At 48.5% G+C, this 140773-nt stretch overlaps 5 protein-coding genes, 2 long non-coding RNA genes and 1 pseudogene across 15 annotated transcripts; 2 read left to right on the top strand and 6 right to left on the bottom strand.

The window, feature by feature from the left end:
- Nucleotides 1–32399: 32399 nt before the first annotated feature.
- On the bottom strand, nt 32400–36227 carry LOC122430095. Its single transcript, XR_006266228.1, has 4 exons — nt 35994–36227; nt 35666–35716; nt 35097–35279; nt 32400–32478 (listed from the first exon to the last, which is right to left on the bottom strand). It is a non-coding gene; the product is annotated as an uncharacterized LOC122430095 (long non-coding RNA).
- A 34614-nt stretch (nt 36228–70841) lies between these two features.
- On the top strand, nt 70842–84036 carry TULP1 (TUB like protein 1). Its single transcript, XM_043449450.1, has 15 exons — nt 70842–70894; nt 70995–71046; nt 71420–71498; nt 71763–71930; nt 72570–72719; nt 73658–73759; nt 73850–73963; nt 74293–74411; nt 77473–77478; nt 77571–77741; nt 77904–78016; nt 79029–79140; nt 79221–79319; nt 81661–81832; nt 83781–84036. Exons 1-15 carry the CDS (start codon nt 70848–70850, stop codon nt 83912–83914), a joined length of 1638 nt encoding a protein of 545 aa, XP_043305385.1. The 5' UTR covers nt 70842–70847; the 3' UTR covers nt 83915–84036.
- LOC122429204 lies at nt 80902–84737 on the bottom strand. Its single transcript, XR_006265947.1, has 3 exons — nt 84549–84737; nt 82860–83019; nt 80902–80961 (listed from the first exon to the last, which is right to left on the bottom strand). It is a non-coding gene; the product is annotated as an uncharacterized LOC122429204 (long non-coding RNA).
- A 106-nt stretch (nt 84738–84843) lies between these two features.
- Nucleotides 84844–108460, top strand: TEAD3 (TEA domain transcription factor 3). 3 transcript variants are annotated; one of them, XM_043449448.1, is made up of 13 exons: nt 84844–85408; nt 94789–95040; nt 96971–97035; nt 102053–102115; nt 102936–102947; nt 103502–103639; nt 103747–103796; nt 104385–104446; nt 105732–105865; nt 106040–106213; nt 106406–106546; nt 106655–106807; nt 107016–108460. In XM_043449448.1, exons 2-13 carry the CDS (start codon nt 95034–95036, stop codon nt 107127–107129), a joined length of 1113 nt encoding a protein of 370 aa, XP_043305383.1. In that variant the 5' UTR covers nt 84844–85408; nt 94789–95033; the 3' UTR covers nt 107130–108460. The 3 variants fall into 3 exon arrangements, with proteins under 3 accessions (XP_043305383.1, XP_043305382.1, XP_043305384.1); XM_043449447.1 differs by lacking the exon at nt 102053–102115 and adding an exon at nt 101801–101863; XM_043449449.1 differs by lacking the exons at nt 84844–85408; nt 94789–95040; nt 96971–97035; nt 102053–102115 and adding an exon at nt 101780–101863.
- LOC122429203 lies at nt 100639–101434 on the bottom strand (annotated as a pseudogene).
- A 4098-nt stretch (nt 108461–112558) lies between the features above and the next one.
- Nucleotides 112559–115150, bottom strand: RPL10A (ribosomal protein L10a). Its single transcript, XM_043449446.1, has 6 exons — nt 115067–115150; nt 114637–114711; nt 114473–114553; nt 113953–114101; nt 113070–113242; nt 112559–112761 (listed from the first exon to the last, which is right to left on the bottom strand). The coding sequence occupies exons 1-6, from the start codon at nt 115069–115071 to the stop codon at nt 112591–112593; spliced, it is 654 nt and encodes a 217-aa protein (XP_043305381.1). The 5' UTR covers nt 115072–115150; the 3' UTR covers nt 112559–112590.
- Nucleotides 115151–116067: 917 nt separating this feature from the next.
- On the bottom strand, nt 116068–125230 carry FANCE (FA complementation group E). Of its 5 annotated transcripts, XM_043449441.1 has the most exons (10): nt 124789–125230; nt 122903–123533; nt 122255–122299; nt 121894–121962; nt 121459–121602; nt 120706–120829; nt 120400–120478; nt 118971–119037; nt 117715–117840; nt 116068–116596 (listed from the first exon to the last, which is right to left on the bottom strand). In XM_043449441.1, the coding sequence occupies exons 1-10, from the start codon at nt 125037–125039 to the stop codon at nt 116495–116497; spliced, it is 1638 nt and encodes a 545-aa protein (XP_043305376.1). In that variant the 5' UTR covers nt 125040–125230; the 3' UTR covers nt 116068–116494. The 5 variants fall into 5 exon arrangements, with proteins under 5 accessions (XP_043305376.1, XP_043305378.1, XP_043305377.1 ...); XM_043449443.1 differs by lacking the exon at nt 121459–121602; XM_043449442.1 differs by lacking the exon at nt 122255–122299.
- A 3869-nt stretch (nt 125231–129099) lies between these two features.
- On the bottom strand, nt 129100–136015 carry LOC122429673 (probable E3 ubiquitin-protein ligase makorin-1). 3 transcript variants are annotated; one of them, XM_043450211.1, is made up of 7 exons: nt 135895–136015; nt 135278–135522; nt 133111–133293; nt 132728–132900; nt 132500–132610; nt 129733–129868; nt 129100–129485 (listed from the first exon to the last, which is right to left on the bottom strand). In XM_043450211.1, the coding sequence occupies exons 3-7, from the start codon at nt 133240–133242 to the stop codon at nt 129348–129350; spliced, it is 690 nt and encodes a 229-aa protein (XP_043306146.1). In that variant the 5' UTR covers nt 133243–133293; nt 135278–135522; nt 135895–136015; the 3' UTR covers nt 129100–129347. The 3 variants fall into 3 exon arrangements, with proteins under 3 accessions (XP_043306146.1, XP_043306148.1, XP_043306147.1); XM_043450213.1 differs by lacking the exon at nt 135278–135522 and having other exon boundaries at nt 133111–133214; nt 135895–135989; XM_043450212.1 differs by lacking the exons at nt 135278–135522; nt 135895–136015 and having other exon boundaries at nt 133111–133361.
- Nucleotides 136016–140773: the final 4758 nt, after the last annotated feature.

Raw genomic sequence — 140773 nt, 5'->3', positions numbered from 1 at the left:
CCACATTGCAGGCAGATTCTTTACCAGCTGAGCCACAAGGGAAGCCCAAGAATAGTGGAGTGGGTAGCCTGTCCCTTCTCCAGCAAATCTTCCCGACCCAGGAATCAAACCAGGGTCTCCCATGGATTCTTTACCAACTGAGCTATCAGGGAAGCCCAAGACATAAATATGAACATCCTAAAAGGTAAACGAACTCCAAGGTAGGTTGACTCAGAAACCCAACCCAAGACAGATTATAAATAATGTACACTTTCAAAAGCCTAAGACAGAGGGCAAATCTTGAGAGTAGCAAGAAAGAAGTGAACCACCATACACAAGGGATTCTCAGTAGGATGATGAGTGGGTTTCTCATTAGAATATTAGAGGCCAGAAGATAGTAGGTTAGTATATTTAGTGCTAAATGGAAAAAACTCAACCAAGAATCTCATATCCCGTCAAACTGTCCTTCAAACATAAGGGAGAAATCAAGACATTCTCAGGTAAACAAAAGTTGATAGACTTTATGACCACTAGACCTGCACTATAAGAAACTCTCCAAAGTAAAATAAAAGGACACTGGAGAGTACCTTGAAGCAATACAGAGGCCCAAAGATCTCAATAAAGGTATATCGGCAATTGGAAAAGCTAATACTAATATAACAATGATTTTTAACTGCACTTGGTTTTTTACATTCTGCAAGATGATATATTTAAAGAAAAAATTATAACGACTTCCCTGGTAGTCCAGCGGTTAAGAATTCATCTTCCAAAGCCGGGGACCAAGGTTCAATCCTTGGTCCAGGAAGATTCCACATGCCAAGGGGCAACTAAGCCCATGTGCCACAGCTACTGAAGCCCACACACCTACAGCCTGCGCTCTGCAACAAGGACAGCCATCGCAATGAGAGGCCTGCACACTGCAACTAGAGAGTATTCCCGTCTGCAGCTAGAGAAAGCCCACGCCCAGCAACAAGACCCAGTACAGTCAAAAACAAAAAAAAATTTAGAAAAAAAGAAAAAAATTGTTACTGTAAAAGTATTATTATAACTTTGGCTTGTCACTCCAAATCTTGTTTTCTACATAATTCAAGAAGCTAATGTAATTAAAAGAATGATTATGTTTTTGGTCCATACAATATAAAAAGATGTAATTCTGTGACACCAAAACAGAGAGGTGGGGATAGAGCTGTAAAAGAGCAGTTTTTTTTTTTTATGTAATCCCTATGGTAACCATAAAGAAAATGTCTACAGATATATACAAAAGGAAACAAGAACAATTCACCTAAAAAAAAAACATCAACAGAACACAAAAGATAGGAATACAAGAAATAAGGAACAAAATGCTCTAGGGAATATAGAAAACAACACAATGACAGAAGTCCCCTGTGTATCCATAATTATTTTAAATGCAAATGGATTAAACTCTTCAATCAAAAGCAAGATTGGCAGAATAGATGAAAACACAGATCCAACTATATGCTATCTACTAGAGACTCGCTTGAGATCCAAAGACTTAAAGAGTTGAAAGGGAAAGGATGGAAAAAGATATTCTACGTAAATACAAAGCAAAAGACAGCATGAATGGCTATATTAATATCAAAAAACAGACCTTAAATCAAAACAGGTTACAAGAGACAAAGAAGGACAGTATAGGACTTCCCGGTGGTACAGTGGATAAGAATCCTCCTGCCATGCAGGGGGACCCGGGTCTGATCCCCGGTCCGGGAAGATTTCACATGCCACAGAGGAAATAAACCCAAAGTGCCACAACGGTGAGCCTGTGCTCTAGACCCCACATGCTGCAACTACTGAAGCCTGAGTGCTGCAACTACTGCGCCCACATGCTAAAACGACTGAAGCTCATGCGCCTAGAGCCTGTGCTCTGCAACGAGAGAAGCCACCACGATGAAGAGTAGCCCTCGCTCACCACACCTGGAGAAAGCTCATGTGCAACAACGAAGACCCAGTGCAAGCAAAAATAAAATAATTTTTTGAAAAGGACGGTTTATATTAACGAAAGGCTCAATACATCAAGAAGATAAACAATATAAACATTTATACACCTAAAGACAGACTCGACGGACACAAGTTTGAGCAAGCTCTGGGAGTTGGTGATGGACAGGGAAGCCAGGCGTGCTGCAGTCCATGGGGTCACAGAGAGTTGGATACAACTGAGCAACTGAACTGAACTGGATGACAGACTATCCAAACACATGATGCAAAACCTAACAGAACTGAAGAGAGACATAGGTCTAAAATAGTAGCTGGAGACTTCAGTACTCAACTCATAAAAATGGAGAGGATAATCAGACAGAAGCTAACGAAGGAAACAGGACTCAAGCAATGTAACGGACGACCTAGATCTAAGATACACATGCAGAACACTCTACCCAGTAACAGCATACACATTCGTCTCAAATGCACATGGGACATTTTCCAAGGTATATCATATGTGATGCCACAAATTATGTCAATAGATTTTTAAAAGATAGATACAGTGCGAAGTATTCTCTCTGAATATGATGAGACGAAGTAAGAAATCAATAATATAGAGAAAACTGGAAATGTATTTATAAGATTGTGGAAATGGAACAACATACTTTGAAACAATCTATGGAGCAAAAAAAAGAAAATCACAAGAGAAATTAGAATGTACTTAGAGATGAATGAAAATGAAAAATACAACATACCAAAACTTATGGTACGTGGCAAAAATGGTGCTAACAGGGAAATTTTTAGCTGTGAACATGTTAAAAAAAACAACCCAGGAATGTTTCCAAGCAACAATCTAATTTTGCAATTTAAGAACCTAGAAAAAGAGAAGAACAACTAAACCTAAAGGCAGCAGAAGAAAGGAAACAATGAAAACAAGAGCGTAGATAAACAGAATAGAGAAGAGAAAACAAGGTCAGCGAAACCAAAATTGTTCTTCAAAAAGATCAACAAAATTGACAAACCTTCAGCTAGATGGACTAAGACAAACAGAAGGAAGACTCAAATTACTAAATCAGAAATGGAAGTAGGGACATTTCTAACAATCCTAAAGAAATAAAAAGGATATTGTAAGACAGTGCTATTCTGTGCACAACTGTACACCAAAAAAAAAACCAAAAAACAAAAACAGACAACTAGATGAAACAGACAAATTCCTAGAACACAAAACCTAACAAAAGTAAATCAAGGGACTTCCCTGCTGTCCAGTGGCTGAGACTCTGTCCTCTCAATACAGGGGGGCCCAGGTTCGATTCTTTGTCAGGGAACTAGATCCACATGCTGCAATCAAGAGTTTGCATGCCGCAATTAAGATCTGGTGTGGCGCAATAAATAAATAAAAATAAGTATCTTTAAAAGAAAAAAAGACTAAATCATTAAGAGACAATCTGAGGAAGCCAGAGCGTCAGCCACTGGTGGTCTTGGACAGCCCAGAAATGGGGCCGGGGAGGCAGCCCTCCACCCAGCTCTTCTCAGGGACGCTGCAGCAGGTCCTGCAGGGTGGCCTGGCAGCAGATGGGTGTGCGGCCACCCCAGCCTTCCACACTGACTTCAGCCACATGGGGCTGTGCCTGCTGGGTGCACATGCTGCCCGGCCACACGTGGTGCTGATCAAGGCGCTGTGTGTCCAGGCGGGCCACGTGCCCATGCTGTCTCAGCCTTCTACACCTGTATGAGTAGACAGAGCCGCCTATATTTTCCAGGGAAAGGATGGTATCATTTTGGACCTGAAAAGAAATTCTAGAATCTGTATGAGTGGTCTGATGTACTAGTCTTTGGTATAGCTGACCATCTTCAATTTGTTCCTGTTCCCTGGAGAAGCACTTACACTGGATCCTGACTTTCCACAGATTCTTTTACTTTTTTTTTTTTTATTCTTTTACTTTTTATAACACAGTGGTCATAGCACACCAAAGTCAGCTTTCACTTCACCTTCCTTAACATAAAGGAGGCAAATGCAGATGAAACGGCCCCAGAGAAATGAGAAATCAAGGACTCCCTAAAAGTGACTATTCTTTTTCCTTTAAATACAGAGTGGATGGTCTGCAGATAAAATACTCTGTTACCTGTTACATACTCAATTTTAATTACTATTCCACAGACCCAACTGTTTTGTAATTAGCAATGATAACTTTAAATTTGATTCAGTCTTTTTTTCCATTCTGATCTGAAAGTATTAGTTTTCTAATTTTTTAATTTCTCTAATGTTTTTGTTTGTCTAATACTTTGGCTAATATAAAGAAGAATGGCAAAATGATATTTTATAATTATTGCTACTTCTATTGTAATATTTTAATGCCAGTTGATTTAAAGAACACTTTTTTGATTGTATACATCCCCTTCTAAAGTCTCAGGCTTCTCCTAAATGCTTCTGGATCAAACTACATTTTATACCAAAAATAGTTCTTTTAATAAATTTCTATTTGTACAAAATTCAATGAAAAGACAGAATAACCAGATTTCCCCAAAATACTGTATAATAATCTATTGTTATGCTTATATTAAAGTTCTGCAAGTACATTTTTAGCCTTTTGTATTCTTTTATTGTGGTTTTATATATATATATAGTAACATTTACAATCTTTAAATTAAGTTCATTGGTATTAAGTACAGTCACAGTGTTGCGCCATCATTACCGCTATCTATCTCTAGAACTTTTTCATTTTCTCAAACTGAAACTTGGTGCCCATTTCATCTTTCATTTGTAAGAAACAGCAAATTGCAGATTCTGGAACCACCCATACCTTATTTACATGAGGAGTTATCACAGAAAGCACATAATTTATATTTTTTACTCATTTACTCAGTTTTTAAACAGGTATTGACTGGGTACTGATGATAAGCCAATAGTGTTCTGGGGATGATGCTGAATAGACCAGATGAAGTCCTGCTCTCAGATCTTACAGTCTGTTCTCTTCTCACTGTGGGAGGCAGAATAATGCCCCCCCTGCCAAAGATGTCCATGCCCTAATCCCTATACCTGTGTTACCCTGCAAGGCAGAATGGGATTTTGAGGGGTGAGTAAGTTAAGGATATTTGTGTGTATTTTATGTTTATCTATGTATTTATTTTTGTATCAAAAAGAGAAAAATCTGAATGAGTAATCGAAATCCTCCCAAGAAACAAAAGTCTAGGACCAGATGGTTTCACTGGTGAATTCTACCAAACACTTGAAGAAAAATTAATACCAATCCTCAAACTTTTCCAGAAAACCAAAGAGGAGGGAACAGTACCAAACTCACTTTATGAGGCCAATATTATCCTGATACCACAACCAGACTAGGGCACTACAAGAAAAGAAAATTACAGGCTAACATCCCTGATGAACATAGATGCAAAAAACCTCAACATAATATTAGCAACCCAAATTCAACAATATGCTTAAAGGATTATACACCATGATCAAGGAGGATGTATCCCTGGGATGCAAGGATCGGTCAACAGCCCCAAATCAATGTGATATGCCACATTAACACATGAAGGATAAAAACTATATAATCATCTCAATAAATACAGAAAAAACATTCGACAAAATTCATTTGACATCCATTCATGAAAAAATTCACATCAAAGTGAGGTATAGAGGAAATGTACATTAGCATAAATAAAGGCCATATATGACAAGCCCACAGCTAACATCATACTCAATGGTGAAAAGCTGAAAGTTCTTGCTCCAAGAACAAGAAAGAATGCCCACTCTCATTGCTTTTGTTCAACACAGCATTGGAAGTCCTAACCACAGCAATTAAGCAAGAAAAAGAAATGAAAGGCATGTAAATCAGAAAGAAAGAATTAAAACTGTCACTATTTACAGCTGACAGGATGTTATATATAGAAAACTCTAACAGTCCCGCTCAAGACAGCAGCATAGGAAGACCTTAAATACACCTCCTCCCACATACACACTACGTCTACAGTTACATGTGGAGCAATTTCCTCTAAAAAATAAAACCTAAGAGCTGGTTGAGTGACTTATACATGAGGCAAACAAGAAAGAGATCGCACCAACGTGGGTAAGAGAGGCTGAGAAGCAACCTTGCCATAAAGCCCACCCCTGGAACAGCAACCCGGAACCAAGTGGGGACGCAAGACCTTTACCTGAGAGGTGACGGGTTTGAGCCCCACATGGAGCACCCCCACTAATATAACCTGAGAACTGAGGGAATTTCCTGGCGGTCCAGTGGTTAGGACTCCACGCGTTCACTGCTGAGAGCCCAGGTTGGATCCCTGGGCAGAGAACAAAGACCCTGCAAGCCATGTGGCATGACCAAAAAATAAATAAAAAATTTTAAATAAAACCTGAGAAATGAGCCCCCAAAACATTGAGCTTTGAAAAGCAACAGGGCTTGCATCCAGAAGGACCACAAGGCTATAAAGAACTGGGAAATGGCTCTTCAAGACCTCATACAGGGATTTCCCTGGTGGTTCAGTGGTGAAGAGTCCACCTTTCAACACAGGGGACATAAGTATGGTCCCTGGTCAGGGAACTAAGACCCTACAAGCTGCAGGGCAACTAAGCCCGAGTGCCGCAACTGCTGAGTCCACGTGCTCTAGAGCGCCACCACTAGAGAAACCCACACACCGCAACAAAGAGCCCATGCAGTCAAAAAAAAGACCTCATGCACTTGGACTCACCTACCCCAGGGATCAGCCAAATTAGAGCTGCCCACACTTTAAGTGAAAAAGCCTCATTGGTTGATCTTGGAGCACCAGCCTGACAGGCAAGCATCTGATACTCCCTGCGGGTGGAGGCTGACAGATGCCAATGTTTGCATTCTCTGTCTTGCTCCAGTTGGTGGGCGCCATTTCTTACAGCTCCAGGCCTTTTTTTTTCCCAGCAAGAGCTTTTACACGCATCTGGTGGCACGGCTTTTGCTGCTGCTACTGCCCAGAAGACACCTCTTGATCACCTGGATCTGCAGGCTCTGTCGAGGTGATTATTTAATTTACTGAATAAAAAACTTACACAAAGAGTCAAGCAAAATGAAGAAAGAGAGGAATATGTTCCAACTAAAAGAACAAGGAAAAAAGATTTCAATAAAACAGATAAAAAGAACAAGGAAAAAAGACTTCAATAAGACAGATAAAAAGAACAAGGAAAAAAGACTTCAATAAAACAGATAATTTACCCCCAAAAGATTTTAAAGTAATGATTATAAAGATGCTCACCAGGAAGAGTTCCCTGGCAGTCCAGAACTCACGCTTTCATCTGCCGTGGCCCCAGGTTCAACCCCTGATCTGGGAACTAAGATCCCACAAGTCACACGGCATAGCCAAAAATAAATAAATATTGAACCAGTGACAGCAGCCTCACTTGAAAAATATTTTAAATAAGTAAATAAAATACTTAGGCATAGATCTCTCCAAAGTGGTGAAAGATTTATATGCTGAAAATTATAAAACATTAATGAAGGAAACTGAAGATGATTCAAAGAAATGGAGAGATATCCCATGCTCCTGGATTAGAAGAATTAATATTGTTAAAAAGCAAAGTAATTTATAGGTTCAATGCAATACCTATCAAAATACTCATAACATTTTTCACAGAATTAGAACAAATAATCCTGAAATTTACATGGAACCATAAAAGACCAAGAATTGCCAAAGCAGTCCTGAGGGAGAAGAACAAAGCAGGAGGCATAACCCTCCTGTACTTCAGACACCACAAAACTAACCAAAACAGCCCAGTATTGGCACAGAGAGAGAGAGAGATACAGACCAACTGAACAGAACAGAGAGCCCAAAAATAAACCCACACACCTACGGACAATTAATCTTTGACAAAGGAGGCAAGAATATACAGTGGGGAAAAGACAGTCTCTTCAGCAAGTGGTGCTGGGGAAGTTGGACAGATGCATGTAAATCAATGAAGCTAGCACACACCCTCACACCGCACACAGAAATAAATTCAAAACAGCTTCAAGTTGTAAACACATGACAAAACACCAGAAAAGTGGAAGAGAACATAGGCAAAACATTCTGACATAAATCATCCTAATGTTTTCTTAGGCCAGCCTCTCAAGGCAATAGAAATAAAAGCAAAAATAAACAAATGGGACCTAGTCAAAGTTATAAGCTTTTGCACAGCAAAGGAAACCATAAACCAAATAAAAAGACAACCAATGGACTGGGAGAAAGTATTTGCAAATGATGCAACCAACAAAGGGCTTAATTTCCAAAATACACAAACAGCCCCTACAATTCAATTAAAAATAACAAACCACCCAATCAAAAAATGGGCAGAAGGCCTAAAGAGACATTTCTCCAAAGAAGATATATGGATGGCCAACAAGCAGATGAAAAGAGGCTCATCATCATTCATTATTAGAGAAATGCAAGTCAAAATAGCAATGAGGTACCACCTCACAGACAAGAATGGTCATCATTTAAAAAGTCTACACACAAAAAAAAAAAAAAAGTCTACAAATAATTAATGCAGGAGACAGTGGGGGAAAAAAGGGAGCCCTCCTACACTGTTGGTAGGAATGTAAATTGATGTGGCTACTATGGAAGAAAGTATGGCGGTTTCTCAAAAAACATAAAAAGAGCATTGCCATATGATCCAGCAGTCCCACTCCTGGGCACATAACTGGACAAAGCTATAATGCAAAAAGACACATGCGTCCCTGTATTCACAGCAACACTGTTTACAACAGCCAGGACATGGAAACAGCCTGAATGTCACTGAGGAATGAATGGATGAAGACGTGACACACACACACAACTGGACAGTCCTCAGTCACCAAGAATGAAACAATGCCACACTGCAGCAATATGAACGGACCTGGAAATTATCACACTAAGCAAGGGAAGTCAGAGAGAGAAAGACAAGGCCTTCCCTGGGGGTCCGGTGGTTAACAATCTGCCTTCCAATACAGGGGAGGTGGGTTTGACCCCAGGGGGTCAGGAAACTAAGATCCCAAGTACCACAGGGAAACTAAGCCCACGTACCACAACTAGAGGAGGCCACGAGCCCCAACGAAGACCAAGCACAGCCAAAAAACGAAGACCAGTGTTATACGACATCGCTTATACGTATCTAAAATATGACACAAGTGAACACATCTACAAAGTGAAAACGGACTCACAGATACAGAGAACAGACTGTGGTTGCCAAGGCGGAAGGGAAGGATTAGGAGTTTGAGATTAGCAAAGTATTATATATAGGATGGAGAAACAAGACAGTCCTACTGTTACAGCACAGGGAACTGTATTCAATATCCTGTGATAAACCATAATGGAAAAGAATATACATATGTATGGATAACTGAGTCACTTTGCTATACAGCAGAAAATAAACACAACATTGCAAATCAACGATACTTCAATAATTTTTTAAAGACAATGGCTAACAACAACAAATGCAGAAAATAACAAGCGTTGAGGGCATGCAGAAATTTGGAACCCTTATGTGTTGCTAGTGGGAATATAAAACGGTTTAGCTGCTTGTGGAAAACATATGGCAATTTCTAAAAACTTAACCATAGAATTATCACATGACCCAGCAATTCAACAACTGGAGTATATCCCAAAGAAATGAAAGCAGGGACTCACACAGAAACCTGTATACCCATGTTCACTATAGCATTATTCACAACTGTGAAAACATAGAAGCAAATCTACTATACTTTAATTGAAAAAAAAAAATTTAAGGTTGAAGCAACCTAAGTGTCTGTCATCAGGTGATGGATGAATAAAATACAGTATAATCATACAATGAAATATTGTTTTTTTTTTTCTGAAATATTGTTGTTCAGTTGCTAAGTCGTGTCCAACTCTTCTCAACCCCATGGATTGTAGCATGTCAGGCTCCTCTGTCCCCCCCACTATCTCCTGGAGTTTGCTCAAAGTCATGTCCATTCAGTCAGTGATGCTATCTAACCATCTCATCCTTCGCCACCCCCTTCTCCTTTTGCCTTCAATCTTTCCCAGCATCAGGGTCTTTTCTGATGAATTGGTTCTTTGCATCAGGTGGTCAAAATACTGGAGCTTCAGCCTCAACGATAGTCCTTCCGATGAATATTCAGGGATTGACTTTAGGATTGACTGGTTTGATCTTCTTGCAGTCCAAGGGATTCTCAAGGGTCTTTTCCAGCACCACAATTTGAAAGTTTCAATTCTTTGGTACTCAGATTTCTTTATGGTCCAACTCTCATATCGGTATATGACCACTAGAAAAACCATAGCTTTGACTATATGAACATTTGTCAGCAAAGTGATGTCTGCTTCTTAACATCCTGTCTAGGTTTGTCATATCTTTCCTTCCAAGGAGCAAGCATCTTTTAATTTCATGGCTGCAGACACCATCCACAGTGATTTTGGAGCCCCAGAAAGTCACTGTTTCCACTTTTTTCCCATTTGCCATGAAGTTATGGAACCAAATGTCATGATCTTAGTTTTCTGAATGTGGAGTTTCAAGCCAGTTTTTTCACTCTCCTCTTTCACCTTCAAGAGACTCTCTATTCCTCTTCACTTTCTGCCATTAGAGTGGTGTCATCCGCATATCTGAGGTTGTTGATATTTCTCCTGGCAATCTTGATTCCAACTTGTGATTCATCCAGCCTGCCATTTTACAGGACATACTCTGCATATAAGTTAAATCAACAGGGTGACAACATATAGGCTTGATGTACTCCTTTCCCAATTTTGAACAAGTCCGTTATTCAATGTCCAGTTCTAACAGTTGCTTCTTGACCTGCATACAGGCTTCTTAGGAGAAAAGTAAGGTGGTCTGGTATTTCTATCTCTTTAAGAATTTTTCACAGTTTGTTGTTATCAACACAGTCAAAGACTTTAGTGTAGTCAATAAAGCAGAAGTAGATGTTTCTCTGGAACCCCCCTTGCTTTCTCCACGATCCAATGAACGCTGGCAATTTAATCTCTGGTTTCTCTGTCTCTTCGAAACCCGGATTGTACATCTGAAAATTCTCGGTTCAGATGCTGCTGAAGGCTAGCTTGTAGGATTTTGAGTATAACCTTGCTAGCATTGAAATGAGTGCAACTGTGCGGTAGTTTGAACATTCTTTGGCATTGCTTCTTTGGGACTGGAATGAAAACTGACCCTTACCAGTCCTGTGGCCACTGCTGTGTTTTTCAAATTTGCTGACATATTGTGGAGAAGGCAATGGCAACCCACTCCAGTACTCTTGCCTGGAAAATCCCATGGACAGAGGAGCCTGGTGGACTGCAGTCCATGGGGTTGCAGAGTCAGACACGACTGAAGTGACTTAGCAGCAGCAGCTGACATATTGAGTGCAGCACTTAAACTGTATTATCTTTTAGGATTTTTAAATAGCTCGGCTGGAATTCCATCACCTCCATTAGCTTTGTTTGTAGTAACGCTTTCTAAAGCCCACTTGACTTCATACTACAGACTGTCTGAAATAGGGAATTGTTCATTTAATGGGTACAGAGCTTCAGTTGGTGATGATGATAAAGTTCTGGAGGTGGATTGGTAACGGTTGTACAACAACATGAATGTTGTGAATGTAACTTAATGGCATTTTACACTTAGAAATGGTTAATTTTTCTTTTAAAAAACTTTTTATTTTGTATTGGGGTGTCAGTTCCGTTCAGTTGCTCAGTCGTGTCCGACTCTTTGAGACCCCATGAATCGCAGCACGCCAGGCCTCCCTGTCCATCACCAACTCCCGGAGTTTACTCAAACTCATGCCCATCTAGTCGGTGATGCCATCCAGCCATCTCATCCTCTGTCATCCCCTTCTCCTCCTGCCCCGAATCCCTCCCAGCATCAGGATCTTTTCCAATGAGTCAACTCTTCGCATGAGGTAGCCAAAGTATTGGAGTTTCAGCTTCAGCACCAGTCCTTCCAATGAACACCCAGGACTGATCTCCTTTAGGATGGACTGGTTGGATCTCCTTGTGGTCCAAAGGACTCTCAAGAGTCTTCTCTAACACCACAGTTCAAAAGCATCCATTTTTCAGCACTCAGCTTTCTTCACAGTCCAACTCTCACATCCACACATGACCACAGGAAAAATGATAGCCTTGACTAGACGAACCTTTGTTGGCAAAGTAATGTTTCTGCTTTTTAATATTCTCTCTAGGTTGGTCATAACTTTCCTTCCAAGGAGTAAGCGTCTTTTAATTTCATGGCTGCAATCACCATCTGCAGTGATTTTGGAGCCCCAAAAAATAAAGTCTGACACTGCTTCCATTGTTTCCCCATCTATTTCCCATGAGGTGATGGGACCAGATGCCATGATCTTAGTTTTCTGAATGTTGAGCTTTAAGACAACTTTTTCACTCTCCTCTTTCACTTTCATCAAGAGGCTCTTTAGTTCATCTTTACTTTCTGCCATAAGGGTGGTGTCATCTGCATATCTGAGGTTATTGATATTACTCCCAGCAATCTAGATCCCAGCTTGTGCTTCTTCCAGCCCAGCATTTCTCATGATGTACTCTGCATATAAGTTAAATAAGGAGGGTGACAATATACAGCCTTGATGTACTCCTTTTCCTATTTGGAACCAGTCTGTTGGTCCATGTCCAGTTCTAACTGTTGCTTCCTGACCTGCATACAGGTTTCTCAAGAGGGGGGTCAGGTGGTCTGGTATTCCCATCTCTTTCACAATTTTCCACAGTTTATTGTGATCCACACAGTCAAAGGCTTTGGCATAGTCAATAAAGCAGAAATAGATGTTTTTCTGGAACTCTCTTGCTTTTTTGATGATCCAGAAGATGTTGGCAATTTGATCTCTGGTTCCTCTGCCTTTTCTAAAACCAGCTTGAACATCTGGAAGTTCATGGTTCACGTATTGCTGAAGCCTGGCTTGGAGAGTTTTGAGCATTACTTTACTAGTGTGTGAGATAAGTGCAACTGTGTGGTAGTTTGAGCATTCTTTGGTATTGCCTTTCTTTGGTATTGGAATGAAAACGGACCTTTTCCAGTCCTGTGGCCACTGCTGAGTTTTCCAAATTTGCTGGTATATTGAGTGCAGCACTTTCACAGCATCATCTTTCAGGATTTGAAATAGCTCAGCTGGAATTCCATCACCTCCACTAGCTTTGTTCATAGTGATGCTTTCTAAGGCCCACTTGACTTCACATTCCAGGATGTCTGGCTCTAGGTGAGTGATCACACCATCGTGATTATCTGGGTCGTGAAGATCTTTTTTGTACAGTCCTTCTGTGTATTCTTGCCACCTTTTCTTAATATCTTCTGCTTCTGTTAGGTCCATACCATTTCTGTCCTTTATTGTGCCCATTTTTGCTTGAAATGTTCCCTTGGTATCTCTAATTTTCTTGAAGAGATCTCCAGTCTTTCCCATTCTGTTGTTTTCCTCTATTTCTTTGCATTGATCACTGAGGAAGGCTTTCTTATCTCTCCTTGCTATTCTTTGGAACTCTTCATTCAAATGGGAATATCTTTCCTTTGTACTGGGGTATAACTGAAGGCAAATAACACTGTGATAGTCTCAGGTGAATGGCCATATATATACATGTTATCCATTCTCCCCAAATTCTCTTCCCATTCAGGCTGCCACATAACACTGAGAAGAGTTCCATGTACTATAAGTAGGTCCTTGCTGGTTACCCAAAGAATGGTAAATTTTACGTTATATATTTTTCCACAATAAAAAAAAAGAGTGACAGAAAATTAAGAAATTTTCAGGAAAAAAAAGAGAGTGCCTGAATGGATTAGGAAAAAAAAAACAAAAAACACAAGATCCAGGACTTCCCTGATGGTCCACTGGTTAAGAATCCACCTCCCAATGAAGGGGACACTGGTTCAATCCCTGGTATGGGAAGATCCTACATGCCACAGAGCAACTAAGCCCATGCACCACAACTGCTAAGCCTGTGCTCTGAACGAGAAGCCCATGCATCATAACAAACAGTAGCCCCTGCTCGCCACAACTAGAGAAAGACTGCACACAGCAATGAAGACCCAGTGCAGCCAAGAACAAAACAAATAAATATGGGGGGAAAAACCCAAGACTCATTGGTATACTGCCTACAGGAGCCTCACTTCAGATCTAAGAACACACACAGACTGAAAGTGAACTCATGGAAAAGATATTCCATACAAATGAAAATCAAAAGAAACCTAGGGAGGCTATACTCATATCTTACAAAATTGACTTTAGGATAAAGAGAAAAATAAGGGAATTACATAAGGATAAAGGAATCAATCCAACAAGAAGACATTTATAAATGTTAATACTTCCAACACAGAAGCACCTAAATATACAAAACAATTATTATCAGACCTAAAGAAAGAAATACACAGCAATACAATAATTTGTTGTTGTTCACTCACTCAGTCGTGTCTGACTCCTTGCAACCTCATGGACTGCAGCACGCCAGGCTTCCCTGTCCTTCTCTGTCTCCCGGAGTGTGCTCAAATCCATGTCCATCAAGTCGGTCGTGCCATTCAATCATCTCATCCTCTGTCATCCCCTTCTCCTCCTGTCCTCAGTCTTTCCCAGCATCAGGGGCTTTTCCAATGAGTCAGCTCTTCACATCAGATGACCAAAGTATTGGAGCTTCAGCTTTAGACCTTCCAATGAATATTCAGGACTGATTTCCTTTAGGATTGACTGGTTGGATCTCCTTGCAGTCCAAGGGACTCTCAAGAGTCTTCTCCAACACCACAGTTCAAAAGCATCAATTCTTCCGTGCTCAGCCTTCTTTATGATCCAACTCTCACATCCATACATGACTACTGGAAAAACCATAGCCTTGATTAGACAGACCTGTGTCAGCAAAGTAATGGCTCTGCTTTTTAATATGCTGTCTAGGTTGGTCATAGCTTTTCTTCCAAAGAGCAAGTGTCTTTTAATTTCATGGCTGCAGTCACCATCTGCAGTGATTTGGGAGCCCAAGAAAACAGTCTGTCACTGCTTCCATTGTTTCCCCATCTATTTGCCATGAAGTGATGGGATTGGATGCCATGATCTTTGTTTTTTGAACTCTGAGTTTTAAGCCAGATTTTTCACTCTCTTCTTTCACCTTCATCAAGAGGCTCTTTAGTTCCTCTTCACTTTCTGCCTTAAGGGTGGTATCATCTGCATATTTGTGGTTATTGATATTTCTCCCGGCAGTCTTGATTCCAGTTTGTGCTTCATCCAGCCTGGCATTTCACATGATGTACTCTGCATATACAGAAAATGAACTCATGGACAAGATATTCCATACAAATGAAAATCAAAAGAAAGTTGGGTAGCTATACTCATATCTTACAAAACTGACTTTAAGACAAAGAAAAAAAGAAGGGAATTACATGATGATAAAGGAATCCATCCAACTCATTGAGTTGGCATCATCAACTCGATGGACATGAGTTTCAGCAAGTTCCAGGAGTTAGCGATTGACAGGGAAGCCTGCAGTCCATGGGGTCACAAAGAGTTGGATACGACTGAGCAACTGAACTGAACTCTGCATATAATTTAAATAAGCAAGGTGACAGTATACAGCCTTGATGTACTCCTTTCCCAATTTTGAACCAATCCATTGTTCCATGTTTGGTTCTAACTGTTGCTTCTTGACCTGCACATGGGTTTCACAGGAGGCAGGTAAGGTGGTCTGATAGTCCCATCTCTTAAAGAATTTTCCACAGTTCATTGTGATCCACACAGTCAAAGGCTTTAGCTTAATCAATGAAGCAGAAGTAGATGTTTTTCTGGAATTCTCTTGCTTTTTCTATGATCCAATGAATGTTGACAATTTGATCTCTGGTTCCTCTGACTTTTCTAAATCCAACTTGCACACCTGGAAGTTCTTGGTTCACATACTGTTTGAAGTCTAGCTTGGAGGATTTTGAGCATGAACTTGCTAGCATGTGAAATGAGTGCACTTGTGTAGTAGTTTGGACATTCTTTGGCATTGCCCTTCTTTGGTATTGGGGTGAAAACTGACCGTTTCTAGTCAGTTTTCATTCCAATAATACAATGATCCAATAGAATAATAGCTGGGAATTTCAATGCTCCACTTTCATCAATGGATGGATCATCCAGACAATCAATAAGGAAACAACCTTAACACTTTAGACCACATTAACAGATATATACAGAATACTCCACTCAAAAATATATAGAACACATTTGATTTAGGTCATAAAAAATATATATATATAGAACACAATCTTCAAGTATACAAGGAACATTTTCCAGGATAGATCATGTTAAGCCACAAAATAAGTCCCAGTAAACTTAAGAAGATTGAAATCATATCAAGAATCTTTTCTGACTACAATGGTATGAAACTAGAAATAAATTACAAGAAGAAAACTGGAAAAATCAAACACATGTGGAGATTAAACAACATGCTACTGAACAACCAATGGAGCAAAGAAAACAAGATTTTAAAAATACCTTGAGAAAAATTAAAACAGAAATATGATATACTCAAACTTATGAGATACAGCAAAATCAATTCTAAGAGGGAAGTTCATAAGTGATAAAAAAAAAAGCTACATCAAGAAACAAACATCACAAAAACATCATTCTCAATGATGAAAAGCTGAAAGCTTTCCCTCTAAGATCAGGAACAAGACAAAGATGCCCACTCCCACCACTTATTTTTAAAATTTATTTATTTTGGTTGTGCTAGGTCTTTGTTGCTTCGTGGACTTTTCTCTAATTGTAGCTAGTGGGGGCTACTCTCTAGCTGAGGTGCATGGACTTTTCATTGCAGTGGCTTCCAGTGGAGCTCAGGTTCTGGGGCCTGCGGGCTTCAGTGGTGGTGGCACATGGGCTTGATAGTTGTGGGATCCCAGGCTTAGTTGCTCCATGGCATGTGGGATCTTCCCAGACCAGAGATCATACCCGTGTCTCCTGCATTGGCAGGTGGATTCTTTACTACTGAGCCACCAGAGAAGCCCTCACCACTTACTAAACATAGTACTGGAAGTCCTAGACAGAGCAATTAGTAAGAAAAATAAAAGTCATCCAACTCAGAAAGGAAGAAGTAAAACTGTCACTGTTTGCCAATAAAAAGATTATATATATGTGTATGTGTATATATATGTGTGTGTGTGTGTATAAAAACCCTAAAGACTCCACCATAAAACTGTTAGAGCTAAGAAACGAATTCATAAAGTTGCAGGATACAAAATCACTATACAAAAATATGCTGCTAACATTGAACTATCCAAGAAATTTAAGCAATCCCACGTACAGTTGCATCAAAAAGAATAAAATACCCTGGGATAAGTTTAACCAAGGAATTGAAAGACCTGTGCACTGAGAACTACAGACACTGATAAGATAAACTGAAGACACAAATGAATGGATAGATATTCTATGCTCATGGAATGGAAGAATTAATATTTTTAAATGTCCATACTACCCAAAGAAATCTACAGATTCGAAGCAACCTCTATCAAAATTTCAACAGCATCTTTCAACATATTTAGAACAAACAAGTCTAAAATTTGTATGGAAGTACATAATACCTCGAAGAGCTAAAGCAATCTTGATCAAGAAGAACAAAGCTGGAGGCATCCTGCTTCCTGACTTCAAATTATATTACAATGCTATAGTGTCAAAACAGTAATGGTATTGGCATAAAAACGGACACATAGATCAATGGAACAGAACAGAAATCCCAGACATAAACCCACACAAATATGGTCAACTAATTTATGACAACAGTGCCAGAATATACAGTGGGGAAAGGACAGTCTCTTTAATAAATGATGGGAAATGAACAGCCACATGGGGAAAACTGGAGAGCCACAGGCAAAAGGACGAAACTGGATTGCTATCTTACATCATACACAAAAATCAAGTCAAACGGATTAAAGAGCTGAATGTAGGACCACCCTGGTGGTCCAGTGGTTAAGCATCCACCTGCCAATGCAGGGGACTCGGGTTCGATCCCTGGCCCGGGAAGATTCCATATGCTGTGCGGCGACTAAGTCCACGCGGTGCAAGAACTGAGGCTCATGCACTCGGAAGCCCTTGCTCCACCACAAGAGAAGCCACTGAAATGAGAAACCCCCGGACTGTAGCCTTCACTCGCCGGAACTAGAAAAAGAGGCCATGCACAGCAACAACGGCCCAGAGCAGCCAAAAATAATTAACTAAAATTTAAAAATTTTAAAAAGAGAGTTGAATGTAAGACTGAAATTAAAATTAAATTCCTAGAAGAAAAAAATGGAGTGAGACTTCCTTGACGTGGGTCTTGGAAATGATTTCTTGGATTTGACACCAAAAGTAAAGGCAATAAGCGAAGAAGGACAAATAAGTGGGACTTCGTTAAACTAAAAAGCTTCTATACAGCAAAGAAAACCATCAACAAAGTGAAAAGGCAACCTATCAAATTAGAGAAAACATTTGCAAAGCACATGTTGGATAAAGAGTTAATACTGAAAATAAAGAACTTGGAGGGGGTGGGGTGAATTGGGAGATTAGGACAGACATATACACACTGTTTTGTACACAGTATAAAATAGCAACTAATGAGAACCTACAGACCTCGGGGAACTCCACTCAGTGCTCTGTGGTGACCTAACTGGGAAGGAAATCTAAAAAAAGAGGAGCTACATGTGTATGTGGGCTCCCTGGTACTCAGACAGTAAAGACTCCATCTGCAATGCAGGAGACCCAGCTGTGATCTGTAAGTTGGGAAGATCCCCTGGAGAAGGGAATGGCTACCCACTCCAGCATTCCTGCCTAGAGAATCCCATGGACAGAGGAGCCTGGTGGGCTGCAGTCCATTGGGCCGCAAAATGTCGGACACGCCGGAGTGACTAAGCAACAAACTGCAACATATGTATATAGCTGATTGACTCTGTACAGTAGAAACCAACATAACATTGTAAAACAACTGTACTCCAATAAAAATTAATTTTAAAAGGATATGTCAATATTCTAAGAAGAATATTAAAAATATATACAATAAAATCCTAACACCTGTTAGAATGAAAGTTTTTTTTTTCATACTTGTCCTTTCTTGTGTTTCCATCTCTTTTATAATGAGTATGTTTTATGTTTTTAAATCAGAGGAAAAAATGGATGTTTCAAAAGAGTGAAGAGAATTTAGAGTCCTTTAATACTAAAAAGTAATAAAAATCACATGTCTATTACTTAGGCATTAAAAAATAAATATTTCTTAAAAAAACAGAATATATAAAGAACTCATATACTTCAAAAGAAAAGAATAATCCAGTTAAAAGATGGGAAGAAGAAATGAACAGACATTTTCCCAAAGAAGATAGACAAATGGCCAACAGATACATGAAAATGTACTCAACCTCACTGATTATCAGAAAAACACAAATCAAAACCACAATGAGATATCACTTCATATCTGTTAGAATGGCTAGTATCAAAAAGGTATGTGATAGTAAGTGCTGGGAGGATGTGGAGAAAGGGGAACCCTTGTGCACTGTTAGTGGGTCTCGGAATTGCTACTGTAACAGCCCCCATGGAAAACCACACTGTTCCCCCAAAACTGAAAAATAGAACTACCATGCAATTCAGCGATTCCATTCTGAGTGTTTATCCAAAGGAGACAAAATCACTATCTCAAAAAGACAGCTGCAGCCCGATGTTCACTGCAGCATTATTTTTTTTTCATTTATTTTTATTAGTTGGAGGCTAATTACTTTACAATATTGTAGTGGTTTTTGCCATACATTGACATGAATCAGCCATGGATTTACATGTGTTCCCCACCCTGAACCCCCCTCCCACCTCCCTCCCCATCCCATCCCTCTGGGTCATCCCAGCGCACCAGCCCCGAGCACTTGTCTCATGCATCCAACCTGGGCTGGAGATCTGTTTCACACTTGATAATATACATGTTTTGAAGCTGTTCTCTCAGACCATCCCACTGCAGCATTATTTACAACAGTTAGGCATGGAAACAAGTTAAATGTCCATTGACGGATGAATGAATGAAGTAGTGAAATTATATATATATTTATATATATATATAATTCCATAATATTATGTAAGTAATGAGTTATATATATAATTATATATAATTCCATAATATAATATATGTATTATATGGATAGTAATTCCATTATAATGGATGATGGAATATTATTCAGTTACAAAAAGGAAAGCTGGCAATTTGTGACAACATGGATGGACCTTGAAGGCATTATGCTAAATAAAATTAAATTTAGACAAAGAAACACAAATACTGTATGACCTCACTTATACATAGAATAAAAAAAAAAAACTCTCATAGATATAGATAATAGAGACGGCAGTTGCAGAGACCAGGTGAGACAGGTGCGAGTCATCAGGAGGTATACACTTCCAGTTATAAGATAAATAACTCCTGAGGATTAATGCACAGCAAGGTGTCTATACTGTATCATATATTTGAAAGTCACTAGGAGAGTAAATCTTAAGTTCTCAACAGGAGAAAAAAATCACTGTAACTATTATTTGTGTGGTGGTAGATGTTAACGTATATGGTCATTATTTCAAAATACATACATATATCAAATCACTATGTCCTATACCTTAAACTAATACAATGCTATACGTCACTTGTATCTCAATCTTTTAAAAATCTCCCAAGAATGGAAAAAAAAAATCTCCCAAGAAAAAACCTAGGGGATTCCCTGGCAGTTCAGTGGTTAGGACTCTGTGCTTCCACTTGCAAGGGGCCCAGGTTTGATGCCTGGTTGGGGAAATAAGATCCCGCGACCTGTGCACCATGGCCGAAAAAAAAAGGAAAAAGAAAGAAAAGTCCTTGATGTGACAGCTTCACTGGTAAATTCTACCAAATGTTTAAATAAGAACTAGCACTAATCCTTCTCAAACTTTCTCCAACAACTGAAGAGGAGGCAATACTTCCTAATTCATTTTCTGAGGCCAGCATAACCCTAATACCAAAGCCAGACAAAACACTACAAGGAAACTACAGACCAAATCCTTTATGAACATTGATACAAAATCCTTGACACATTACTAGCAAACAGATATCAGCAGCAGGAGAAAATATTTGCAAATGAAGCAACTGACAATGGGCTAATCACCAAAATATTAATATATAAACAGTTCATGCAGCTCAGTAGCAAAAAAAAAAAAAAAAACAACTAAGTAGCTCAATCAAAAACTGGGCAGAAGACCAAAACAGACATTTCACCAAAGAAGACATACAGACGGCCAACAAGCACATGAAAATATGCTCAACATCACTAATTATTAGAGAAATGCAATCCAAACTATAATGATACCAGTCAGAATGGTCATAACGAAAAAATCTACAAACAATAAATGCTGGGGAGGTTGTAGAGGAAAGGGAACCCTCTTGCACTATTAGTGGAAATGTAAATGAATATAGCCACTATGGAGAACAGTATGGAGGTTCCCCAAAAAGTTAAAAAATAGAAATGCCACAGGACCCAGCAACTCCACTCCTGGGCACATACCCAGAGAAAACCACAATTCAAAAAGATACATACATCAAAAAGATACCCAACGTTCACTATTTACAGTAGCCAGGACATGGAAGCAACCTAAATATCCATCAACAGAGGAATGGATAAACATGTGGCACATATATACAAAGGAATATTACTCAACCACAAAAAGGAATGAAAATAGTGCCATTTGGAGAGATGTGGATGGATCTAGAGACTGTCATACAGAGTGAGGTAAGTCAGAAAGAAAAAAACATATCATATATTAATGCATATATGTGGAATCTAGAAAAACAGATGAGCTTATTTGTAAAGCAGAAATAGAGACACAGAGGTAGAGATCAAACATATGGATGCCAAGGGAGGAAGGAAGGGTAGGATGAACTGGGAGATTGGGATGGACGTATACACACTATTGACAGTATGTATAAAACAGGTAACTAATGAGAACTTACGGTGTAGTACAGGGAGCTCTACTCAATGCTCTGTGGTGATCCAAATGAACAACTATCTGAAAAGGTTGACATGAACAATGAACTATCTGAAAAAGAAATTGCAAAAACAAGTCCATTTACAATAGCATCAAAAAGCATGAAACACTCAGCAGTTAGCTTAACCAAGGTGGTAAAGACTCATACAATGAAAAGTACAAAACATCACTGAAAGAAATAAAAGACAACAGAAATAAATGGTAATATACCTCATGATCATGAATTGGAAGACATCATTATTTAAAATGTCAGTGCTACCCAAACAACCTACAGATTCAATGCAATCTCAATCAAAATTCCCATGATTTTTTTTCAGAAATAGAAAAACTCATTTTAAAATTCGTATAGAAACTGAAGGGGCCCTGAATGGCCAAAACAGTCTGAAAAAGGAAAAACCGGATAGCCGATTTCAAAACTTACTACAAAGCCACCATAATAAAAAACAGTGTGGTTTTAACATAAAGACAGATATATAGACTAATGGAACAGACTAGAAATAGTCCAGAAATAAACCCTCACCTATATGGTCAAATGATTTTTGGTAACGGTGCCAAGACCATTCAATGAGAAAAGGACAGTCTTTTCAACAAATGATGCTCAAAAAACTGAGTATCCTCATGCAAAAGAATGAAACTGGGCCCTTATCTCACACCATATACAAAACTTTTAACTCAAAATGGATCAAAAATTTAAATATAAGACCTGAATTAAAACTCTTAGGAAAAAAATTGGACAAGAGTTTCACAACACTGAATTTGGCAATGATTTCCTGGATATGACACCAAAGGAACAGATAATAAAGAAAATTAGATCTAATGAAGATTTTTAAAATTTTGTACATCAGAAGACATTATCCACAGAGTTAAAAGGCTGGGAGAAAATATTTGTAAGTCATGTATCTAAGGGCTTAACATGCAGAACAAATACAGAATTTCTAAAACTCAACCAAAAAACAACCCGCTTCAAAAATGGGCAAAAGATTTGGACATTCCTCCAATGAAAATAAACAAATGGCCAATAGGCACATGAAAAGATGCTTAACATGACTCAATCAGTAAGGAAATACAAATCAAAACCAAAGTGAGATAGTATCTTATACCCATTAGGATGGCCACTATCCAAAAAACAGCAAATGTTGAGGAAGAGGTGGATAAACTGGAAACCTTGAGCCTTGTATGGGCAGTTTCTCAAAAAAATCAGAAACATAGTTACTATAAATAAAGAAGTGAAGTGAAAGTGTTAGTTGCTCATTTGTATCTGACTCTGTGCGACCCTATAGATTGTAGCCTGCCAGGCTCCCCTGTTCATGGGATTCTTCAGGCAAGAATACCTGAATCGAGTTGTTATTTTCTACTCCAGGGGATATTCCCAACCCAGGGATCAAATCTGTGTCTCTTGTGTCTCCTGCATTGGCAGGCAGATTCTTTACCACTGTGCCACGTGGGAAGCCCCTCAATTTCTAGTACCAATTCTAAAAACTTACATACATATGCTTACTATATTACTAAAGAAACATGAAATCCTTGTATTGCCAATAGATGCTGGGGACTTCACACTGCATTCTTGAAGAGGCAGAATTCCATTTGCAAGAGGGCTGTGTAGTCTTCCCACCCTGATGGCATAGCTCTCTCCCTGCCCTCATGGTATATATCTTGGAGAACGTGAAGCAAGGGCTCAAAGAGATCTTTGCACACCCATGTTTATAGCAGCATTATTCACAACTGCTAAAATACAGAAGCAACTAAGTGTCCACAACTGATGAATGGATAAGCAAAATGCTGTAGACACATACAATGGAATATTATACAGCCTTAAAAAGAAAAGTAAATTCTCCAAAATGTTACAACACGGGTAAACCTTGACAGCATTTTGATAAGTGAAATGAGCCAGTTAAAAAAGATAAACACTGTATGATTTCACTTGTATGAGGTACTCAGAGGAGTCAAATTCATAAAGACAGAAACTGTAATGGTGATTCTGGAGTGGGAAGAGTGAAGACCAGGGAGCTGTTACTTAAAAAGTATAGAGCTTCAGTTTTACAAGATGAAAAGAAATACGGTGATGAATTGTGCCAATGGTGGCACAACAGTGTGAACGTGTGTAATACTACTGGACTGGGAAGTTTAAAATGTTTAAAATTTTATGTTACATGGATTTCACACAATAAAAACAAACAATAACACTAAAGAGTTCACTGTTCTTACTAAGATTCAGCTATTTTTCTTGCATAAACACTTCCTGCATCACTGCAAGTCTTTGGTAAACTTCCAAAGTTTGGGAAAGATAATTCTGGCCATTTTAGCCTGTTTTCTCATTGTTTTTAAGGAGGAAACTTTGAAGATTCTTACTTTGGCGTTTTTGTTTTTTTTTTTTTCCCAATACCCATGGTTTCACATTGTGAATATCTCTGTGGCTGCCTGTTTTACCACCTGGGGAAAAGTAAAGATTGTAATAACCCCAGGCCATTAGGAAAATTCCTGCTGGCCTGCAAAAGGGTCCCAGCTCTACCTGAAAAGCTCAGCTCAGGCAGAGATGAATAATCAAAGAGGAAACTATGCAAAGATACTAGAAGGGGAAAAAAAAAAAGGAGAAAAAAAGCAGGACAAATGTGAACACTGAAAAACACTTATTAGGAAATTGTTACCACAAAGCAGGTGAAAAAAAAATTCAAATAGATATTTCATCTTCAGTTTAAAAAAACAAACAACTCCTCCATGAAACCAGAGCCCAAGGATGAGACTGAAAACAGGCACGAGCATTGCATAAACAGCGAGCAAAACAGGAGCTGGCAAAACCCAGGAAACAAGCGAAAGAAAGAAAATTAAAGTAGCTCAGAAGAGAAGACGAAAGTATCTCATGAAACACAGACTGGGAAACTCAGAAGAGGGTTTGGAAAACTGGACTTTGAAGAGTGAGCAAGATAAAATGGAAATACAGGCTTAAAAGGAAATAACATGCATGGCAAATGGGCAAGACAGAGAGAGAGAGAGAGATCCCTAGGGAAGAAAATCCAGAGAGACTTGAAAACAGAATCTTGGCTGCTTTCGGCAATGAGAAAACACACAACGGGACACCTGGACAGGCCGGGTCCCAGGGAAAGAGGACACAAACAGAGAAGACGTCCCATGCTGGCTGTTACTGGACGTCAAAGATAAGAACTCTCGGAACCGACAGGCAAACAGACCACATCTGGGCTCACACGACCCTACAGCTGAATTTGGTGTTGGAGCTCAGCGGAGCCAAGACAGGCTGGGACCCTTTGCTGCAGGGCATGCACCTGGACAACACCGCTCCTCCAGCAAAAAAAAAAAAAAATGCAAAGAAAGGATATGGGACTAAAAAGAACTGTATGCATGAGCAGCTGGGGCAAATTCTGGACCAAAAAAAGAGAGAGACCAAAAAACCCAACTGCCACTTCTGAAGAGCCTGGAGCAAAAACAAGGTGTTGGGAGCAAAAGCAGGGTACTTGGACATGGCCCCCTGCACACACCACCGCCTAAGGGGTAGGCAAACCACCTAAGCCACCCCTCCAGCCTGACCCCTGGACACACCTCCACTCCACATAAAGAACAAGCTCGCCCCACTTCAGAGAGAGCAAGCAGGCAAGGGAACCTGCTGTTCTCACCCCTCTGCCCAGCGCTGCGACAGGGTCCCCAGCAAAGCCTTGCCTGAATTTCTTGTCTGGCCTCTAGTCAATTTCTATTGACCGGGGAAGGCCAAGAACCCTGGTTGGCATCAGATTTACGGAGCCCAAAGTGGGACAGCTGTCCCCTTCTGGGGAGATCAGGGCACCTCCAGAACCACTGGATGCAGTTTTCCCGTGGGTGACAAGTGGCCACTTGAACCTCTTGTTCCCAAGTCATCACCTTTGCTAAGCCTGCCTTCCTGGGCCCTGGGGGTTTCAGTACCCCCATTCAGACAATGCATTCCCTTCCCGCTTGTCCTTGCCCCTGCCTGAAATCACTCTACTTCTCTGTCTTCTCCCTCTTTGGCAGTGGACGTCAGGCACCTACAGCATCACTCCTCTCAACCTGTCAGACCCGCTCCCTCTGGCCGGCAAGCTCACCTGAACAGGTGATGAACAGAGGTGGGAGCAGGCTCTCCCTGACAGGAGGCTTATGAAAGCGATAGAGGTTCAAACCTCACATCGTGTGGTGGCTGGAAGTCCTATCATCCCAGGAGTCTCACCTTTATTTTCCTACTGTCTCTTTCTCTTTTGCAGTCTTTTCTGTCCCTCCTCCCTCTGAACCTCTCCCTTGATCCTAATACCTCCACTCCCATCCCCTTTATCATGAAAGCTGCTTGTTTGTGTCTTTAAGATATTGTCATTGGCATCTTTGTTTCACGTCATTTTGTTTGTCCAACTGCTCCTGCCAGTCTCCACCAAAATTGTGGGCATGGCAGAACATTTAAATCTTGAAATACAAATGCAACCCACTTTGCCGGAGATTCCAACCTTGGGTTACTTGGGATTTTAGAGAACAAAGAAGAGAAGGAGCTTACATTTTTCCCTCCTCTGCTTTTGCAATGTAACTATTCTGCCTGGGCTCTCAGTAACTGCCTGATTCATGTATAGTCCTCCAGACTGAAGAAAAAAAAGGTGGGGGAGCATTGTAAATTCAAACAAGAGGGCAGACTTCCCTGGCGATCCAGAGGCTAAGACTCCACACTCCCAATGCAGGGGGCCCAGTTTTGATCCCTGGTCAGGGAACTGGATTCCACATGCCACAGTGAAGATCAAACAAAGAGCCTATGTGCCGCGACTAAAACTCAGTGCAGCCAAATACACAAATAGGTATTTTATTTATTTTATTATTATTATTATTATTTTGGTATTTTATTTTAAAAGTGCAAGTTCTGGGACTTGCCTGGAGGTCCAGTGGCTAAGATTCTGTGCTTCCAACACAGGGGGTGTGGGTTCGATGTCAGGTTAGGGAACTAAGATCCCACATGCTACGTGTTGCAGCTAAATAAATTCAAGTGAGAAAACTAGGAGATCTCTGGTTCTATAGAAGTTGGCTTGACTGGCTTAAGCTTGTGGATTTACTTAACACAGACCTGACTTTAGATTCATCAAGATTAAGTATAGGACTTTCCTGGTGCTCCAGTGGTTAAGAATCTCCCTGACAATGCAGGAGACACAGGTTCGATCCTTGGTCCGGGATGATCCCATGTGACACGGAGCAGCTAAGCCCGTGCGCCATAGCTATTGAGCCTGTGAACCACCATTATGAAGACTGCAAGCCCTAGAGCCCGTGCTTCACAGCAAGAGAAGCCACCGCAGTGAGACACCTACACCACAACTAGGGTGTAGCTTCACCCACTGCAACTAGAGAAAGCCTGCACACAGCAGTGAAGACCCGGCACAGCCAAAAATAAATAAGTAAATAATTTTTTAAATTAAGTATACTACTTTCATTGTACCTGGGATCACTGAAAGTCAATAAGTACATATTGGTTTTGTTATGAAATTTGTCAACAGGGAAAATAAACTTTTATGATCAAATTTTTAAGTCAATGTAACTGTGATAAGACCTTTTTGGTAACTCTTTAGGAATAATTATGTTTTGAAAATATCCATCTAAAGTAGTCCCTTCAGGGCTTCCCTGGTGGCTCAGTGGTAAAGAATCCGCCTGCCAATGCAGGAGACATGGGTTCGATCCCTGATTTGAGAGGATCCCACATGCCGCGGAGCAACTCAGCCCGTGTGCCACAGCTATTGAGCCTGTGCCCTAGAGCCTGAGAGCCACAACTACAGAAGCCTGGGCGCCCTAGAGCCTGTGCTCTGCAACCAGACAGACCACGGCAGTGAGAAGCCCGTGCACCACCAACTAGACAGTAGCCCCCACTAACCACAACTCGAGAAAAGCAACCACAGCAATGAAGACCCAGCATGGTCAAAAATAAAGTAAAACAGTACCTCCAAACTTTGGTAACTTAAAACTAAATTAAGTTACATGATAGGAATTCATTGACTATAGAGGCCATTTCAAATAAAATATTGGGAACATTAATGGCTAAACAGGCCTAAATGTACCTCTTTTGACTTCTTGCAAGAAGTTTGGTGCCACCTGGAGATGTCCTCTACCAATCTATAGAATGCCAGTGTATAAGACAGTTCCTGGTTGCTTAAAGAAAGGATGTGTGTTTTTAGAAAAGAAGGTATAAGGAATGGAAACACATTTTGTTGCAGGAAAAAGGGTGGGTTTGTCCTGAAACTGATTATTTCTAAATGAAAAGAATAAGAAACAAAGTCTGGCTATAGAAAGGTGCAGAAGGTTTGTGGAAGAGGAACACTGAGAAAAGAATTTTCTATGTGGTCAGGATTTTCTAAGGTTGGATTAAACTTAATTAGGTAAATGGATTTTTTTAAAGACAGGCTGAAGCAGCACTGGATTTGGCCTCTTTCTCGTAACAGAACCAACCTTCCCTGGAATGCTGCTTTTGATAACAGATTGTGTGAATTTCTGTGCCTTTAAGTGATCTACATTTACTTTTGAAATTTTTTTCACCTTAGCTCAAAGAATAATTGTTTCACGGTGACCTATGATTCTGACTGGGTTTTTAAAAACTTTTTGAAATTTTTTACAGGCTTTTCAAATATCAAATTCTAATTAAAGTTCTTTTGACCTCCAGCTAGCTTTGGGGTGCTTCAAAGGGCCCCTGGAGCATCCCAAAGCGAGATCCTAAACTAATTGGCTTGGTATGTTAAATTATACAGGAAACTGTCCAAACTGGCTGTTGCCTGTGTCAGATGGAAACATCAGGCTCTCCCCACTTTTGCTGCAGCCACCAGCCAGGGGAAGGAATTCTGGGTTCTTCTGCTGCCAAGTCTCACCTTACTCTATGTCCAAAAATATCCCCTGTGGGAATACTCCCACCTCTAGGCCTGCAGGTCCTGACCCCTGTGGCACTTTCTGTCCAACTTTGATTCCTCCAAGAGTTCCTTTTTGCACCCCTTTGCTCCAGGCCTTGGCAGCCCGTATCTTATTACAGACTACCTGCGGGGCTGGCTACCTCCAAGAAGCCCATATCCTAGGCTTTATAGATGCTCAGTCTTGAAGAATGCAACCCGACCCGACATCAGGAAAATTGTTACAGGACATAAGCATTCTAGGCAACAGAATCCCCCTTAGGAAGAGTCATGGCAACTCACTGGTTCAAACATCCCCTACCAGAGGACACCACCACCCCCACACCCTTGGCAGGAGGGACTGAGGCCCAGAGACATCTGGATAGGTGACAGGAGAACAGGGGATGCCCCAAATCCCATTAGGTAAGAAGGGAATTTGGAGGATACTCCAAACCCTTCCTGACAAAAGCCTCCTAGTCAATGTCTCTGGGATGCTGGACTTCATTTCTAGGAGCGCCCTCAATTGCCGGTTACTCAACACAGGAGGACCCTCTTCTAAGTGAGAAGAAACACCTCAGGAATGTATCCCTAAAAAAATGGAAATTTTTAAAAACAGAGGGCTGAAAAGAGAAGAACTTAAATCCTACTGTAACAATGTCTGGCCTTTATATAAGGCGGGGGGGTAATAGAGAAAAAAAGGCCGAAAACGGGTCTCTAAATTACGATGCTATCTTGCAATTGGATTTTTACCATCACAAGATGGGAAAATGGACTGAGGTTCCCTATGTTCAAGCCTTCGCGGTTTCTTTACCAAAACCCTGCCCTATGCAGCTCCTGTATTCAAGTCTGAGGAATTAAAAACACTCCCAACATTTTTGATGATCCTCTTTTAACCTTTCCCAACTTTCAGGGAGGAAATCAAGTCTCCCCTGCTTTTCCAGAGCCACCTACTTCCCTAGAGGCACCTATTCCTTCAGATCCCTCTGACCGATCCCACACACCACCTCCCTATGTCCCTTTATGGTCTCTGCTACCCCAGGAGAGAGACTAGTCCCTCTGGGATAAGTCCTAGTGGAACTTCCTATCACCCGGGATCAGGAAAATTGTGCCTTCTCAGGAAAGTGGCAAATGGTGAAGGGACAACCAGAGTACACATGTCCTTCCTTTTAACCAATTTAGCCCAATGCAGACAGAGACTGGGCCAATTTTCTCAAGACTCTAGTAAGTTTGTTGCAAGATTTTAGGCCCAAACTCTGGCCTTTGATTTAACTTGGGAGGATGTCCAAGTAGTCCTACCTACTTGCTGTACCCCTGAAGAAAATCAGAGAAGTATGGACAGCAGCCCAGGGGCCTGGGGACCAACCCAAGCATTTTGTTGTGAGTGGAGGTGCAGTCCCAACTCAGGAGCCCCACTAGAATTATAATTCCTAGAAGGGAATAGAAGCCTAGAAGCTCACAATCCAGTGTGTATCAGAAGGGATGAGAAAGCAAATCAAAAAGCCAATTAACTATGAATAGTTAAAGGACTGAACCAAGAAGAAAAAGAAAATCCAGCCCTCTTTCAAGGATGGTTTGTAGAGGCTTTTAGAAAATTTCCTAACATTGATCCATCCAGTCCTGAGGGTCACTCCTTGCTGGGGCAACATTTTACCAGCCAGTTCACCTCTAATATTAGGGAGAAACTCCAAAAGTTACAGTTAGGCCTACAAACCCCAATGTCCCCATTCCTAAAGGTGGCCTTTAGGGTATTTAGCAATCGAGATCAAGCTGAGGAGGAAGAGAGAACCTGGCAGGAAAACAGGAAGACCAGGCTCAAGCCAAACTTGCAGCCATAGCCATCAGCCATGCCCTGCCACCACAGGACAACCCAAGGGGACCAGGGAAGTTTAACCATACACCTGGAGGATGGTTAAAACCAGTAAGAGGGATGCTTCAAATGTAAGTTGGCCAGCCATTGGGCCCAAAAGTGCCAGAAAGAACGCCCTGGTCCATGTCCAGTCTGCAAACGAACAGGGAGACTGCAAGTGGGACTGTCCCCAGTCCTGAAAGGGAAGCGGGGGGGCTCCCGCTCCTGAGATGGCCACGCTGGATGACTCAGGCAGCCAGGGGTTCTGGCACCTCCCCTCAACAAGACATCTATCTCCACTGAGGAGTCCTGGGTGGTCCTTGACATGGTAGGCAAGAAAGTCAATTTTTAACTGACACGGGAGCCACTTACCATGCCTGATCTCTCACACTGGGCCTCCTTCTTCCAAAACCTGTACAGTGACTGCTGTGGATGGGAAGCCCGTCACTTCACTAGGCCTCTCACTTGCCAGTCTGAGCAGCATCTGATCTCACACGGCTTTCCAGTGGTGCCTGAGTGTCCTATTCCACAACTGGGGAGAGACCTTCTCGGCTCCTCGGGGCCATATCACGATTAGGAGGCCCCAAGCAACCTTCTCTTGATTCTAAGACAAATCAGCTGGAAGAATAAGGGCCTGTTCCCAGCCATATTCCCCACACAGCAAACCCTACAGTTTGGGACAAAAGGACCCCTGGGAAGGCTCTAAATGCCCAAGCAGTAACAATTAGCCATAAGCCAGAAGTCACTTATCCAAACAAGAGACAGTACCCTATAAGCAAAAGTACCCTATAAGTACCCAGACAGCACCTTGGGAGCAAAAAAAGAAAAACGGTTTGCAAACTCTCATAAATACTTAAAACATAGCCTCTTGGTGCCCAGTCAGTCTCCATGCAATACCCCTACTTTTGCCAGTTGGCAGGAGGGCAGGATATGCTATTGTGAGAGCTGATACTGCTAGAGAAGCAAACCTTTGCCACCTAACACTTCAGCCCAGAGGTGAGCTCATGGTCCTAACTCAAGCCTTAACCTTAGAAAAAGGAAAAATTATAAATATACGTGTGTGCTTAGTTGCTAAGTCATGCAGGACTCTTTGTGACCCTGTGGATTGTAGCCCACCAGGCTCCTCTGTCCATGGGATTCTCCAGGCAGGAAAACCAGAGTGGACAGTCATTCCCTTTTCCAGGGGATCTTCTTGACCCAGGGATTGAACCCCAGTCTCCTAAACTGCCAGCAGAGTCTTTACCATTAAGCCACCAGGGAAACCTGGTACATAAATATATGTACAAACTCAAAATATGCCCTTCTTGTTTTACATGCCCATGCAGCTATCTGGAAAGAAAAAGGACTTTTAAATGCAAAAAAAAAAAAAAATTTCCCTGTAAAGTATGGGGCTAAAGGACCTCCCTAGTGATCCAGTGGCTAAGAATCCACCTACCAATGTAGGGGACAGTGGTTCAATCCCTGGTTCAGGAAGATTCTACATTGCCGTGGGGCAACTAAGCTTATGTGCTGCAGCTACTGAGCCTGCTAGCCTACAGCCAGTGCTCCACAACAGAAGCAGCCCGCCCTCTGCGACTGGAGAGAAGCCCCACTCACCGCAACTAGAGAAAGCCTGAGCATGGCAACAAAGACCCAGCATAGTCAGAAAGAAGTTAATTAAATATACGAGGCTAAGATTTGACATCTCAAAGACGTGACTCAAAATCCTCAATGAGTAACAGTCATTCGCTGCCATGGGCACCAAAAGGAAATTGACCTTCGAGTATCTATTGACAGAACAAGGAGGGATATGGCCATTGCCAGTACTGCTCGTTGCACATGTCAAGACCTCGTTCCAGGCAGAAGCCACTGTTGAAAAATTTCAACAAGTCACCTGGCTTCAGCAGACAATCAACCACCAGGCTTGCTCTTCAGAATGGACAGGGAAACTGAAAATCGGTTCTCCAGTCTGTTCTCTTGCCTCCTACAAGATATAAAAAAACGTTTTGGCAGGAGGTTTTCATTTTCTTATAACCCTTTTCTTCTCATAGACTTGGTCACAGGTTTACAACAGTACTCCGATGTCTTCCCTAGTGTTGTAAACCTGGGACTAAGACTTTTTGGGCCAAGAAGGAAACCTGGAACCAACTGGTCCAGACCCTCTATTCTAAAAATAGAGAAACATGTTCAACTTTAACCCTGAGATTAACAAAAATATATACCCAAGCAGAATGGCTTCTTGGCAGGGGTGACACCTCCTCCCCTGTCTGGTCAACAGTTAAGGAAGCCCTCCCAAAGTTAACCTGGCTCCTTCCCTTCCGAGGCCCTTTAAAGGCTACTGTTGTTCTCCTTTCTGGTCCTTGTTTGATCAACCTTTTGTTTAAGTTTGGGTCTTTTAGGCTCCAACAGTTGGAAGTAAGGCTCATGATGGCTCAGTGAGTTCAACCCATTCCGGCAGAGAGTGGCCCAGGTCCCTGCGGGTCCTTGAAACAATCAGCAAGAGACTTCTATATCTCTTGGGTAGGCTAGGGTCTGCTGCCCCTGTCCAGCAAGAAGCAGTTTCAGAAGATGAGACCTTCAGCCCTCTACCCCTTAAGAATAGGGAGCCTCTCAGGGGGCATTGAGACAGCTGGGGCCTGGGACCGTTTTGCTGCAATGCTTGCACCTGGACACACCTCGCCTCCAGGAAAGAAATACAAAGAAACTGTATGGGACCAAAAATAACTCTGGGTATGCAGAGTTGGGGCAAATGCTGGACAAAAGAGATCAAAATACCCAACTGCCACTTTTGAAGAGCCTGGAGCAAAAACAGGGTGTTGGGACCAAAAGCAGGGTATTTCACATGCCCCCTGCACCACCAAAGGGGTGGGCAAATCACCTAAACCACCCCTCCAGCCCAAGCCCTGGACACACCGTTACCCTCATCCCATAAGAAGAACAAGCTTGTGCCTGCTCAAGAAGCAAGCAAGCAAGGGGGCCTGTTTGTTCTCGCTTGCCCAGCATCCCTGCTTCAGTAGGGGCCCCAGTAAAGCCTTGCCTGAATTTCTTGTCTGGCCTCTAGTCAAATTCTATCGATCAGGGAAGGTCAAGAATACATGTCCATATCCTGAGCCAGTAAGGCTTCAAAATGCAGGAAAAAGCAAACATTACCAAGGCATTTATACTCAGTCCAAACAGTTCTGAACAAGCAAAACGAGGAATATTGTTCTCAGAAGCCTTCCTCAGAAAAAACTCAAAGGTGAAACTCAGCCATCCAAGAGGCAAAGTCAGAACAGAAGACCCGGAGCCACAGGCCTCCTGGGACGACTCCTCCCTCGGAGGTCACTGCTCCATTTCACACCCTGTGTGTGCTCAGCCCCCCGTCAAGTCCACCTCTTTCCCACCCTATGGACTGTAGCCCGCCAGACTCCTCTGTCCACGAAATTTTCCAGGCAAGAATCCTGGAGTGAGAAGCCATTTCCTTCTCCAAGGGATCTTCCCGACCCAGGGATCGAACGCCAGGTCTCCTGCATTACAGGCAGATTCTTTACCACTGAGCCACTTGGGAAGCCCACATTTCATACCCCAGGTGGATCGTTTTAACACCCCCTTCCCTATACACAAAATTGTTTTCAGTAATAATCACTTTTCTTGACTCTTCAGTTTTAAAATAACTATTAAAAAGAGTAACTTCAAAATTTAAAAATAATCAAGTATTTTATGTATGAAAATTTGCACTGATCAAAGAATACACACACACACCCCTTGCAGTTTACACTCAATTCTGCCATTTAAAATTTTAAACACAAAGTAAAAACTTTAAGTGATCATATAAAGACAGAGTTGAAATTATATCAGTTCTGTGTGATAATTTTTACAACCACTGTGCCATCATTGTTTATTTCATATTCACTAATTAAATGCACGAATATGCGGTACAGCTGGAGACACACAATACACCCAAAGTGGGCTTGGAGGGTTTCATACCTCGAGGTTCCAACTTTCCTAAAGAAAGCTATGTAGATTAAGTGTGTGAGCGTGCACTGCGTCAGGGAAAGGTTTCCTGTTATACAAATTGAGATTTCTCCAAATGAGCTTCCAGGTAGACTAAACAGGATAAATAATAAAAATATGCTAATTTGAAGCACACAGTGAAATTTTGTGCTTTGAAATTCAATAATAACCAAGGCAACTGGAACAAAAGATCTGGGGAAGGGGGCATTTTACCACTAATACTGTTGAAGATTGCCAGCGCAAGGCTTTGCAATAAAAAGCCAGCAAGATACTGTTTTATCACTGTTTTCAAAACTCTCCTACATCTGTCTCATCCATTTTGCTTTCTGCAGCCTTGCTACAATCTAAGGAAGAAGACACAGATAAAAGAGTAAACGTGGGCCGTCATTAAAGACGGAAAATAGCCCCTCTTACATACTGCAGCTGGACCACCTAAATCAACACAAGGTAACATTTCAGCAACAAATCTCCACAGACCGCGCACTCCCTCAGCGCCAGCACCTGGGGCCGCCGTGCCCACCGCCCGCCCGAGCCCAGCCCCGGGCCCTCCCCAGTCCTCCTGCCCCTGGAAACTCACCGCTCCAGATCCCCAGCCAGGAGGGTACTCACGCCTGGAGGCGCTGCCCGCTCCGGTGCAGACACAGCTGCCGCGGGGAACGGCGTCGCAGCGGCTGCTCCGGAGCTGCATGCAGGGGCAGGCAGAAGCGCCCAGAAGACACGAGAGCATGTGGACGTGAGGGTCATGGCCAGCGGAGCAGCGACAAGACGCTGCCGGAGAAGACCGAACAGGACCTGGAAAGATAAGCCAGGAGTCCCACCTGTGAGAAGAGGCGGGCAGTTTAACAGCCTACAAGCTGAAGGACATTAGTGCTTCAGAATTCCGCCAAATTGTCCTGGCCGCCAAGGAGAGGGCAACTGTTTTTGATCTAGAACCTGTGGTTTTCACCGAGCACCTGGAAGCCTATAATTATTTATTACACTTTACTGGGAATTGGTGCATTTTCCATTTTCTTGCCAGGAACTTTCTTTTCTGTCAAGAGGAGAAGGTATCAAAGGCTTCGCAGAAATTCTTTTCTTAATAATAAAATAACCTATTTCAAAACGTAAATTTATGAGTAAAAGAGCGAAACAGCTATGATCTCTTCTGAAGAGAAAAACGTACAAAAAGGAGAACTCACCTGAAGAGGTGCCTAGGCTTTACGATGCACTCTTCTAGAAGGCTTGAGGATCTAGACCAAATTCAAGGGGGAAAATGTTTGGCGTCAGGGGTGGAGGATGGAGGGAAGAAGAGGGAGGTGAGATTGGGGGTGGAGGTGTGGGGATGGGGGCAGCGAGGAAAAAAGAGAATGTAAGGGAAGCTTGTAACGAGGAATTTGGCAAAACTTCAGGAAGGAAAAGAAAAGCCCTCAAAGAAACAAGACCGATTAGAGAGAAGATGAAGTCTGAATGCCTTCAAATTCTAGAGGAGAAAAAACACCGGATTTCAGAAGAGCTCAGAGCTCTTACCTGCAGGAAGCGTATGGGATGAGCGAGCGTTCCAAGCCTTCCGCCCACTCCGTGCAAGAGCTCCCCCAGCTGGCCACACAGTGCAATCACAGGGGGGCTTTAAAGCCTCGGGACCCTGGGCCCCACCCACTTCCAAAGAGCTTCATTGCATTGGTGTCAGGTGTGGCTTGATTGTTGGGCTTTACAGGTTTCCCGGGTGACTCTAGTGGGCAGCCAGGATTGACAACCAGAAGCTCTGACTTCTGAAAAAGAAAGGAATTCAAGTTTTTGGAACATTGCATTATACCATTGACAATTGTTCGGTTCAGTCGCTCAGTCGTGTCCAACTCTTTGCAACCCCATGGACTGCAGCACGCCAGGCTTCCCTGTCCATCACCAACCCCGGAAGCTTGCTCAAACTCATGTCCACCGAGTCAGTGAAACCATTCCAACCATCTCATCCTCTGTCATCCCCTTCTCCTACCTTCAGTCTTTCCATTAACAATGTCAAGATGGTAATGTCTTAAAGCTGGAAAAGGCCATGAATAAAATTCTAGTTAAAAAGTACTGTGCTTAAAAAAAAAAAGTACTGTGCTTGAGATGGAAAAACTCAAAGGTTCATCATAACCAATCTGTGCTCTATTCATATACTAGGATACCACTCAGTGATTTAAAAAGAAAAAAAAAAGGAATAATCTTATTTTCAAACAGGCACCAAGGATACATCTCAAAATAATGATGCTATGCTGAGTGAAAAAAAAAATCAGACACAAAAGAGCACTTTCTAATATATGGTTTTGATTATGTGACATCCAAGAACAGGCAAAATTATTCTGTGATGAAATCAGAACAAGCGGTTGCCCCTGTAGAGGTGGGAATTGACTGGGAAAAGCCACAAGATGGAATGTTCTCTACCTTGTTTTGAGTAGTGGCTATACTGGTACAAACATTGTCAAAATTCACCAAACTGGACACTTTAATAAATATTAGAGTATTTTTTTGCATGTAAATTATACTCAATTGAAAAAAAAAAAATCCTTCACTTTTGAAAAAGAGACCATTTCTAATCAAATGAGTGATGAGATATAAGCCTGAAATAGCTACATCCTGTCACAGAGATGGTGGGGGGAAAATGCAGAACCTTGTGGCAGAGAGCAGACCTTAAAGTACTGCATCAGCAGAGAAAGGAGCTCAGAGGAGAAGCTGGCTTGAAAAAGAATGAATGGGGGAATTCTCTGGCCGTCCAGTGGTTAGGGGGGCTTCCCTGATAGCTCAGTTGGTAAAGAATCCGCCTGCAATGCAGGAAACCCTGGCTCAATTCCTGGGTTGGGAAGATCCCCTGAAGAAGGGAAAGGCTACCCACTCCAGTATTCTGGCCTGGAGAATTCCATGGACTGTATAGTCCGTGGGGTTACAAAGAGTCAGACACGAAAGCGACTCACTTTCCAGTGGTTAGGACTTGGTGCTTTCATTGCCCTGAGCCCAGGTTCAATCCCTGGTCACCAACCCCACCCCACCACCATCAAAAAAAAACCTTACTATTGTTAAAAAAAAGAGAGAAAGAGAATAAACAGGAGGAGAGCAGAAGCTAGCTGCAGAGGAAGCAAAAAAAAAAAAACTTCTAAGCACAGAATTCAAAAACAGGAAGGCAAATTATAGGAAAGAGAGAAGGGGAGAGAGGAATGATCAGTCTAATAAAACCCAGATTACTCTTCAGGATCAGAAAGATCATGACAATTCGTGAGCTGCTCTTGCTACCAGGAGAGCTCTTGCTGGAGAGAGTAAGCAAGCTGCAGCCTATGACAGAAATTCACATAAATAAAATCAAAGACGGGCTTCCCTGGTGGCTCAGTGGTAAAGAATCCGCCTGCCAAGCAGGAGACATGGATTTGATCCCTGGGTCAGAAAGATCCCTTGGAGAAGGAAATGGCAACCCACTCCAGTATTCTTGCCTGGGAAATTCCATGGACAGAGGAGCCTGGCAGGCTACAGTCCACAGGGTCGAATTAAATCAGACACGACTTAACGACTCAACAACAAAAATCAAACAACGATGCTTCAAATACCAGTGACTATAAGTCCAATTCCAGAAAGATGGGATCATAAAATCCTACCATAGAGAGGTCCTCTAAGCCAAGCATCAGCAAACTTTTCTCAGTAATGGGCCAGACAGTTAATATTTTAGGCCGTGCAGGCCTTAAGGTCTTTATACAATAAACACTGCCGTTATAGCATGAAAGTAGTCATAGACAATACACAAGTGAATGAGGGTGCCTATGTTCCATAAAACTATCTGTTGGGTTGGCCCAAAAGTTCATTCAGGTTTTTCTGCAAGGTGTTATGAAAAACCCAAATGAACTTTCTGGCCAACCCAATACAAAAACCGCTGTCAGATCGTTGAAGACAGATCACGATGGCTGAGTCCATTCCAGCCTAAAGGGAGTAGGAAAGGAGTTGCACACATCACTTGCATTCACAGTCGATGGCCAGAACTTAATCCTTGGGTCATACCAAGCTGCAGGGAAGGCTAGAAGTGTGGTCTATACCATGAGCAGCCATGAATCAAGAATCAGGGATCTGGCACCCAAAAATCTATTAGACCCAATAAACAAGTTCAGCAAAGTTGCAGTCAATACACAAAACTCATACACTTAACAATCAACAGTCCAAAAATGAAACTGAAATTAAGAAAACAATTCTGTTCACAAAAGCATCAAAAAGGATAAAATTCTTAGGAGTAAATTTAACAAAAGAAGTGCAAGACTTGTATGCTAAAAACTACAAAACATCACTGAAAAAAAATTAAAGACCTAAATAAATGGAAAGACATCCTGTGTTCATGGATTGGAAGATTTACTATTGTTAAGATGTCAAAACTCCCCAAATTTGTCTATAAAATTCAATGCAATTCCTGTCAAAATTTCAACTGCCTTTTTTATGAAAATGGATAAGCTGATCCTAAAGTTCATAAAGAATTGCAAAGGATTCTGCCTAGCCATAATAATTATGAAAAAGAACAAAGTTGGAGGACATATTTCTGGTTTCAAAACTTACTATTAATACAAAGCAACAGTAGTCAAGACTGTGTGTTACTAACATAAAGATAGACACAGAGAGAAAAACAGAACTGAAAACCCAGAAATAAACCCATACATCTATGGTCAATTGATTTTTGACAAGGTGCCAAGACCACTCACTGAGGAAAAAATATAGTCTTTTCAACAGTGGTGCAACTGGATATTCACATGCAAAAGAATGAAGTTGGACCCTTACCTCACACCATATAGAAAAATCAACTCAAAGTGGATCAAAGACCTGAACATAAGAGCTTAAACTATAAAACTATTAGAAGAAAACACAGGGATAAATCTTCATGACCTTGGATTTAGCAATACACACACTTATATTCACAGAACCTTAACACTTCTGGAAGACAACAAGAACCCACTAGTAATACTGACTGCATCTAAGGAGGGAAACTGGAAAATCGAGGGGTGGAAAGAGGGAATTACTTTCAAAGGCAGATTCATTTTTACCTTTTGAATGGTCTAGCTTGTATTTATAATATCTATTCAAAAAATATAATTTATTTAAAATAAACCAAAAACAGATGGCAGGCTGGATTTGGCCTACGGGGTTGACTGAAAGTGAAAGTGAAGTTGCTTAGTCATTGTCCGACTCTTTGCGACCCCATGGACTGCAGCCTCCCAGCTCCTCCGTTCATGGGATTTTCCAGGCAAGAGTACTGGAGTGGGTTAGTCAAAATGGCTCAATGTAAAAGAAAAAACTCACTCCTCCTGTGTCTCCTTTCAGTTCAGTTCAGTCACTTAGTCGTGCCGGACTCTTTGCGACCCCATGGACTATAGCACGCCAGGCTTCCCTGTCCATCACCAACTCCTGGAGTTTACTCAAACTCATGTCCATCGCATTGGTGATGCCATTCAGCCATCTCATCCTCTATCACCACCTTCTCCTCTCACCTTCAATCTTTCCCAGCATCAGGCTCTTTTCCAATGAGTGAGTTCTTCACATCAGGTGGCCAAAGTGTTGGAGTTACAGCTTCAGCATCAGTCATTCCAATGAATATTCAGGACTGATTTCCTTTAGGATGGACTGGTTGGATCTCTTTGCTGTCCAAGGGACTCTCAAGAGTGTTCTCTAACACCACAGTTCAAAAGCATCTATTCTTCAGTGCTCAGCTTTCTTTATAGTCCAACTCTTCCATGGATACATGACTATTGGAAAAAGCCATAGCTTTGACTAGACGGACCTTTGTTGGTAAAGCAATGTCTCTGCTTTTTAATATGCTATCTAGGTTGGTCATAGCTTTTCTTCAAAGGAGCAAGTGTCTTTTAATTTCATGGCTGCAGTCACCATCTGCAGTGATTTTGAAGCCACCCAAAATAAAGTCTCTCACTATTTCCATTGTTTCCCCATCTATTTGCCATGAAGTGATGGGACTGGATGCCATGATTTTATTTTTTTTGAATGTTGACTTTTAAGCCAACTTTTTCTCTCTCCTCTTTCACTTTCATCAAGAGGCTCTTTAGTTCCTCTTCATTTTCTGCCATAAGGGTGGTGTCATCTGCTTATCTGAGGTTATTGATATTTCTCCCAGCAATCTTGATTCCAGCTTGTCCTTCATCCAGACCGGCACTTCACATGATGTACTCTGCATATAAGCTAAATAAGCAGGGTGACAATATACAGCCTTGACGTACTCCTTTCCCAATTTGGAACTAGTCTGGTTGTTCCATGTCCAGTTCTAACTCTTGCTTCTTGACCTGCATACAGATTTTTCAGGAGGCAGGTAAGGTGTCTGGTATTCCTATCTCTTGAAGAATTTCCCACAGTTTGTTGTGATCCACACAGTCAAAGGCTTTGGTGTAGTCAATATAGCAGAAGTAGATGTTTTACTGGAACTCTCTTGCTTTCTCAGTGATCCATCAGATGTTAGCAATTTGATCTCTGGTTCCTCTGCCTTTTCTAAATCCAGCTTGAACATCTGGAAATTCACAGTTCACGTACTGTTGAAGCCTGGCTTGGAGAATTTTCAGCATTACTTTGCTAGCGTGTGAGATGAGTGCAATTGTGTGGTAGTTTGAACATTCTTTGGCATTGCCTTTCTTTGGGATTGGAATGAAAACTGACCTTTTCCAATCCTGTGGCCACTGCTGAGTTTTCCAGATTTGTTGGCATATGGAGTGCAGCACTTTCACAGCATCATCTTTCAGGATTTGAAATAGCTCAACTGGAATTCCATCACCTCCATTAACTTTGTTCGTAGTGATGCTTCTTAAGGCCCACTTGACTTTGCATTCCAGGATGACTGGCTCTAGGTGAGTGATCACACCATCACGGTCATCTGGGTCATGAAGATCTTTTTTTAATAGTTCTTCTGTGTATTCTTGCCACCTCTTCTTAATATCTTCTGCTTCTGTTAGGTCCATATGATTTCTGTCCTTTATTGTGCCCATTTTTGCATGAAATGTTCCCTTGGTATCTCTAATTTTCTTGAAGAGATCTCTAGTCTTTCTCATTCTATTGCTTTCCTCTATTTCTTTGCATTGATCACTGAGGAAGGCTTTCTTATCTCTCCTGGCTATTCTTTGGAACTCTGCATTCAAATGGGTATATCTTCCCTTTTCTCCTTTGCCTTTAGCTTCTTTTCTTTTTTCAGTGATTTGTAAGGCCTGCTCAGACAACCAATTTGCCTTTTTGCTTTTCTTTTTCTTGGGGATGGTCTTGATCACTGCCTCCTATACAATATCATGAACCTCTGTCCATAGTTCTTCAGACACTCTATCAGATCTAATCTCTTGAATCTACTTTTCACTTCCACTGTATAATCGTGATTTAGTTCATACCTGAATGGTGTGGTGGTTTTCCCCACTTTCTTCAATTTAAGTCTGAATTTGGCAATAAGGAGTTCACGATCTGAGCCACAGTCACCTCCCAGTCTCGTTTTTGCTAACTGTATAGAGCTTCTCCATCTTTGGCTGCAAAGAATATAATCAGTCTGATTTCAGTATTGACCATCTGGTGATGTCCACAGGTAGAGTCTTCTCTTGTGTTGTTGGAAGAAGGTGTTTGCTTTGACCAGTGCATTCTCTTGGAAAAATCTGTTAGCCTTTGACCTGCTTCATTTTGTACTCCAAGGCCAAATTTGCCTGTTACTCCAGGTATTTCTTTTTTTTTTTTCCAGGTATTTCTTGACTTCCTACTTTTGCATTCCAGTCCCCTATAATGAAGAGGACATCTTTTTTGGGTGTTAGTTCTAGAAGGTCTTGTAGGTCTTCATAGAACCGTTCAACTTCAGCTTCTTCAGCATTACTGTTCGGGGCATAGACTTGGATTACCGTGATATTGAATGGCTTGCCTTGGAAATGAACAGAGATCATTCTGTCGTTTTTGAGATTGCACCCAAGTACTGCATTTCAGACCCTTCTGTCGACTATGATGGCTACTCCATTTCTTCCAAGGGATTCCTGTACTCACACTACTACAAAATTGCTTCTGACACCAGGTATGTGGGTGTTTTCCACACATTCAAGCAATCCTGTGCTATCAGCTAGGTGTCCGACAGTTTAACTCAATTTTGACACTACCTGGAGATTACATCTGATCCCACAGGTTAAGGACTTAGTCTACAAGACACCTCTACTCCCAGTTCAGATGCCAATCAAAAGTCCAGACTGGGGACTTTCCTGGTGGTCCAGTGGTAAAGACTCCTCCTTTCAATGTGGGGGAGCAGGTCTGATTCCTGGTTGGGGAACATGTCACAGGGTGTGGCCAAAAATTAAAAAAAAAAAAAGTCCAGGTAGTTACTTGCATTTCTTTTTTTAAAAAAATATTTATTTACCTCCTTATTTGGCTGCGTCGGGTCTTAGTTGTGGCATGAGAGGGCTTAGTTGTAGCATAAGAGACCTTTGTTGCATCATGCAGGGTCTTTCGTTGTGGTGCACAGACTCTCTAGTTGTAGCACATCGATTCCCTGGTTGCAGTGAACAGGCATAGTTGCTCCAGAGCATGTGGGAGCTTAATTCCCCGGCCAGGGATCAAACCTGTGTCCCCTGCATTGCAAGGCAGATTCTTAAACCACTGGATCATCAGGGAAGTCCCTGGTACTTGCATTTCTGACCAATGAACTACAAATCCCCCTCCTCAGTTTCAATTAATTTCCTAGAGTGGCTCACAGAACTTGGGAAAACATTTACTTACTAGATTATCAGTGCGTTATAAAAAGGATATAACTCAGAAACAGCCAGATGGGAGAGATGCAGAGGGTAAGGAATGTGGGAAGGAGGATGGAGTTTCCATGCCCCCTCAGAGCAGGCCGCTCTCCCAGCAGCAACTCGGAAAGTCTCTGAACCCTGTCCTTCTGGGGGTTTTAAGGAAGCTATGTTATGTAGGTATGACTGATTGGGTCATTGGCCATTGATGAATGAACTCAATCTCCTCTCCTCTTCCCAGAAGTCAAGGAGGTGGGGCTGAAAGCTCCAGCCCTCTTATCAGTGGTTGGTTCCCCTGGCAACCAGCCCTCATCCTTTGGGGCTTTCCAAAAGCCACCTCATTAAAACAAAGCAGCTGTGATCGAAAGAAGTTTGTTGTGAATAAATACTAAAATACTCTTTTTTGCCTTTATGGCTCTGAAGCTGTTTCATGAACCAAAGGCAAAAGACCAAATGTTATGAGCCAAAAAAAAAAAAGCTCCCATTGCTCTTATCATTTAGGAAATTCCAAGGATTTTAGGGGCTCTGTGCCAGAAGCAAGAAGAAGACCAAATACGTATTCTCATAAGTCACACTTCTTTCACCCTCCACTGAAATCGGCAGGGCACTCTATCCGCGTAAATGATGAATATATTGTCCTAATAGTACTGTATCAATTAGAACAGGCCAACTGCTACAAGAAACAGACCCCACAATATGTACACAATAGAAATTTCTTTTCTGGGTTATGTAACGCTACTGAGCAGGTAAAATAGCCTTCGTCCATTCAGTCATTCAGGTACCCAGGCTATTAGAAGAAACTGAGGCCCAGTAGCAAAACCCGCAGAGTAACTACAGAATCAGCCCAAACTGGTGCCGCTAACAAGATACTGGGTCATTTTTCAGAGACAACAGAACAAAAACTCAAGTCATACAATGCATGAGCAGAGGAGAAAATTCCGACTCAATTAACTCCCCTTGATGGAATCAAAGGACCAGGACGTGACTGCAACCTGAATGCTGGAACCCTTTCAGAGGTGAAGAGTCATTGTCCAGGAAGATGCTGAAGCCCCCTCTACCGCACCTTATTGTAAACGACCAAGTTCCAAAGCCCACCAAGCAAAACCTGCTCCACCAGCACTCCCCCAGATCAGCCCTCCTCCCCTACCTCATCACAGTCTGACCAAACCCCAGATCAGAGAGACAGATCTGAGCTCTGCCTCCTGTCTCCTTGCTTGGCTGCTCTGCCATAGAAAGCTTTTTCTCTCTGCAAAAGACCATCATCTCAGGATTTGCTGTTTCTGCAGAGTGGACAGCAAGCCTACTCAGTGGGTTACAAGAGCAGACTAGAGGAATAGAACACAGGCAGCCTGCTGTTTGACCTAAAATCTAGTTTCTGAATCATGCTGAGCCCAAATACTGAGCTTCTTGGGTTCATCTTAGTTTCACAAATTTTTTAATGTCTTGACCCTGGATCATAAGGAGCATCATTATCAAATTAAAAGACAGTACTGGGTACGTTAATTTGGTGTGTAGAATATTTTAAATGAGTTTGTGTGTGTGTGTTAAGTCGCTTCAGTTATGTCCAACTCTATGAGACCCTATGGACCCTATGGAATCCCATCCATGGGATTCTCCAGGCAAGAATACTGGAGTGGGTTGCCATGCCCTCCCCTTAAGTGAGTATAAGGCTGAATAAATGGATGAGTGAATGACTACTACTATCATGCAACTTCAGTTCTTTCCTTCTCAGTTTACACGTACTTCGAGTTGTCTTTTACTATAAGCCACCTTAAATCCTTTTAGGTAGTGGGTAAGTGAAATAAATCGGAGGGTTGAAAATAAGGGCCCCCCTCACAATGGACCCAAAGCAGACAGGACACTGACCCGGCTGGTTAAGCCATGTGGATGTGACACCAGAAGAACTAATTTCCTTAGGAAAGCCATTTCCCAAGTAACTTTTTTAATACTTATTTTTTTATTTGGCTGCACCAGGTCTTAGCTGCAGCACATGAAATCTTCCATCTCCATTGCAGCATGCAGGATCTTTCAGTTGCAGCACATGGGATCTAGTTCCCTGACCAGGGATCGAACCTGGGCCTCTGGAGCTCATAGTCTTAGTCACTGGACCAACAGGGAAGTCCCTCCCATGTCAAGTTAATCCAATCCAGTATTCATGTGTATTATTTTCCTGTGGCTTCTGTAATGAATTATCACAAACTTGATGGCTTAAAACAACAGAAACTTACTCCCTTAGACTTCTAGAGGCCCTAAAGGAGAATCTGCTCCATGCTGCGTCCAGTGGCTGGCTGCCAGCAGCCCTTGGGCTTATAGCCATGTCACCCTAATCTTTCAGGCCAGCATCTTAAAATCTCCCTTTGCTCCATCTTCTCATCACCGTTTTCTCTATCATATCTTCGTCTGCATCCCTCTTGTAAGAATATTACATGTGTGTGCATTCAGGGACCACTTAGATAATTTAGGATAGTTATCTCAACTAACATTCTTATCTTAATCACATCTGCGAAGATCCTCCCACCCTCACCCCCCCCCCAACCCCCAGGCTCCATGGATTAGAATATGGATATCTTTCATGGGCACATTGATTCATTCAATACACATAACTCAACCCTTTCCTGAATAAGTCAGCATTCAGTCTTATGGGTATCTAAAAATTTATAAAACAGGGTCTTTGACTTCTGATTTTAATAAAGTTGATGTGTTCCCCCTTATCTGGAAATCATCTGTATCAGTCAGGGTCCAGTCAAGAAAAGAGGTTCCGGAGATTTCCCTGGTGATCCAATGGTTAAGACTCCACACTCCCAATGCAGAAGCCCTGGATTCAACCCCTGGTCAGAGAACTAAATCCTGCATGCTGCAACAAAGGACTAAAACCACCAAATTTAAAAAAAAAAGAAAGAAAGACAATAGGTTTCATACTAGTTATTTTAACAGACAGAATGTGAGATAGGACTTTGATTAAACAGGGGCTGGAGGACTCAAAAAACAAAAGTAGGACACTGAGGTCGCACGAAGATATATATGCTGCTCCAAGAAGCAACTCCCACCCGAATCGCTGGGGGAACGTCGGAAAGACACTAAAAGGGAGGCCTCTTGGAGGTGAGCTCTGGACCTCGGAAAAGAGGTGGGATCCAGTGGCCACCCCAACTGCTCCGAGGAAGGGACGGTACTGGGCTCCACCCACAAGGAGAGATGCTGTGTCATCATATGAGTGTATCAAGATACTGCGGGGAAGCTGAAGCCTGGACCTCCAAATCAAGCTGGAGGCGGACGCCAACCTTTGCTGCCCGGGGTGATGTCCGCGCATTGCTGGTGAAATACTGAGCAAGCCCCAGCAAGCACCCGGCGCGTCTCAGCTCTGGCCGCCTGGTCGGCCCTCTCGCGCCTCCTGCTGGCAAAAGCCCACAGGACGCTCTCTAGCAGGAGAAATGCCGCCGAGTTCCAGCTCCATCGCATCAGAGCAGAACACGCAAGGGTCGATTAGGAGCTGAAAGGCAGTAACAATCCACCCAAGCCACCCCCCGGCTCCTCAGCATCCAGTTCCACCCTGCCACCTATATTTGAACTTCCATATTCCAACAAAACAACTGTATGCTTCTGCCTAACAAGCTAGATCCAAATATCCTTCAAATAAATGAAGATATTCTCAGCCTTTCCCCAAAAGGGGACACACTAAGTCGGTACAGCCATCTCTAAATGATGTTAATGACTGCATTGATGCTGATAACATAAAGCTATATTTTATATATATATATTTCTTTATATGTATATGTGGGGGAGGGGTGGAGGAGCCTCCCAGGTGGCGCTAGTGATAAAGAACCCGCATCTAACACAGGAGACAAAAGAGAAGAGGGTTCCATCCCTGGATCGGAAGATCCCCTGGAGGAGGGCATGGCAACCCACTCCGGTATTCTTGCCTAGAGAATCCCATGGACAGAGGAGCCTGGCAGGCTATGGTCTGTAGGGTCGCAAAGAGTCAAACATGACTGAAGTGAGGAGCATGCATGTATGTATGTGTCTTATGGGTAGAGTTGGGTCTCCCAAAAGGATGAGTTAGTGTCCTAACCCTCAATACCTCAGAATGTGATCTCATTTAGACATAGAGTCTTTGCAGATGTAATAAAGCTTAGATGAGGTCATTAGGGTGGATCCTAATGTGACTGGTGTTCCTGCAGGAAGTGGCAAATGACCTGGAAGATACGGACCCAGAAAGAGCAGCACGTTCTCAGAGGCAGAGATTAGGGTGATGTGTCTACAAGCCAAGGAACCACCAGAAACTGAAAAAGAGGCAAGAAAAAAGTCTTCCCTTGAGCCCTTGAAGAGAGCATGATCCTGACCACACCTTGATTTCAGACTCCACCTCCTGAACTGTCAGAGAATAAATTTCTGTTGTTTTTTTAAGACACTCATCCTGTGCCTTAAGGCAGCACTAGGAAACTAGCTCTGTGTGTGTGTGTGTGTGTGTGTGTGTGTGTATAAAATAAGTAAGAAAGTGTACCTAGCTAGTCTATTCCCATTTTGGTAATTCACTACAAGAGTGTACTCGATGTCAATAACTTCTTTCCTCCATTCCCCATCCTGTGTTCCTTCTTCCTTCAGCTAGCACCTTAGTTGGTTGAATTATTTATGTGATGGGGTCGCCCTTTATTTAATACGAAGGATATGAGTTCTCAGTGGTCCTGTCTTTTGTTGGTTGCTATTGTTTTCCATTTGTTTTTACTTTGAAACGTGAAGCACTAAGAGGCACCCGGAAAACATCCCTGATTCAGACACAGTCTGACCTCACTGTGTAATAGCAGCCCCCTTTTCCCTTAGTTACTAGGTTCAGTCATTCCAGCAAGTAGAGTAACCCCTTCCTTTACCTGTTGGCCCAGTGACATGAGGAGCCCCAGCTGACCAGGAAGCAGTCTTAGCTTCCAGATCAATGAAATCAATGTCATGTCCCATTGGCAGAAGAAATTTCTCTACTGGGAATCATGACCTTGAAACCAGCAGAGCTCAGAATTGCAGGAATAGGAACCATCAACCTTCCTTATGAAAGGAACCATGTACATTTTCACTGTTTGATTTCCAGGTCTGATTATTCTGGGTGCTTCTTCAAAAGTTCATCCTATAAGACAAACCCCATATTTCAAGATGTTGTCTCTCTGTGATTTGATGGGTCAGATGACTCCCAGTACCTAAAAGGCACCTCAGAACAAACAGTCACTTGATGTCCCATCCCCAGACATTCAGTCTCCACCAGGTCCCAGCAGCAAGCGAGCAGCTAAATCAAAAGGAAAGTAGTTCTCTGCACTACACAGCACGGAATTGCTCAGTGAACTGACACGTGTGTGCTGTGATTCCCCATCAGGGCTCCCACAGATGGATCATAAAAGGCCCAAGTGATGGAGCCATTTGCACTACAGCCTGAGCCCGCTGCAGAGCCTGCCTCTCCCTGGAACCTGCTTGAAACTCAGTAAATGGATCTGAGTTGTACACTCCCTGTGATGTGCATCGCCCCCTGTATTCATTTCCCAGGACAGATGTAACAGGTTCCCACAAACACAGATGGCTTAAAACTGCAGAAAGGGGACTTCCCTGGTGGTCCAGCGGGCTGTGACTCTGCGCTCCCAATGCAAGGGACCCAGGTTCATTCGCTGGTCAGGAAACTTGATCCCACATGCCGCAACAAAGGTTGAAGACCCCGCATGCTGCAACTGAGCCCTGGCACAGCCAAATAAATAAATAAATAAATTTTAAAATGACAGAAATTTATTTTCTCATAGTTCTAGAGGCTGGAAGTCTGGTATCAAGGTGTCACCGGGCCACACTCTCTCAAACGGTCTAGGTGAGAACTTATCACATGACGGTCTACCTCTCAGCTTCTGGTTGTTCCAAACAGTTCTCAGCGTTCCTTGGGTTGTAGACGCATCACTATAATCTCTGCCTCCACCAGAACCTGGCCTTCTCCCTGTGTGTCTGTGTCTTCATGTGACCTTGGCCTCTTTTTGCAAGAACACCAGTCATGGTAGATTAGGGTCCACCCTAATGACCTCATCCTAACTTGATTACATCTGCCAAAACTCTATTTCTAAATGAGGTCACGTTCTGAGACATAGGGGGTTAGAATGTCAACATATTTTCTTGGGAAATGCAATTCAAACCATAACATCCTCTAAATCCAAAGAGACCCGTGAAGCATTGGGCCTCATTTTCGGTCAGAGGCAGTAGAAGCTACCACCTTTAAGGAAATAACCTTAATCTACAAAGCCAGAACCCTTAGTTCCCACAGTAATGGTCACAGTCCCCACCCAGTCTATGGACCTAAGGCAGTTCACCTTTAAGGAAATAACCCAACTTGCACCAAACCACTGTGTACCCCCAGGAAGGTTGTTGAGATGGCAAGTCCCTGCATTTTCATGGGCTTTGTCTCCCACCCTCTGGCTTGCTTGGACCTTACTAAGGTGTCTAAAGTCCTTGCTATGACCTGTTCCTCAGGTCCTATCAAATGAGCATCATCAAGGCCATGATGTTCTGTGAGATACTGGGATGATGAGAACCTCGGCACACTAGGTTACGAGAGAACTAGAGGGTTGAACTAGAGCCCTGAAGAAGACTATAAACATATACTGATGGGCCTGGTAAGTGATTTAAACTGCCTTTGGTACTACTTGCAAGCTGTTACAGAGAAAATATCATTTGCCAGGTCAATAGTGCTAACCAGGGGGACATGTAGCCACAATAATTTGTTCCAATAAAGATAATGCATCTGGAACAGCAGGTGCAATTGGAATCACTATCCGATTATGTTTACAATGAATTACAGAAATTCTCTCTTAAAGCCATCTTTTTTTGTACAAGCCAAACAGGTGAGATAATAAATGGGGGTGTACCAGGTAGCATCATCCATGTTGCTTTCCCATGTTGCAAAATTGCTTTTACTTTACTAACTGGTTGCTGCTGCTGCTGCTGCTAAGTCGCTTCAGTCAGGTCTGACTCTGTGCAACCCCATAGACGGAAGCCCACCAGGCTCCCCCATCCCTGGGATTCTCCAGGCAAGAACGCTGGAGTGGGTTGTCATTTCCTTCTCCAATGCATGAAAGTGAAAAGTGAAAGGGAAGTCACTCAGTCATGTCCAACTCTTAGCGACCCCATGGACTGCAGCCCACCAGGCTCCTCCATCCATGGGATTTTCCAGGCAAGAGTACTGGAGTGGGGTGCCATTGCCTTCTCCTACTACCCGGTTAGGGAAGGTCAATTCTGAGATTCTTCTTTGTGGTACTTCCTGCCAAAATAGCCTTTATACAATGGTTCCGAGAGTTAATATGAGGATTCTACCACTGGCCAAGTATTCATTCAAGAACTAGGAAAACAGTCACAGGACGGGTCTGTGATTCTGCTTGGCTCACTGTGATTTAGACTTCAGCCAAAATTCCATTTATCATCTGACCACTGTAAGGCCATACTGGCCTTTTTGGTTGCCAGGAATTAATGACAATTCAAAACCAGTATCTAGTGATCTCCAAAGAGGCTGAGAATGTCCCCTTATCCAAGACACAGCTACCCTAGTAAACGGCTGCAGGGCCCTTGGAGGAGAGCTTGGAAGATTTATATTGCACGCTTACGGGAGCTTACAAGATCCCATCTCAGAGGGACCCCAGCTTCAACTCAGTCAAAGGGCTCTGAGGTTATGAACTGCCTTAGGTCCAGAGACTGGGTGGGGGCTGTGACCATTATCGTGGGAACTAAGGGTTCTGGCTCTGTTGATTAAGAAATATTTTATAGGTTGTTCATCTATCTTATTCCTAGGGACAGCATGGTCAATTGGGCACCCTCAAAATCCAAACAGATCAAAACATTCTGGTTGCCATTCTCCAATGTCCATGATGTTTCTGGTGACTAAATGCTGCCCTGTAGCCCCTTCTGCTCCAGGACTCCAGCTTTGCCACTGAAATACAGGAGCCCGTCTCAGGGGTGGGCCTCCTGGTATTCCTGGCCTATGGGAAGCAGCCAGCAGAGCTGGTCGAGGACACTGGTACAGAATGCCCTCGGAGGGATGTGTCCTCTGGGACTTCACAGGGGATGTGCCCATCACACGTGACAAATCCTCTTCACATTTCTTCCCTCCTGCACGTTGGGACCCTTCCTACGTAATTTCAGGGACGTGCTAACGCCTCAACTTCACTGAATGGAGTCAATCACTGAGTCCAAGTTTTAGCCAATCAACCAAGCAGAGACTTTTCTGGTGGTCCAGTGATTTAGACCTCATCTTCCAAATTAGGGGGTGTGGGTTCCATCCCAGGTCAGGGAGCTAAGATCTCTCCTATGCCTTGCAGCTAAAAAACCCAAACAAAATGAAAGCGATATTATAACAAATTCAATAAAGACTTTTAAAAAATGGTCCACATTAAAAAAAAAAAAATCAACCAAGCAAACTGCTCAGTACTCTCCCATCTGTAGCAGCGGACACACCAGGAGAGACGACAAAATAAAAGAGTGACAGTCCCTGCCCTCTCTGTGTGTAAACCCTTTCTAGGTGTGACTTGACTGCAACTCCTGGCAAGGGGACGTCTATGTCTCCACTCCCTTAAATGCCAACTGTGCTTGTAATGTGCTGTGACCAACAGAACATGGCAAAGGTGATTTTGTGGGGGTTCTGAGACCAGGTCCTCAGAAGTTTTGCAGCTTCCACTAGCCCTGACTGTCCACTCTCCCAGTCCCCTGAGACTGCCAGGGAAATAAGCCAGGGTGGTCCTCCTGGAGAATGGGAGGCCACATGGCCCCGCAGACAGCCGGCACCAGCAGGCCAACCGTCTTGGGGCATTCTCCCAGCCCCAGCCAAGCCACCAGATGACTGCCGCCAGGAGAGACAAGCAGAAGAATTGCCCAGCTGAGCTCAACTAAACTGCCAACCCACAAAATCAAAATCATGACCAAATAAACCAGCTATTGTTTTACACCACTAAGTTATATAGCAACAGATAACTGGGCACACAAACCCAGTGTGGTCTCATATTGATGAACCGAGGAATAGAAAGAACATCTCTGAGGAAACCAGAAAATAATGCAAACCACAAAACGGGCAAAGGCGGTGCCCAAAGCAACTGTGATGAAGAATCAGGGAGGGTGGGGAGTTAAATGGGGAGAGGATGCCTACAGCTTGGATCTCAGGCAGGGTCAGCAAAGAGCAAGCCCAAATGAGGGGCCTGTCACTGGTAATAGTAGAGCCTCAGGTGTGACCATGCGGCAGAGAGCTGAGGCCAGGTGAAGGCAAGGTCACAGGTAGAGAGGAGTCAGGGGACTGAGGGACCAGGGGATGAGAAGGACCAGCTATGTGAGCACTGAGCATGTAAAGAATTATGGCTGGAACAAACAGCCCATTGAAAAATGGGCAGGGGTGGGACTTCCCTGGTAGTCCAGTGGCTAAGACAACTGTATTCCCAAAGCAGGGGGCCCAGATTCTGTCTCTGGTCAGGAAATAGATCCCACATGCTGCAACTAAGAGTTCGCATGTCAACTAAAGACCCCATATGCCGCAAGAAGATCAAAAACCTGGTGCAGCCAAATAAATAAATAAATAAATATATATATATATATATATATATATATATATATATATATATTTCTTTTTTAATAGGCAGGGGAGCGGAATAGACATTTTCCCAAGGAAGACATACAGATGGCCAACTGGTATATGAAAAGATGTTGAACTTCACTAATCTTTGGGGAAATACAAATCAAAACCACAATGAAATATCACCTGCTGGAATGGATATCACCAAAAAGACAAAACATAACAAGTGTTAGTGAGGATGTGGAGAAAAGGGAACCCTCCTACACTGTTGGTGAGAATGTAAATTGGTGCAACCGCTATGGAAAACAGTATGAAGGGTCCTCAAAAAAAATTAAAAATAGAACTATCATACAATCCAGCAATTCCACTTCTAGGTATTTTTTCTAGGAAAACAAAACCACCTATTGGATGATACATACACCCCATGTTTGTTACAGCATTATTTACAAAAGCCAAGATATGAAAGAAACCTAAGTGCCGATCATGGACCATCGCCTGCCAGGCTCCTCTGTCCATGGGCTTATCCAGGCAAGAATACTGGAGTGAGTTGCCATTCCCTTCTTCAGGAGACCTTCAAGACCCAGGGACCAAACCTGAATCTCTTGAGTCTCCTCCATTATAGGTAGATTCTTTACCAACTGTGCCACCTGGGAAGCCCATCAATAGATGAATGTGGATAAACAAGATGCAGTATATATATGTGTGTGTGTATGGGCTTCCCTGGTGGCTCAGAAGGTAAAGAATCTGTCTGCAGTGCAGGAGACCCAGGTTCCATCCCTGGGTTGGGAGGATCTCCTGGAGAAGGGAATGGCCACCCGCTCCAGTATTCTTGCCTAGAGAATTCCATGGACAGAGGAGCCTGGTGGGCTACAGTTCATGAGGTCACACAGAGTCAGACACAACTGAGTGACTAACACTACTACTAATATACCACAGAATATTACTCAACCATAAAAAAATCATGAAATCTTGCCATTTGAAACAACATGGATAGACCTACAGGGTATCATGCTAAGTGAAATAAGTCAGACAGAAAAAGACACTATATTATTTTACTTACATGTGGAATCTAAAAAAAATAAATGAACAAACAACAAAATAGAAGCAGAGTCAGAGATACAGAGAACAAAGGTTGCCAAAGGGGTGAGGGGAGAGGAGTGAGTGAAATAGGAGAAGGAAATTAATACGTAGAAACTTCCAGTTTCAAAATAAATGAGTCACAGGGATGAAATGTGCCACGTGGGGAGTAGAGTCAATAATTACATAATATCTTTGTATAGGTGACAGATGGGTACTTATTGTGAGCCCTGTATCATGCGCAGAAATACTGAGTCACTAAATTGTACACCAAGAACTAATACAGTGTTGTAGGTCAATTATACTTCAGAAAAATTATGACCGGAGTGGTATGTGAGAGAAGGTGCAGTGAATTAGGTGCTAAACTCTCCAAGGAATCAGGAGTGACCAAGGGTCAGTAGCTCCGCAGTAACAGTTCGGTTAAATAGCATGAGATTTAAAGCTGAGAGTTTGGGGGTGGGGGGAGAAGGAAGGGTCACATTCTGGAAGTGGAACGAGTCGATCGCCGACCCCACCTCTTCTTGGCCCCATGGCAAGAGGAGCGAGAGACAGAAGACAGCCACCATTTGAGCTAGTGGCGGGGAAAGCTGGGTCCCCAGGGAGACTCGGTTTTCCAGACGAGCTAGGAGATGAAGGAAGTATCCAGGGAAGACAAATCCCAGGGTGCTTCCCGTGTCTGAATCTGGACGGGCTCGTGAAGGGTTTTTAGTAAAGGAGCAGGAGACAGGATGAGAGAAGGGAAAGCTTGGCCAGATGAGGATTAGATACAGGGAGGGGGCTGAGCAGAGACCATAAACAGGGATGAGGGTGTAATGAGATTAGTCTGCAGCAGAGCGGCGGTGGGGCTGAGTGGCTGGCAAGGCTGTCAGGGAGAAAAGTCATGCAGAGACGCATATATAACCACACCACGCAGAAACAATCCTGTGTATGCTGGGATTGTATATGTCTTGCCAGGTGTATCCAGTAAGATGGGATGCTCACTATCCTCAAGTCTGGCTAAGGGCATGGGGAAGGTGGGCTTTTCCAGAACTCTGATTCCTATCAAGACTTTTCCAAGACTGGTCAAGACAATGATGAAAAATTCAGCGTAACAGAAGAGCACATGAACAGATACCAAAATAGATTTGATTTAAAATGTGACAATGCAGGATTTCAATTTGGTGAGGGAAGAATGTACTTCAATAAGTGTTGCTGACTCACTGGGATCCCACCAGGGAGAAAATGAGTTAGAACCGCCACCTCTCACCATAGCCAAATTAAAAAAAAAAAGAAATTCAGATGGTTTAACTGTGTACATGGGCTTGCTCACCCAGAACTACTCACTCAGACTCTTCAGAGGCTGAGCCAAAGGATCTGGATTTTAAATAAGACACTTAAGCAGCTAAAAGGGACTTCTTTTGTGGTCCAATGGTTAAGAACCCACCGTGCAATGCAGGGGACGTGAGTTTGACCCCTGGTCAGGGAATTAAGATCCCACAGGCCACAAGACAACTAAGCCTGTGTGCCACAACCAGACAGTCCGTGTGTTGCGATGAAAGTTGATGCAACAAAGACCCCACGTGCCGCAACTAAGACCCAACGCGGCCAGGTAAACAGATGTTTTTAAAAAACAGCACTAAGGACTTCCCTGGTAATCCAGTGGTAAAGAATCTGCCTGCCAACGCAGGGAACACATGTTCACTCCCTGCTCTGGGAAGACTCTACATGCCTTGGGGCCACTAAGCCCAAGGGCCTGTGCTCCACAAGGGAAGCCACCCCAATGAGACGCCCAGGCTCCCTGCAACTAGAGAAAGTCCATGTGCAGCAACTAGGACCCCAGAGCAGCCAAAAATAAATAAATAATTCTTAAAGCACTAAAAAATATAGCCATTATCTGTTGTTATTGCTGTTTTAGCCACTAAGTTGTGTCCGACTCTTTTGCGACCGCATGGACTGCAGCCCGCCAGGCTCCTCTGTCCATGGGATTCTCCAGGCAAGAATACTGGAGTGGGTTGCCATTTCCTTCTCCAGGAGATCTTCCCAACCCAGGAATTGAACGCCATCTCCTGCATTAGCAGGGGGCTTCTTTACCACTGAGCCATCAGGGAAGCCCCCAACAATTATCAAGGAATAAATTCAATGAGAAAAAAATTTAATTAACTGAATAAATGTATGTATGTATATATACACATGAGTACACTTGTACACACACACACACATACACACCACATTCAAAGACTGGAAGGCAAACTTCTAGGATACAAACTTCCAGTTATAAGATTAATAAATTCTGGGGGTATAAAATAACAGCACGGAGATTATAGCTAATAATACTCTATTACATACTTGAAATTGCTAAGAGAGTAGATCTTAAATGTCCTTACCACACAAAAGAAATGGTAATTATGAGACAGGATGGAATGTTAGCTAATGCTATGGTAGCAATCATTTTGCGATTTATAAATGTATCAAATCATCACATTGTATACCTTTGACATACACAGTCTTGTATGTCAATTATATCTCAATAAAGCTGGAAAAAAACCAACAAATTTTGTTAGGTCTCCCCCATCTTAAATCTTCTCAATATGTGCACATTTTTTGAAAAAGTATTAGAAGATATGAATGCAATGCAATCAGATAAAAATCTTCATGGGTTATTTTTCGGTAGAATGTGACAGGTTGATTCTAAAATATGTATGTAAATTAAAAAACAAAACAACCCAACTTGGAAATATTACTCAACTGAATAGCAAAAGTTGATAAAGGACAGTGATTAGGAGAGGGTGATACTTGCGCCAGCATAGACAGACTGAGGAAGACTAGGAACTGACACAGAGGAGGATAGCAGTTATGATTTATGTGCAATAAGACCGCAGGGAAAGATGAGCTTTTTCAATAAATGGATTGAGTGTTCACATGGGGAAAAGCGAAACTTGATCCTTACCACACACCATAATCAAATAATCTCAGGTGAGCTGTCATCATATGGAGGGCAGAACATTAAAGATTACAAGAGAGGATAGAAGGTGAAAGAAAAGTGTGAGGATGAAAGCCTCGGGGTAGTGACCGATTACTTTTCCTGACACGAGAGCACCAACCTTAAATGAAAAGCCTGACAAATTTGGTTTCATTAAGATTAATAAGTAATAAGTAATTCCATTTGTACAACACTCTAAAACAAAACTACCCCCATGGTGTTTAGGAGGGCATCCTCAGGCTGAAAAAGATGGAAGGAAGCGAGGACCCGATCAGGGTAGTGGTTCCATAAAGGGCAGGAGGGGCTGAGGCTTTGAGTCTGACAGTGTTTTGCTTTGTTTTTTTGGCCTCGCTGTCTTAGTTCCCTGATCAGGGATTGAACCTGCACTAGAAGCACAGAATCTTAACCACTGGACCATCAGGGAAGTCCCCAGTGTTGTCTTTCTAGACCTTAACGAGGTTACATGGGAGTCAGCTTTGTAATAATACATTCACTTGTATATTTATGTTTTATGCTTTTTATCTGTATCTACAAAGGTTTTAAGAAAAAAAAAAAATCTTCCCATGTGATTCTTTTGTTCTTTGGTTGCACCACGCTGACATGCAAGGTCTTAGTTCCCTGACTAGGGGTGAAACCCATGACCCCTGCGGTGGAAGCAGAGTCTTGATCACTGGACTGCCGGGAAATTACCCCGGTACCCATGTGATTCTGATGAGCAACCACACCTAGGTACCCTTCGCCTAGAGCCTGAGTGGAGCCGCACTGTAATAGCCACGTCTGTTTCGGGTGATAGAGTCCAATCCTGAATCATGGATCTCAGATATTGACTCGCATAGCCGAAAAGCCCGGGGTAGTTTCAGGAATGGCTAGTTCCAGATACTCCAACAAGACTATTAGGAACCTCCCCTCTTTGCCCAGCTTTTCTCGTTATCCTGCAGGCTCTTGACCCCAGGACAGTCCCAGCTAAGTCCTCCCTGATGAGCCACAGGAGCAGAAAAAAATTGTGCCCTTGGGTTGGCTTTCCCAGGGTCATCCCTGACCCAATGCTGTGGCCAAGCGTCTGAAATACGGTTGCCCAGATGTGAGGGTAGAGTCAACCTCATTCGAATCATATCCATATGGGAGAAAAAAATCAAGTTTCTTCCAAGGAATAAGTGAGTGTCATTACCAACAGAAAAAAGAACAACAGGGATCAATGGGCTGGAAGCCCCAGCGGGGTCAGGAGAGGTGTGGGGGAGGGAAGTGGGCAGGGGTGCGGGGAGGAGACTGTCACTAGAGACTGGGACGTCTGGAGTGTAATTTCAGAGGTGGAGCAGTTTCGGGTGATGACAGGGACCGGGGTGTGGTCTTGGGGGTGGGTGGCAGGGCTGTCAAGGAGCCAAGTCCCCAGGGTGTTGGAGGCTGAAGTGCTCGTGCCCAAGTTTTCATTAGTAAGGGTGGAACCCTAATAAAATGTGGACACACATGATCCAGTCTCAGAACGGTATAGCTAGCACCAGAAATACAACCCACCAGCCAAAGTAATTAACAAGCAATTTCATTCTTTAGTCACACCTCTCGGAGGATTTAAAGGAAGTCAAGTACATAGTTCAAAGGCATACTCATTAAACCCCCCTTTCCTCTCTTCTCTTTCTTCATGCCCCGAAGCTACTCAATTTCCATCTTCCACCAAAAAAAAAAAAAGAAAATAAAAAACGCTCCTCCTCCACATCTAGCTCAACTCAGCAGCTACTTTCCCATGGGGAAGAATCACTCTTCTTCAGGAAGGGAAGGCAGGGAGGAGAAATTGGATCAATAATTACAGGACTCTTTTGGTGCAGGGGGTGGGGAAGGGAGCAAGGACACATCTTTGTGCCCAGCCTCTCACTGACCATTTTTATCCCATCACAAGGAGAGTGACCTACTACATATGAAATAGATAATTAATAGGGACCTACTGTATGGCACAGGGAACTCTCCTCAGTAGTCTATAATGGCCTATATGGGAACAGAATCTAAAAAAGAATGGATATGGGGCTTCCCTGGTGGTCTAGTGGTTACAAATCTGCCTGCCAAGGCAGGGAACGTGGGTTCAATCCCTGCTCTGGGAAGATTCCATTTGCTGGGGAGCAACTAAGTCCATGCACCACTACTGTGGCCCACGCTCTAGGGCCTTCAAGCCACAACTACCAAAGCCGGGGCACAGAGAGCCCACGCTCGCAACAAGAGAAACCCCCGCTGTGTGTGTGTGTATAACTGACTCGCTTTGCTGTACACTTAAAACTAGCACATTATAAATTAACTATACTCCGATTAAAAAAAAAACTAAGGAGAATGACCTAGGAGGTACATAATAACAGCTACTAGGGGACTTCCCTGGTGGTCCAGTGGCTAAGACTCTGCACTCCCAGTGCAGGCTGCCCAGGTTTGATCCCTGATCAGGGAAGTAGATCCCACATGCTGCAACTAAAACAGATCACACGTGGAGCAGCTAGGGATCCCGTGTGCTGCAAGGAAGATTGAAGATCTTGCATGCCGAGACCTGGTGCAGCCAAAATAAACAAATAAATATTTAAAAAATAATAATAACAGCAGGTTGTTGGAGTATCTGGAACTAGCCATTCCTGAGACTACCCTGGGCTTTTCGGCTATGTGAGTCAATGTCTGAGATCCATGATTCAGGATTGGACTCTATCACCAGGACTGGCAGGTGATGATGCAAAATGAACATGAGTTTTTACATTCGTGGTCCTCAACTTCATGAGCCCTCTGCTTCAAGAGCCTCCATCTCAGAACCTGGAGTTTGTGCTAAAGAAGCAGAAACCCTAAGGCCAAAGCTCAAGCAGGAGCCAAACTATCTCTTTTCTCTAACAGACCTAGTAGGTTTTTTAATTTACTTTAACAAAATAAATGGACTTCTTTTATTTAGTATAATAAATCAAGCATTAACATTTTGAGGAAAATCATTCTGAGGCTGTCAACGGCATTGGTCAATTCTGGACCTTCCATTTTAAATCTAACAAAAGTTAATGTAAATTTAAATAATAATGAAGTACTATCTTTTGCCCATAAGTAGAAAAAAAGGCAAAATAATAGAACCAAAAGTTGGTGAAGTTATTGGCGAAAAAGTGTATCCATACATTATTAGTATAATCCTCTTTGAGGAAAAGAGATGATTCACAATCAACACTCATCAAATTCCACATATATTTATTCAAAAAGTCAATCAAAAGAAGAAAATCACATTTACCTTCTCACTCTTCACCTCTATCAACCCTCCAGGGCTTGGCACAGATCATCTTATCTTTTTTTCTAATTGTTGTATTGTAGTAAAATACACATAATATAAAATTAACCATCTTAAACATTTCAAAGTGTACAGTTCAATGTCAGTTGCTGGTGTTGTTCAGTAGTTAGGTCGTGTCTGACTCTTTGCAACCCCATGGACTGCAGCATGCCAGGCTTCCCTGTCCTTCACTATCTCCCCCAGTTGACTCAAATTCATGTCCATTGAGTTGGTGATGCTCAATGTCAGTAACCTTCACATTAGTAGGCAACCAACCATCTCTGGAACTATTTTTATTTGGCAAATCTGAAACTCTGTTACAATTAAACAACAACTCCCCATTGCTCCCTCCCCTCAGGCCCATTCTACTTCCTGCCTCTATGAAAACAATTTGACTATTTTAGGTATATCATATAAATGGAATCATACAGTATTTGTCTTTTTGTGGGTGGACTTATTTCACCGAGCCTAATGTATTCAAAGTTTATCCATGTTGTAGCATATGTCAAAATTCCCTTCCTTTTTAAGATTGAATAATACTTAATTGTATGTCTATACCACATTTGCTTCTGGAAAAGGAAATGGCAACCCACTCCAGTATTCTTTCCTGGAAAGGTCCATGGACAGAGGAGGCTGGAGGGCTACAGTCCACGGAATCACAAAGAGTCGGACACAACTGAGCATGTATGAATGCATGCACCACGTTTGCTTATTCATTCACCTGTTGAAGGACACTTGGGTGGTGTCCACCTTTCAGCAGTTGAGAATAATGCTACCATGAACATGGGTGTTCAAATACCTCTTCAGGATCCTGCTTCTAACTCTTTCGGGCATATACCCAGAAGAGGAATTGCTGGGTCATGTGCTATACTGTCTCATCTTTGGAGGGGGTGGGTGTGGCCTGGCTTCTGAATTACAGGGTATTAGGAGGTTGGAGGGGGTTGGCTGTGTGACTTTAGGCAGGACAGTTTCCCCCTCTGAGAGCAGATCACGTTTCCAAACAGGGATTTTTGTTAACCAGACACAGTCCCAAGCCCATTTTCCTGGGAAATTCTAATTCAATGCCTGTCTGGGACCCAGGAATTTGGCATTTTTGAAGAGCCTCAGGTGATTTTTATCATCAAACAGGTTTGGGAATCACTTGACCCGAGAATTTCTAAAGACCCTTGCAGCTCTGACCTATGACTTCAGTGATTAAGAGACTAACCTGGAGTCCGACTGATTTCAGTTAAGTTCCTGGTTGCCAGTCACCAGCACCACCTCAGTTTCTTCCCGTAAAGGAGGGTAATGGCGCCTACCCCAGGACTACTGCATGAAGTAAATGGAAATGAAAGAAAATAAGGCTTTAGCATTTACCTAGTACTCAAAACAGTCCTCTAATATCTTTGTGTTATTCCCAGTCGTCCGTTCCGTCAGCCTGACTGTTCCTCTCGCAGTGGGTGGGTTCCTGTCGCCACCTGGTGGTAAGACTAAGTCAGTGCACACACACTGACTTCCCCTTTCCCCGACCGGTCTCTGCCCCAACTCCCACCCGGCCCATTCCATCCCAACCTCTCCCTACTCAGAAGCCTTAGGCCCCTCCGCGAGGGTGGAAGATCAAGGAGGGAGGGGCTGGGGTCTGAGGCTCCCAGAGTCCATTCCACAGCCTCAGCCTAGGGATGGGAGTCGTTGGCACAGCTCTGACTCCCTGGATGGTCCTGCAGAGGCCATTTCTGTCCTAAAAAGTGAAAGTGAAGTCGCTCAGTCGTGTCCCACTCTTTGCGACCCCGTGGACTGTAGCCTACCAGGCTCCTCCGTCCATGGGATTCTCCAGGCCCCTACTGAAGTGGGTTGCCATTTCCTTCTCCAGGGGATCTTCCTGACGGGGATCGAACCCGGGTCTCCCACCAGGGAAGCCCATTTCTCTCCTAACCCCTCCTTAATAGTAAGAATGGAGCTGTGTGCCAATTCTATGCTGGAGGTCTTATAGGTATCATCTCATTTGATCTTCACATAAAGAAGAGGGACTTAGAGCCTTTCCCACAGATGAGGAAATTGAGACTTAGAGAAGGTAAGTGACTGGCACAAAATCACACAGCTTGCGATGGTGGAGCCAAATCTCAAGGCCAGGTGGATTTTTTTTTTTTTTAAGGATTTTATTTTCTTTTTCCAGAAAGGAAGGCTACAGAGTTAGAAATTTTCACCAAAATTTAATATAATGCTTGATTCTTCAAAACAGCCAAAGGCTTTTCAGCTCTGGACACTCAGGTTATGCAAAAACTGAAATTGATTCAGCCAGAACCTTCATGCTTTCTCACTAAATAACAGTCAAAGCCAGGCGGATCTTAAACCATGGCTATTTCTATTAAGCTAGAAAGCCCACAAACTAGTGATTATCCGCCTTGGCTGGACACTGAATTCACCTGGGGAAGCTTAAAGAATACTAATGCCTGGGCTCCACCCCAGAGATTCTGGTTAATTGGCTTGGGATAGGGCTTCAGCTCCCCCCCTGAGTGTTCCTGTGGGCAGCCAGTGTGAACCACTGCTCATTCTGTCTTCTGTTTCTTGGGGCGCTGCGTTCTGCTTGGTGGGTAACAGCAAACTACCCCTAAACGATCTGGGCCCAGGTGCTCCCCTTGCCCCAGGCTCACAGGTGCCCTGGAGGGTGACAGCCACGTGACAGCCCCAGCCTGGAGCAGGAGACCGGGTTCTACCACTGAGAGGTAACTGGAGGGCGAACTTCCGTGCGCCCCAGGACGCCCTCGTGAGTGACGCCCGAGGCTGTGGGGCCCCGGGTTCTGCTGCGTGCTAGTTGTGTCGCCGTGGGCAAGTGACTGCACCTGTCTGTGAAGTTGCTGGTATGGAAAACATGTACGAAAGTAAAACTCGACGGCACAAAATGGCTAAGTATCAAATGAGCTAATTGATAGGAAACCCACTTAGAACCAGGCCCAGAACCCAGCAAGCTCTCAATAAATGTTACGGCTACTGCTGCTGCTATTATTATTCCTCACTCCGACAACAGCACCCGGTGCGGGCTGCTCACCGAGCGAACAGGAGAAGAAATCCTCTTTCGTTCTTCAGAACGACTGTTCCCGCAAATCACAGAGAGCCCCGCCCAGAGGCGGGCACAGGTCCGAGCTGGCCAATCAGAGTACACCCATCAGAGGACGGCGACAGACCCAGGGGTAAGGAAGGGACCAAAGTGCAGCCAGTCAGGCCTCCGCTTGGGGGAGCGGATGAACTCAGGGTCGTCTGAGGTCACCTTTCCCACGAACGCAGAGGAGAGCAGAGAGGGTGAGAGAGACTTGGGGACGCCTTTAGAGCCCCTGGATACAGCCATGCCAGAGGTGAGACTGCCTCTCGCTGACCCAGTTGAGGGGACAATCAGTTCCCTTTTGCGCTTGTGCTACTTTACATTGGGCTTCTGTTACCTGCCCCTTACACGGCTTTAGGCTGGGTTCATAGTCCCTGTTCACCCTCAGGGATTCAGTTGAGAGGATGTCCAGGAAGTGGCTTCTTATGCAGAGGTTGCGCCTGAAGGCAACTGTTAAATCACGGTAATTACCCATAAGTGATGGAGAAGGAAATGGCAACTCACTCCAGTATTCTTGCCTGGAGAATTCCATGGACAGAGGAGCCTGGCGGGCTACAATCCATGGGGGTCACAAAGAGTCAGACACAACTAAGTGACTAACACACACACAGACACCCATAAGTGAAAATCGCACAGCATAGAATTGCCCTTGACAATTTCTCATAGATTGAGGAGGACTAGAGAGACATCACAACCAATGCAGTGTTTCCCTAAACCTATAAGGGCCATTACTGGGACAGTAGGAAAAACCTATCAGTCTTTGGCCAAGGGTATTCCAGAGTTCAGTACACTATTCTTAAAACTTATGTGTCAATTTGAAATTGTTTCAAAAATTAAAAAAAAAAAAAACACTGGAGGAAAAAATGAACATTGGAAGGGAAAAAAAGGAAAAGTTTTTGAAGAAAGTCTCATAAACCTCCCGTCAAATACTGTACCTGCCACAGGCATACACCACATTGGAGACACAAAGGGACTTTGAACAACATCCAGGGGGGTGTTCCACCAGGGGTAGAAGAAGGCCATATCTCCTCCCCTGAGCACTGGGTAGAGAGACAGGTATTTAAGGGCCCACTTGTGCCAGAAATCTGTATCTTTAAACACTAGAAACACTAGAGTCACATGTTGCAGGATCAAGACAGAATAAGAAACAGGCAGGGTCTCCCCTCCCCATTCACAGCATCCAAGATAGTTCTTTGTCTCTCTCTCCCCATTTAGTTACTCCTCACACACCATGGGCCCTGGAGAGAGAGCTGTGAACAGAATGGACAAAGTCCCTGGCCTCAGGGAGCTTTTCTTCATAGCTCATGTGACATCATTCAGAGATGTGTGAGGAACTACCCAGTGGGGAGATAGCATCCTCGTTTCTTGGAGACGGTGCTGTGCTGAGTGGTTCTCAGACTCAGGTGGGCATCTGAATTCCCAGAGGCTATGCCAGAATGCTGAAGGCTGGGCCCCAGCCCAGAGCTGCTGGTAGTCAGAGGTGAAGTCTGCGCATCCGTGCTGCTAACGTGTTCCCGGTAATGCCGATGCTGCTGGTCCAGGGAACCCACTTTGAGAATCACTGCTTTACTGCGAGGAGTAATTTCAAAAGTAAGCATTTCAGAACCCCCAGTAATATTATTTGTCATGTTCTCCTTTTCTAGACGAGACATCAGTGCCCTGGTTTTATGCTCTGTCCCTCCCAACAACCTCATCTCACAGGCTATGCATTCCATGAGGAGAAAACCACGCTGGAACCCCATTTTCAGCCCCTTCGGCCAGCGCCCAACAACCACCAGGGCTTCATTCAGCAAATGCTCAAGAAGCCCCTCCATGGGCCACCCCGGTGCTGTTCCCAGGCTCTGAGCTCAGACAGCCGGCCTGAATCCTGCTCACTCCCGCCAGTCCTCCTGTGAGACCCTGGACTGTGGCTTAACCTTCCTAAGCCTTAGTTTCCTTATCCAAGAAGCAAGGATAAGACTATGACCCTGGGCACTTCCCTGGTGGCCCAGTGGCTAAGACTCCAAGCTCCCAATGCATGGGCCTGGGTTTGATGCCTGGTCAGGGAACTAGATCCCACATGCCACAACTGAGAGTTCACATGCCACAGCTAAGAACCAATGGGGCCAAAAAAGAAAAAAGACTAAGACCCTGGCACTGCAAGTCTAGAGCTCACTGAGAGAACAGTCTAGTCTCTAGGCTAGAGAACAGTCTAGCCCCTTCTAGAACAGTCTGCCAGGGGCTATGTGACACCAACAGCACCTTGATGGATAAAAGAAGCCCCAACCTTCAACAAAATAAAGCTGACAAAACCCGGCCATTTCAAAGCTCAGACCTGTTTTCTATTTTGCAAGAGCCTGAACACAACTTCAGGCAGCTGGAGTTCCCAGGTTTCTGAAAAGCCCACCTGAATGGATCCTTTCATGATACAAATTTATTTTGCCAGATTGAGAAACAAGCTCAGGGCAATAGGCTCTAAGCAAGGGGGATAACTTCCTAAGGTCACCCCGCTGGGACATGGGAAAGCAGGATGCTTGGGTCTGTTTCTGGGTAAACTCTCCAGCTCTTAACCACTGCTTCAGACTTTCTCCCAAATCCCCTCTTTTCTCCTTTGCACCAGGCAGGCTGAGGCAGGGAGGGCTGGGTTCGAGTCGCTCAGGGACTGGGCCCTAGTTTCCTTATACATAAAGCACCACACCTGACCTTACTAAGACATCGGTTCTGTGCCAGGCACTGCGCTAAGCACCGAACATGGATCAATCCATCTGATTTTCACAACTTCCATAAAGTCGGATACAGTTATCGTCACCACTTTACCAGCTAGGAAATGGAGAGGTGAACTCATGTGCCCACCTGCCTTTCAAAGTTTCCACAGGGCTTAGAGATAACACAAGTGAATCCCGCACACCTAGTGGGCGCTTGTCCATGGAATGGCTCCATCAAGCACCAGCTGTGTGACCTTAGACAAATTACTTAACTTCTCTGAGCCATAGACACACAGGTGTGCTATGAGAATCGAGTGAAAGCACTGGGCACAATGCCTGGCACACGGTAGGAGTCGTCATTGATCAGCATTGTAGTCATTGGTGGCAGCAAATCTTTGTCTTCTGAAAGTAGATTTAATTTTAGGAAACAGCTAAAATTCCAGTGGAATTGAGTCTGGTGACTAATGCCAATGGTCAAACAGAAATGCCATTTTTAGACCAGAACAAAGTGTAGTTATAAAGTCTCAAGCTTGTTTTTCTTTGTGGAGAGGTTTGGTGTTCTGGTGTCAGAGCAGAAGTTACCAGAAGTTATCTGTGTGTGTTTTTTTTTTTTTTAATTTTTTGGTATTTATTTGAATGTTCCAGGCCTTAGTTGCAGCATTTGGGATCTTTTCTTTCTTTTTTTTTTTTTTTAATTGCAACATGAGAACTCTTAGTTGCGGCATGTGGGATCTAGTTCCCTGACTAGGGATCAAACCCAGGCCCCCTGTATTTGGAGTGCAAAATCTTAGCCACTGGATCACCAAGCAAGTCCCTGTGTGTGTTCTTGACATGAATCTTATCACTAAACTCACACTCATTTTCAGCAAAATCTCGATGGCCAATACTAAACCTACCCATCCTTGGCCCAAATGTAGAGATTGACACGTCTCTAAGTGAAAAGTGAAAGTGAAAGTCGCTAAGTCATGTCTGACTCTTTGCAACCCCATGGACTATACAGTCCACGGAATTCTCCAGGCCAGAATACTGGAGTGGGTAGCCTTTCCCTTCTCCAGGGGATCTTCCCGACCCAGGGATCAAACCCAGGTCTCCCACATTGCAGGTGGATTATTTTTTTTTTGCAGGTGGATTCTTTACCAGCTGAGCCACCAGGGAAGGCCCTTTTATAAAAAGACCCTTTTTATTCTTTTCTGTGTTCCATTTGGCTACTTTCTGTTTCTATCATGATCTGAACCCAGACTAACTCTCCAAGGATTAAAAACATGTCACTGCATTCAAAGTGTACAACATGTGAATACATTCTCCTCAAAGTAACTATGTAAATGTTAAACTTTTTAATTAAAATTATTTTTCATGTATGTTTTGAAAAGTGACTTTTCCTCTAATATATTCAAAATGATATATTAAAATTTAAAGTCAAATATAGTTTACACTTAATAAATATCCCCAAATTAATCTAATTTAAATGGTTTTTTATAAGTTTTCATTTCATCTTATTTAACACTTTTAGGAAAACTGAACTGTTCTCAAAATAGTATCCAATGTTGCACTAGTTCCGAACATGAAGAACTGCTACCATGCTTCACAAGTCATGTCCAGACTTGTACACATTAATGTGAATTAATACTTGATAGTGTTCCTCAGCTGCCATGTGCAACAGTTACAGAGCCAATGCTGATTCATGAGACCCTTCAGAACAGAAAAAAAATCGAGTAAATGGACACTTTATTATGCACGTAGATATCACACCCATGCAACCCAACAGGAGAGATCTAAGAAGTGAATTTACCTTTTCTCTCACATAAAAGTTTCTGCTGCTCAAATCTGCCCCCAAACTCAGAAGCAGAGTCCACCTCTGGTGTTGGCCAAAGCTCAGCCCACACGCCTCCTACAGGCGGGTTCAGGACTCTTTGCTTTTGAGAAAAGTGGGCAAGAGACACAGAGAAGTGTCTCTGGGACTCCAGCAGGGTTAGAACCTGGATGCTTAGGTTTATAGCCCGCTGAGCCCCAGGCTCCCTGTGGTTCTCGGCTTGGATTTGTTTGGGGTTAGAGATTCCCTCTGAAGGGCGGTTCTTAGGCAGGGTCACTGCGGTCCTGGTCGAGGGGGCTACAGCATCCAATACCCCATGGTGCCAAGTTTTTTGTTGCTTGGAAACATTTTCATAAGTTGTGCCCTTTACCTGGAACATTCTCTTTCGTAGTCTTTGAAATCCTTCAGGTCTCAGTTTTAAAATCCCCTTCTCAAGGGCTTCCCTGGTGGTCCAGTGGCTAAAACTCTGTACTCCCAATGGAGGGGGCCTGGGTTCCATCCCTGATTTGGGAATTAGATTCCACAAGCTGCAACTAAGAGTTTGCACGCTGAAACTAAGAGCTGGCACCACCAAATGTTATAAATAAATAAATATATTTTTAATTCCTTTCTCAGCCCCATCTATCCTCTAAATCCAGACTGGTCCCCCCACTATTCTCATGGAGCCCAGTTCTTTCCCTTCCTGGCAGTTGTTAGAATTAATAATCATGATATCATTATAACTGGGCTACCCTGGTAATTTGCATATTCATGGCTTTTCTCTCTTCCATTTCTCACAAGAATGGAAGCTCCATGAGGGCAGGGACCACATCCTTTTGTCCATAACTGTATAACCAGTGCTGTTTGACCCAGAATTGGTACCCAGGAAATACTTGCTGATGACTCTTAGCTGTGAGTTTCCTCACCTTTAATATCAAGGTGTTACTGTCTGCTTCAGTGGAGAGAGAATGGGAACAATGACCTGATGCACAGTAGGTGGTCAATAAATGCTACTCTGGTTATCAAACATTCAGAGGCAGATGAGGACTGAGGAATCTTAGCAGTGGGGACTTAAGGGCTATTTAGGGTTGGATGTGGAGAAGGAAATGGCAACCCACTCCAGTACTCTTGCCTGGAAAATCCCAGGGATGCAGGAGCCTGGGAGGCTACAGTCCATGTGGTCGCAAAGATTAGGACACGACTGAGCGACTGAGCGAGGGTTGGATGGATTTCGTGGAATATAGAGGGCAACCCAGGAGAAGGGAACAGCTGCAACAAAAGTATGGAGGAGAGAAGCTACAAAGGCAATAAGTAAACCTGCGGGGCTGGATGGAGGATAGGGTTTGAGAAAGCCCTGCAGTGAGAAAGGCAGACTGGGGCCAGGTCAGGGAGAGCCTTGAACACCAACCCAGCGCACTTAAACCTGATCGTAGGGAGGGAGGGAGGAAAAAAAAAAAAAAAAACCTGATCGTAGGGACCCAGTGAGGATTTTGGAGCAAAGGTGTGAACTGAAGAAGTAGCAGTTTAGGAAGATTATGTATGGCAAATTGGGACCAGGTGGACCAAGGACGTGGAGAAAACAAAAAAACTATTTCATTCAAATTCCATGTAATCATTATGACTATATAAAATATAAAAGGGTTAAGAGCAAAAGCTCTGACAGAAGACAGTTCTGGTTACCATCTGGCCGATACTAAGCAGGTCACTTCACTTCACTGGGCCTCAGTTCCTCCATCTATAAAATAGAAATAATAATAACCTCTACCTCACCTGTGTCACTGGACTCTTGTCCGGTGAAAATCAAATGAAATAGGGAATTCCCTGACAGTCCAGTGGCTAGGACTCAGCACCTTCACTGCTGTGGCCTGGGTTCAATCGCTGGTCAGAGAACTAAGATGCCACAAACCTTGTGGGCAAAAAAGGAAAAAAGTGCTCACTAATTTACTCATGCAAAAAATGAACCCCAACCATGTGTCAAGTTGTGTTGTAAATGCTGAGGAAACAGAGATGATTCCGAAGTGCTCTGAAACAGGGCACATAATTACCAATTTTTTGTCTTTTTTTTTCTTCTAATTACTGATTTTTGAGCATTTACTATATGTGGCTTTCCACTTGTCGTCTCATTTAATCTGCACAACATCCCTACCAGGTCAGTGCTGTTGTCAAACCCATTTCATAAAATGAGGAAACGGAGACTCAGAGAGGTTAAGTCAGTCACCCAAGGATGTTCACCTCTTAAGCAGCAGGGCTTAAGGCTTGTGCTCAGGGCTGGCTGACCCATGCCAGAGAAACACATCTGTTTCCAACCATCTTGCTCTTCCCTTTCCAGCTATAAGCCATCCCACCTTTTCTTTTTTCTTTTTCTTTTTTTTTTTTTGACTGCAGAACTCCCCTCACCTTTCAAGTTTTAGATCAGGTTTCAGGAACCCTCTAGGACCCCCAGTTGGGCCCCTCTTCTGGGCTTCCTCTGCACTTAGCCAAACCTCTCCCATGATATTAATCATACCAACATTACATTCCCCTGTCTCTAAGCTTTTTAAAAAGGACATTCCAGGACTTCCCTGGTGGTCCAGTGGTTAAGACTCTGCACTCCCAATGCAGGGAGCATAAGTTCAATCCCTGGTGAGGAAACTACAATCCCTCACTAAGATCCTGTGTGCTGCAAGGCAAAAAAAAAGACCAGCTGAATCAACAGAACTTTTAAAAAAAATTCATAAAAATTAACTAAAATGTATTTTAAAAAGCATGTTCCTTATCGTAAATAAACATTTACGTTTACACCCAGAATATAGGCTTATTTCTTTATAAAGTATATACACAAGCATCTGTCAATCTATATATATTAAATATTAGTAAATCCTGATTCTTTTTTATGAAAAACGAGGATACATACAGGATCTGATCTCATGTTTTCTTCCCATGCCCATTACCACCAACAAATTACAAATCGGCATCTCTAAGCCAAAGCTCAGTGCGTGGGGGGACCTGTTACAGGGACGCCAATCTTCAGGCCGCTAGGGATCTGAGATCTTGTGAGTTCAGCCTCTTCTCTTAGTGGGCCAGGCTGGGGGGAGGGGAGGGTGCTCTGGGCAGGAGCCCCTCCCACAGTCCTGCCACCCTCTGGAGCCTGCAGGAGGTGGAGGTGAGGCTGAGCCTGGATTAGCTGGGGCCGGCGGCAGGGAAGCTTCTAGAGCTGCAGGGCGGCCAGAGAAGTGGGTGCAGCCAGGCGCGGGCACCATGCCGTTGCAGGACGACACCCTCCGAGAGGTGTGGGCCTCAGACAGGTCTGGAAAGCCCCCACCTCACCCTACCTGAAGCCTGGTGGGGGGCTCAGATGGAGGGTTACAGGGGAGGGAGACAGGCTGACGCCTTTGCTACCCTCAGCGGACACGAGGAGGAAGGCCGGAGCCCTGAGGTCCAGCAGCGCACCAAGCAGGTATGTCACCCGGCTTGGGGCGGAGACGGAGAGACCCCCACGCGGCACAGGGGATCTGAGAGCCGGCCCGGCCCCCCTCAGCAGCCTCTGGGGGTCCCTACTTCCCTGGAAGTTTGGGCTTTGCTTTGTTCTTGCCGGAAAGGGGTGTTTGGGGGGCATAGGGTGGCCCGGGGAAGAATCTGGGCTTTGGGACATTGGAGGTGGCCATGAGGCGTGGGAGGGAGTCGTCCATCCACGCTCCAGGAAGGGGCGCAGTTCCCCTCCCGATAATCTGCGGTTATTTCTGGCGGCTCAAGGGATTAGAGGGTGATGGGCAGCCCTCAGGCCCCCCCCTTTCCTTCCTCTCCCTCCTCTTGACACCCCCACTCTGCAGCGACAGAAGTTGAGGAAGAAAAAGCCAGAAGCCCCAGAAGCCCCCTGCCCCACGGGATCCAAGCCCCGGAGACCTGGAGGTGGGCGGGGGGCGCGGGGCGAGTCCCGGGGCACCCCCCCAGGTGAGGGGCCGTGAGGGAAGGCCCGCAGGCAAGGCACGGGGGGCGGGGCGGGTGGTTGGGCTGGGGGATAGGAAGAGTGGAAGGATGAATGAAAGCCGGGAGAGCGGTGTCCAAAGTGAAACAGAGCCCCGGGGAGCCCCCGGAGTGAGGAGCCCGAGGGGGCGCGGGCACCTTCGCAGGAAGGGGTGGGGGGTCCCTCCTGACCCACGCATCTCGGCTCAGCCGGGAGGAAGGGGAAGCCGCGGGAGGAGGCCGCGCAGGGACCGGCTGAGGCCCGGGCAGCGCAGACGGTCTACACCAAGTTCCTCAGGGACCCCGAGGCCAAGAAGCGCGACCCCCGGGAGACCTTCTTGGTAGCCCGCGCCCCAGACGCCCCGGACACGGAGGACGGTGAGCGAACCCCGAGGGAAGGGGGCGGCTGGAGAGGAGGGGTTGGACAGGAACCACAGACAGAGGCAGACAACTGGAGGAAACAGCGTCTGGGTCCCTGGCCTTGGCTCTGAACTAGGAAACCCTTTATGCTTGTGTTCTTGTCCACGTTTTCCGGATGGGGAAACCGAGGCACAAAGGAGCGGTTAGGAGCTCTGCCTCAGACTACCGCTAGGGGCCAGCGGGAGCTCAGATGGGTCTGGCTGGGGGTTAGAAAGAGAGACAGACCAGGGTAGGGAGAAGCAGAGTGGGAGAAGCAGGCACGTGTCTCATTAGAAGGGATGGAAAAGGGGAAACTGAAAGATGCCAGGAGGGTGTGTGATAGCCAGAAAGAGAGGAAGGACCTGCAGAGAAGTGCATTTTCCCAGAACAGGATTGCCAAGCCCCAGCGTACCCCCGACTCCAGCTCTCGTGCGACTTGCACACCGTGGAAGACTTTGGGGTCACCCATTCTTTGAGACTCTTCCTCCTGTTTCTGTTCCAGAGGGGAGCCTCCTACCCCCGGCTCCTTCACTGCCTCCCAGCAATCTGGAGAGACTGAGCCCCGCAGAGATTAGAGGACCCACCCCAACCCCCATGTTGATGAATTTCTACCTACAGGGGATGAGGAGGAGGGAGAGGAGGACCTGGAAGATGAAGACGAAGAGGAGGAAAAGAAGGAGAGAGTCCGTCTGCCTCCCAAGAAAGCCCCCAAAGAGAAGACTTCTACAGACATCAAGGAGAGGAAGACCAAGGCCCAGGGTCCAAAGGGTGGGTGTTGAGGGTCCAGAGGGGGCAAAAAGACACACAAAACTGGCCCCAGAGGGGCCTGGGGGTTCATGGACGTGCAGGGGTTGAGACATCAGAAAGCTACCAGGTGCCTGGACCCAAGTGTTTCACCCTTTGGTGATTTCTTCCCTCTGCATGCTGCATGCTAAGTCACTTCAGTCGTGTCCTACTCTTTACAACCCTGCCAGGCTCCTCTGCCCATGGGATTCTCCAGGCAAGAATACTGGAGTGGGTTGCCATGCCCTTCTCCAGGGGATCTTCCCAACCCAGGGATCAAACCCACCTCTCTTGTGTCTCTGCATTGGCAGGCGGGTTCTTTACCACTAGCACCACTTGGGAAGCTTCTTCTCTCTAATGATCCTTAAATTAATATGTGCCCCCACCACCATCCATCCCCCCAGCCCCCTGCTCAGGGTGCGCTGAGCCAGGGAGGGCAGAGGATTTTCATGTTCTTGGTGAGTTTTTAAGTTTTGTTTTTAACTCAGTATGAATTATATTTATAACTTTTACAAAAGTATCAAAGTAATTATAATAAAAATCAATCAGTGAGTAAATACTGTGATGGCTTCCTGGCTGGGCACCTTGCTGGAGAGGTCCTGGGGTCTGGTGTAAATGTAGACACGTAGCTAGGACCTTGGGCCTCTTGAAGGGAGAGGACTGTCTGGAGCTCTGACCAGAGAAAGTTTGGAGGTTTTCTGAGGGAGATGGGGTGGGAGCTAGGATTCAGAGTTTCCTTAGAAGGCCTGGCATTCATTCATTCACTACTTACTAGACTCCTGGCGTTTGTTCAGTTCCTTTTGGACTCAGGGTTAAAAACAAGATAGGCAGAGGGGCTCTGGGCCTCCCAGGGGACTGAAGGGACAATGAGTGCGGTGGAAGGTGTGACTCTTCCTTGTCTAACCCCTACCCTCCTCTTCCAGGAGATGTGGGAAGCCCTGGCCCCCCACTGAAACCTCTTCGAGTTAAGAAAAAGGAGGCTCCAGCGGGGGAAGGGACCAAGATAAGAAAGATGAAGAAGAAAGGTGGGCCTGGTGTCCGGAGGAGCAAGGGTCTCTGGGGGTGTGTGTGGCGGGGGTGGGTGGGCTGTGACCCTTTCACTTCCACACAAGCAGGGTCCGGGGAGGCTGACAAGGACTGCTCCGTGAGCCCAGGCAGGGTGAAGAAGACACCGGCGGCCATGTTTCTGGTTCCCGGGGATGGCCCATCGCAGAAAGCTCTGAAGAAGGGTGGGTGGTGAGCTTTGGTGAGCTCTGGTTCCGGGGCGTCCAGGGGCACAGTTAGTTGTCACTGTGGAGGGGCGGGTGCGGCCTAGATGGGGTAGGAGGAGGTTCTCAAGTTGGAAGACTTGGGGGCACCTTGACGCCCACTTGAATAAGCCGTGTGGCCTCAGGACAGGGTCTTCGCTTTTCTGAGGTTATTCCTCTCCGATAATAGTGAACTGGGATTGCTCCCCTGTGGCTGTGGGAAGGGTCCAGGTGAGGCGTGGGTGTCGCTTGTAAACCGTGACATGCCCCTGCCAGGGTAAGGGGCGAACAGGCTTCCCCTCCACCCCCAGGCACTCCCAAAGGCTCCGAAGAGGAGAAGAAGGAGGACGGGGAGGAGGAGGAGGAGGCGGCCACTGTGGTGACCAAGAACAGCAATCAGAAGGGCAAAGCCAAGGGAAAAGGCAAAAAGGTGGGAGCCCAGAAGGGAGAGGGTGACGTCCCTGCTGGGAGCACTGGCAGGGTTTGGGGGACCTGGGCGTGGGGCCTCGTGGGCTGAGGCCATGGAGTCCCTTGGGGTTAGAATTCTTAGCTCCCTCTTTGGTGACAGGATATGAGGACAAAGGGAACCAGGTTTGTAGGAATAGAAGAGGCAGTGCGGGGTCAGCAGGCTGGGACTGGCCACCCGGGGGCCTTATGCTGTGTGCCCTGAGCCCTCCCCGCTGCAGCCTAACCATCAGACACAGCCGGAGGTGCTTGCATGGCCCTGCGTGAACACACACACGTTTTCTGTACCAGGAGGTGAAGCACAGTCAGACAGGCACAGCATACACAGCCCTGGGCACAGCCTAGGCTGACTGTGAGTTATTAAAACAGTTCTACCCTGCTGCTCTGAGACTGCTCAGAATGCTTCCTCCTCTCCCACCCAGGACCTCCTTCCAGCAACCAAACTATCCAGCAACCAGAGGGTTAACACTGGCCCTCAAGGGCCTCCAGGACCCTCCTCTGGGCCTACCATGTCCATTCTGATTGGGCAGTCTCCAGGGGCAGACCGTGTTGTTAAATATATTGAATGCTGCCCCTCCTCACAAACAGGACTCAGGTACCAACATGCACAGGCTGGAGTAAGCAAGAGAGAGGGGTCCAGCTGGAGAAAGTGGTGAAAGCCTTTGAGAAACAGCTTCCAGGAATGGAGCGATCACCCTGAAGGCAGGGCCTGGGGGGTGAGGGTGGGGTCTTGGCTTTGTGGGTTTATTCCTTTGTACAAGCATGGTCAGGTCTCGACGGACTGATTCACATGGGCCAAGATCACCAGATACTGATGTATAAACTGAAAGCCAGTTTATTATCTTCCAGAAAAAATATGCAGGCATGCAAAGCCTTTAATATAGTAGGCCCTTGAAATTCACCATGTAGAAATGTTTAAATGAGTTCCGGCTTTCTCCATACCGCATTCCAAACATAGTCCTGAGTTTCCCAAGTTTCTTCTGCATCAGCCTAGAGTGGAGAAGAGATGCCCACTACCCTGGAGGTTAAGGGCCCGCTTCCCAACACCAGCCTCACTGCACACACAGTGCAAACCTGCCTTCAGCAAAATGGGCAACCTCAGCCCACCAGGGCTTCTTGGTGGCTCCCAGAGAGCATTTACTCCTCAAATGCCCATACCCAGGTGGCAGTCCCTTCTCTCCCCTGCTGAAAAAGTTGGGGTTAGAATCTTGGTTGCCCTTCCTGTGAGGGACAGAACGTGAGAGCAAAGGGTACTAGCCTTGTAAGAACAGAAGGCGCAAGAGTAGGGTGATCATCAGGCCACCCTAGGGCCTAATGCAACCAAAGAGTTATTAAAAGTTTTCAATGAGCAAAATGAGCTTATTTATTTATTTGTTGTATTGCTATGTAACAAACCACCCCAAAACTTAAAATAACAATTCATCCTCTTAATTTCTGTGAGTCAGAAATCTAGGAACAGACTCACAGACTTAGAGAACGAACTTATGGTGGAAGGATAGGGAGAAGGGATAATTAGGGAGTTTGGGATGGATATGTACACACTGCTATATTTAAAATGGATAAGCAACAAGGACCTGCTGTATAGCACAGGGAACTCTGCTCAATGTTATGTGGCAGCCTGGATGGGAGGGGAGTCTGGGGGAAAGTGGATTCAGGTAGATGTATAGCTGAGTCCCTTCACCGTTCACCTGAAACTATCACAATAATGTTAATCGGCTATACCCCAATACAAAATAAAAAGTTTAAAAAGAAAAGAAATCTAGGAGTAGTTTAGCAAGAGTAGTTCTGGCTCAGCGTGTCCCATGAAGTTGCAGTCGAGATGTCAACTGGGGCTGCACTCATTCTCAAATCTTGACTGGAAATGGAAGATCTACTTCTAAATTGGTTTACTATCATGATTGTTGGCTGGAGGCCTCTGCAGAGGCTCCTTGAGTGTCCTTATGATGTGGTAGCCAATTTGCCTCAGAGTTCAAGAATGGCCCAAGAGACAGAGCAAGGCAGAAGCTGTAATATCTTTTATGACCTAGCTTTCAAGGTGACCGCCCATCACTTCAGCCTTATTCCATTGATCACAGAGACCAATGTGGGAAGGATCTACACTAGAGTATAAATACCATCTTGGAGATTGGCTGCTACATTCACTGGGTATTTACTGTCTGCTAAACTAACAGGTGGCACTAGTGGTAAAGAACCCACCTGCCAATGCAGGAGATGCTGAAGACAAAAGTTCAATCCCTGGGTCAGGAAAATCCCCTGGAGGCAGGAACAGCAACCCACTCTAGTATTCTTGCCTGGAGAATCCCATGGACAGAAGCCTGGTGGGCTATGGTCCATAGGGTCACAAAAAGTCAGACACAACTGAAGTGACTTAGCACACCTGCATGCACATAGTAACAGTAGTAGCTAACACTTCTATAACACCATGTGTCTAGAACACAGTAATCCATACCTGCAGCCTCACCTCAGTTCACGCCCTAAGAGCATCCATGTGATGGAAGGTCTTTCAACAGGCTATGCATCTAACAGAAGACTGGGCAGCATTCAACACCCAGCTTCACCTCATACTAACTATGTGAACTTGGGCAAGTTATTAAGCCTCTCTGAGCCTCAGCTTCTTCACCTGTATAAAGAGACCAACCACCTCAGTAGCTATAGATAAGAAGAATGATAATATTCCAAAGAGGAATATTTGGAAAGTGCATAGAATAATTCCTGGCACATCGGTAGACTTTCTATGAGTGTCTGTTAAATATATAAGATCTGTCACAGGTATCTACCCCCATCCTGCATACTTAGATGAAAAGAACTGAGTCACAGCGTGGTTAAAAATTAACAAACATAATAAACAGTTAGTGATGGAACCAGGATTTGAACCCAAGCTGTCTGGCTCCAGAGCCTTGGCTCTTAACCACAAGCTGAACAGAATCTTAATAAAGCACAAGGCTCCCCACAGCCCGGCGAGCCTCAGGGGAGGCTGAGGGGCCCCGGCGAGCACTGGAGTCGCCTCTGTTCTTCCCCCCAAACAGAAAGCGGTGAGTTATCCTGCCTGCCTCCGGGCTCCGGACCTGCTGAGGGCTGGGGGAGACGGTGCTCTGGGGCTGACGCACCCTCTGTCCCGACCCAGAAGGAGGACAGGGCCCCATCCCCACCCGTGGAAGTGGATGAACCCCAGGAGTTCGTGCTTCGGCCTGCCCCACAGGGCCGGACGGTCCGCTGCCGGCTGACCCGAGACAAGAAGGGCATGGACCGTGGCCTGTATCCCTCCTACTTCCTGCACCTGGACACCGAGAAGAAGGTGGGTCGGAGGAGGGAGGGAGAAGGGAGGGGGAGGGGCCCTGACCCGGGTCGAGAGCCAGAATGGGGTTGGGGGCTGGGGGACAAACGGGCCTTCTGCTCCCCGCACTCCCCTCCCGCTCGCCTCGGTCTTCCAGCGCATCTACCCTGCCCCTCTCCCCAGGTGTTTCTCTTGGCCGGCAGGAAGCGGAAGCGTAGCAAGACCGCCAACTACCTCATCTCCAGCGACCCCACCAATCTGTCCCGAGGAGGGGAGAATTTCATTGGGAAGCTGAGGTGGGGCTGCGAAACTCAGGAGCCAGTCACCTTCTGCCCCGCTGTGCAGAGTGCCCCCCACCTCAGACACTCTGGAATTGTCCCCCGGCCCCGGGCTTCTCTATACACATGGACACTTGTCCGCTTTGATGCATGTAGATAGATCACTTGGGGATCTTCTTCAAATGGCTCAGTGAGGGGAGTTCCCTGGTGGTCTAGAGGTTAAGATTCTGAACTTTCACTTTGGTGGCCTGGGTTCAATCCCTGGTCTGGGAAACAGATCTGACAAGTCCCAGGGAGAGGCAAAAAAAAAAAAAAAAAAAAATGGGTTCAGAGGGTCTGGGCTGGGAGTGAGTTTCTGCATTTCTAAGACGCACCAGGGTGATGTTCATGCTGCTAGTCCAGGGACCTCACCTGGAGTAGGGCATAAAGTCCAGGAAACAGGGATTATGCCTGTCTTGTTCATGGTTGAATTCCTAGCACCTGGCACATAGTAGCTATTCAATAAACAGTTACTAACTGACCGAACGAAATAGTCAGCACCTACCCTGTGTTATGTCTCCCCACATAGGTCATCCAATCCTCACCACAAATCTGAGAGATGAGGAGAAAGTGAATCTCCAAGTCAGGCTTTATTTCTTTATGTCTTTACCAAACACATATGTTAAGGCCTACCTATGTGTCAGAGGTGTTTCTAGGTAACTTGCAAATATTAATGCATTCAATAATCTTATCAACCAAATTGATAGTAAATACTATTACCACGCCCATTTTACAGATGGGGAAGTTGAGGCTAAGAGTTTAAGTCACTTGCCCGGGGTCATACAGCTAGTAAGAGCTTAGGTTTGAAAGCTGCCCAGTCTCCTTGTAGACCCAGGTTTTAAAAAGACTTCCTGCAGAAAGCCAGAGGCAGGGCCCTAAGACACACCCATGCTTGAGGCAGAAAGCTCTTAAAGCTTGGCTGTGAGGAGGGGTCTGGAAGAAGGGGTATGGAACCCCCTCAGCCCCGCCCCCAGCTCCACCCTGCTTGCAGATCCAACCTCCTGGGGAACCGCTTTACCGTCTTTGACAATGGGAAGAATCCGCACCGCGGCGGCAGCACGGACGTGGGGAGCCTTCGGCAGGAGCTGGCGGCCGTGATCTATGTGAGAGCGCCCTCTGTCCCCCTGTGCCTGCGGCAGGCCCCTTCCCTCGCCGGGCGGTCTAATGCGCATCTCCGTCCCAGGAAACCAATGTGCTGGGCTTCCGAGGTCCCCGGCGCATGACGATCATCATTCCTGGCATGAATTCCGACAACGAGAGGGTGCCCATTCGGCCTCGCAATGTGAGCCCCGCACCTCCCTGACAGCCTTTCCCTGTGGGTCTTGCTCCCTGGTTACCGGCTTGTAACCCACTTCTGGGAAGCCGTGTGGGGTGGGGAGGGGGCGTTCCGCCTGCCCCGTACCCAACCCCTGAGCACAGCCATCACCCCATCACAAAGTCATTTTGGCCAGTTGCACAAGGGATTCAGTTTGGAGGATTTTCATTGAACTCACTGAAACAAGCACAATAGGGTTGGTTGGTTGGTTGTTTTTTTTAGTGTACATCATAATCATTCATTCATATATTCATTCAACACACATACATTGAGTACCAAGTATTAGTCGAGGCAACTGCAGACATCGCTGACAAAACGAAGATCTACCCTCATGAACCTGGCATCCCAGGGCAGGGAGACAGACAGTAGACAAAGACTGTAATAAGTAAGTAAATTGTGTAGTGTGTTAGAAAGTGGTATTTACTATGGGGGGGGGGGCGGGCGGGGAGAAAAAGTTGAACAGGGAAAGGAGATGAGGTGCATGTCTGTATAGGTTTCGATTTAAATTCAGTGGTCAGAGTGGGCCTCACTGAGCAGATGAAATGTGAAGGAGGTGAGGAGCAACCCTGCAGATATCTGGGAAAAGATCATGCAGGCAGGGAGAAGAGCCAGTGCAAAGGCCCTCAGGCAGGAGAGTGCCTGCTGAGTTTGAAGGTGGCCAGGGTGGCTGGAGGAAGATGAGGTCAGAGAGGTGAGAGTGAGGGGCAGGTGAGCCTGTATAGCTGGTTTTTACTCAGAGCAACAGGAACAGCAGGGCTTTGAGCAAAGGAGTGATAATGATTTGACATAGTTTAAAAAGCAAAGGTTGTTTTGTGTGTGTGTGAGGTGTAGGGCAAGATGGAGAGCTGGCCCAGAGCAAGGGGGTCTCCTTCAGTGTCAGACCCATGCTTTGCCCCTCAGCACCGCAAGCTGAGTGAGCCTGGGATTTCAGAGACGGTTGACTGGCATGTCTCATATGTCTCATACTCACAGTGAAGTCACTTTACTCATTTACAATGAAAAAGAATACTCCCGTCAGCTGATCACACATCCTTCCCTGCTGGAAAGCCACACTGGAATAATCAGAGACCTGGCCAACCCATGGGGCACAAGCCCTGGGTGGCTCCGGTCTTTGGGAGCCTGTGTGTTCCACAACTGCTCCTCCCAGCCTGGAATAGACACACAGATCCTCCAAAGGCGGTGCCTCCCACGTGTGCTTGGGCTTAGTGAGAACTGACACCCAGAGCTGCTCTGAATCTCTCTTCATCATCAGTTCATTCATTCTACAATCACTTAGTAATGCCAGGTACTGAGGAAGGTAAAATCAATACAAGAGGCACCATCAAAACAATATCTGATATTTATTGAACATTTACTCTGTGCGAGGGACTGGTCAAAACAATACTTCAGGCACTATTACTCATTTAATCTTCACAACACCCTGTTATGAGGGAAACTAAGGCACAGAGTTCAGTTCAGTTCACTTCAGTCACTCAGTCGTGTCCGACTCTTTGCGACCCCATGGACTGCAGCATGCCAGGCTTCCCTGTCCATCACCAGCTCCCAGAACTTGCTTAAACTCAGGTCCATTGAGTCAGTGATGTCGTCCAACCATCTCATCCCCTGTCGTCTGTAAGGCACAGAGCCACTAGTCAAATACTGTACCTGTTGTTAGGGTATCTAATTCTGTCCATAACAGTGCAGCGGGAGAAATCCTAAGAGCGAAGTGTTGTGGAAATGCAGAGCTAAGATATTTAAATCAGACTTGGGGTCAGGAAGGCTTCTTGGAGGACACAGTCTTGAGTGGACTCATTCTAAACCATGAACATGAACAGGTGACAAAGAAACCAAGAAAAGAAATACATGTCTCATACAGACCCTGCTCTTTCCTTCCAGAAACTCTTCCAGGACATTCTAACTACTCTTTACCTGTACACCTCTCAAAGCTCAACTGTGAGCTCCTTGTAGATCCTAGAATATCTGGTTCATCCCTGTGACAGATGCCTGCGTGTGGCCCAAGACCCCTTGGGACCATTGGCACAGAGCCCCTCCTGTGTGGCAGATGCTACTTTTCACCTTCCAACCCTCCACGCCGGCGTCCCACAGCCAAGCCCATTCTCCCAGATGTACACCCTGGCCAGAAGATGCCACAGACACCGTGGGTGTACTCAAAGAAACCCTGGCCACCATGGCCATTGACACCCAGGCTGCACACACATACAAGGGCATCACAGGTCCCCAGGCCCCACCCCCCACCCCAGCAGTCCCACGATATCTCAGCCAGCTCTCACCATCATGCCCCTAATGCTCCCCACCCCTCACACCCCAGGCCAGTGATGGGCTGCTGGTACGCTGGCAGAACAAGACACTGGAGAGCCTCATTGAGCTGCACAACAAGCCCCCCATTTGGAACGAAGACAGTGGCTCCTACACCCTCAACTTCCAAGGCCGAGTCACCCAGGCCTCGGTCAAGAACTTCCAGATTGTCCACAACGATGACCGTGAGTATCTGAGGACCCAAACCAGGCTGTTCCTCACCACCTCCAAGACCTCAACCCTCACTCAGCTCTTTCCCTCCCCTCTTCCCCCGCCATCTCCCCCCCACCACCGCCAGCCCTCTCTCACACACACCGGAGTGGAGCTGGCTTTTATCCCTGGAGCCAGACACTCAGGAAGGTCACTCTCTCCTGTGGGGGCACTCACATTGTACCCCCAAGGAGCCTCAGATATTCCAAGCAACTGTCTTCAGGCGCATTGTTTTCAGGCCCTCGTCCTAGCACTGACCAGAGCCTAGGCAGATGCTGGGCTGTTCTGGGTAAGACTGCGTTGAAGGGACAGTTACGCTGCTAGAGTTTAAAAACCACTGAAAGGGCGTTCCTAGGCGGTCCAGTGGTTAGGACTTGGTACTTTCACTGCCATGGCCCTGGGTTCAATCCCTTGTCAGGGAAATAAGATACTGCAAGTGAAGCCTAAAAGCCACGAGGCTCTGCCAAAAGTAAAAGTTAAAAAAACAAACTTATAGGCACTTCCCTGGTGGTCCTGTGGCTAAGACTCCACGCTCCCAGTGCAGGGACCCAGGTTTAACTCCTGGTCAGGGTACTCGGTCCCATATGTAGCCACTAAGACTCAGCACAGCCAAATCAATTAAAACAAACAAACAAACAAAAAACCCCAAAACTTATAGCCCAACCCCTGTGTGGCCAGAGAGGATGCCGAAGTTCAGAGAGGGCAGTCCCTTACCCAAGTCTCTCAGCAACTGCAGGCAGTTACCCTGGCCCTCAAATTTTATTTCACAAACACACAGTGCTTTCTGTGGACCAGACACTGTTCTCAGGACTTCACAGATAGTGATTCATTAAATCTTTTCAACAACCCTGTGAGGAAGGTATTATTATTGTCCCTATTGGAAGGACAGAGGAGGCTGGCGTGCTGCAGTCCATGGAGTCACAGAGTGTCAGACACGACTTAGAGACTGAACAGCATTTGGCAGATGAGAAAACTGAGGTGCAGAGAGCTTGAGTAACTTACAGCTTGTGAAAGGCAGAGCTGGGGTTAGAACCCAGGTAGTCTGGCTCCAGTGTCCCACTCCTAACCCCATCAAGATGATTGTCTTTCAGGAGTAGGAAATGTAAGTCAAGCATTTCTATTCTTCTCTTTCCAGTGAGGTCAAAGGCCTGCCATTGTAGAACTAGGGAAAAAAGATATACTCAGAACACAAAGAAAAACTCCCCTGTTACAAGCCTGGGGGAGAGGTCCCCCCTAGGTTGAAGAGATTTGGATACGGAGCGGTATCTCCCAGGGATTTTCCAGGTTCCCAGGACTGGTTAACACTGAACAAGCTCCCCACCCCCACGCCATCCTAGGGATGTGCCCCCAGTGTCATCTGTCCTGAGGTCTTAAAAACCCATCTCCAGATCACATTTCTGGTGGAGCCTGGTCTGCCTGGGTTGGGGGGTATTTTTAGCAACATCCTGTCCCATGGATGCTGGGGGAAGTGTTGGGATTGGGGCTGGGAACCTGGGCCAGATATGAGGTAGGGGCTGAGTGGGGGCACTGGTTGAGGTCATGAGGCTGGTGGTCTCGGACTTGGGGTCTGGGATGGGGAAGAATGGGGTGGAAACAGCAGATGTTGGAAAGGAAGGATTCTAGGCATAAGCAAGTTTGACTGGTTACTACAATGCGGGCAGGTCATATGCCTAGCCCTGGGCAGAAGAAGGTAAGGCAGGGTCCTTGCCCTCAGGGGCTTACAGTGGTGGGTGCAGCGGCAGGCAGGCTTATTGGGTGAGATAGGAGGGTGCATGGATGGAGGGTGAATAACTGAGACAGTGGCTAAGGACTGGGGTCCCAGTGCAAGGGTGGGGGCCCTTCCGTCAATGATGAGGGCTTCGTCTGCCAGGACAGAGAGCCCACGAGGTCTCAGGCCGCCCCAACCCATGTCTGTGTCCACAGCCGACTACATTGTGCTGCAGTTCGGCCGCGTGGCCGAGGACGCCTTCACCCTAGACTACCGGTACCCGCTGTGCGCCCTGCAGGCGTTCGCCATCGCCCTCTCCAGTTTCGACGGGAAGCTGGCCTGCGAGTGATCCTAGTGACCTCCCCCAGCGCCCGCCCGCCGGGGCTGGGTAAAGGATTCACGTTGCAGGCTTGCACGGTCCCTTCACCAGAGCCCCTCGATGAAGACTTCTCCCTTGTCGGGGGGCTGACCCCTCACCGTCTCCGGGTGACCTTCATTCATTGCCCAGCCTGGCACGGTGTGGGGGGGGCGGTGTGGGGGGAGGAGCTCAGACGGCGGGTCGGACGGAGATGAAGAACATCTGGAGTTGGAGCCGCACATCTGGTCGCGAAGCTAGGCTGCGCCGCTTCACCAACACCACCCCCGCCCCGCGCCCCAGTCACTTCCTGTCCAGGAGCAGTAGTCAGTGTTGTTTTAACCCCCTCTGGGACTGCACTAGGGCTCCGAGGAGCCGGCGCGGGCTCGGAGGAGGGGGCAGGTGACGGGGGGCGGAGAGCCGGTACCCTCACCCCCAATAAAGCCGCTTCCTAGGCCAGGACGGGCAGCGGTTCTTCAGCGCGTGCGGAGAACGAGGCGGCGGGAGGGGTCTGGGGGCCGGGAGGGGCCCGGGGGGCGGGCTGGAGGCCTCCGTTCCCCTACCCCCATCCCGCTCCTGCCCCGGGGCGCTCCCGCGTCCCCTCCCACGCGCCCATCGCGGGTCCTACCGAAACTCGGCGGGCTCGCGGTGTCGAGACGCCCCCTGTGGGGGCCCCCGGGAAGCCGGGCCGAGAGGGAGGGCCCCGGAGGTCCAGGAAGAGGGGGAAAGGGAGAAATTCGAGAAACAAGCCTCTCGAGGAGAACCAGACAAACCGGGTTCGGGCAGGGCGGGCGCAGCCTCTAGGGCGGGGCCGGTTCTGGGGCCCCGGGAGTCGGGGGTGCGGGCCCCAGGCCGGAGAGGACGCTCCTCCTCGGCCGCTCGGGACTCGGGGGGTGGAGGGTAAGGAGCCCCGAGGCCCGTGCGCCCCGGGGCTCCGCCGGGCTCCTAGTGACGCGGCACCCGGGCCCGGGCCCCGACGGGAGTCCTGCCCTCGAGGCGGGAGCTCCGCCCTCGGCCCCGCCCAGGCCGGAGCCCCAGATTCCGGCGGGGAACTGGGGAGGTGGGGGAGTAGCGCCCGGCGTTCCAGGCAGGTTAGGAGTGCCGCTCCGGGAGGGCGAGGAGCGAGGCGCCCGGGCGCGGAGAGGCCAGGGGGGCTGCCGCCGGGGTCCCGAAGCCCCGGGGTGGGCGGCCCGGGCGCCGGCAGGGGGCGGCCCCGCGCGGCCCCGCCCCTCGCGGCCGGTGCCCGCCCCGCTCCGCGCCCCGCCCCCTCCTTCCCCGCAGCCCCCACCCCCAGCCCCGGCTCCTCAACACAAACTTTCCGTGCGGCTCGCTCCCTCCTCCGCGCCCGGCGCCTCCCGCTCCGGCCCGGCTCATTCCGCACATTCCGGTCAGCCCCCTCCCCACGACCCCCCTCCCCCGGCCCCCCTCTTCGCTCCCTCGGGCCCGGCGGAGCCGCCCGGCCGGAGCGCCCCCGCGAGATCGGACCAGGTAAGCCGGGCGGACGCCGGGAGGAGGCCCCGCTGGGAGAGGTGGTGTGGTTGGTCGGTGCTTCGGGGGGTGGGGGCTGGGGAGCAGTCACGGGGGGGGCTGGTTCCCAGAGCCATTGTCCAGCCTGAGCCTGAGCCCCGGATCTGGGTGCCGGGAAGTTTAGAGGAAAGGGGGAGAAGCTCTCCGGGAAGCCCCGCCCACCCTCCCACCAACCCCCCGCGACCCGGACGAGTGGTTCGGGGGGAGGTCGGGGAGCCGGGAGCCTGGCCCCGGTGCCAGCGCCTGTCCAGACGTCTGCATTTGGGGGTGTCGAGGTCGGGGTCCGGGGGCCCGCACGGTCTGGGGTTGGGGGGGCCTGCCACCGGGGAGCTCGTCCCCGCAGCGCCCAGCCCCGCCGCCCTTTGGACTCCCGGCTGGCGCTCTCTCAGAGCCCGCCCGGCCCCAGCTCCACGCAGGCCTCGGGCCGGGCCTCCGGGCGCCCAGGCCGGCTCCCGCGCGCGGTGCCCGCAGCCGCGCCGGACTGTGGACGGTGTCTGGCAGCCAAGCTTCACGACCCCGGGCGTGTGCCCCCTGAGGGGGCAGGGGCTTAAGTTGCCTTCAGTTCTGCCGCCGGCGTCGGGGTGGAGGTTTCGGAGTTCCAGCCCTGAGCTCTGCGAGCCTGGTTCCGAAGGGGACTGGATTTGGGGCCTTGCCTTGGCCACACACTTCGGCAGAGCCCGTGTTTAGACTTTAGAGGACTTGAAGGCGGCTTGTCCCCTCTAACCCTAAGCCCCACCACACACTCACCACCCCCACCATTGTCTGTCATGCCCTTTACTCCTGCCTGGGGAATTAGAGCTGGGAGCGCCCATCAGCCTCTGGTTTCCAGCCTAGCAGGGCCCTGGGGCAGTGTCATCGAGACCAGACCCCTCCGTGTCAGCTTTCCGGGAGAGGGGCCCTCATCCAGGGCTGAGAGGTTGTTTTTTTTCTGTGAACAAGGGGGATTGAGGCCTTGGGGTAGGGCTTCTCAGGGGAGGGAAGCCGTCCTTCACACCTCCATCTGTGTCTTTTCTCTCTCCAGGTAGAGGCAGAACCAGGTCAGGCCTGAACTTGTAGCCCAGGAGAGCAGGGGGTGGGGGTGGGGGCTGGACACAGCTCAGAGGGGCTGGTGCCCAGGGCGCCTCTGTGTATCCCGCCTCCCGAGCCCCAGAGCAGGGGGGCCAGGACACCTTGTTGGCCAGAATGCTGGGGGCAGCCTGGGGCAAGGAGGGAAATCTAAAGTTGCCAAAAGTTAGAGTTTTGGTGAGAAATGAGGTCTTCCTCCCGCCCAGATTCTTGCAGCTCTTTTTCCCCATAGGCGTGCCACTACAGACCATGGTTCTGGGCTCTTCCTGGATCCCTGCTCATCCTGTGAGCAGGCGATGGACAGATGTCTTTTCTAGGACTAGGGTGTATGATGAGGGAGACTCATGGGACCCCAGATGCTCCCGCCTCAGAGAGAGACTGGGATCCAGTGGGAGTCTCAACCTCGTGGGCCTTCCCCCACCATCACTCCCCTGCCCCCCCAGGGAGGGAACAGTAATTAATGCTACTTAGCGCATTTGGCTGAGTAGGATGGTCAGCGATGGGCAGGACAGAACTGTGTGTATGTGTGTGTGTCCTGGGCCCTGCTCCCACATTCACCCTCAGGTTTACAGATTTTGGCACATTCTGAACAGTTGGGGAAATATTAAAATGTAAAGGAGACATCTCAAACAGAGGCGGTCAAGAACTTAAGAGGTCTGGTCCCAGCTGAGCCTCTAAGCAGTTGTGTCATCCTGGTGGGCCTCAGTTTCCCTGCTTGGAATCCAGGACTTCTCTGGTCCCTTTTCTCTGAGCTTCTCCGAGTCTCTTTTTGGTTCCTGGTCAGTCGGCCTCCCCATCATGGAAACTGAACCTGGTGGGGTCTGGAGAGGTGAGTGGGTGATCAGTGGGGCTAAGGAAGAAACTGAGGGCTGACCGGGGGGTGACTGAAGGCAGCGAAGCCAGTGAGAGGGGCTGAGAAGGTTACCGGAGCAGACAGCAGCGGGGCAGGGGGGCCAGGTGTCAGAGAACAGCCCTGGGAACCGGCTGTGGGGTCTGGTTGTTCAGAGGCCACCTGGATGGCCAGCCCTCTCCCAGACCCCTCTGAGGGCTCAGGGTGGAAGCTGGAAGGGAGCAAAAGCTCCCAGTCCTATCCACCTCTTCTCTCAGGAAGGGAGAGGAGCCAAGGGGTCCGGCTCACAGGGAGGACAGTGCGGGGCAGTGGGGGGAGCCGGTGGTGCCAGGCCCCAAGGAGCCAAGAAAGAGGGCTCCCAAGGCTGCAGCTCTCTGTGGAAGTGGCCGGGAGGTCCCAGTCTCTGCTCCCCTTGTGGGGTCCGAGGGGTAGCCTTGAGGATCCAGGTCTCCGTGGACCCCTGGGGCTGCCCTGGGGCCATGGCGGGAGCTTCTCTGCTCAGAGCTGGGGTGGAGGCCAGCTGATCACACTTGGCCCTGTCCCTGTGGCCTCGCCCCGTCCTCCCCTTCCCCCGGCGTTGTGCCAGCCTAGGGTGGTCTGCCCGAGAGGCACTGCCCCCTGGGGCTCTGCCTGTCTGCTCAGGGTCCCCCAGGAGGCTGGGAGCAGGGACCAGAGAACCCTGTCCCTCTGTGAGTCCCCAAAGCCTCAGCCCCTGAGGTTTCCTAGAGTGCTGATTGCTTCCTGTGCTCCCTGCCAGGCCCACAGGACCGGAAGTGATAGAGGGAAACGGGAGTGCAACTGTGTGTGCCGCTGGACGTGTGTGTGTGTCTGTGTGTGTGTGTCTGTGAGAGGCCGAGAGGGACCCTCTGTGGGTGACACCGTGGGGGTGGTGCACGTGAGGGGAACTGGGGTGAAACCAGTTCAGGTGTGTGACTTCACAGGAGGGCAACTGTGTGCGACATGGTGACTTTGTAACCTGCACGTGTGAGAGACGCTGTGACGTTCTCGGTCTGTGACTGGCGCTGCAGGTGCTTGAGAGAAACTATGAATGACGTTCTTCGTGTATGACTGATGCTGCATGCGTGCGTATCTGTGTGTGTAGGGGACCTCTGTGTGTGAGGGGCCATCACGCGGGGTGGGTTTGTCAAAGAAACTGCTTGACCACTGGTGTAAGCTCACAACCATGTCCGGGACTGACTGGCTGGGATTCCGACGCTCCACACGTGTGAGGGCCACTGGGCCGTGTGATGCTGTGTGTGTCCGAGGCAGAAGGAGGGACACTCTGTGGGCCGGGTGTGCTTACGTGTAACACGCTGAGAAGCTGTTGTGACATGATGGACTCTACCTAGTGCAGCGTGTGAGTGCTGAGACGCCATGGCGACGGCTGAATGTGAAATCAGGTGTGTGGGTGAGACGGAGAAGGTCCGCATGCTGAGGGTCGGTGCCGCTTATGGGGTGAGACTGACCCTGTGGGTGGTCACATCTGAGATGGTTTGAGACAGTGGGGCCGTGGGGGTGACAGCCTTCAGGGCTGTGGCATGTATGGCGTGAGATGCCGCGTGTGTTGAATTTGAGGGCCCGTGACCCCGGGCACGTGCATCTACGTGGCAGATCACAAAAAGAAAACTGTTAGAAACAAAGGGTGTAATTAATGCTACCGAATCGTGCACTTCAAAAAGGTATTTTTTTTTTTAATCATGTATATTTTATCACCATTAAAAAAAAATTAAGGGACTGCCCTGGTGGTCCAGGAGTTAAGACTTTGTGCTTCCACTGCAGGGGGCACACGTTTGATCCCTAGTAGGGCTGCATGCAGCTCCCCCCACCAAAAAAAAAAAAAAATTTTTTTTAAAAGAAAGAAATAAGAGAGATGCAGGTGACAGTAAATGTGCCGGACAGTGGCTGTGAAGAGGAGTGTGTATGTTTGAGAGAGAGGAGAGGCCCAGGGCAAGCTTCTGTGTTTATACATGACATTGACAGTGTGACTTTCCCGAGGAGGCAACAACTGACTGAGGGATGGGTCACAGCTCAGTGGGTGACCCGGAGTCCAAGGGGCCCTCTGAACTGTGAAACCCAGTCACCCCTTTAGGGCACCCCCACCCTTTCTAGCCTGGATCCCTGGCCTTCCTGGACTGGGTCCGGATGAGGAGACTGGACAGCGGCTCGGACTGGGGGGTGAAGTCTGGGAAGTGGGCGCCTTCTCTCTGCAGGAGGTTTGAGGGCTCCCAGCCTCTTCCCTCCCTCCTACACTGCTGGAGCAGGGAGAGAGTGAGGGGGAGCCTTGGAGAGAGAAGCCTGGGGGGGCTTCCCCGCCCCCTCGGCTCCCTGAGAAGCCTGTGCCCTAGGAGAGGGGGTGGGTGGGTGCAGAGGCTGGATTCCCAAATTGGAAGCACATTAATAAGCTGGGCAGCGGGGGAGCCCCCGTCACCTCCCTCCTAGTGGGCTCTGCAAATTGCTTCCTCCTGTAAAAATCTCAGCCCGGCTCTAGGGAGGCGGGTACTCCCTCCCCAGCCTGGCAGGGCGTGGTCACTTGGCAGGGTCCCTCGGGGCGGGGGGGATGGTTGAGGGGGGTCCTTGGGCTGGAGGTGGGGGCGGCGGACACCATCCGCATCCCACCCGCCCTGCGCTCCCTGTCCCAGCACAGCGCAGCCACTTCTAGGGTGGGAGCCTCTGGCAGCTGGAGAACAGCTGGCCCCGCGGTGGGGGTGGGTGGGGAGGAAGGAGGAAAAGACAGGGGGGTGGGGAGGCTCCCGGAGCCTTTCTCCACTGCTGGCCCCATCCTCAACCCCCCCGGCCGGTCGGCCCTGCCCCTCCCTGCCCTGGTCTGCAGGCAGGGCATTCGGGATGAAACTTTTGATTTCCTCATCTTCCCACCCTTTGAGTGAGGTTCTCACTCAGCGTGAGAGCACTTTGGGGCGTGAGGTCCTGCAGGAGCGCACAGCTGCCGCCTGCCGCTACCCCCAGTGTGTCCCCTCGGTGGGGCTGCTACCTGGGGAGAGTGGGGGGGATTGCTGACACCTGCCTGGACTGGCCTGGCCTGTATCTCCCACGAGGCCCAGGCTCTGGGGAGGCCCAAGCTTCAAGTCTGTCCCTGTCCCCACTTGAAAGGCAGTCGAGGGCGGGTGGTCTGGAGTTGGCGGGTTAGGTGGGCGTTTAGGTCCTCTGTGGCAGCCCCAGCCTCCCTGGCCTCCACCCCTGGAGCTGTCCAGCCAGTTATTCCAGCAGGTCTGGCCCCGGGGAGGGGAGTGGGCTGCAGAGTACCCTTTATCTCCCTCAGGGCCCCGAAGCCTGCTCGCCCAGCCTCCTATCTCCCACCTGGCCACCACCCAGAGGCATCTTCTGACCTCCCAAGGCCCTGGGAGAAGGGGAAGCAGGTGTGACTGGTCAGATCGAAGGTAAAGGCCACAGGAGACCACAGAGGCCTGCGGGCCCTGCAGTAACAGGGAGAGGGGAGGTCCTCCGAGAGGAGGGCTGGGGAGCAGCGCCCGTGGACGCGGCCCTGTTGGGGTTGGCCCAGCCCCCAGCGATGGCTCCCCTGTCACGCCCGCCTTCCCCTTTGGTCTGCTCCGGGCTCCTGGGGTCTTTCTGCCCTTGACTGCCTCACTCTGTCTCTTTCTCCCCCCACCTTCTGGTTTTCCGTTCCCGCACAGCCTGACCATGTCTTGGTTTATTGATTGACCCCCTTCAGCTGGGTCTCCCGTCTCCTCCGTCCTGGTGTCTGTCTGTCGGCGTCTCTGGTCACGGCCACTCGCCCCCTCCCCGCAGTGTCCATGGATCCCACTCTCTCCAGCACTCTACCTGTTCCGTCTGTCTCTCTCTCTCTGGATCTCAATCTCTCCCTCCTGTCCTCACTCCAGCTTTCCCTCTCTGGGTCTCTCACTCTGACCGTCTTGTCTCTTTTGTCGGTTTTCTTGGCTGTCTCCCCTTCACCCACTCCCAGACTCTCCCCCATCCCTCCTGTCCGTCTCAGGCTCCACCCTCTTTGCCCCTCACTTGGGTCTTTCTCCCCCTTCCCCCCACCCTTCTTGAGAGCAACACAGAGGCTCTGCACACCTGGGCCAGAGACAGTGAGCGGCTGGGGGCTGCCACCCCTCTGAACCCCACCATGGAAAAGGCAGATCAGACCCTAAGCTGGGTGGGGGCTAGCATCCCTGGGGTCAGCTCCCTTCACCATCAGCCTCAGTATTGGCCTCAGTCCAGCCCTGCAGCTGTCTGTGGGGAGCCCGTAGCCTTCTCCCTCCCCGCAGGCTGAGTCCCAGTGGTTTGGAGTCCAAGAGAATGGGGGGGGCCCCCTTTCTGTCCTTGCCCCACGGCAGTAACTCTGGGGAGGCCTGTCCAGGCTCCCCGCACTGACCCCTCCTGAGTGACATGGCAGGAGAGAGACCCTAGTTCAGCCCCCAGCCAGGCGCCACTGCCCACCTGCCAGGGCCCGGCTGTGCCTTGGGCTGGGGGGTGGGGTGCAGATATTCTCACTGGGCATCAATCTGGGCACCCACACAGCAGCGTAACCTGCACACAGTGCTCCTGGGCATGGCTGTGTGGGGTGGGGGTCACCTGCGGGCCCCTGGGTGGGTGCCTTGGGTCCCCAGGAGTGTGCCTGGAAAGTGGGTCTTGCATGTAGCCAGTGAGCTAGTGGGAGGGACGGTGGTCCCGCTTCTCTCCTTGACTTGTCCTTGCGGCCGCCCCCCCCCCCAACCAGGGGCTCCCCTCCCCCTCGCCAGCTGCCAGCAGTCCCGGCCAGGGGCCGCCGCCCCGCCCCCCCAGTCTGTCCCAGCTCCCAAGCACTGCTGTGTTCGCCATATTTGGCCACAGTGCTCCTGCGGGGGGCGGGGCGGGGCTGACATCACCCTGAGAAGGGGGGGCCCCCGCCGCCTGGGTGAGGGGAGGCGGGCAGAGACTTGGGGGAGGCAGGAAAGTTGCTTTGGAAAGTCTGGGGCTGGCAGGGCCCCCCATGCGCTGGGCCCCTGCTGCTCTGAGGGAGGCCTCAGAGAAGGATTTGGGGGGAAATGGGTTGAGGAATCTGTTGGGAGGGGTCTTAGCTCATCATAATCCCTCATCTGCCTCCCCTCTAGAGCCCACCCATCCGTGGCACCGTCAGGCCTGGGGGAGGCTTTGCATCCCAACTACGGCAGTACAGGAGCCGCTGTGGTCCCCCCCACCCCACATTGCCCTCCCCGCTTTATTACATAAACTTGGCCTCAAGGGGTTGAGGAGGGGATGGAGGTGGGGATTCAGTCCCTGGGCTGAACAGAGAAGTGTGGCCCCTGTGACCATCAGGAGCACAGCTTCCTCCCTCCTCTCTCCGAGGCTGCCCTCTGGCATGCTGGTCTTGAAGGCCTTCCAAGGAAGGGTTATGGCAGTAACCTGGGGGTCCTTGAGGTTGCTCCAGCCACCTGGGTTGAGGGGATCCCTTGGTCCAGACCCCACTAGGCAGACTCAGGATGGTTGCCACGACAGCTGGATCTCCTTTCTGTCTGCAGATGGTGGGACTTCTCATCTTGGTTAAGAGACCGAAGTTAGATCGCCTGTATTCAGAACCCAGTTATAGTACTCACTAGCTGTGTGTCCTTGGGCAAATTGCTTCACCCCTCTGTTCCTTGGTTGTCTCATCGGTAAAGTGGAAATAATAATAGTATCCACCTCATAGGTGACTGTGAGGATGGAGTGAGTCAGTGTGTGTCAAGTCCCAGACGAGTGCCTGCCATATGCAGGTGCTGTCATCTGTAGTAATGTGAAGTGTAAACTCCACATCCGCCTGACGATCAGGCACACACCCCCCACCCGGTCTTCCCCCTCCCGGGCTACTCCCGGGCTACTCCCGGGCTTCAGGCCTTCCAAAGTAAATAGGTGGTCCCCAAAGGGAGAACCCCCGCCCATTTGGCAGGACCTGGAATTCTTGTTTGAAGGGAAAGAATTCTCTTCCCTGGCTTCTGTGGGGGTCTCCCACCTGGCTCCCTTCTTTCTGTTCAGCCCAGAGCACATCCCAGAGTCTAGCCATCTGGGGCTCTGCAGCTCCCTGGACCCTGAAAACACACTGGATGTGCAGTTCTGAGGCTGAAGGGGGCCGGGGTGAACCGAAGGGCTGTGTGTGTTGGGGGACCGTCTGGGTGTGGTCTATTTTAATAATCCAGCTCAGCGTGTGCAGGGAACTCAGAGTTTATAGAGCCCTGGCCCTTCCACCATGTGGGCCAGGGCAGGGGCGGGCGTGTGGGTGGTTTATGGGCTGCTGTGGGGCCGGGAGGTGCGGGAACAGGAAGTGGGATGGAGGAACGGGTGGGGTTGAGCAAGGCTGTCGGCCGGCACCTTCTCAGCTGCTCCCTTACCCGCCAGCGTCGCTCCGTTCTCCGGGATTCCTCGGGCAGTTCCTGCCCTGAGATTACGTTCTCATGAGTTAGCTTTTGAGGAAGGCAAAACCATACCTTCCCCGGATCAGGGACCCTCATCCCATGGTAGGTCCTTGGCAGGGTTGTGTTGAAATGCTGGGGGAGAATGAGGGGTGAAGTGTTAGTCGCTTGGTCGTGTCCGACTCTTGGCGACCCCATGGACTGTATAGCCTGCCAGGCTCCTCTCTCCGTGGAATTCTCCAGGCAAGAATACTGGAGTGGGTTGCCATGCCCTTCTCCAGGGGATCTTGCCAACCCAGGGATCGAACCTCGGTCTCCGACATTGCAGGCAGCTTCTTTACCGTCTGAGCTACTAGGGAACCCACAGGTGGGGGTCCCTGATCAGGGATCCTGATGACGAGGAGGAGGAGAGGCAGGGCCAGAGGCAAGGAGCCCTTCTGAGAGCCGCAGAAGCCCTTGGCCCTGCCCGTGTAGTCCTCCTCTCTTCCTCGTCACCGTGCCTTTGGCAGCTGCGTGGTCTTGTGAGCCTGTTTTCCTCATCTGAATAATGGGCATCACTCCTTGCCACCCCCCTGCCAATCCCCCCCCCGCACGCCACCTTAGTTTTGAGGGTTGACTGGAAGGTACAGGTGGTGGTGGTTTAGTCGCTAAGTCGTGTCCGCCTCTTGCGACCCCATAGACCATAAGCCCACCAAGCTCCTGTGTCTGTAGGATTTTCCAGGCAAGAATACTGGAGTGGGTTGCCATTTCCTTCTCCGAAAGTACTTTTTCCCCACAAAAGTGCTGTGCAGGTATAAGGCATTGTTATTGTTGCCCTTGATCCCCACCAGTACCATGTCTTGAGTGTTAAGAGCCAGGCATCATGGATGGCACTTTGATCTCATTTCATTTTAACCCTCACAATCTCAGGGAGACCCTTCTTTCCTTTTAATAAGGCTCAGAGAGGTGGAGTCACTCACCCAAGGTCACACGGCACTCTGACTAAACCACCCCACCCTGGAGCACCGGCCTGGCCCCTGGGGGTGGGAGATTGCTGCTCTCTGGGAGGGCCCTGCCCTAACCCCTCTGCTTCTGCCCCCCAGGCTCAGGCTGCCCAGTGGGCTCAGGCCCAGAGCCCAGAGCAACCAGCACAATAGCGTCCAACAGCTGGAATGCCAGCAGCAGCCCCGGGGAGGCCCGGGAGGATGGGCCCGAGGGCCTGGACAAGGGGCTGGACAACGACGCGGAGGGCGTGTGGAGCCCGGACATCGAGCAGAGCTTCCAGGAGGCCCTGGCCATCTACCCCCCCTGCGGCCGCCGCAAGATCATCCTGTCGGACGAGGGCAAGATGTATGGTGCGTGCGGGGAGGCAGGGGACCCTGGGCCGGACTTGGGGAGGCGCCTGGCCCTCCCCGCCCCTCCCCCTGCTCTCTGCCCCCTCACCCAACCGGTTTGGCGAAGTCCCGCGGGGCCTCCAGCCCTCCTCGGGCGGGCGGGCGAGTCTGGGCGTGCAAGCCTGTGTGTCTGGATCCTCCTCACAAACAGGCCAGGCTTGCCCCCTCCACCAGAGCGCAACCCACACGCGACACCCCCTGGCTGCCCCTCCTCTCCTCGCCCCTACCGGCGTGGAGGTTTCGGGGTGACTCAGTGGGCCCCGGAAACTGGGTCAGTTTGGTGTGTTCTGGTCTGGACCTGAAGACAGGTCCCTCTCCTAGGAGGATGTTGGGGAGGGTCCCTCTCCTAGGAGGACGTCAGGGAGCCCCCCGAGGGCTGAGGCCTGGGGTGGGATCCCAGCGCAGAGCAGGGGTTCCCACCATCAAGGGGGGGTCGGGGAGGGGGACTGCAGGGTGGTGAGAGGCCCGCTCTGGGACAGGGCCCGCCTGGGGAAGAGGGTCTCACCTCCTCCCAGGCTTCCTGCTTGCCTCCCTCTGCCACCTGGCCCACCTCCTGCCTCCAGAAGGGAGTGTCCCCCCCCCCACCCTGTTCCTTCCTCAGAGGGCTCTCCCAGGGCCGCATTTTTGGGATAACTCAGCCCTTCTGCTGCTGGCTCCTTGCCAGCATCCTCCAGCCCTCTGGAGCGGGGCAGGCCGTCTGCACCCGGTGTCCAGCGCCGTGGCGGGCGCAGAAGGGAGACAGCTGGGCGGCCTGGGTCCCCTTCCCCTCCCACGAGCACACACCCACCACCAGCCCAGGCCCACTCAAGGGGCGGGCAGGTGTTCCCGGGTGCCTTCCCCGGGATGGGGGCCACCTGCCCCCATCGCCACCTCCCAGATGGCCGGGGCAGCCCCGCAGGGTATTTTTAGACAGGGCGGAGGGAGTGGGGTGGAGGGGGCAGGCAGGAAGGGAGGGGCAGTGGGCCTGGTTCTGTCATGGAAGAGGAATTTGGAGAATGTGGCCCTTCTGCGGAGGCTATAGTTGGGGGGCAGGGGGCCTGGAGTTGGGGGTAAGGGGTATGCCCCCTGAGGATGCTCACATACACCGCACCATGTGTCCCAAGCACCACGACAGCCCGCTTCACAGGGCCAAACCCTCAGACACCGGCCAGCCTCTGGGTACCCCGAGGGTCTGGGCTACAGAGCAGACCCCCCATCCAAGGCTGACAGGCTGAGCTCGCTCTCACAGGGCAGGACAGACACTGGGAACCAGTGACTTGGAGCTGACAAGCTCAAGGACACGGTGATGCGCTCAGTGACACCTCTTGACCCAGGCTGTCGGTGTAGGAGGCGTGTTGGGGACTGCCCGGTCCTTCCCGCCTATTCCACCAGAGAAGGGCAGGGACTTGTCCAGGGACTCCTGATGGCCAGGACACTAGGACGGACCCAGGGCCCAGAATTCTTACAGACACACGGGGATGTGTGCCCAGGAGGAGATGTCACACACGCATGCACACACCCCCTCGGTGACAACACAGGGGGAAAGGAAGCCCTGCCCGGGGCTGGGAGTGGGGGGCCCAGCTGTCCTGCCGCCCTTCGGCCACACCTGCCCCTGTCCGTCTCGCAGGGAAAACCCCCGGCAGGCCGCCTGACATTGTTCCACCTCCTGCTCTGCGACCCCTCCCCCAGTGAGCAGCCCCCCCAGGTCCTGGAGGTGGTGGGGGAACCCTGGGGCTTCCGCTTCTTCAGCTGCTCTGCTTGTGCCCCTTGGGTGGCAGGGAGAGGGCTGGTGTGGGGTGAAAGCAGAGAGGGGGGAACAGAAGAGGAGTGGAGGGGGGCGCGGTGTGGTTTCCAGCTGGGGAGGGGGCTCTCCTCTTTGCCCACTTCCCATTTTCCTCTCATCCCAATCTAGGTCGAAATGAGTTGATTGCACGCTATATTAAATTGAGGACGGGGAAGACTAGGACGAGAAAACAGGTAAGAGATGATTTATGCTGTGCGCGCGCCGCCCCCCGCCCCGCCAAAGACACCCTCTTCCCGCCTCCTTCAGCCCCTTCCCAGCCGAGCTAGCCCACTGCCCTGCCCACTTCCTCGGATTCGCCCCATTACTCAGCCCTGGTTCCCCGACCTGGGATTGAACCTGAGCCATCCGCATTGGGAGCGAGGAGTCTCCTCCTCCACTGGACCTCCGGGGAAGAAGTCCCCACTGTCCTTTGTGACCGCTCCCCTCCCCCAGATCTTTGGTTCGGCGACCACAGATCCCTGGGCAACTGTAGCAGCTGTGTGTCCCTCCTCTGAGTGGCTCACTGACCAGTCAGGGAGACGGACAGTTGGACAGATGAGTGCAGAGGAGGGCAGCATGGCCGAGATTGGCGTGTGCGCTGTTGGACAAGCATCTAACCCTGAGCAGGCAGGGGAAGGGAGGAGGGAGGGCTGGGAAGGCTTCCTGGAGGAGACGATGCTCAAGATGCCTTTTTTAAGAAGGAACAAGATTTAACCAGGCAGGAGGAAAGGAAGATGATTCTTCGAGGCTGAGGAAGTTGGCTGTACAAATAATAATTGTTAACGCCTCCAGAGTTGACTTTATGTTCATGTATTTAGTCCTCATAGCAGCCTTGTGAAGTAGGTACAGTAATTATCTCCATCTTACAGGTGAGGAAACGGAAGCCCAGGAAAGTTAAGTAACTTCCTAAGGTCGCTTGGCAGGTTGGCGGCTGGATCCACTGGACAGGGAAAGAGCCTTCAGTTGGGGTGGTGTGTGGAGGGAGAGGTGGAGAGATGTGGCTGGTGCCCGAGGGCCAGGTTTCCCTGGGGGCAGCTGGGGGCCTGGAAGGGACTAGATCAGGGAGCGGCAGCTGTTAAGGCCTGTCCCCCGAGCCCCCGAGGCAGCGCGTAGGGAGGGCCAGGCGGAGACAGGGACCTAGATCTGCAGCAGTGGCCTGGGCAGCGACCGTGGTGAGGGCAGCGGTGGTGGGCATGGAAGAAACTGGTGATCTGGGAGATGATCAGGTGGTTTCCAGTCCGGGGAGGAAACCTGCAGGGAGCCCCTTAGGGTGCATTGCATGTGGGGTAAGAGAGGCAGGCTGGAGTCAGGGCCCTGGAGACCCGAGGTCAGCACCGCCCGAACCTCCCTGTCTGGGTGGGATTTGGGCCTTGCCACCCACCCCTGAGATCCCCACTGTCTCCAAGGAAGGTTCTGGGTCCACTCACCCAGTGTGGAAATTGCTCCCTCATTATTCAGGGCTTCATTAGTCACTCTCCCTGGGCCAGCACATGGTTGTTGTTGTTTTTAGTTTATTATTTATTTTATTTTACTTGACTGCACCAGGTCTTCCTTGTGGCACACAGGATCTAGTTCCCTGAACGGGGTTCGAACCCCGGGCCCCCTGCATTGGGAGCTCGGCCGCTGGACCACCAGGGAAGTCCCTGGGCCAGCTCAGACCGCACAGCATTTATTCCTTTAGCAAATCGTTGAGCTACTACTGTGCTCACTCGGCACTAGGGATCCTGCCAAGAACCGGACAGACAGGGCCCAGCTCCCTGAAGCCTGGGGCCACGGGAGGAATACTAGCCATTCAGCCCCCGGCTTCAAATACTTGCTCCTCTACCTGCGGGCAGGGGATGCCTCACCTCCCAGCCTCTGTTCCTCGGCTTTTCAGTTAGCTGAAATGTAAAACAGTGTATTTGTGTAAGAATTTGCCACTCCTATTGCTCTTATTATTATAGTCATTACAAACCGCCATCCCAGGCACAGGAAGAGGGCACTGTCTTGGGGAGGTGTGTCCTACTTCACCCAGAAGACATGTTTATAGGAACCTGTTGGTCAGAGTGGGAAGGGGCCCAGGGATCTTCAAGTGAGACCCAGGGAGGGAACAGATCCTCTGAATTCTGGGTCCAGCATCATACCTGCTCCTGGCCAGATACCCCAAGAAGGCTGGCTGTACAATGACATTTTACGTACTAGCTGTTGGTAAGCTCAGAATTTTAAAAACCTCTGGCTTTTGTCATTTTGCAAGGGTGACACTCCTCTAACTTTATTATTAGAACTCTGATGTCTGATATCTCCTTAAAGAGGGACCCAACCTGTGGTTGTGAGAACAAGGTGTGTCTATGTGTCACAAAGAGCAATGCAAGGTTTTTTGGTGGTTTTCATTTTACTTTTGGTTGAAAAAAAATGCAGTTTTTTAAATTTATTTTTTATAGCTACTTGACAGCAATTAATGGGCTTCCCTCACAGCTCAGTTGGTAAATCATCTGGCTGCAATGCAGGAGACCTGGGTTCAACTCCTGGGTCGGGAAGATCCCCTGGAGAAGGAAAGGGCAACTCACTCCAATATTCTTGCCTGGAGAATCCCATGGACAGAGGAGCCTGACAGGCTACAGTCCATGGGGGTCACAAGAGTCGGACACGACTTAGCAACTAAACCACCACCACCACAGCAATTAATACCAAATGCAATGCCTCCATGGGCTTCCCAAGTGGCTCAGTGGTAAAGAATCTGTCTGCCAAGTAGGAGATGTGGGTTTGATCCCTAGGTCAGGAAGATCCCCTAGAGAAGGAAGTGGCAACCCACTTCAATATTCTTGCCTGGGAAATCCCATGGACAGAGGAGCCTGGCAGGCCACAGTGCTGGGGTCACAAAATGTCAGACACGACTTAGTGACTAACTGACAACAATGCGTCCATATTGAAAGCACAGCTAAATATTACATTAGGATTAAGTCCCATGTGACTTTCAGCTGTCCCAGAGTTGGCCATCTGGAGATAAGTCCTCTGGGCTGAGGGCCTATTGGCGGTGGCCAAGTGGGCTCCACTGTCAGGCCACTTGGGTCCAGCTGTGTGACCTTGGATGAGTTGCTTAACTTCTCTGTGCTTTGGTTTCATCATCCCAATCATATTAAATTGGGAATAATATTAGTGCCAACCTCTTAGCATTGCTGTAAAGCTCAGATGAGTTGGTACATGTAAAGTGCTGGGAACAATAGTCACTGCAGGACTTTCCTGGTAATCCAGTGGCTGAGACTTCGAGCTCTCAGTGCAGGGGATCTGGGTTCAATCCCTGGTCAGGGAGCTAGATCCCACATGCCACAACTAAGGATCCTGCCTGTTGCAAATAAGACCCAGTGCAGCCAAATAAATAAGTAATACATTTAGAAACAAACAAAAAAATACTAGCTGTGCTCGGTAAATGCTGGTTATTGTCATGATGTGACATGATCAAGAATCTTGCTGGATGCAGGTCTGAATCGTGGGTGCGGTGAAATGAGACGCACTAGTGTATTTGGGTCCTCACCAGATAGCAGGGGGCTGTCCAGCAGCCCTTACATAGTAATTTTTAGTCCATGATTAAAAAGAAAAACTGTTTCTTTGTGTCGATAAAAACAATTTGAAAGGCAAGCCAACAGCAATTGCTGATACTGAAAGTGAAGCAGCTTAGAAGATCCTCGACTTCCTTCCCGCTTGTTTCATGGGGGAAAAAATCAGAGATGTTTAGTTCTCTGAGGCTCAGGGTCAGATCCTTGACAATGTCAAGGGGGTGTTGTGCAAGCCCACGGCGCACACATCCAGACTGTGGCTAGCTCAGTTTTGCCAGTTGAGGGAGGCTTCAGGAAGGAGGAACTGGAGAAGAAATGCAGTTAAAAGGATATACTGTGTACACAGAGAGGGTCCACACTGCCATGTGTTGGAACCCAGGTCTCCTGCATTGCAGTCAGATGATTGCAGGGAAGAAAGGCGTGCTGGGGAAGGAAGCTACATGAACAAAGCAGGAGCGAGACCAGGCCTGGTTCCATAGGCCGGCAAGCTGGGGTCTTCTTGGGAGGACTTAGGCAGAGGTTCAGGGGAGACCTTCTGTAAGGGATTTGGCCTTGGCGTGTAATCTGGTGGCCAGCAGGAGCATTATGGCCATGGCTAGCCTCTGAGATGCCAACTGGAAAAAAAAGGGGTCCAGTGAGGAAGAAGTCACCCGTGCTTGGAAGAATACAAGATGCTCTTCCTCTGTTTTTTTTTACCAGTCATCTTTTAATGGGTGTTAATTCTCCATTAGGATAGGAAAGGATTCAGGGCTGCCAGGCAAAGGTCATGGTCAGGAATGCAGAGTGTCCCTTCACGTCGGGCCCTCTTCAGTGGTACTTGCGTGGCCGCTTGTGTTTGAGCTCCTTGTAAGAATGGCGGTAGTTGAAAAGCTTGTAAGCTGCCAGCACCATGGAAAGTCTGGCGAAGCTTCGTTTCTTCACATTGACACACTTGTTGTCATACTCCTGAAGTGCTCCAGCAGTGCCTTTAGGGGCGAAATCCTGCGTCACGATCCAGCTTAGCAGCTCCCCTGTTTTGATATCCAGGAGCTTCTCCAGTCACTGGTATGACTGATGTCATCTTGGATTCCAGGGGTCTCTCTTCCTTTACTTTAGATGCAGCCCCGCATCAGGGCACGTGTCTCGGCCAGCAGAGCTTGGGCTAAATTTTAGCCCTCACTGGTCAGGTGTTCTTACGCAGTGAACAACTTGTGCAACTGTACATGGTAGTCCTGGAAGCCACAGTAGGCTCGATCAAAACAGGCCAAAAGAGAGCGGAATTGGCAGTGCAAAGGGGTGTCTGCCCACAGGGGCCCCACAGTTCCCCCCCCCACTTACAGGTGGTCCCAGGAATAAGGGCTGGGATGCTCCTTGCCCGTGGCCACCCCAGCTATGCCTCCTCACTGTCTGTGTTTTCCTCTCTGGCCGGGCACGGGGCGGCCCCTAGGTGTCCAGCCACATACAGGTTCTAGCTCGGAAGAAGGTGCGGGAGTACCAGGTTGGCATCAAGGTATGTCAGGCGCCTGACCGGGGCCTCCAGCCCCCTCCTCACTCACGGCGCCTCCACCACTGTCTGCACGGCTCAGGCCTCTGCCTTGGCTGGCTTTCCGGCCCCACTGTGGCTCTCTTCTGGCTGAAGCTCTGTTCTCGCCTCTCCTGTTCTTTCTGCTCTTTTTCTCCTTCCTTTCTCTCTCTGCAGGTCTCTAGCCACTTGCAGGTTCTAGCCAGGCGGAAGTCTCGGGAGATTCAGTCCAAGCTGAAGGTAGGGGGTCCCCTGCCACTTGGCCTGGCCTTGCCCGGGCCTGGTGCTGCTCTCTGACCCCAGCCCGGGACAGGGAATGGGTTGTGGAGCTATAGGTGGGCAGAACGCGGGGTCTCAGAAATATGAGAAGCAGAAGAAGCCCAGTGGCCACCTCATGCTGCACAGGGCCACGGTCCCTGGAGGTAGGAAGGAGCCCAGGAGGACAGCCCGCCGCACAGCGAGAGAGAGGAAGACCAGCTGGGGGCCACTGAGGCTCACCTCTCTTCTCCATTTTCCTTTCCTCCTTCCTCCTAATTGCTGCTTGCTAATTGCATGGGGACTTCGGGTGGGCAGGGACGAGACACAGGTGGGGTGGAGGGGGACTGGCAAGCATGGCCGTTCCTTGTCTTGGACACTCGATCCTGGCAGCCCTGGGGCTGAGGATCTCAGAGCCTGGGCTTGTGGCCCCAGCCTGGGGTAGGCTGCACCCCTTCTCTGCCCATGGCTGCCCAGCAGACCAGGCCTGCTGCCCCCGCTCCTCTGCCTGTAGCATGGCCCCAGTGGTGTGGACAGACCCAAAGGGCCCCAGCTTCGTCCCCTAACTAGATCTCCAGCCCCTCCACCCTCATCCTGCCCTTTCCAGGGCACCCTCAGCCGACACGGACTCCCTCTGGGTGGCGGGGGGCTGGGGGAAGGTCCACAAGTGCCTCTGAGCTTCCCTGGGCCCCTCAGGACCCCGAGAGCCAGGTGGGTGTTGAGAGAAAGGTGGTGAAATGATCCCCCCCCCTTCAATCCGGGCTCCTCTGTGTCTCGTCTAATCCACCCTCTTTCTCTTCCACAGGCCATGAACCTGGTAAGTAGCACTGCCCCTGCCCTGGGGGCGGGGGAAGGGCAGTGGATGGGAAAGCACCTAATGCAGAATTTTCAGATCATGGATTGCGAAATCAGCATAATAGACTGTGCAAACAGCACTTTTTTTTTTAATGGATGATAGTGGTTCTCAAACTTTAGCTTATATCAGGATCACCTGGAAGGCTTAGGGAGCCAGATTTCTCAGCCTCACCCTCAGAGTTTCAGATTCATTAGGTCTGAAGTGGGGCCTGAGAATTTGATTTCTAATAAGCTTCCAGGTGATGCTGGTGCTTGTTGGTCCGCGGACCAGACTTTGAGAACCGCTGATGAAATCGAAACTATGAGAGTATGTGACACACAAAATAGGCAAAATGAAGGGAAATATTTTTCACGTATACTGGGTTATGGAATAAAATAAAAGTATCTCTTCCTGTGGATTGTAATCAGAGGGGTGATGTACACTTAGGAGATGGGGCCTGGGAGGGGGCCCCTGAGGCAGGGACCCATCCTGTCTCTGGCCTGGCCTAGGCCTCACAGGGCTTCTCTCCTCCCCAGGACCAGGTCTCCAAGGACAAAGCCCTCCAGAGCATGGCGTCCATGTCCTCCGCCCAGATCGTCTCTGCCAGTGTCCTACAGAACAAGTTCAGCCCACCCTCCCCTCTGCCCCAGGCCGTCTTCTCTACTTCGTCACGGGTACGGTGGTCCTGGGAGGTGGAACTGGGGTGAGGGAGTGCCTTTAGGGTGGGCGAGGTGGGGGTCCTGGATACTGAGGGACCCTGGCCTTTGTCCCGTCTCTGCAGTTTTGGAGCAGCCCCCCTCTCCTGGGACAGCAGCCTGGACCCTCTCAGGAGTGAGTACTGGGACATGTCCTTCCCCCACCCTCTTCCTTCCCCTGCGAGCCGTGCTGGACTTCCCTTCCCATCTGGGTTCCAGCAACAGCTGAGCAAAATCTTAATTTAAAAATAGAGGGTTGGAGAGCACCAGTTCATAGAGCTAATGCTTCTGTCTTTTCATTCATGTGTTTGTTCATTCATCAACCACTTGTCATCCATCTTACAATCATTTTTCACTCAGTTAATCTCTGAGTCAGTCTCTCAGTCAACAAGTCGGGTAGCCAAGTATTCTCAGCTCCTTCAACTCCAGGATGAATTTCTTCCTAAGACACGCCCTCGGTTTAAGGAGCAGGTCTGCAGGGTGGGGTTTGAAATGCTACATTAAATGTGCACATCAGTTGTGAGATGCATTCAGACTTCATAAAAGTTAACACATGAAGAAAACAGAACACTTGGAAGTTAGCTGGTCGGCATGCATTTCAGAGAAGTGCACAGGAAGGCCAGGTTCCTCCCTACGGGGGTCCCAGAGGAGACTCATGTGACTGGGCCAGGCGGAAGGTGGGGAAGGGGGCGATCCTCTAACCAGCCTGTGCTCCTGTCTGCAGCATCAAGCCCTTTGCACAGCCAACCTACCCTGTCCAGCCGCCCCTGCCGCCAACACTCAGCAGTAAGTTCCCCGCATGAGGCAGCCACCACCACCTGTCCCTCCTTCAGCACCTGCACGTCTGCTCAGGAGAGCCTGGGCCTGACTGTGTGTGTGTGTGTGTGTGTGTGTGTGTGTGTGTGTGTGTGCGTGTTCGCATGTGTGCATGTTTGCATACTGGGAGGGAAGGGTGGGTAGCATCTGTGGGGAATTGGAACAGGCCCGGGCCTGACTGTGTGTGTGTGTGCGTGTGTGTGTGTGTGCACACGTGCGCATGTGCATGTATGCATAGTGGGAGGGAGGGGTGGGTAGCATCTGTAGGGGATTGGAACAGGCCCGGGCCTGACTGTGTGTGTGTGTGCGTGTGTGTGTGTGTGCACACGTGCGCATGTGCATGTATGCATAGTGGGAGGGAGGGGTGGGTAGCATCTGTAGGGGATTGGAACAGGCCAGGAATAAGCCCCTTACCTTTTACAGTGTTGCTTCCAGAACTCTGTTACAAGTACACACCACCAAAAGTGTTAAATTGATATGTGTGTGTATATATAATTCTTTCTAGGAAAATACACCAAAATCTTCATGGAGTTTTACTCCGTTTAGGTATTGGGATTCTGGATAGTTTTTATTTTTCCATTTTCACTTGTCTTTTTATTTTTGAATTTTTATTTTGTATTGGGGTAGAATGGCTACCCACCCCAGAAGTATTGCCTGGAGAATTCCATGGACAGAGGAGCCTAGCAGGCTCTAGTCCATGGGGTCGCAAAGAGTCAGACACAGCCGAGCAACTAACACTTACGGCCAATTAACGTTGTGATAGTTTCAGGTGAACAGCAAGGGACTCAGCCATACATACACATGTATCCATCCTCCCCGCAACCGCCCCCCACCAATCCAGTGTGACACATGACGTTGAGCAGAGTTCCCTGTGCTATACAACAGGTCCTTGTTGTTTATCCATTTTCAATATAGCAGTGTGTACACATCCATCCCTAATTATCCCTTCCCCTCGGCAACCGTAAGTTCGTTTTCTAAGTCTGCCTTTTCACTTGCCTTGTATTTTCTGTTTGGACACACATTAACAGTGACACAAGGAGAAACCCACTGGGGTACATTACTGAGGCCACAGCACACAGGGGTGCGGGCTCCGCACTGCACAAGGACTCCTGGCAAAGGGGTCAGAATCCATCCCGTGTTCCCGTCCAAACGCGGGGCCGTTTTCCAGCTGGCACACAGGCCCTGTGCAGGCGGGGGCGTCTGTGTGTAGCCGCACAGCACCCCGTGCAGACCAGGGTCCATCTCGTCCTCCCAGGTTACGAGCCCCTGGCCCCACTCCCCTCCGCTGCTGCCTCTGTGCCCGTGTGGCAGGACCGCACCATCGCCTCCTCCCGGCTGCGGCTCCTCGAATATTCCGCCTTCATGGAGGTGCAGCGAGATCCTGACACGGTACCGTGGGGCTGGGGGCAGGGTCTGTGTGGTCCGGGGCCACCGCTCAGGGTCATGGGGCTGGGACACCGTGGGGAGGGGGGGGTCTGTCTCTGTGCAGCCCATCTCCCCCCGCCGCCCCGGGGCTTGCACGCGCGTGTGCTCTCCTGACCCTGTACTGCGCCCTCCCCACAGTACAGCAAACACCTGTTTGTGCACATCGGCCAGACGAACCCCGCCTTCTCAGACCCGCCCCTGGAGGCAGTGGATGTGCGTCAGATATATGACAAGTTCCCTGAGAAGAAAGGCGGCCTGAAGGAGCTCTATGAGAAGGGGCCCCCCAACGCCTTCTTCCTCGTCAAGTTCTGGGTGAGCTGCCTTCGTCCCTCTGTTCCCGACGGCCCCCGCCAGGTGCAGAGTGCCCCCCGGGCCCGCCCTCCCGACCCCTGCCCCTGCGCTCTCTGCCTGGGCCTGTGGGTACCGTGCAGGCGATGGGCCCCCGGGCGGGATGCCTCCCTTGGCCTCGGGCAGCACCTCATGCTGCCCTGCCCTCTCCTCCAGGCCGACCTCAACAGCACCATCCAGGAGGGCCCAGGCGCCTTCTATGGGGTCAGCTCCCAGTACAGCTCGGCCGATAGCATGACCATCAGCGTCTCCACCAAGGTGTGCTCCTTTGGCAAGCAGGTAGTGGAGAAGGTGGAGGTGAGTGGGGGGCCACAGCGAGGGACGTGGCTGGGGTGGGGGTGGGCTGCTGGGAGTGGGCAGGCCAACTGACGCCTGCCCCCTGCCCACCCCCTCCGGCTCCCGCAGACCGAGTATGCCAGGCTGGAGAACGGGCGCTTTGTGTACCGCATCCACCGCTCGCCCATGTGTGAGTACATGATCAACTTTATCCACAAGCTCAAGCACCTGCCAGAGAAATACATGATGAACAGCGTCCTGGAGAACTTTACCGTCCTGCAGGTGCGGAGGCGGCGGGGGGCACCTGGGCACAGGGGGCATGGGGGTGGGTCAGGGGCCCCCAGGCACAGGGGCCTCGAAGCGGGGGTAGCCAAGCCCATTCCTCAGAGGAGGAGACTGAGCCCCAGAAAGGAGGACACCCCCCACCTCTCCGCCCCGCACCCCAGCCCTGGGCCGCCTGACCTCCCATCTCTTCCTACCCGGCCCCCAGGTGGTCACCAGCCGGGACTCCCAGGAGACCCTGCTCGTCATTGCTTTCGTCTTTGAAGTCTCCACCAGCGAGCATGGAGCCCAGCACCACGTCTACAAACTCGTCAAAGACTAGGGTGCCCTCGGCGCCCCCCACCACCACCACCACCGCCAGGATCCAGGACGAGTATCTTTCCCACACGCCTGCCTGGTCCCCCCCGCCCCAGGGGTCCAGGATGGAGGACCTGGAGGCCTCCCCACCCACCCCTGCACGTCCACTCCCTGCCACTGTTCTGCGCTTTCATTGAAGGAGGAGAGAGGCGGGGCTCAGCGCCGGGGCAGCCCGGCCGGACGCCGACCACCATCACCAGCTCTGCCCAACCTCGAAAGACTGGGAGGACGCCTTCCAGCTCAGGGGTGCGTGGCTGCTGACCTTTCAGGGGACTGTGGTGGGCGAGGAGCCGGAGTGCAGAGGCCCCGGACGGGGGAGTGTTGAGCTGGGGTCGTGTTGGGGAGAGAGAGGGCCTATGCTTTCTGTGTGCCTGCGGTGTGCCAGGCCTGGGGCAGGCCCCCTCGTGCCATCCTCAGACCCTGCAGGGTGAGAGTGGGGCTCAGTGTCTCCGTCGAGGGACCCGGGGGAGAGGTGGGCAAGTTGGGAGTCCACCCCCGGGGCAGCCTGTCCCTAAAGCCCAGGTTTACACTACCTCCATGGGGTGGGGGCCGGCCACAGGGGCCAGAGGGTCTGCTCTGAAGGGCCAGGGTGGCTGGGTGGGTGTCCAGACAGACCCCAGGGCCCTACCAGCCTGCAGATCCAGGCCCCGGGGGCTTCCTGGTCAGATCCAAGCTGCCCGGCCTGGCCCGGTCCCAGGACCCCCTGAGAAACCTCCCTGTGGGCAAAGGTTCCCAGGGGCAGGCCCGGGCTCCAAAACAGGCTGGAGGGTCAGGTCCGAGGATGGAGTCCCAGCCCCCGGGGAAGACCCGTGGCCCAGGGACAATGGGCAGCAGAAAGGTTTGACAGTTTCTCTTGCCTAAGACTTGCATCTGGTGGTGAACCCTTGGGGAACGCCGTTCTCTTCTGTTGTTTTCCCCACCTCGGTCTCTCTGGCCTGGAGCGGCAGCTCCCCGCACCCAGACCTGGGACTGCTGGTTATCCCTCCCCGTCACCCAGGCCCCTCCGCCTCCAGCCGCCGCCCGTGGGTATTTATGAGTTTCATATGAAGTACTGTGCCCCTTCCTTCCGCCGCCCCTGAGCTTCCTGAAGGTCCTCACAGTTTGCATATTGCTCAGGCCACCTCCAAACCCAACCTAGGTTTTATAATGTATATTATATATTTTTTGTGTATTTTTTAAAATCCAGCTGTGATGGGTTATATCATACATGTGGCACAAGGCTGGGGCAGAAGGCCTGAAGGCCCGGCTCCTGCTTATAAAAAAAAAAAAAAATTAAAGTTATTTGTTTGTGGGCTAGTTGTGTGACCGGTCGCTTGTGCGCCAGGCCTCTCTGCTTCGGGTGGGCGCTCCTCCTGGGGCAGGTCCTAGTGTGTCACCCCGCCCGCCCTGTCTCCTCTGGGTGGGGGGGCCCCAATTCCACCCACACTTGAAATAGATATGTACTGGGACTTCCTGGGTGGTCCAGTGGTTGAGACTCTGCGCTGCCAATACAGAGGGTGAGTTCAATCCCTGGTCTGGGAGCTAGATCCCACATGTCATGGGTGTGGCCAAAAGATGAAAAAAAAGAAAAAGTATCTTTAATAGATATGATTCAAGGGTCTTGTGAAAGCTTTCTCCCGCCCCCCCCATGAGTTGAGCATGGAAGTGTGACCAGCGCTGGCCCGAGCGCTGTGTTGCACTGTCTCTTTCAATGCGGTGACTTGCCCCAGGTGCCTTCAATACTGAGATGGGGCCCCTGTTAAATCCCCACAGTCCATAGGGGCCACTGCGGGTTTTACCATCCCATCCGCACTCCACTCTGAGGAAAGAACCTCAGGGAAGTGAGCGCCCCCCAAGTGGGTGGCTGCTCGCTGGGGGCAGCCGGATTCCAGCCTGCCTCTGTGCCTGGAAAACCTCTCGCCTTTGAGCTCTCCGGTGCTGACACAGCTGGGACCTCAGAGTGGGGGGAGAGGGTGGGGAGATGGTGAACTCATGGACAGCTGTTTACCAGAAATTCAAATTTAGGGACTTCTCTTAAGGTCCCATGTTCCCAGTGCAGGGGGCAAGGGATCAATCCCTGGTCAGGAAAGTAAGATTCCTCGTGCCTCATGGTGTGGCCAAAAAAAAATAGAGATTAAAATTTAACTTGGCATCCTGTATTTTCATTTGCTAAATCTGGCAACCCTACCCTGAAATCTAGTTTCTGTATCATTCTGGCCCAACTTCCAATTTTGCAGATGGGGAAACAGAAGAGGTTAAATGTTCTCACTCAGCTGTCAGTGGCAACACCAGGATTTGAACCTGGTCTTCTGACTTCAAGCCTAGCCACCTAGTATACTATTGAATAATCAGGTGGCCTGTTGTCTTGGTCCACTGCATTGGCGGGACCCGAGACTGTTGCTTGCAAGATGGGGAGGGTACCTGGAGCCCCAGCCAGATGGAAGGGTGTCCTGCAGACAGAAATTGGTTTATGAGAAACCCGTCTTCTGCTAGGCCTAGGGCTGGATACAAAATCCAATCTCTACTAATAGGTGAATATATTTGTTGGGTGCTTGAATCAGCTTCACGTGGGTTATTGCCTTCATGCTCCTGGAATAAACAGCCTCCAGGTAATTTCTAATAGAATAATGTAGGTCTCATGAAAGCTCAAGTGAAATACAGCTGCCCTCCTCACTTGCCACCCTCACCCCCACATACAAATGCAACAGATTCGCGGTGGGTGAAAATTACATAGTTCTGAGGTCTCAAAATAGTGAAGGAACGCAATAAGAAGGTGGGTTTTATGAACCCAAAACCTAGCGCTCTCCTGGAAGTAGCTCTCCCTGCCCGGGGTTTTGTGGGAAGCTGTAAGGAAAGGCCAAGAAAGCAAGGAACCAAAGAGGCCAGCAGTTCTCCTGCCCCTCTGTTCCTGTTCCCATGTCCTTAGGGAAGATGGAGGTGGGCCATCATTTTGCCAGGTCCACAAAGCCTGAGCGCTGCCATGAGGTTTCCTGGGGGCTCTTTATTTCCCTCTAGTACCAAGGCTGGCTTCTCAGGTGGCTCAGTGGTAAAGAATCCACCTGCCAATGCAAGAGACGCGGCTTCAGTCTCTGGTTCGGGAAGATCCCCTGGAGAAGGAAATGGCAACCCATTGCAGTATTCTTGCCTGGAGAATCCCATGGACAGAGGAGCCTGGAGGGCTACAGTCCATGGCATCACAAGAGTCAGACATGACTTAGTGGCTAAACCACAAATGCTGGAGAACTGGGGCCCCCCAGATTTCTAACTCAGGTGCACACTAGGCTTTAGTCTAGAGTCATCCTAGAGGCTGAGGCTTGGCTAAGATAGCTCAACTGTCATTTATAATCAAATCAGTCTCCTTTCCCGTCCTGTCTCCCACTCTTTGCTCTCTAGTGTGGTGCTATGGGCCTCTGGAGGGTAGGCACCGTGGCTCTAAACAGCTTCTGAGCAGGCCAGCAGAAGGCAGGGAGTCACGGTAGTTTAATATAGTTTTCAAGGACTCCTGCACCAATACATAAGGCCTAATAGATTTTATAAAGTGGGGAGTGGGTTTAATTTTTAAATCCAGGTGATGCAAATCAGTAATCCAGTAAAACTCAAGTTCCCAAGAATTTCCAAAACATACCCATAGAATTTCCGAAACTATTTTTATTAAGACTTGGTGTTTCTACCACAGAGGGCGTGGATTAGATCCCTGGTTGGGGAACTAAAATCCCACACGCGGCACAGCGAGACAGAGTGGTTGGGGGTAGGAGCGCGAGGGTGAGACTGATCCTGAAGGCACCTTGTTCTCCCCACGCATCACCATTGATGAGACAGCTGTCCTCAGGATGACCTCCATTCCATCTATCCTACAGCCAACTGAGCCAGACAAGCAGGTATTTATGTGCCAGGTCTAGAACACACATGGAGGTAGCTATGCCTAATTACCATTTTATAACCGCTGTTTGAGTACCAAGTGCCTGGCACTGTGCAAAGCACATCATGCTTTTAGTAGGCACCTTCGTCAGTTCCACTTTCAGATGAGCTTTCCAGAAGAGGCTGGCTCAGTAGATACCCATCGTTTCTGAGTGGTAGAGCTGGGATTCACGTAGGCAGTGGGGGCCTCAGCCCAGTCTGGTGGCGGGTCTTGCACCCGACAAACTATATGCAGCTGGTCATGGGAACCTCTTCTGGGAAACCCTTTCTCTGCTGTGATGCTGCTCATGACAGCACAGCTGCTGGCACAGCCGGTCTCCTAGAAGTGATTTACTTTTACCTCACAGGCTGTGATCATTCTCAGAATTGGCCACCAAGGGTGCACTTGGGGCCCACCTGAGAAATCACAGGCGGTTTGCCGGCCTTCACCTAATCACTCTCATACCTTTTGCCATACTCAGCTTTGTAAGAGACAGGATATAAAATGTAATCACTTGTGAACTATTTTTCATACTACATTCCTCTAGTTACCAAATCATAGATTTTCCCTGTGTTGCCTTTTTTCTTTGGATAACAAAAAACACACAACTTCAGAAAATGCCCTAAATTACTCAACTCCCAGCTTTCAATGTGCTCAACACTTTAGTTTGTAAGCTCCCAATCATTTTCCTGGAGTTAACTAAAGTTTGTTCTGTTAATCACTTAGTCGTGTCCAACTCTGAGACCCCATGAACTGTAGCCTGCCAGGCTCTTCTGTCCATGTAATTTTCCAGGCAAGAATGCTGGGAGTAGGTTGCCATTTCCTTCAAGATGTTCCTGACCCAGGCATTGCAGGCAGATTCTTTACCAATTGAGTTATAGGGAAGTCGTTTTTTTTCTGTGCCAGCTTACAAAACCCAGAGTGAACTTTTTGGCCAACCCCATACTAGGAATAAAACTTTTTCCTTTCAGTAAAACTGTCAGTCTTAGCCAGCTTTTCCCCCTCCTTACCTACTGGGAACACTGTTCAACAGGCCTAGGTATTTTATCACTAACTGTATTGCCAGAAGAGCAAGTCAGGACTACCACATTGAGAACCGAAATTAAATGCCCATAAGATTAGATGTAATGGTTACAACCTGTAAGCTAAAATGACAAATCCCTTTGGTTAATACCCTGATGCTAGGAAAGACTGAGGGCAGGAGTGAGAGGAAGAGATGGTTGGATGGCATTACCAACTCAATGGCCATTAGCTTGAGCAAGCTCCAGGAGATGAAGGACAGGGAAGCCCGGCATGCTGCAGTCCATGGGGTCTCAAAGGGTTTGGACACAACTTAGCCACTTAACACCTTGTACACAAGTAGATAAAGGTTTTTTTAAGAAGTTTCAGCATTACTCCATGATTTTGAGGGCAGAAAGGCCTTGCCTTGTTTGTAATAAATGACTACCCATCACTGGCTCATCAGTGCAGGGTAGCAAAGCACTTCCCTCCCTTCCCAAAGCCACAGAAGACACTGCTGATGGTTTAGTACGGTTTATTAAGCTGTGCCTTAGTACAGACGCTGGGGCTTGCCCATGGTGCTCTTAATGTACAAGGCCCTGACGTTCTGCCAATTTTTCTTGAGCAATGACACCAGGAAGTTGACAGCTAAGTGGATGTTGTACACAAGCTCATCATCTGTCATCTTCACGTGGCCAACAGCCACTGCCAGACACAGCACCTGTGAGGAGAAGGTCAAATCAGGTTGGTGGCCTGATTCAAAGAAACCAACTGTGGAGAGTGGGCTAATCTACAAGCCAGATGGGTCTATTCCTCCCCCCTTCCAGTGCCCTAATAAGCAATGCTTTGCCCTCAGACCAAGAAGACCAGAGCTATTTGAAAATCTTCAATCCTGTAAAGTGACTGTCACAAATCCCAAGAATCCACAGAAATGCATACCAGGGCTTCCACTCAGACAATGTGGGTAAACTGCAAGGCCCTGCCACCATCACCACTATTTAATCTATGCAACCAGCCAGACCACCTCACCTTCTTCATCTGGAACTTGATCGTGGACTTCACTTCATCAACTTTGGCCACCATGTTCTCATTGTGGGTCAACAAGGAAGGGAACTTGCCAGCCTTGTTCAGGCCTGGGCCCAGGATTCGGGGGATCTGCTTGATCAGAGACTCTGAAGCCAAAAAGGCATCGTATTTCTTGGCTGGTAGAGAGAAAAAGCCATTAGGACCTGGCCCCTCAATACAACTCTAAAACAGAGCTCTGTGACCCAACCACAGAAGTGGCCTCTAATCAGCACTCTACCCTTTCCACAACTACCAAGTCTTTTTCATCCTCTCCTCGGGCCAGTATGAGCTCCGTCTTCTGGACTTTTACTGGCCAAACAACCACATGAAACCTGGTGGCATAAGGCCACACTGACTCACAATCCATGTTGCAATGAAAAAGGCTCACTGTAATTAAGACTGCCTGGCTTCAAATCCCACCTTCCTACTTCCTAGTCACCCAACTGAAGAACCTGTTCACCTGTAGAACACTCGAATCATATAGAATAAAGATTAAAATGAAACAACACCGAGCTCTACATAGAAATTCCAACCCAGAAGGCACTAGCATCTGACCTGTCAATTTGACAGAGCTCACCTGCTTAGAAAAGAACCATTACCTGGCCTTCTTCCCTTAATGATAACCCTCAAAGCAAAGAAAGAATTTTCACATGGCTAAGTTCCAATTTCCAGTTGGCCAAGCACAGCAGAAGCTTGGTCGTGACTGTACCCCTTCATCGCTTTAAAATCCAAATAGCAAAAAAAAAAAAAAAAAATCCAAATAGCAGAAATACCCCTATATTCTACCACTCCCAAGAGATCTGCCCCCAATCTACCCCACCTATAAAACCACATCAAGCACACTCACCCAGCTTCTTGACCAGTTTCTTATTCTTGTTGAGTTTCTTCAGCGCCTCAATGTCCATGTGGGGGATATCCACAGCCTTGGCCTCATCACAGTGCTGCTGGTCCCCCAAGACACACACGGAGAACTTGGGGCGGGGAGTGGACTTAAGCCTGCATTTTGGGGGCAGGGGGGGGACAGGATAGGTCACGTCCAGCCCTAGGCTCCCGAGGCTGAAGGTGAAGGAGTCTGGGGCCGCTGAGCACTGAGCCTTACCCAGAGCCGTCCACATTCACCAACAGCTAGTCTGGCTTCTCAAACTAGCCGGCGGGCTTGGCCAAAGCCTCCCCACGCCTCCCCTCATCTTTTAAGACCCAGGGTGGGGGTCCGTCCAGCCACGCCTGCCCGGAGCAGGGGGTCTGAACTACCCGGGCACTACAGTGCCGCACGTGCCCGGCCGCCTCGAGCTCCACTGGAGCCGCAAGGGAGGAGACCGGACAGCACGGGGGCACTGAGGGCTGGGTGGGATCGGAACGGTGCCAACCTGACGGTGCCCGAGAAGCGTTTGTCCTTCTGAGGGTCATAGTTCTTCAGGCTGATCTGAAGCTCCACAGTCTCCAAAAACCTTAAAGAGAAAGTTAACAAAGTTGTAACAAGCCTCCAGCGGCTTTCCCCAAAGCTCTCCCCGCTTTCTAAGTAAGTACTTACTTCCTGCGCTTGCGCTGGTTCCCGTGCAGGACTTCCCGCACCGCCTCGTAGAGGGTGTCGCGGGAGACTTTGCTGCTGCGAGAGACAAGCAAGACGAGCGGTCAAAGCCCGGGATCCGGGCACCAACCCCCGGGGGTGTCAGAAGCCTCGGGCGCGGGAGGGCCTAGGGATTACTCCCCGGGGGTTTCTGGACAGCCCAAGTGGGGCGACTCGGGCCCAAGGACCAACCCCGGGGAAGAGGGACCCTACAGGAGACCGGCCTTGGCGCGCCAACTCGAACGCCAGGCCCGCAGGCCGAAGCCTGACAAGAAATGCACCTCAGCGAAGCAGGGGCAAGAACCCCCGGGGCTTCTGCCCGCAATGTCTCCCTCCCCACGGGGGCGCCCAGAGGCGCGGATGAACGTGGATAGGACGACTAAACGACACAAACCTCATGGTTCCCTACACCACGATAACCGGAAAAGAGAGAAACGCCGCTCGCGCATGCGCCCAAATAGGATCCTTGTTCTCGCGAGAGATGCCTTGTTCCCGCGGCTTTTGTCAGGAGTGCCGTCAGTCTAGTGGCTCAATCACCTGGAGCGCCGCCATCTGCGGCCGCTGAGGGGCGCCGCCGCCGCGCCTTGCACCGCTAGTCTAGCTTGGGAAGACCCGAGCCGCTGCCAGGCCCTTAGGAAAGGGGCTAGGGCCAGGGATCGAACCGCAGTAGTAACACTACGAGGCATCGCACCCGTGACAGCCTCTGAGAGGATGCAGACAGACCCCACCATTTTTGTCACTCAGACCTCCTGTGCGCACTTCCTGCTGCCTTGCGAACCTGTTTCACGTCTCAAAAGCAGGCTTTACTGAAAGTTTCGTTCTTGGCCGCTCAGAGCCTGCAGCGGGGAGGTCTCAAGGAAGGTTTTGTGATGAACTTACACCTGACAGTTGATTCAGGAACATCTGTAGGTTGTTTACTGTGAGCAAGGCGCCTCGCTAAGTGCTGTTGGGAATATAGAGATGCAGGACAGACACACCCACAGTACTGCACACTCTTCCTGCCTCTTCTGTCCAGCAGGCCTTGTCTTCTCTGCTCACCGTAACCCCAGGAGCCCTTCAGATCCCTCCCCAAAGGCCATCATCTGCCCCAAAGCCTTCCCCAACTCCACGCTGAGTCACTCCTGCCCTCAAGCCCCTCTCCCGCAGTGTGGCATGCCCAGTCTCAACCTACTCCACAGACCGCTCTGACAGGGCTCAGGTGGGTGGTAGGTATCACACATGGTCTGGCCCACAGAACGTGCATGAACCTCAGAACTCTACCACCGGCCCCACAGGGAGAAAGATGCCCCCTGTCACTAAGCATGGTGGGGCAGGGGGTGGGGGGTGGTGTGGACTGGTTCTCAACAAATACCCAGAGTTAGTAGGAAGTCAGGCACTGCTCCTAATAAGACATTATTGAACCTCTTTTTTTTTTTTTTTAATGAAATACCATTGATATTCAAGTCAGAAACAAGAATACAGAGGATCATCACATATACACTTGAGCACAAGAGATCTGGGCTGAGCACATGTCCCCGGGGCTCCTGGAATTGTCCACTCTGGGTCTGCTATGACCCTGCTGAGGCCTATCTTACAGTGTCTGTCCCCATATGTGACAAGGAGGGAGCCCAGGGTCAGGAGCCCTTGGTAATGCAGATCATCTAGCCCCTTAGACCCTTCCTGTCGGCCCCTCTGCAGCCTGGAGCAGGGAGGCAGTTGATCCCTGGGATGGCCAGGTTCAGCCCGGACCCCCAGGCAGGGGGCAGGGTGAGGAGCTGAGGGCAGAAGTGTCCTTCAGGAAGCTGGTGAGGGAGCTTCGGGAGGGTGGTCCTTTGGTGGACAGTCAAGGGGTCAGATGTCGCAGGGCAGCCTGCAGGGACTTTCTCAGGAAAGTGGTGTTGAGCTCCACAGCTGCGGCCAGGCCCAGCTTCTGGGGCTCGGTGATCTGGAGAGAAGGAAGAATCACGTCAGGACTCCAGCAACTGATCCCTCCTCTCCCCTACCCTGCCCCTGGGCTCTGTTTAGTTAGAAGAGAGAAATCCAGGACCCAGGGACAACTGAAGATGACTCCCTGAGAAATCTAACTTCCATTAGATGCTACCATGATCAGGGAATGTGACCTTGGGCAAGTTACTGCGTCTCAGTTTCCTCATCTATAAAATAGAGTCAATAATAGTATCTTCTCACAGGAACAAACTAGCAAGTTAACATATGTAAAGGGCTTAGAAGGATGTCTGGAACATAGCAGGGGCTACAAGTATCAGCTCAGAATTTTAGCTCTCTAACCTTATCCCCCATGACCATCCACTCTCGGGTTTTTAGGCCTCAACTACAATGACCTACCTGCAGGTCCCCTCGGACATTCAGTGCTTACACAGTTTATTTGCCTGGAATGCCCTTTCCTCCACCTTGGACTTTAACTACCACCCATCCTTTAAGAGTCAGAAAGTCTGTACCAATTCCCATGACAAACAAGGTTTAGTTGCCCCCTTTTCCTCTGCCATCAGATGCCCTGTGCATACCTTCACCTGGCTGCTACCAGATAATACAATGATCTGTTAATCATTTCTCTCCCCTCTCACTAGCCCAGTAGGTGCTGGTGAAGAGGTCAAGTCCGGGACAGAAACTGTGATATTGTGATTGATTCCTAATGCCCCAGAAAGCATCTGGCCTACAGCAGTGTTGGCTGGATGAATGAACTCCTAAGCAGTCTCACTCGCCTATTCTTGGATTTGAACTTGTGGTTTCCCTGGCTAATACTCAGGGTTTTCTCCCTGGCAAACATCAAACACCCTCGTGGCAGGATCAGAACAGCAGAAGCTGCCCTTGTGTGTGCTTAGTCGCTCAGTTGTATCTGACTCTGCACCCGCATGGACTGCAACCTGCCAGGCTCCTCTGTCCATGGGATTCTCCAGGCAAGAATACTGGAGTGGGTTGCCATGCCCTCCTCCAGGGGATCTTCCCAACCCAGGGATCAAACCCAGGTCTCCCTCACTGCAGGCAGATTCTTTACTGACTGAGCCACCAGGGAAGCCCCACACTTGTGGCCCTACCAGTACTCACGTTGGCCTGATACTTGGTCATCACTGTCAGCAGGAGCTTGGCATAGGCCATGGATGTGGTGGCCGCTGGCCCCTCTTTACAGAGTTTCTCCATCAACACACTGAACTTCTCAGGGGGCATCTCCACCTGCACACATTAGGAGATGGGCAATAGCACAAGAAAGGGCCCTGGATTCAATTCCCCAACTCTACCACTTCTTAAGCAGGTGACTGTCAACCAAACTGAGCCTCAGGTCACTCAACTAGACTGAGCCTCAGCTTCCACATCTGTAAAATGGGGCTCATAATACTGAACTCTGAGGACTTTGAAAATGATTTAATGTTATTATGTAGATAAAGCCTGGCACACAGGGCTCAGAAAAGCGGTGGTCACTGCTGCATAAGCTCAGATTAGGAGCAAGGAGAGGCCGAGGATTTTTAGCCTGGCTTAGTGGTTGAAGATAAAAGGAGTAAGTGGTCCCAAGGGAGTCCTGCCAGCATAATAATAACAGTTCTTCATAATCATAACTTAATAAACACTTATTAGGCATTAGGTACCATTCCAGACATGCTACCCCAGTTATACCACTTAAATCTCACCCCAGTTTTACATGGTAGGTGCCATCATCACTCCCCTTTTGCCGATGAGGAAACTGAGGCATAAAGAGGCTAACTACTTGCATTATAAACAAATGAGGCAGACTCTTATGTACCGATATATGGAAAAACTGCCAAAATATCCTATTAGATGAAAAAAGCAAAGTACAGGGCACTTTGTGTTACAGCTTAGAGCTTGGTGTGTTACAACCTATGTAAAAAGCAGGGGAAGAGTAAATTTCAACTTGTGTCCTTGTATATATACAGCATCTCTGGGAGGGTTCCACTGCAACCAGTAACACCAATTAGCCCTGGGGAGGGGAATCTGGGTGGCTGGGCGGAATTTTTTCACTATATCCTTGTAAGGATATAGTTCAAAAGTGTGAACATATGAATCTATTACCTATTCAAAAATAAATTAAATTTATACGCACACATCAACAAGTTGCTCCTCCAGGCCACAGAGCCAGCAAGAGGCACAGCTGGGATTCACCATGCAGTCAGCTCTCTGCTCCTGGCCTTTCAAGCCCCAAGACCCTCCTCCCAGTGTCACAGGCACCCTGCTGGAGGGCTGCCATCCTGCTTGCCCCTCCATCACTGAAGTAGTCAGAAGCCCAGGAACCCCCCTCCCTCCCGCATCACAGCAGCGCTTCTTAGTCCATCCCAAGGCAGCCGGCTCACCTGCCGCTCCAGGAGTGACTGCAGCACCAAGAAAGTCTCCTCCTTCCAGGGCAGCTCCGAGATCTGTCTGCAAGCACAGGCCCCAGGGAGGAAAGCTCAGCCTCCCACCAAACCTGGGGATCTACCGCTCCTACCCCAAGGCCAGGCCCCGGGGACAGCTAAGAGCCCCAGCCGCAGAGGAAGTAGTCAGGGCCCCTGATGCTGGCGGCCAGGTAGGAGCCGCTGCTGCAGTGCCGGGAAGACCATGGCCCCAGACCCCTGGGAGCTGACAGTGGTGGCTTTGGCCGAGAGGTACGATGGTTCCCTGAAAAATGACCGAGAGTCGAGAGTGCATCCTGAGCAAAAAGGGGAGGGTGAGCCAGGGAAGAGGAGGATGACGATGATGGGTGAGATGACACATGTCAGTCTTCTGAGAGAAGGCAAGCCCTCCCTGCAGAGCCCAGCCCCCCGGTGAGGTCCGCTCCAGCTGTGCCTCCTGTCCTCAGCTTGTTGGGAAAGGCAGGATGTCACATGGAAACACTGTGCCTTCCCGGGTGCACAGACTCGGGTCTGAGGCCAGGCTTTTGCACTTGCTGTAGCTGTGTGACCTTTGGCCACGTCCCGCGGCCTCTCTGAGCTTCAGTTTTTCCATCTCTAAGGTGACAGCCACACAGGACTGCACGAAGACTGAAGTAATGAATTGAAAGCACAGAGAAAGTCCTCGGTAACAGGTGGCTAGTAGTTTTTGGAGACTATCCCCTTCTCATGTGATACTTAGCATTTTATATTTCATGTTGGTGTCCAATGGGGTCTCACCTACTCATTATTTCTACATGTCTGTACTTAACTCCCCAATTTGATGCCCAAATTTAACATCAATTTTGTAACAGTATTTGAGCACTTACTAGGTGCCAAATACTGTGCTGAGGCCTTCATGTGCATCATCACACTTAATATCTAGAAAAATCCTACACAGTTAATGTGTGGAAGCAGAGGCTCAGAGAGATAGAACAACCTGATTAAACTTGCACATTTAAAGGCAAAGTTGAAAGATTAAAAAAACAAAAGGCAAGGTTGAGGTTTTCACCCATGTCCGTCTGACTCCAGAGCCAGTGTTCTGAACCATGATGTCATGTTCCAACTATGCTAAGAACTCAAGAAGAGCAGCACCAGCCTCTTCTCCACATTCCCTGGGGTGCCTGGCACAGAAGTCTGGACCCCTGGGCTGGAAAGGGACATGGTGTGGCAACTCACAAGGACCCACAGTGGTCAGGCACAAAGCCAGGCTCAGGCCAGCGAGAGCGGGCATCGGCTGTGCCACTGCCTGTATTTCAGGCACTTTTGGGCACAGGGCCTGGTGCCCAGCCTGCTCCAATTCCAGAATGCCAAGAGCAGGCTTGGCCAGGGGGAGGAGGCGTGGGTGGGGCCAGCAGGGGCGCCTGTCACTTACCCCAGCATTAGAACCTGCACATCTGGCGCCAGGGCCTTGTCCTTTGTAAGGCAACACAGTAACTCTGTTTGAGCTGGACCTGGGTGGGTGACAGCAGATAAGAGAAGTCTGGGGGAAGATGGCAGGAGAGGAGGGGGCTGGGAGGGAACAAAATGCCCGGGTCATTACAGGTAGCAGCGTCAGGGAAGCAACTGGTATCTTTACTCCTTGAATACCCAACTTCTGCCAGGACCACCCAGGGAAGGTGAAGGGTGCTGGGAAGAGAGAGGGCAGAGCTACCGGGCGTGGGGCCTGTCCTAAAATTACCTATTCCTGGGGCTTGGAGCACAGGGCCAAGGAGGGCTCTGCAGACAGCGTAGGGATACTTGGTGCAGAAGGAGGTCAGGGCAGTCGTGAGCAGGCGGGAGGCTGAGGAAGTCAGGGAGAGAATCTACAGCCAACGGGGAGGAAACTATTAATTGCTTCTTCCCTCCAACAAATGTTTATCAGACACATTTCAGAAGCTTATACATTACACCGGGCTTCCCCAGTGGCTCAGCAGTTAAAAGAATCTGCCTGCAATGCAGGAGGTGCGGCAGGAGGAGCTGCAGATTCTATCCCTGGGTCAGGAAGATCCCCCGGGGAAGGAAGTGGCAACCCACTCCAGTACTCTTGCCTGGAAAATCCCATGGACAGAGGAGCCTGATGGGCTACAGTCCATGGGATCACAGAGAGTCAGACACGACTGAGCAACTAAACACAAACATACATTACAGTGACAAAAAAGTTCTTTTATCCAGGACCCACACGGATCCACCCACTGGAAAGGACAAATAGCTCCCTTCCCCAGCTCCCATATCCTTTCAGCTTCTGTAAGGATCTGGGGCCCAAGAGGGATGAGTCAGATGCCCCGTAGGTAGATGGCCTAGGGGTCTATGCCCTTCCCTTGCCCCCAGGACCTGGGACAAGCCAGATGTGTGCAAGGCTGGGAACCCCCTCTGGCATCCTGCTGAGGGCTCAGACTCTCTCCCCGCCGCCCCCCGAGTCCCAGACCCTTCATGTGCATCCCAGAGCACCTACGCGTCCAAGGAAGAGGCTCCTGGTCAGCACAGTGGCATTGCCCAGGCTGAGGTCTGGTGACAGGGCCAGCAGCCAGGTGCAGAGCTGGAGGAGACCTGTGTCCAGGAGCTGCGGGAGCTGCAGCTGGGCACACAGTAGGTCCACCTGCCAAGGACGGGGGAGGGTCCCGGGACACTCAGCCTGTCTTGGCTGGACTGTCTCAAGCCAACCAGGCAGAATGGGCGGGGCCAGGACACCCCAGGGTAAGGTGAGACAGGAGAGCCGCCCTATGGGAACCAAGGGCTAAAAGAAACCACTGCGGGTGACCCCTGCCCCTGAGAGAACAAAAAACCCAACCAAACCCCCTCCCCAAATTCCCACATGAGGCAGGGGAACAGAAATTTAAATGGAGACAAGGACCGTGTCCTGGGGGCCAGGCAGGCTTTCTGGACTCACCTGGCCAGGACTGCACTCTTGGAGAAGCTGCAGCTCAACTGGTGGGGTGCCCTCCAGTCCTTCCAACCCCTGAGAGGGTGAATGCCATGTTAGGGCTGGCAGAGCCCTCAGTGACAAGTCAATTGGCAGAGTGGGTGGGTGAGGACCCCAGAAGGTGCTACTGGAGGAGACCTACTTGCCAGGGGTCAGAACAACATATGTGGGCCAAGAAAAGCCTTCACATGGATGGTTAGACCTTCACTTCCCACCTGCCACCCCCACCGAACAGCTGTGCCTCGCTGCACTGGGGCTTCCCTGGGCCCCACTGGGGTCCAGGAAGGGGTGGAAGAAGGACTGTGGGGAGTAGGGTAGGGCAAGTCACCTTCCTGAGGGTCTTGAGCAGCTGCTGCAGCCTGGGAACCTGGTCCTGCCGAGGAGAGCTCGGTCACTGCCAAGCCCCCACCCATGCAGAACGGCCCCCAGTCATGGCCACGGCCCCAGCCGGGTCCCAGCCCCCTCTGCTAGAAGGCCCCGGGTCAGTGGGAGCTAGTGGGCAAAGATGACTCAAGAGAGCCAGAACTTGAAGGCTAAACTTTACAAAGTGCTTCAGAACTCAAACTAGACAAGGGCCCCTGTAAATCCAACTGAATAGACTTGACTTCTTTGCATCCATCCTGATGGGGCTAGACCAGGCCCTGGGCTGGGTGGTCAAGCTGGATGCAGGGACGATCCCCCCATTTCCCATAAGATGGGGCGGCAGGGGTAGATCCAGAGCCTTTCCTCTTCCCCGGCACCCCTGACCTCACAATACTGATCATTAGATCAAGGGGTCCCACCTCCAGTCCCTCCCTTCCCTACCCTCTTCTCAGAAGCTTATGGAGCAGAAACTACATTCCTTCGACCCCACCTCCTTCCCCTTTCTCCACAGACTACAGTCATTCCGAAGGGGACAGTGTCCCAACCAGCTTCTGCCCTGTATGAACCCTCCACTCCAAAAGATCACTCCAAAGCAGCCGCCTCACCCTAGTACCTGGATAACTTTGGGCAACTCCAAACCCTCAGGTAGGCCCTTAGCTTCCTTTAGACTCTGACCAGCCTCACTGGGCTCAGGTCCCATGACAGGCTGGTTTGTAATGGATGATGCATCTCCTCCATCAGCCAGGGATTCCGAAGATTCATGTTCAGGTCTCTTCTCCTCATGACCTTCTTCTTCCTCTTCTTCCTTTTCCAAACACCGGAGCCTTTTGGGGGCCCTCTCCCCCTCAGGACTGATAGGATCTTCCTCTGGCTCCTTCCTGCGTTTCCCAGGCTGCTGGGAGTCCTTGTCCTCCTCCTGCGCTCTTTCCCCTTCAGCATCTGGAACCGGGGGCAACTTCAACTTCCTGCCCCCTTGGCCCAGCCGCCTACACAGGCCTTGGAGCTGTCTCTGGCACCTTTTGGACAGCAGGGACGCTCCATCAGTGGAGACGCCAGCACTCAGATCCCTTCGCAGAAATTCTCCAAGGGCCCGGAGCCAGGGATCAGGGTCAGGGCTTGAATCCTGCCTTGCAAGCTGCAGCACAGGGAGGAGCCTGCTTTCGGGCAGCGATGGCCAAACAGCCATGAGCAGGGACATCAGGTTTCTCCGGCATAACGGGGGCAATCGCAGCAGCAGTGGTTTCCTGGGTGGCAGAGGGAGGGCACGGTTAGGAGCATCTCGCTGAAAGGAACCCAGGGCAGGCTGGATAGAGTCAGAGGCTAGATGGCACTGGACAGAAGTGGGTGGGGAGCGCTGGAAGGCAGCACCTGAGAGTCAGTGTGGATGGAAGTGGAGACAACATGGAAATCACTCAACAAGTGAGCATCTATTCTACACTACACTAGGCCCTGCTCTTTGACATCTCCTATTTCAGCTCAAAAATTGGAACCTACCCTGTAATCCATCACTTCATGGCAAATAGATGGGGAAAAAATGGAAACAGTGACAGACTTTATTTTCTTGGGCTCCAAAATCACTGCAGATGGTGATTTACAGCCATAAAATTAAGATGCTTGATCCTTGGAAGAAAAGCTGTGACCAACCTAGACAGCATATTAAAAAACACAGACATTACTATGCCAACAAAAGTCCATCTAGTCAAAGTTATGTGAGAGCTGGACTATAAAGAAAGCTGAGCGCCGAAGAATTGATGCTTTTGAACTGTGGTGTTGGAAAGACTCTTGAGAGTTCCCTGGACTGCAAGTAGATCTAACCAGTCAATCCTAAAGGAAATCAGTCCTGAACATTCATTGGAAGGACTGACGCTGAAGCTGAAACTCCAATACTTTGGCCAGCTGATGCGAAGAATTGACTCATTTGAAAAGACCCTGATGTTGGGAAAGATTGAAGGCGGGAGAAGGGGACGACAGAGAATGAGAGGGTTGGGTGGCATCACCAAATCAATGGACATGAGTCTGAGTAAACTCTGGGAGTTGGTGATGGACAGGGAGGCCTGGCGTGCTGCAGTCCATGGGGTCGCAAAGGGTCGGACCCACTGTGACTGAACTGAACTGAACCCTGTAATAGATCCATGCCTGTTTTATGTAAACAAACAAACAAAAAGTACTCTCTGAAATTTTATGTACAAATGATACTCCAGAACGCTGAGTAATGCTTAGTCTGCAGCCCTGTGCTCCCCTCCGCAGTCCCTGCAACTCACAGGGTCACCACCCTTCACGCTTCTGCACCTCTCAGTACGTGACTGCTATTTGTCATCACACACAAAGACACTTGGGATATGTGAGGCAGGAAAGAAACCTTTTATTTATTTGTGTGTGTGTGTGGGGGGGGGGTTGGTTAAAAACACATCTAGAGCAGCGGGTAGCGCCAGCTCCTGCTTCACACGACCCTAGAGGATGAGGGCACCGACAGGACTGGAGGAACGCAGAGGAACTTACAGCTCCAGGCGACAGTCCGGGCCCTCCACGACGGGCTCCTCCCGGCACAGCGCCTCGAGGACGCCGCCCCAGGCAAAGGGCTCCCCGCCGCGGCCGCTCAGTGTCCGCAGCACCCCCAGACCACGCCGCGCCCCGTCGGGCCCGGCCTGCAGCGCCTGCAGCAGGAGGCGGCCGGGGGCCTCCAGCCGAGCCCAGGGCGCCGCCGGCTCTGCGTCCTCGGCCCGAGCAGGCTCAGCCTCCAAGGCCTCCATGGCCGGGATCGGGGAATCGCGCCGCCCCGCGCTCCGGCTTCGGACCTCAGCTCCGGGGCCTGGGGAAAGGGAGGCTGAGGACAGCGCCGCTCCAGCCAAATTCCCTCCTCAGCGCTAGTCGACGCCCGGCCAGCGCGCGGGACTCCAGCGGTAAGCAAAGGAAGGAAGCGGGAGGTGCGGCTAGGGGCGGGGCGCGGGGGAAAGCCGGAAGGGGCGGGGCCGGGATGCGCCGGGCCGGAAGCAGGAACCGAGCAGGGGGATCTGCGAAGGCCCACTGCCGGTCTGCTGACGGGGCGGGGCCAGAGTTGGGGCGGGGCTACAAAGAAATAGGCTTGTGGGCGGGGTCATGCAAGAGATTGGGTGGGACAGGGCTTGATGGAGAAGCGGGTCCTTACATTCCTTCAGGTAAGCGATGAGGGCGGAGGTGCAGAATGGATATCACGGTGCCTGTTGGTTGTATTCAATACTTCTGGATTCAAGTCTTATTTAATTTAAACCGACGCCCATGTTGCTTGTAGATCATGGGCTTTGGCATAGGATTTGATCATAAAACGCCGTAACGTAAAAGAATAGCAAGGAGAGATAAGAAAGCCTTCCTCAGCGATCAATGCAAAGAAAAAGAGGAAAACAATAGAATGGGAAAGACTAGAGATCTCTTCAAGAAAATTAGAGATACCAAGGGAACATTTCATGCAAAGATGGGCTGGATAAAGGACAGAAATGTTAGGGACCTAACAGAAGCAGAAGATATTAAGAAGAGGTAGCAAGAATACACAGAAGAACTATACAAAAAAGATCTTCACGACCCAGATAATCACGATGGTGCAATCACTCACCTAGAGCCATACATCGTGGAATGTGAAGTCAAGTGGGCCTTAGGAAGCATCACTACCAACAAAGCTAATGGAGGTGATGGAATTCCAGTTGAGCTATTTCAAATCCTGAAAGATGATGCTGTGAAAGTGCTGCACTCAATATGCCAACAAATATGGAAAACTCAGCAGTGGCCACAGGACTGGAAAAGGTCAGTTTTCATCCCAATCCCAAAGAAAAGCAATGCCAAAGAATGCTCAAACTACCGCAGAATTGCACTCATCTCACACGCTAGTAAAGTAATGCTTAAAATTCTCCAAGCCAGGCTTCAGCAATACATGAGCCGTGAACTTCCAGATGTTCAAGCTGGTTTTAGAAAAGGCAGAAGAACCAGAGATCAAATTGCCAACATCCGCTGGATCATCGAAAAGCAAGAGAGTTCCAGAAAAACATCTATTTCTGCTTTATTGACTATGCCAAAGCCTTTGACTGTGTGGATCACAATAAACTGTGGAAAATTCTGAAAGAGATGGGCATACCAGACCACCTGACCTGCCTCTTGAGAAACCTGTATGCAGGTCAGGAAACAACAGTTAGAACTGGACATGGAACAACAGACTGGTTCCAAATAGGAAAAGGAGTACATCAAGGCTGTATATTGTCACCCTGCTTATTTAACTTAAATGCAGAGTACATCATGAGAAACACTGGGCTGGAGGAAGCACAAGCTGGAATCAAGGTTGCCGGGAGAAATATCAATAACCTCAGATATGCAGATGACACCACCCTTATGGCAGAAAGTGAAGAAGAACTAAAGAGCCTCTTGACGAAAGTGAAAGAGGAGAGTGTAAAAGTTGGCTTAAAGCTCAACATTCAGAAAACTAAGATCATGGCATCCGGTCCCATTACTTTATGGCAAATAGATGGGGAAACAGTGGCTGACTTTTTCTGGGCTCCAAAATCACTGCAGATGGTGATTGCAGCCATGAAATTAAAAGACGCTTACTCCTTGGAAGGAAAGTTATGATCAACCTAGACAGCCTATTAAAAAGCAGAGACATTACTTTGCCAACAAAGGTCTGTCTAGTCATGGCTATGGTTTTTCCAGTGGTCATGTATGGATGTGAGAGTTGGACTATAAACAAATCTGAGCGCTGAGGAATCGATGCTTTTGAACTGTGGTGTTGGAGATGACTCTTGAGAGTCCCTTGGACTGCAAGGAGATCCAAGCAGTCCATCCTAAGGGAGATCAGTCCTGGGTGTTCCTTGGAAGGACTGATGTTGAAGCTGAAACTCCAATACTTTGGCCACCTGATGCGAAGAGCTGACTCATTGGAAAAGACCCTGATGCTGGGAAAGATTGAGGGCAGGAGGAGAAGGGGACGACAGAGGATGAGATGGTTGAATGGCATCACTGACTCGATGGACATGAGTTTGGGTAGATTCCGGGAGTTGGTGATGGACAGGGAGGCGTGGCGTGCTGCAGTTCATGGGGTTGCAAAAAGTTGGACACGACTGAGCGACTGAACTGAACTGAACTGACGCCCATGTTGCTTGTAGATCATGGGCTTTGGCATAGGATTTGATCATAAAACACCGTAACGTCACCTCTTCCCCAGGCCATCAGCTGCCATCATTTGAGTTTCAGCTCTCTCCAGAAATATTTGATGTATCAGTACACCAGAGAATAGGAATTGCAGTAAAATCTAATGTTATCTATATAGCGAAAAGCCTTGCTACTGTAATCTTCCTCTCAGAGATCAAGAAGTGGCCTTGCTGTGGTTGTTTATAAAGGACCAAGAGAGCCTCCACTTCCCAGTGTTTCAGGTTAGGGAAATCTGGAGGAGGCAAGTCTTCCTGCGAAGGGAGGGATCATAGCAGAGAATGGAAATAAAGGCAGAGGGGAGAAGAGCCCCACGGGACCCCCATAAAGCCTCCTTTGGGTACCAGCTTATATTTCTGTCTTCTGAGCTTCTGCTGCCATGAATACATCCATTCAATGAATAAGCCTTTTACTAATCACCTAGGGCTTAGGATACAGGGAACAAAATAAAGCTCCTTGCCCTTGTTGAAACAGACAACAGGTAAACAATAGAATGACTGTTTGTGATAGGCGGGAACAGAGGCCAAGTGGGGTAGTTTTAAATAGGTGGTCAGGCAAGATGAACCTAAAGGAGATAAGGAAGTAAGCCATGTAGAGGTCTATGAGGAGACCATTTTGGGAAGAAGGTTATGGTTAGGCTTTGAGCAAAAGCCTGGCTGGAGCTGAGTGCACCTGCTGGAGAAAAATAGATGAGATTGGAAAGATAACCAGACCAGATTTTGTGAGGCCCTGAGGTCCCAGAGGGAAATTTGTCTTTTACTCTGAGTAGTATGGGAAGCCATAGGCATATTTTGAGCTAGCTCTGATTTCCATTAGAGTCAGTTTTATAATTTTTTCCAAAATGATTTCAAGGGAGCTATTGGATAGGACTGGACTTCCCAGGTGACTCAGTGGTAAAGAATACACCTGTCAAGAATCTGGGAACATCCACTAGAGGAGGAAATAGCAACCCACTCCAGTATTCATGCCTGGGAAATCCTATAGACAGAAGAGCCTGGAGAGCTACAGTGCGTGGGATCACAAAGAGCTGGACAGGACTGAAGCGACTGAACAGCAACACTGGAAAGGAGTAAGGAGGATTTCTTAGATAGTGCCTGCTTTGCAAAGGCCAAAATAGTAGGAAAGAAATTTCTTCCAGGAACCTCTCTCTCAGGCTGTCAGTTCTAACTTCATAGGAGATGTTTTTGGTCTTCTAATGATGATGGGGGCAAGGAGTTGGGGAGGCCCTGATAAGTAGTGGGCAGGGCCAAGAATGCTAAGCAGCCTTCAATGCCTTGCCCACCCTCAACAAACAAAGAAAGCTTTATTTTGTAGTCGCTCTAGCTCGTGCCCTTCAAGGTCTGCATTCTAGCCGATGGGAAGGAGATGAGGGAGAAAAGGTCTTAAAAAGTGTTCTCTGAAAGTGTGGTTCAAGATCCCTGAAGGAATACTCGAGATCTTTTCATGAGATCCCTGACATCACTCTTCTTTTTAGTACTTATGTTGTTATTTGCCCTTTCTTATCTCATTCTTTTATGGGCATAAAGTGAAGTTTTCCAAAAGCCAAGTCACAAGTGATACTGCAACAGGTTAAGTACAGAAGCAACCCCTTGGCTGGGATGGGGGCACGCCTGGGGTATAAGCAGACTCTTCAGACACCAGGAGTGATGGTTTAGGTGCATTTTATTGGTTTCCTTCAGAATCCTTTTACAAAAGAGCAAAGTTAAAAACCAAGTCCCTCCCAAGACACTGAGAACCCTACCGCCTCCCTACGTTCCCCAGCTGTGTCACTGATGCAGTTCATGAGGGTGGAGGGCTTGCTACTTTCGTCCCTTACCAAGCCCCAAAAGGGGAAATACCTACCACCTGGGAACTCCTGCCCCTCAGCCCCATCCCCCACACGCTCATCCTGGTTATTGCAGGCAGTGGTAAGAACTATTGGGGTCCAGGAGGAGTTCTGAACCCCAGAAGGCCATGCTCAGGGCACAGTCCATGAAGAACACTTCCTCTTCTGGCTTGGTGTCCCCTAGGAACACTGGTGTGCCCACCACCTGGGAGTAGAAAAAGAAGTAAGTGAAAACCCATCAGCTTCAGTTCTAGTCATGCCTGGTACCAGAGAATCAAGGCCGACCACATAGGTTGGGCAGGTTGTACATAGCACAAAAGTACCACATCCACACAGGCACCATCGATGTCATAGATATCATATGTAGGTTTTACATTTATCAGACATTTATTATAAAGCATAACTAGCAGCTGTCCCAACCTCCAAATCCCTGCTATTACCACCTCACTCACAGAGGCCAGCTGCGCACTCTCAGGCCAGAGAGGATCAAAACTCAGGGCCTCATCTGGGAGCTGGTGCAGGTAAATGCAGTCAGATTTGAAAGGGCAGTGGCCATTCCCCCGCATGAAGAACCGGCAGTGAATCTGGCTATGAGAGGGCAGAAGGAGAGAAGATCATCACCTTCAAGCCCAGTTTCCCCAGGAACGAGAGCCAATATGTAAGGTTGGGTAGGTTGTACACAGCACAAAGATGCCACATCCATGCTTCCACCTCTGGCATCATCCTAAAGGAAATCAACCCTGAATATTCATTGGAAGGATTCATGCTGAAGCTGAAGCTCCAATACTCTGGCCACCTGATGTGAAGAGCCGACTCATTGGAAAAGACCCTGATGCTGGGAAAGATTGAGGGCAGGAGGAGAAGCAGGCAACAGAGGATGAGATGGTTGGATGGCATCCTCGACTCAATGGACATGAGCTTGAGCAAAGCACAGGAGATGGTGAAGGACAGGGAAGGCTGGTGTGCTGCAGTCCATGGGGTCTCAAAGAATCAGACACGACTTAGCGACTGGAGTGAGCCTCTGAACAACAAACAATTAGCATCATAGTCAAGTGTAGACGTGAATGACAATTATTTCCCAGCAGATGGCAGTAAAGTGTCTTAAGTGGTACCTTTCTCTTAATTCCCACAGAGTCTATTTGGGACAGCAGTGACTCTGGGAATCTCCTTTCCTTCTTTGACCTAAGTTTCAATAAAACCACCTAAGGAGGGAGAACAGATAATCCTACAGTGTGTCTCTGTAACTAGAACAATGCTCTCTTCTGAGGGGTGGTCTTAAAGTAAAGTGAAGTTGCTCAGTTGTATCCGACTCTTAGGGACCCTGTGGACTGTAGCCTGCCAGGCTCCTCTGTCCATGGGGTTTTCCAGGCAAGAAAACTGGAGTGAGTTGCCATTTCCTTATGATTTGGTAATTGCTAGCTAATGAAATTTGATTAAGAAGTTTCTCACTTCTGAGATTTCAAATTTCACTCTGTGAAAGGTCAGATACAGGAAGGGTTTGCGGGCAACTTGTGATCTGCTTAAGTAGGAAGAGCGTTTTCTTGCACAGAAAGATGGATGAGAGCGAGAAAAAGATAAAGTGCTTTATTTGTAGCCTTTTTCCTGCATCATCAACTCTCTGCTTGACACCAGCGCATTTGAGTCTTTCCTACTTCCTGCAGTCCCAGCATGAATGCAGGATCCCTTTGGCCACCAAGCTGGGAGCTGGGGAGTCCCTCTAAATCACTGCCTCTCTTCCTCTTCTTACCATTTGACCAAAGCTAGCATTAGGAACCCATCCATCCAGACAGTGATCAAAAGCCCCCGACTCAGCCACGGGACTTCCCTGGCAGTCCAGTGGGTAAGACTGCGCTTCCAATGGAGGGGGGATGGGTTCAACCCCTGGTCGGGGAAATAAGATCCCATATGCCTTGCTGCATGACCAAAAGATAAAAAGCCCCCCACTCAATCTGACCACATTCTCCATTAGCCTCTCTCCCTTGGTCTCTCATGACACCATCCTGTGGCTGCCTGTGCTGGAAGCGTTCATCATCTTACAGTTTCCCTTCTTCTCTCACATCAGAATCCTCCCCACCATTCCTTCTAGTCCACGCTAGGAGTCAGAATGCTGGGGTTCAAGCCCCACTTCCTCACTTAAGCCCTATAGGCCTTTCCTCGGTTTCTTCTGCAATGTGAGGACAGTAAGAGTCCCACTTGACAGTGTCTGTGACCTGCAATGTCTGTCGTATGTAATGAACCCTCCATGATGCTGTCTCCCGTCACACCTGGGCCTGGGTGCTCCCTTCTGGCCCCAACGACTTCTGAACACTCCCAACTGGCATCCAGCCACCAGGATTTCCTCACTTCGACCCCCCTCTGCCTGAGTGCTTCCATTTTCTCTTCCTCCCTCCTCCCCTTCCAACCCCCAGCTCAAATACCTCCCCCTCTGTGAGACTCCACCTAGGTTTGTTCTCAGCAACTTTATTGAGGCAGTTATTAGAGTTCACAGACAAAATTCAGGTAGAAACTAGGTCTTTTTATCCCACTCTCTATCCAAATATACTTTGCATACGTCAAGTATAATAAACCCTTTGGAAAGGTAAAATTAAGAACTTGGAATTGTAACTAATTCTAGCTTTTAGATAAAAGCCTACCGTCCCCAAGAGATGAAAACCTATTCAACTTTACCCCGTCTCCAAGGGCTGCATTTTAGTGTCTTCAGAGACCCCATATTTTCAAAAATTATCTAAGCAAACAATATGCATTCATATCAATTTACTTTCCTGATTTAAATGTCTTCTTTTGGTTTGGCCATGCTGCACGCCTTGTGGGATCTTAGTTCCCCTGCCGGGGAAAGAATCCCGGGCCCAAGCAGTGAAAACTGAGTCCTAACCACTGGGCTGCCAGGGAATTTCCATACTTTACTGCTTAAAAAAAAAAGAAAAGAAAAGAAAATTAGAAATAAAAGCCAAGCCGGGTTTCTCATCGTGCTGAGAGATCCTGCATGGATCCAGAGCCAGGCTAGAGGAGGAACTTGACCTTGACTGTCTCGGTCACTCTTGTTACTCACCGGGCTTTCTGAAACAGTGGAAATAGCTCACACTCTTGTCTGCCATCTCTGACACTCTGCCTTCCCAGGACCGGGGGGCACTCCATGCTGGGAACCCCGGGGGAGTGGGAATGACTCAGGGGTTGCTTTCCTTCCTTCCTAACCTGCATCACATTCTCCCCGCATTTCACCTGGTCCGAGCTTTGAAGTTCCTGATGAGTTTCTCCTTCTCAGGCCCCTTGCTCACCCAGAATCTGCAGGGGATGATGTAGCTGGAATGGACCCGGCACTGGGGACAGGCCCTGTGAGGTGGGCGGAGAGGGGGCGGGGAGAGTGGAAGGTGAAAGAGGAGTAGTCACAAGCCCATCCCTCCATGGGGCCTTCCCCCCATTCCAACCTGGGCTCTCCAAGACCCTTACTTAATGACACTGGGCGGGAAGTCCCCTCGGCTCTTCCGCCAAGCGCGCAGGCAGCCCAGGCAGTGGGCGTGGCTGCAGTTGGGAAGGATGCCGAAGATCCGCTGGGCCTCCGGCTTGTCCCACACCTTGTCCATGCAGATGCCACACACGATGTCCTGACTGTCCCGCACCCTCTGCAGCCACAGGCAGGGTCAGAGCACATCCCCCGACCCTGCCCTGCCAACACACAGACACACACACACAGACACACACACACACACACAGACACACACACACACACATTGCTACCCCACATACAGCGCCAGGACCACAGGGCCCTCCTCCAGCAGGTCTGGGCATCCCAGAGGCCCAGCATGGCGTCCTCCCCCCATCCCCCTCCATACCTGCTGCACCTCAAGGCCAAAGCTCTGAAACAGGGCCAGAAACTCCCGGACAGGATCTGACTGAGGTGGAGGCTTCAGGAAGTAGCGGTGATCGCCATCAGCAGCTGTTGGGGAAAAACTGGATCCATTCATTCATTTCCTCATTCATGTGGCATCTACTGAGCGTCGGCTGCACGCAAGGCCCTGTGGGCGCATGAAGTTCTTTCGCCCAGTAGTTCCGAGTCCATCTCTAACAAAACTGGACCCGTGCCATTCATTGGGCTTTCCTGGTGGCTCAGAGGGTAAAGAATCTGCCTGCAACACAAGAGACCCTGGTTCCATCCCTGAGTGGGGAAGATACTCTAAAGGAGGAAATGACAACCCACTCCAGTATTCTTGTCTGGAGAATTCAGTGGGCAGAGAAGCCTGGCCAGCTATAGTCCATGGGGTCTCAAGGAGTTTAGCACCATGGAGTGCGACAGCCACCTGCCATGTGTGGCTGTCAAATACTTGGAATGGAGCTAGTCTGAACTCAGATGTGTTGCAAGGGTGAAATACACATGAGATGTTGCAGCTTAATACCCCAAAGAGTCTAAAATGTTTTACTAATAATTTTATATTGATTACATATAGAAATGACATTGGATATATAATTTTTGATATATCAGGTCAAAATATTAAAATTAATTTCACCCATTGCTTTTTACTTTTTTTAAAATGAGACTACTAGAAAAATTTTAATTACATATGTGAATTGTAATGGTACAACCACTTTGGAAAACAGTTTGGTGGTTCCTCAAAATATTAAACATAGGGTTAACATATGATCCAGTATACACCCAAGAGAAATGAAAAGATACATCTGCAAAAAAATTTGTACATAAGTGTTCATAGCAACATTATTTATAATAGCCAAAAAGCAAAACCCACCCAAGTATCCATCAATTGGTGAATGAATAAAACACAATGTGGTGTATATCCATACAATGGGGTATTATTTGGCCATAAAAGGGAATGAAGTGGCAACCCACTCCAGTATCCTTGTCTGGGAAATCCTATGGACGGAGGAGCCTGCCAGGCTGCAGTCCATAGGGTGGCAGAAGAGCCAGACACGACCAAACAATAGTTCTTATTACACGGGGTATAGTAAGGATTAAATGTGTTGTTGCGTGAAAAAAAAAGGGGGGGGGAAATGATGAAATACTTATATATACTACAACCTGGATGAACCTAGAAAATATTACATACTAAATAAAAGAAACCAGACACAAAACAGCCATAGAATGTGCATGATTCTATTTATATGAAATGTCCAAAATAGGTAAATCCTTAGAGACCAAAAATAGAGTAGTGATTGCCAGTGGCTGGGAAGGGTTGTGGATGGAGAGTGACTGCTAATGGATTTCCTTGGAGATAATGAAAATCTTCTAAAATTAAATAGTGCTACTAACAAGATCCTACTGTATAGCATACGGAACTCTACTCAATACTCTGAAGTGACCTATATGGGAAAAGAATCTAAAATATCATGGAGATATGTACATATGTAACTGATTCACTTCATTGTACAGAGGAAACTAACACAACAGTATAAATCAATAGAGTCAAATAAAAGTTAATTTGAAAAACAGTACTATTTATACAACTCTGAACATACTGTACTACATTAAGTTGTACACTTTAAATTGGTGAAATTTTTGGTTTGTGAATTATATCTCAATAAAGCTGATTCAAAAAATTATATATTTCTGTTGAACAGCACTGAATTAGAGCAATACTTTAAAAAGTAACCCTTAACATTTAGCGTTTACTCTGTGCCAGGTGCTGGGCTAAGCACATCACACGCACGACTTTGTCACAGCCCTGTGAGGTCGGGAATATTATCAGTGCCTTTTGGTGGATGAGGCAGTCGAGGCCCAGGGAGGTTAAGGTTAAGTGGGCTTGTTCAAGCTCACACAGTTCCAAAGCAGTGGAGCCAGCGTTTGAAATTAGGTGGCTTCACTCCACAGGCACCATAGTTTCTGCTTCTAGAACACAGAGAGCAACAGAGCCGGAGGAAATTTTCCCTCTGGCTGGGAGGCTTGAGGCTGGAGACTGGTGGAAGGAAATAGCAGCCTTGCTTAGAGACAGAGCAGGGGCCCTGGCCTCAGATCACTTGTGCCCACCTGCAGGGCCCCCGATGACTCACACGATAGAGACAGGGGCTTCCGGGAGCTGCCACCAATGTCCTCAACCTTGCTGGACAGCCCCTCCGGGCCAAGATCCATGTCCGGGTTGGCCCCTATGCGGCCCCAGCTGACGGCCGCGGAGGGCAGGTAGGAGGGCTCGGAGCCCCTGCGGGTCAGCCCCAGCTGGGGCCCTGGCAGGGTGACGTGGGGCTCCGAATGGCGGCGGCCCCACCCGAGGTGACGGGATGACGGCAGGTGCTGGTAGCTGTTGGGGGGGTGGGGGAAGAGACTCGTGAGAAGACAGGGCTAGCCCTGCCGGGGCTCAGAGCCAGCTCTGCCCAGAACCTGGAGCTTAGACGGTACACAGCAGGCTCTGGGAAGATGCACGGTCCATAAGGGACCTGGAGGAGAAGAGGTGCAGGCAACTTCCCTGGTGGTCCAGTGGCTAAGACTTCACGCTCCCAGGGCAGGGGGCCCCAGGTTCAATCCCTGGTTGGGGAATAGATCCTATGTGTTGCAACTAAACAGCCTGCATGACCCAATGAAGATCAGATATCCTGTGTGCCACAATTAAGACCTAGCACAGCCAACTAACTAAATAAAAATAAATATTAAAAAGAAAAGAAGAGGGGCTTACCTGCATCCATCTCCATGGAAGCAGAAGCCTCGCCGGAAATATCTGCAGACCCGGGATGCCTTCTGGTCCCGAGGGAAGCAGCGGCTGGACCTCCAGTGACAGGGCCCTTGGTCAACATTCCTAAGAGATCATGCCCAGCCCCATTTTAGTCCCTGCCTTTGCGATCCTTCTTGAAAGAGGTTATGTGACGTGAGGGCTCAGGCTCCAGGCTTGGTCCTGTGTTCAAATCCTGCCTCTGCTGGATAATGATCCCTGGGTGGTAACTCAACTTCCCTAAAGCTTGATTTCCTCACCCTTAAAAACAAGAGTAGCGGGCACTTCCCTGGTGGTCCAGTGGGTAAGACTCCATGTTCCCAGTGCAGGGGGCCTGGGTTTGATCCCTGGCCAGAGAACTAGATCCCATATGCTGCAACTAAGACTCGGCGCAACCAAAAATGAGCAAATAAACAAATATATTTTAATGAGAGTAACAATGCCTCCTGTTACCCAAGGGTCACTGTGAGGGTTTTTTGAGATTTCATACAATGTACACAGCAGGTGCTTAGTAAATCACAGTGATCATTGTTACTTTCTCCAGACACAGAGTCTCCTGGGCTCTGGAGTCAGAATTCTGGGTTCAGCTTCTGGAACCAGAGCCGGCTCTACGGGCATGAACCCATGTGGTCACTCAGGGACCCCACACCTGCTTCAAAGCTCTGCTGTTGCTGCCTTGAAATTATTAAATTTTTGGACAAGAGACCTTGATTTTCTTTTTGTGCTGGGTCCCACAAGTGACATAGCCAGTTAGTTCTGCCTGGTTCTGCCAAGAACTACCACTACTTCTTGGTTGTGTGAGCTTGCCCATGCCTCAGTCTCTTCATTTATAAATTACTAGTACCTACTTCACGGGATGATGCAAAATGCAAATGAGATATTGTATGTATAGTATAGCTATCCCTTGGTATCCATGGGAGGTGGGTTCCAGAACCCCCACACTCATCAAAGTCCACGGATGCTCAAGTTCCTTATATGAAATGGAAGAGTATTTGCATATATACTTTTAAGTCATCTCTAGATCACTTATAAACCTATTACAATGTAAATACTATGTAAATATTGGCTGCAAATTCAAGTTTTGTTTTTTGGAACTTCCCGGGATTTTTTTTTCCCCAAATATTTTCAATCTGTGGTTGTTTTAATCCTTGGGGTCAGAACCCACACGGCCAATTATACCTAGCACACAGCAAGCCCTCAATAAGTATCAGCTGTTCTTATCACTCTTCCGTCATCAACATCATAGTCTCGGTTACTACAGGGACACTTGAGGGTCAGGGTGGGGAGGGCAGGAGAAGGCAGAGTTGGGCCAGCACCTACTGAGAACCTACTGTGTGCTCAGGCCTGCACCAGGGCTCCGGGGACCTCGGCTCTTGTTGGGTGCTGCCTTGCTGGGAGCGGGAAGGAGCCCGCCTGTGAAGTGGGCAGGGCAGCAGGGGTGGGGACAGAGGCTGGACTCTTGTCCTGCGAGAAAACAGACTGCCAGCCAATGCCAGGGCTCTGCCATAGAGTGGCCCCCACCACTCCCTGGAGAACGTCCAAGAGGGGCCCTGGCAGAGGGGCAGGGGGAGGGAGGAAACAACGGGCGACCCAGTCTTGCTGGTGAAGGTACCGGGTTGTCCGGCACGTGGTCCTTTGTTTACGACAACATGTGGAGCCCCTCGACATGGAACTCGCCTGTGGCGCTCCTGGAATTGATGGAGCCGAGGCTCGACAAACCAGCGCCACGAACAGGGGGAGGCAAGTGAGGCGCTCACCTTGGACACAAAATTTTCAACAGATGCCCCAAACAGTCATAAAAGGAAATGATATTTTGGTATGATTTTTAAAGATATAAATTAATGCAGAAAAAAAAATCCACAATGGGGCTTCCCTGGTGGCTCAGTGGTAAGGAATTCACCTGCAATGCAGGAGACATGGGTCCAATCCCTGGTCCAGGAAGATTCTACATGCGGTGGGACGGCTAAGCCCGTGTGCCGCAACTACTGAGCCTGTGCTCTGGAGCCCAGGAAAGCCACAAATACTGAAGCCCGTACATCCTAGAACCTGTTCTCTGCAACAAGAGAAGCCACTGCAGTGAGAAGCCCATACACCACAACCAGAGAAAAGCCAGCGCAGCAACGAAGACCCAGAACAGCCAGAAATAAAATAAATAAAAAATCCACAATGAACAAAATAGCAAAGCTTTAAATAAAGATAGGACTCAACCCTGCATAATTTACCATCCCCGCCTCCCCCAGTTCTGGCCTTGTAACAAGGGCAGACATAACCAAGACAAGTACAGACGGTAGAAAGGATGCAGGCAGAAATAAAAGGCTGGCAGGGTGGGGACACAGTTTAGACAAGATGGTCAGGGAGGGTCTTTGAGGAGGTGCTAGTAATAATAAACATTACTACAATGATTATTGTCATACAATGTAATAGCTGTAGTTATTATTGTTGTTATTTTTACAAAAGCTGTTTTGAGGGTAAGGAGGGTCATGTAAGATCATTAAACAGTAACTTTTGATTTTAATTCAGACCACTACATCATTTATGGCATTTAATTCAGAAGAAATTCAAAGAATCGAGTGTCCTTACTGTAACAAATCACTTTTCATTTCCATTTGCTTATTTATGTGAACAAGATTTCTCAGTGTTTGCATTCAATATTAGAAATAGAAATCGATGTTGATAGCACAACATTGTAAATCAACTATGCCCTAATAAAATTTTTAAAAAATTGAATGACAAAAAAAAAAAATTGATGTTGAATCCTGTCTTATTCTAACAATAAGTAATGTTTATCCATGGATTCATGAGCTTTTTTGACAGGGGGAAGCAACAACTTCAACTAAATTTTCTACAGAAAATTTTCTAATTTAGTAATTAACTGTTAAAGTGTGTAGGGAATTCCCTGGCGGTCCAGTGTTTAGGACTACGCACTTTCACTGCCGGGATCTGGGGTTCAATCCCTGGTGGGAGAACTTAAATTCTGCAAGCCGTGAGGCACAACCCCCTCCCCCCCCAAAAAAGGGGGGTATATTGAGTACTTCCAGTAACTAAATCTAGAAAAAAATCATATTTCTGTTTCATAAATATCTTTGTTGCAGGAGCAAATACCTTGCGATCAGTAAAAGGTTTCTGAGAATAAAAAATATTTTCTTAGGGACTTCCCTGGTCATCCAGTGGTTAGGGATCCACCTTGCTATGCAGGGGACGAGGCTTCGACCCCGACCCCGGGTTGGGGAACTCAGATCCCACACACCTCAGTGATCTGCAGCTAGAGAAGCCTGCATGTCACAGCGAAGAGCCTGTGCACCACATCCAAACCCCCACAAGGCCAAATACATAAAAATAGTACTATAAAATTCTGGCGGGGAAGTGCAATAGGCATTTAAGGAGAAAAAGGAATTATGTAAAACTGTAAAGAGCCTGCTTATGTATTTTTTAAATGGATGACGTTATATGTTAACTCTCTGGGATTTAGACACCACTGGATACAGGAAAAGAATAATATATTTATTCAGATCCACACTGCTCACCTGCCCTTGCCCGTCAGCTGCCCACACAGCAAGCTCATTAGTAGGACCTAAAGCAAGCAGCCTGAAATAGCTCAGGTTGAAATTCTACACAGAGCCCCAGCCAGCCCCAGCCCAGTACCCCATGGTGCCTTTTATTCGTTATCACTGCCTGGCTTGGAAAAATGGACAAGTTCCTCTAGGAAGATTAAAAAGCAAGTTCTTATGGGCTGAGAGCTTTGAACACATCCCTCAAAATCTTGCCTGAGGTGCCAGCTTTGGAGAAAGAAGAGTCAGAAATGGTGAAAAAGCATTTGACTTAGTGATGCAGCTTCTCTAAAAACAACTCTTAAAACTCTTTTGGAATGAAAAAAGAATAATTGTTTTATTTTAAAATGGGACTATTTAGTGGACTTCTTTGGTGGTCCAGTGGTTAGGAATCTGCCCTGCATTGCAGGGGACACGGGATCGATCCCTGGTTGGGGAACTAATATCCCACACGCCGCAGAGCAACTGAGCCCGAGTGCTACAACCAAGATCCTGTGTGCCGCAACTAAGACCCAGTGCAGCCAAATAAATAAATATTTTTTTAAAATGGGACTACTTAGAATACATTAGAAATTTAACCTTTGCAACAATTTACATTATGATGAAAACCATTAGATAACTTGGAGATTGAAGGGGAAACATGCTTTCTCAAATTTCTTTTAGGTTTATAGAAGATGCCAGGCCTGCTATGTTGCCACTCCCAATTACAAGTTGGAGAGTAAATAGGAAAAGGCTGGAGTAGGAGATGGACTAGGTCAGTGGTGACCGCCAGATTAGCAAGGCTGGAGGGTGGATGGAGGTTGGGTTAAGTGGTGAGGTGGAAATGACAATCACTGGGGAAAGGGTGAGGGACCCGAGAGGAGGAGCCTCTCATCTTCCAGGGGAGGAGCCGGTGGCCCTCAAAGGAAGGGCTTGCAAGCCTCCTGTCCCAGGTCCCCAAAGCTTTGCTTTCCCTAAAGACCACCAAAGAGGCTGACCTCCAGGACTGCCTGGAGAGGCCACAACACTAGCTCTGTCACAAGCTGAGAGGTCCAGTGACAGAGCTCTCCCAGCAGGTCCAGAGGGGCTCTTAGACCATCAAATGAGCCACAACAAAAGAGGCTAGGGGCTTAGTGATCAAATAGAATTGAGAAACTCCTCCTTCTGTATTTTCTTAGAGTCATGTCGTATATTGCTTATTGTCTATGAACATCTTAAAGGCTTTCCTTTTTCCTGCAAAGGAAATCTGTTTGATTTCACCCAGCGTTGCTTAAACTTGTTTCTGTTGCTATTTGTTTAGGTCTTCTACCCACACAGCC

The sequence above is a fragment of the Cervus canadensis genome, chromosome 28 (assembly GCF_019320065.1).
Source record: "Cervus canadensis isolate Bull #8, Minnesota chromosome 28, ASM1932006v1, whole genome shotgun sequence".
Classification (NCBI taxonomy): domain Eukaryota; kingdom Metazoa; phylum Chordata; class Mammalia; order Artiodactyla; family Cervidae; genus Cervus; species Cervus canadensis.
This window is presented reverse-complemented; position numbering and strand designations above follow the sequence as displayed.

Coding starts and splice junctions, on each gene's coding strand:
- RPL10A (XM_043449446.1), bottom strand. Junction 114,102..114,472: donor CGCTTCTCGGGCACCGTCAG/GTTGGCACCGTT, acceptor CCCAAAATGCAG/GCTTAAGTCCACTCCCCGCC. Junction 112,762..113,069: donor TCAAGTTCCAGATGAAGAAG/GTGAGGTGGTCT, acceptor TTCTCCTCACAG/GTGCTGTGTCTGGCAGTGGC.
- TULP1 (XM_043449450.1), top strand. CDS start 70,848: ATGCCGTTGCAGGACGACACCCTCCGAGAGGTGTGGGCCTCAGACAG. Junction 70,895..70,994: donor GAGGTGTGGGCCTCAGACAG/GTCTGGAAAGCC, acceptor TGCTACCCTCAG/CGGACACGAGGAGGAAGGCC. Junction 71,931..72,569: donor CGCCCCGGACACGGAGGACG/GTGAGCGAACCC, acceptor TTCTACCTACAG/GGGATGAGGAGGAGGGAGAG.
- LOC122429673 (XM_043450211.1), bottom strand. CDS start 133,242: ATGAATGGATCCAGTTTTTCCCCAACAGCTGCTGATGGCGATCACCGC. Junction 132,901..133,110: donor TTGGCCTTGAGGTGCAGCAG/GTATGGAGGGGG, acceptor CTGTGGCTGCAG/AGGGTGCGGGACAGTCAGGA. Junction 129,486..129,732: donor AGAGTGCGCAGCTGGCCTCT/GTGAGTGAGGTG, acceptor TTCTACTCCCAG/GTGGTGGGCACACCAGTGTT.
- TEAD3 (XM_043449448.1), top strand. Junction 103,797..104,384: donor CAGCCTGGACCCTCTCAGGA/GTGAGTACTGGG, acceptor TCCTGTCTGCAG/CATCAAGCCCTTTGCACAGC. Junction 106,214..106,405: donor TCTTCCTCGTCAAGTTCTGG/GTGAGCTGCCTT, acceptor CCTCTCCTCCAG/GCCGACCTCAACAGCACCAT.
- FANCE (XM_043449441.1), bottom strand. CDS start 125,039: ATGGAGGCCTTGGAGGCTGAGCCTGCTCGGGCCGAGGACGCAGAGCCG. Junction 121,603..121,893: donor AAGAGTGCAGTCCTGGCCAG/GTGAGTCCAGAA, acceptor CGTCCTTGGCAG/GTGGACCTACTGTGTGCCCA. Junction 119,038..120,399: donor GTGCAGGTTCTAATGCTGGG/GTAAGTGACAGG, acceptor CTGTGCTTGCAG/ACAGATCTCGGAGCTGCCCT.